This window comes from Scleropages formosus, chromosome 12, assembly GCF_900964775.1.
Source record: "Scleropages formosus chromosome 12, fSclFor1.1, whole genome shotgun sequence".
NCBI classification, from domain to species: domain Eukaryota; kingdom Metazoa; phylum Chordata; class Actinopteri; order Osteoglossiformes; family Osteoglossidae; genus Scleropages; species Scleropages formosus.
Genome location: NC_041817.1, coordinates 17,311,427 through 17,434,435, shown reverse-complemented (window position 1 = coordinate 17,434,435; position 123,009 = coordinate 17,311,427). Strand labels below are relative to the sequence as shown.

The 123,009-nt window shown below is 45.2% G+C and overlaps 7 protein-coding genes and 1 long non-coding RNA gene across 11 annotated transcripts; 5 read left to right on the top strand and 3 right to left on the bottom strand.

Moving 5' to 3' along the window:
* The first annotated feature begins 1,707 nt into the window (after positions 1 to 1,707).
* Positions 1,708 to 12,292, top strand: map3k2 (mitogen-activated protein kinase kinase kinase 2). The gene is made up of 17 exons (XM_018729550.2): positions 1,708 to 2,122; positions 3,850 to 3,920; positions 4,093 to 4,205; positions 4,632 to 4,672; positions 4,767 to 4,866; positions 4,973 to 5,086; positions 5,398 to 5,494; positions 6,236 to 6,366; positions 6,481 to 6,560; positions 6,660 to 6,727; positions 6,841 to 6,933; positions 7,034 to 7,243; positions 7,339 to 7,487; positions 7,611 to 7,742; positions 7,858 to 7,987; positions 8,089 to 8,266; positions 8,361 to 12,292. The coding sequence occupies exons 2-17, from the start codon at positions 3,869 to 3,871 to the stop codon at positions 8,578 to 8,580; spliced, it is 1,908 nt and encodes a 635-aa protein (XP_018585066.1). The 5' UTR covers positions 1,708 to 2,122; positions 3,850 to 3,868; the 3' UTR covers positions 8,581 to 12,292.
* Positions 12,293 to 20,976: 8,684 nt separating this feature from the next.
* LOC108920694 (cytochrome P450 27C1) lies at positions 20,977 to 33,964 on the top strand. Its single transcript, XM_074559710.1, is given in 10 exon segments — positions 20,977 to 21,644; positions 23,998 to 24,188; positions 24,303 to 24,502; positions 24,852 to 24,970; positions 24,972 to 25,050; positions 25,250 to 25,413; positions 28,822 to 28,988; positions 32,135 to 32,216; positions 32,294 to 32,500; positions 33,296 to 33,964. Coding segments are annotated over 10 exon segments (1,608 nt in total). The 5' UTR covers positions 20,977 to 21,362; the 3' UTR covers positions 33,413 to 33,964.
* A 3,752-nt stretch (positions 33,965 to 37,716) lies between these two features.
* On the top strand, positions 37,717 to 55,218 carry LOC108920695 (transmembrane protein 198-B-like). The gene is made up of 5 exons (XM_029256792.1): positions 37,717 to 37,793; positions 50,573 to 50,842; positions 52,478 to 53,053; positions 54,175 to 54,416; positions 54,797 to 55,218. Exons 2-5 carry the CDS (start codon positions 50,674 to 50,676, stop codon positions 54,950 to 54,952), a joined length of 1,143 nt encoding a protein of 380 aa, XP_029112625.1. The 5' UTR covers positions 37,717 to 37,793; positions 50,573 to 50,673; the 3' UTR covers positions 54,953 to 55,218.
* Positions 47,218 to 50,559, bottom strand: LOC108920696 (uncharacterized). Its single transcript, XR_001965004.2, has 3 exons — positions 49,880 to 50,559; positions 49,556 to 49,691; positions 47,218 to 47,459 (listed from the first exon to the last, which is right to left on the bottom strand). It is a non-coding gene; the product is annotated as an uncharacterized LOC108920696 (long non-coding RNA).
* A 4,695-nt stretch (positions 55,219 to 59,913) lies between the features above and the next one.
* On the bottom strand, positions 59,914 to 69,621 carry desmb (desmin b). The gene is made up of 9 exons (XM_018729689.2): positions 68,929 to 69,621; positions 66,456 to 66,516; positions 65,910 to 66,005; positions 65,232 to 65,393; positions 64,935 to 65,060; positions 64,549 to 64,769; positions 62,781 to 62,824; positions 61,347 to 61,429; positions 59,914 to 60,303 (listed from the first exon to the last, which is right to left on the bottom strand). The coding sequence occupies exons 1-9, from the start codon at positions 69,483 to 69,485 to the stop codon at positions 60,262 to 60,264; spliced, it is 1,392 nt and encodes a 463-aa protein (XP_018585205.1). The 5' UTR covers positions 69,486 to 69,621; the 3' UTR covers positions 59,914 to 60,261.
* A 6,350-nt stretch (positions 69,622 to 75,971) lies between these two features.
* dnpep (aspartyl aminopeptidase) lies at positions 75,972 to 82,411 on the top strand. Its single transcript, XM_018729551.2, has 15 exons — positions 75,972 to 76,034; positions 76,470 to 76,591; positions 77,410 to 77,498; positions 77,596 to 77,709; positions 77,857 to 77,982; positions 78,896 to 79,020; positions 79,117 to 79,201; positions 79,332 to 79,439; positions 79,802 to 79,879; positions 80,051 to 80,134; positions 80,240 to 80,400; positions 81,058 to 81,097; positions 81,257 to 81,358; positions 81,451 to 81,618; positions 82,148 to 82,411. Exons 2-15 carry the CDS (start codon positions 76,510 to 76,512, stop codon positions 82,196 to 82,198), a joined length of 1,413 nt encoding a protein of 470 aa, XP_018585067.1. The 5' UTR covers positions 75,972 to 76,034; positions 76,470 to 76,509; the 3' UTR covers positions 82,199 to 82,411.
* A 1,250-nt stretch (positions 82,412 to 83,661) lies between these two features.
* LOC108920681 (receptor-type tyrosine-protein phosphatase-like N) lies at positions 83,662 to 114,499 on the top strand. 2 transcript variants are annotated; one of them, XM_018729610.2, is made up of 23 exons: positions 83,662 to 84,002; positions 89,210 to 89,260; positions 90,665 to 90,775; positions 91,165 to 91,270; positions 91,371 to 91,557; positions 91,831 to 92,158; positions 92,272 to 92,394; positions 92,969 to 93,003; positions 93,923 to 94,203; positions 94,507 to 94,593; positions 94,809 to 94,888; positions 96,335 to 96,399; positions 106,086 to 106,295; positions 106,480 to 106,683; positions 106,851 to 106,998; positions 107,131 to 107,204; positions 107,423 to 107,500; positions 107,922 to 108,041; positions 108,142 to 108,308; positions 109,462 to 109,515; positions 109,644 to 109,708; positions 110,973 to 111,046; positions 112,235 to 114,499. In XM_018729610.2, the coding sequence occupies exons 1-23, from the start codon at positions 83,927 to 83,929 to the stop codon at positions 112,304 to 112,306; spliced, it is 2,796 nt and encodes a 931-aa protein (XP_018585126.2). In that variant the 5' UTR covers positions 83,662 to 83,926; the 3' UTR covers positions 112,307 to 114,499. The 2 variants fall into 2 exon arrangements, with proteins under 2 accessions (XP_018585126.2, XP_018585125.2); XM_018729609.2 differs by having other exon boundaries at positions 106,432 to 106,683.
* LOC108920683 (dnaJ homolog subfamily B member 6-like) lies at positions 114,007 to 121,951 on the bottom strand. Of its 3 annotated transcripts, none has more exons than XM_018729613.2 (11): positions 121,655 to 121,951; positions 119,324 to 119,408; positions 118,486 to 118,595; positions 118,331 to 118,384; positions 118,141 to 118,248; positions 117,682 to 117,768; positions 117,359 to 117,482; positions 117,177 to 117,247; positions 116,730 to 117,002; positions 114,973 to 115,022; positions 114,007 to 114,444 (listed from the first exon to the last, which is right to left on the bottom strand). In XM_018729613.2, exons 2-10 carry the CDS (start codon positions 119,386 to 119,388, stop codon positions 114,994 to 114,996), a joined length of 921 nt encoding a protein of 306 aa, XP_018585129.2. In that variant the 5' UTR covers positions 119,389 to 119,408; positions 121,655 to 121,951; the 3' UTR covers positions 114,007 to 114,444; positions 114,973 to 114,993. The 3 variants fall into 3 exon arrangements, with proteins under 3 accessions (XP_018585129.2, XP_018585128.2, XP_018585127.2); XM_018729612.2 differs by having other exon boundaries at positions 114,068 to 114,484; XM_018729611.2 differs by lacking the exons at positions 114,007 to 114,444; positions 114,973 to 115,022 and having other exon boundaries at positions 115,029 to 117,002.
* Between the last annotated feature and the right edge of the window lie 1,058 nt (positions 121,952 to 123,009).

Here is a 123,009-nt window from a genome sequence, read left to right as displayed (position 1 = left end):
CACAGGACATTGCCATTTACGTTTTTTTACATTTACATTTATTCGTTTAGCAGACGCTTTTCTTCAAAGCAATTTACATCTCATAGAAAATACAATTTGTGCATTACCTTAGGAGAAAGAGACATAGCTGCAGATATGTGACTCTTAAGTACAGTTAGTTTGTTTCCTTCGCCATATGCACCAACGTTCATCACACAAGTGGTATGCATATATGTAGATAACAGCAAAAGATTGTGTTAGACGTATGTTGCTGTCAAGACATCTGGGGAGAAATGGGTCTGAGAATGATGTGTTTGAGACTTTACTTCAATGCTGAAACCAGCAGCTCTGAAGGACAGAGGGAATTCATTTCTTAATTTCACAACCAAATCCAAGACTCAAGAGGCTTTTGATGGTTTTCCCTACATTACTGGGACAAGCAGGCGGCCAGAGGTAGAGGAGGTGGGGTGTAAGGAGTGGCCAAATCCTGTACATATCAAGGTACTGTCTTGTAGGCCCTAACCAGAGTACTGAGTTTGACTCAGACACCTCCAGAAAGCCACTGGAGATTGATAAATGGACTAGAGACATGGAAATGTTCTGCCAGACTGTCCACAACTGGGGATAATTTGTAGATGCTAAATGGCAGAGATCAAAAGACAAGGCAGGAAGGAGCTACAATAGTCCAAGAAAGATCTCACAGTAGCCAAGGCCAGAAGCTTGGGGAATATGGTGTTATTTATTTTATGAATGTTGTTAAGGATGTGTGAGCACAGTATATGGCTGCACTGTATCAGGAGAAGAAGACTTGAGTAACTTTTTACTCCTTTGATAGCTTTGACTGATGAATTGCACATGAGGTGAGTGAGTTTGAGAGCGAGAGCTGTTGAATGGTTGAAGAACCAGTAAAGAGATTAATGATTTTGGTGTTAGAGAGGCTATATTGGACATGGGTATTCATTGTCAAGTTGGAGCCATGACAGAGACGTGCTGCAACATAAGATATGCTTGTGTTGGCTGGGCGAAAAGAGAGGGAAAGCTTTGTTTCATTTGTACAGCTTTGATGGGAGAAGCTATGAGCGATCATGGTTGAGCCAAAGGAAATGGTGTAGATGGAGAAAAGTAAGGGGCCCACAACCAAATGCTGAAGAATGTCTGATGAGAAAGGCTGAGGGTTACCAAGAACCTCACCAGAACACCTGGTAAGATCACCCTCAAAAGATTCAGACCATTTCAGTGACGATCCTTTGCCAAAAGTTGTTGGGACAAGCGGTTCTGAAAATGTGTGTGTGTGTGTTTTGGCAAGGTTATGGGTGGCTAGCGGTGGCACATGAAGCACAGAGCTCAAGAAGAATAAAGACAGCAACAGATTTATTTACTGTATGTGATATCAGAACAGAATCTCAGAATGTCATGTTACAAATTTAAAAATAAATGTTTGATGCAGCGCAAAAACAGACTATCTACTAAACTTACACGCAAAATGTATTGCAAAACCACCCACAGAATTTCACAAACCACTTTTTTTATTTTTGTTCATGCCATGAATCGTGATACAGTAAAACCAGATGAACAACGATTTCAAACTAACAGAAATGTTTCGTACTATGACATTAAATGTCTTTTCGAACAGCCATGACGGCTCCGACTTCCTCGGGGAAACAGCCTCCCTCCGTCGTAAAAATGTCTTCCGGGAAACAATTCACGTGACAGCGTAGCAGAGTGCCGTGCGCGTTCCCCTTCCAGCGGTGTCTGCTGCGTTACCTAGGGGTGGACGCGCGCAGTAGCAGCGTGGAAAGCGAGCGTTTTGTGAAACTTCAGGATTTCTGTCCGCAAGTCTGCTTTCTCAGGATAAGGCGCTGTCGACGCCCCCAACGCAGCAGCGGTGAACGAGAGCAGACGGTTAGTCGTTTGAACGGTTAGATCGCGAGCCAGGGGGGAGGGGGAGAGCGTGTGATCGAGAGCGCGCGCGCGCGGGGCCTGCGTGGAGCAACAGCGAGACCGTGCTCCGCAGCCGCGGACTCGACTGGAAGTTCCGGCCGGATCCCTGACTGTCCGCGCCGACCGAGTCGCCCGTCGTCAGGGCCGAGGCTCTCGTCGCCGGCCCTGTGGATGAGGAAGTAAACGGAAACAAGTCACCCAGGTAGGGTGCGGATTGCAGCGGCTTCGGGGTCCTTCGCTGGATTTTTGGTTACTGGAGGTTTTTTTTCTTGGGTTCTAGTGGTTTGGGCAGTTTTCGTGAATTTCTCGGCTGTCCGGTTTCACTCTCAGTCACACCGACTGTCTCCGAGAATGTGTTATACCACCAGACAGACTGGCCATCGTCGTCGAACAACACGAATTTTTTTTTAATCGGTTAAATAATTCGTAGGAATTGCTTCGTTCGTGCTCGTCAGCTCGACCACTTGAGCCAGTTAGATTTGCGAAGAGGAACAGCGGGTCTCCGGCGTAGCAGCTCGGCTAAACCGAGGAGAAGACCGACGAGTGTCTGCTAGCTGCTAACTCTGCTAACTGCAACTACTAAGTAAGCAACTAACTGCAGTGTAAGGGCGGAAATAAGGCAGCCGATACTACTATTGAGTTTTCAAGTATAACATAGTACACGCTTATAAAATGAATGTTATTGCTGGTTTGTGTTTCACCACCAGGGTTGCTAAAAATGCAGAGATTGCAGCACCCAGGCTGGCTACTCACTCTGTCTGTGTAGGAAGAGAAAGTGGAGAAAAGACCACAAATACACTGACTACTTCAACTTCAATTTGTCACCATCTTGACGTCTTGCAGTTTATAAACCAGTCAGCTACCGCGATAGATGCCTTCCAGTGTGGAATTCTCTTGTTCTTGTTTCCTCCAGAGGGGGTTTGCATGATGGAATAACTTAACAGCAGGTTTGGTGAGTGGTTCAGTGAGTGTAGGCTTGTTGAAAACCAAAGTAAGTCGTATATCGTAACACATAAAACCAAACCAGTTTTTGGGAGAAAACAGTAGCTCTGGGTGCTCTGCACAACTGCAGGATGAAGGTCTCTGCAGTCTGGCCCATTAAATCGTGCTCTTCGACTCGGCACGTAGCAGGTCTTCGTAGTGACGCCAGCTGCAATCGGTGCCTTGGAAGAAGAATCCAGTGAAACGACACATAGCACATGGGTCTAGAACATCTGGAACCATCTGATGATCTAGATGGAAGGTTAGTCTCTGGCAGGAGCTGCTCTGGCTGGAGATGGAGCTGAACGAAGCACAATACGTACTGTAGTTGCAAGAGTTAGTTGGTGGTCACTGGTCGGCACCAGGTTTTTAACTGCGTGGTTGGATGACTGGGTAGCACCTTGAGATGTTGAGCTGAAAGATTGCAAGCTTGAAGTGATGAGAGCGGTGTAACCAGAAAGGAAGTGGATAATTTTTAAAAAAGGAAAGGCAAACAGTTGTGTGCAGGCCTAATAGTTTGAATGTTTTGGCATGAAGGGAACCTGATAGAAGAGATGAGTCATTTGGGAGCAGGAATGGTTTCCGCATTAGTATTATTTATATATTTATATGAAGATACATCTCACTTTGTTCTTATGTCAAATCAATTGGCATAAAACAGTCATCTGCATGGTTTCTTAGAAGAATTACGGTATTTTACCGGTGTATGGTTCTTACAACACCTTAGTGTTGTTTTTAAAATATCTTTAAAACCTGTTAACCTGCTTTGTCTGGGACTTGCTGGATAAACTGCATTTTACGCGTGTTCTGTACTGTGTAATATTTGATACAGGCCCTCAGAATTGACTGGGGTAAAATGAGTTTTTTTGATATTTAATGCACTGTACAGTCTTGTCACAGATTAGGAAATGTGGTGGTCTCTAATTTATGGACTTTTCTTTCTACAAGGAGTAAGGAGCCCCTTTGAATGGGAGAATCCTCGGCCCTGGGCTCCTGGGTTAAGTCGCATGCCGTAATGGGTAGGTCCTTCTACCTAGTGTTAGCTTTTTGCCACTTGTGTTTAGCTTTACTTGTGCTCCAGCTCATATGGTTCAGCCTAATCCCAGTCCTTGTATTCTTTTTTTATGATGAGTGAACTTCAACCCATTTATTCTTGACTAATTATCACCTTGACTTTTGTGGTCCCCACAGACGAGGCGTTGAATTCAATCATGCAGGACCTGGCTGAGCTGCACCGCTCCAGCCGACCCGCTTTGTCTCTGGCTGACCTGGGCAAGCCAAAGGCTTCCTCACCCAAGAACCAGGTATTCACCATAAAAACACTTCTCCCTCTCATTTGGACCTCATCAGTCAGTTATGTTGGCTTGCCCACGTATTAAATAGCAGTAGCCTTTTTACTTGCACTGCTCAGACTTGTTTTTCCTGAGGTCCCACAGATATGATGCTGATCATTGTTGTGAGACATTGCACACAGTGTTAGGTTTAATGGTTAATTTTATTATAGAGGAGTAATGTAACCATTGGTTCTGACACTACAGTTAGGAAATGTATTTTTAAATGTAAATCTTAACCTATGCAAACCTGCCTTAGCTCTACGATTGAAATTTAAGGTCTGTGACATCTGATTTCTGTGGGTGGTTTTTTCAGATTGTTTTAAATTCAGATTGTATATTAAAGTGTTTAAGTTCTTGCTTATGAATCTTTAATGGTATGATTTCCTGCTTCTACAGAACGATGTTCGAGTAAAGTTTGAGTACCGAGGGGAGAAGAGGTAACAAGAAGCTAACTATAATGCGATAGAAATTGGCTCCACACTGTTATGGTTTTAGAGATAAAAGAAAGGTTGTCTTGCTTGTTTTTTGAAGGATTTTGCAGTTCCCACGACCAGTCAAATTGGATGACTTGAAGTTCAAGGCCAAGGTGGCTTTTGGTCAGGCTATGGACCTACACTACACAAACAATGAGGTACCTCCTTTGACTTTGTAGTGAGAAACTTAAACCTTTGGTTTTGGAGTAGACAAGGCCTTCTCTTTTACAAATCTTTTGTTTTATTCTGTTTCTGTGTGGGCAGTTGGTTATCCCCTTATCCACACAAGATGACCTGGATAAGGCAGTTGAGTTGCTTGATCGCAGCGTTCACATGAAAAGCCTCAAGATCCTGTTGGTGCTGCAGGCATCAATGCAGGTGAGTTGGAGTTATGTCCCCCATCTCCAGACCATGCATTCTTATCACTGTTTTCTGCATGTGTTTTGTTCTATTCAGTCTGAGAAGCAGATTCATTTTTATTTTACAGCACACTATTGTTTGGAGAAGACATTTTTTTCTTTTGGTGTTCTGTGAGGTTATAGCTTCCATTATTCTAAATGAAATGGAGGAGGACTCAAATTTGGGCATTTAAATAAAATTGTAGCAGAAGCAACAGTAAATAGGTCTTTAGTCCTTCAGGCTGTGGTTGGAATGTGGTGTTGAATGTAGTGTTTTGTTTTTTTTCTCAGAGCTGTACTAGTAATATGGAGCTGTTGCCCAACCTTGAGAACCTGGACAACACAGCGTTTCGGGGGACAGACAAGAAATCCTCACTGCCTTTAATTGGTGAGGCATCTGTGAAATAAAAGTATTTGTGTGGGTAATGGCTTTACACTCAGGTTTCGGTTTGTGTTCAGATTATGAGGTTATCAAAGAGTGTCATGACGTTTTGAAGATTCAGAAGTTTATTCGTTACTTTGGCATGCTGAATCAACATTCAAGCATTACCTGTATCTGGCTGTTTATGTAAGCGTGTCATTTTTGGAGCTCTTATCAATCCAGTTGTGTATGAGATTATAAACATTTAATGAGTTTCCCATTTTAAGGATAGGAAAAGAATTTTTACCAGTTAAATCATGGTAGACAAGCAAGCTAGTATAAAGAAGTTGAAAGCTGATCAGTGAGTTCTGAACTAACAACCTATGCTTAACATGGTTTGACATGTGCATCACATTAAGTCTACACAGGAATTGGGTACCCTGTTTCAAATACCTTGCCTAGGTTGATGATGAGCAGTGTGTTGTATTGTTAGCAGGGGCTGGTTGTTTTTAAACATTTATATGTTTAAAGTTCAAGGAATGTTTTTAAGTTCAATGTTAAGTTTGTTCAAGGATATCAGCTTTTGTGGTGTTTCTAGTACTGCAGTCTACTGAAAATGGTGGTGAATATAAAGTTCTTTTTTCTGGATGTTGCAGTAAGTGGGATTGTGTTTCAGATTGCTTTGAAAGGTCTTATTTTAATCCTCCCCAGCAAATGTCAGTGGTGTATATTATGTATATTAATAAACCCAAAATCCAAACATTTCAGGTTCGCACTCCACAGATCGGAGCTCACCTCCTCCAGGATACATCCCTGACGCCTTACAGCAGGTGGCCCGGAATGGCTCCTTCACCAGCATCAACAGTGAGGGCGAGTTCATCCCTGAGAGCATGGACCAGGTGAGCTCACTGAAGACATGGACTATGAATTAACCACATAACTAAAGAGAGAAGAACTTGGGTTAATTAATGCTGTTGCTGAACATTTCCCCCTCCGCCCTTGCCATTTGTTAGATGTTAGACCCTCTGTCCATGAGTAGTCCTGAGAACTCTGCTTCAGGAAGCTGTCCGTCCCTCGACAGCCCACTGGACAGGTGAGGTCAAAGTGCTGTGACTGATGACGAGCCTAATAGCATAGATGCATGGCACTGTTGATGGTTGCCTAATGGCTGCTTGTACTGGTCTGCCTTCAGTGACAGTTATCCCAAGTCCCGCATGCCCCGAGCCCAGAGTTACCCTGACAACCATCAGGAATTCACAGGTGGGTGGTGATTATCTGTGGGTGTTAGCCACGTAGTGTTTGTGATGATGTTGATGGGGTTAGCTCTGTAGCTGTTTTAGTTGTCATAGTTGTTTTTTGTTTCCCATATGCAGATTTTGATATCCCTGTTTTTGAGAAAACCGGGAAAGGGGGTACATACCCACGGCGCTACCACATCTCATTTGGTCATCAGGACTACAGTGATGGTACGTCAAGGTGTTTCAAGGCAATTTCTGAATTGTGTTGGTGCTTGAACTGGGCAGAATCTGACTTCCTGCTCTTCTAACACAACTTGTCACAATTCAGGGAGGAAGACATTCCCACGAGCACGCCGTACCCAAGGCCATAGCTTCCGCTCCCCAGTAAGCTTCAGCCCCACGGAACAGTCTTTGAGCACCAGCAGTGGTAGCAGCATCTTCACTCCTGAGTTAGAGGAGGCAGGCCGTCGCCGCCGTGGCAGTGACATTGACGCTGGCCCGATGCTATCTGTCATGGACATTAGTCCTCCTAGCCGCTGTAAGTCAGTAAAGCATAGCTGTGTGTCCTCTGGATCTGTATCTTGGATAGTAGTTGAACTCTAAGTAATGCATATCCTTTTGCCTCAACTGCAGCACCTCGTGCGCCTACTAACTGGCGGCTGGGAAAACTGCTTGGCCAGGGTGCTTTCGGCCGGGTCTACCTCTGTTATGATGCCGACACTGGCCGCGAATTGGCTGTCAAGCAGGTCCAGTTTGACCCTGACAGTCCAGAGACTAGCAAGGTGTGCAGATCTTGTCGGATTGTTTTGCTTTTTTTTTTTTGACAGATATGCAATTTGTAGTATTTGAATTAATGTGATATGTTCTAAATGTTTTACTGTATGTGTTTTGCTACTCGTCTGCAGGAGGTGAGTGCTCTGGAATGTGAGATCCAGCTGCTTAAGAACTTGTTTCACGAGAGGATTGTACAATACTACGGTTGCCTGCGAGATGTGCAGGAGAAAACGCTGTCCATCTTCATGGAATATATGCCTGGGGTAAGACTGATCTTGCACCCAATTTACGATCACTTTTTTTTGGTGGTCTTGTGCTAGTTTTTACATTTATATAATTCTGTGTTCCTGTTTATACTATACATCGCCTCCTTTTTAGGGATCTATTAAGGACCAATTGAAGTCCTATGGAGCCTTGACGGAAAATGTAACACGCAAATACACGCGCCAGATCCTGGAGGGAGTGTCCTATCTGCACAGTAACATGATTGTGCACAGAGACATCAAAGGTTGGTCTAGAGGCCAGGGGTTGGACCTTGTGATAGAGAGATTGGAAGGCTGGGACTAGTATGCTCATTTCAATGAAATGTTGATGTCTCCTTTCACCCAGGGGCCAATATCCTGAGAGATTCTGCTGGAAACGTGAAGCTGGGTGACTTTGGTGCGAGTCGGCGCTTGCAGACAATCTGTCTTTCTGGCACAGGGATCAAGTCAGTCACTGGAACCCCTTACTGGATGAGCCCAGAAGTAATAAGTGGAGAGGGCTATGGCAGGAAGGCAGATATCTGGTGAGACTACACCCTTAAGGGAAGTTTATGCTGTGTTCCTGTTCAGTGGATTGTCTTTAGTAATAGTCATTTTCTTTCTTCAACCTTTGTCCAGGAGTGTAGGCTGCACTGTGGTAGAGATGCTGACTCAGCGCCCACCTTGGGCAGAATTTGAAGCCATGGCAGCCATCTTTAAAATCGCCACCCAGCCCACGAACCCTGTGTTACCGGCACATGTGTCAGATCACTGCCGTGACTTCCTAAAACGTATCTTTGTGGAGACCAAACAGCGGCCAGCTGCAGAAGAACTGCTACGCCACATTTTTGTGCACTAGTTCCTCCCCAAAGCCCTGCCCTCAAGCTCTGCCCTTTCTGTATCTGGCCACCCTTCCTCTAATCTGAAAAAAAATAGAAAAAAGGAAAAAAAAAAAAAAAAAAAAAAACTAAACCAGAAAACACTTTGATCTGTCAGGGTTTCTTGTGTGTTTGCTCTTATGGTTCTGACGGACTGAATGGATACGTTGCACCTTAGTTTCACAGCTGGGTAAGTGCCCATAAAGACAAAAGGACAAAAGTCTTTGTATTTTTTTTTTCATTAATGTTATTCTATCTTACGATTGTGGACTTGGAATTTGTGCTTTTAATCCAGTAGTATTCTGGATCTGTGGGGGGGGGTGAGAGAGATGATCTGGTTTGGTTCTGAAGTGGTCCAGAATGTACCGGTGAACACTGCGCTTTGGTTTCTGAGAAAGCTGCTAAGATGGGTGTGAGGAACTCTGTCTTCACAGGCTTCTGCTATACCTTCAGTGTCCATATGGAACATAAATGAAACAAAGGTTGAGTAGCAAAATTTGTGTTTAGTCTCAGTCCAGGTGTCAGAGAGCTCCATAACCCACCGAATTCTATTACATAAGACCAACGTCCTGCCCTGACGACTGTTTGATTTGTGTTTTTCCCCCCTCTGTCTACTTATGTGTCCTCTACACTTCTAGTGTGTGTTTCTGGCAGTCACCTTTTGCTTTATGCCTGAAAAGTCTTTTCATTATTTACTGAATATTTGCGTGCATATCAGATTTATCTTTTGCACCGTTCAGAGATGTGGGAGTTTTCTTTCGTTACAGGAACCCAGGAGATGGTTTCTCCTGGTTATGACTGTGGCTTATTGCCTTTTCTCGTCTGCAGTTGGCCATCAGTTGGTCAGAATGCAACAGATTGCTACAGGCATCCGTTGGGTAACGAGGTACTCAGTGAACCAAAGTTGAACCTAGGCCATACTGGCATTAGTGCCTCAGCTGAGCCAAAAGTAAATTTTTTTTTTTGGGGGGTAGTCAACCCAAATGAAAAGTGGTTGGTACCTGAGAAGTGCTTTTCTGAAGTGGAGCCTACATGGTCTTGGTTCCTTTATGGGCTTTGGTGTAATATAGCCTCTTTGTCTCACACTCCGAGATGGTGAACATGGTCACTGTCTTCTTTCTGCTCCAAGTCTGATTTTTGAATCTTCTTGCTAAAGAACGAACCATAACTCAGTTACACATGCAGTGTATCAGGTTCTCACTCCAGCCTCTGAAGTTTACAGTAAGGTTTGACATGGAAGTAAGAATTTTTTTCACAATACTGTATGGACCAGGGAGCAGCCAGCCTCATCATCTCTCACCTCGCTCACACTTCAACAGTGCCAATCACTATACTTCTATCAGTACTGTTATTTCTATTGTTCTTATTGTTATGATCCTATTACTTTGCTTTTATGAATAGTGATAATGAGAAGGAGGGTCCATGCTGGGTCCTATGTTGAGATTATTGAGAAGCAAAGCGTTTGACTACAATCAATTCCTTCTCCTATCGGAGAAAAGGCAAAAGGAACTATAAGAAAGCAGCAAATTGTGTAAATACTTGGAAGTCTTGTGGGTTTTCTTCGAAGACAAAGCTCTGTCTGGAATTCTGCCAGCTCTGTGGTCTTGTGTATATAGTGTCTTGATTGAGGGGGATATCTCACCCTGTAACACTCTAGGTTTGAAAATATTGTTAAAAGCACACCACCAAACAACAACCTATCAATCAAACTTGTTTATAATGTGGTAAAATTAGGTATGTGCACTCCCTATGCTGTGACCAACAGGAAATGGTACTAAAACTGTGTTTGCCCTCCTTTGGTAGATTTGGATAGATTCACAGAATTTCTCACAGCTTCCGATTCAGCAGTTCTTGTGTCCTTACATGCAGCAGTTTAAATATGTTTGTAATATTTGTTCATTTGTATATTTTGCATGCACTAACAAGTTGAATTTCCTGCCTAGTTTCATCAGATGGTACAGTGCAGTCAGTGGTTACTAAGGGAAAACAAAGGCCCAACTGTTCCCCTCTTGCGGGGGGAGGTCTGTCTATCAGCCCTGAGATGTGTGTTGGGAGAATTTTCCGTTCACTATTTTGGTCAGGAGGAAGATATTCTTACTCATTTAGATATTTAACAAGTTATTAAGCTGGATTTTTGTTTACTTCTGTTGATATAAAGGTTTTGTGCTAAGGCACATCAAATTTATTGTTTTGTAAAAACTGAAAAGCACTGAATGGTTTTTGTAATGCTTACATGCTACAATGTGCCATTTATGGATTTTATAGTTGCTCACTCCAGTATGAACTGCTTCTTCTAGTTAGAAAAGAGCTGGCTTTGTAAATAAGAAGCAGAGTTCAAGTCTCCATTTCTAGCCTAAGAAAAGTAAACAAGGCTCCAAACAATGTAAGACATTGAAAAAGTTCTAGCGTCATGGCACACTGGTGTGGGTTTTTTTATTATTTTTTTTTTATTAATGTTATGAGCATGGACTCAACACTGAAGGATGAATACCCACTTTTACTGTTTTACAGGCCAAAACCAGTAGTTTTTGGTGGTGTGCTTCTTGAAGCTTACTAGTATGATTTTTTTTTTTTTTTTGTTGATTGAGTTTAGTATGTACTGTACATATTTTTTCCTAATGTTGACTTTTGCACATTTTGAAGACTATGATTTGTATAATGATGTAATTGCTGATGTATGCTGGCAGGTGGAGGTGTTTGTGTACTTTGAGTGTCTACATGTCGTGTGTCCGAGAGAACCTGCTGTGGCTTGGTTAGGGTGTTTTATTTTTTTATTTTTTTTTTTTTGATCTGTGTGACTTTGTGAGGGCTCAGAAGTAGCAGAGCAGTGCATTCTGGGAGCTCTGCTGTTTTTTAAAATCAGGAATGTTATGTGTCACCTTAAACCTTCACCTTCCAGGTGATTGTGTCTAATAGTGTTCCTTCAGACCCAAAGCCTTCTGCCTTGTACTCTTTCACTTGAATTTAATGTTGCTTAGGGTTTCATTCCCAGCACACTGTTTTGTGTAAAGTGCTTAATGACAGGAGATTGAGAGATTACACATCTTTCTGGAGATGCAAAACAGCAGCACTCAACTTCACATGTACACCAATGCCTTTACAGTAAAGACATGCTTTGTAGTCATAGCATATGAATATCAGATAAATATCAGATTCATATAGACCAGTTTTGTAGTATCCCAGCACCATGACTGCTTCTGCTGCGGAGTCCTGAATGCACTTTTTTGTGTGTATGTGCGTGTATACATTGCGTGTATGCTGTTCTACCTGTTCCCAGGACACAGCACCCAAAATGTCCATGCATTATGGATGTATGACTTCTGCTGCGGTCGGGGGAGAAATGTAAAAATGTAGAAACTCAATTTTTTTTTATGGGGGGGTGGGGAAAACACCTGGTACAAAACGTATATCCTTCACCTTGTTCTCTATTGTAAAAGAAGCCATGTTTATAATTATTTGGTTTGTGACCAATAAGCCTGTTTATATCAAATCTGTATATCAGTGGTACGCATATTTTTTTTAATATATTTTCTTTTTTTTTAATATAAGATTTTATGCATGATAAGAGCTGCAAGAAATGACAGGAAATGTTTTCAAGTTAATACTTGACCTCCCATGTGATGATGGGTGGACATTGAGGACCAGTGCAGTTTAGTGCAGGAGATCAACAGAGCATTTAAACCAGCTGGCACTTTTTAGAGTGGTAATGATAATAAAAGATATTTATTTCACTTGTGTGACTTTTTTTTTTTGCAAAAAAACATCTGTGAACTACATATTATGGATTGTTGTGCATTACATGGCAGTTTTGTATGTGTGTGCCCTGTGAGTTTGTTCATTTGCAAAGTCTTCATTACTATCTGTGTAAAAGAGTATATACTATGGACAGTAAAATTGAACAGAATGAAATTTCATAGTTCAGGAAATATTAACATTTCAGTCAAGTTGCAGCTGGAAATCAAGTCAAATGCAACTGCAGTGATGAAGAAAATGGCACAATCAAATAACAGACAAGCAGGTCATGTGGTTTTAGACTCCTGAGTTTGAGTGTTGGATGGAAGGAGCAGTTGGCTCCAGCTCAGTGTTTTGATTCAGAATTTGAATGATGGGTGTCCTGTCAGAGGTGGAATTATTGACAAGATCCATTTAGGGTAGCAAGTAACAGTAAGGTTACTGCTTTGTATTCAGAAGATTCTGTGTTTGAAACGGACTGCTGTTGTAGCATGGTGGTTATCCTGCATTGGTAACTAATAATTGCCAACTGTATAAATGGGTAAATCATTTTAAAATTGCCGGATGAGACTGGGCTGTTTGAATGAAGGTTTGGATCTGACTTAGCCTGTGTAGAGTTCGTATTCTCTCCCAGTGTCTGCATGGGGTTCCTCAGGGTCTCTGGTTTCCTCCTAGAGCTCAGAGACATGCAGTCCAGGTGAACTGGTGAAGCCGATGAAGTTCAGGTATGTGCAGACAGGAATGACTCCAAGTGGTTTTATGAAGCCCTCAACACTATGGACCACAGTCTTCTAGGAGTTCTCCCATCCTGAGCTTAGATGGCATTACTCATTACAGAGAAGTCACAGATCCTCCAGAGATGGGTGAACATTTTGAAGCCATTTTCAACTGCCCTTCACTCATCAACGAGGTAATCTACAAGATGCCCCATGGATGCACCACTAGGTGAGGGTGAACTGAAGAAGGCCGTCAGTCAGCTGTCAAGCGGCAAAGCCCCCGGGTCAGATGGCATACCAGTAGAGGGCTACAATGTGGGTGGTCCTATGCTGCTACAGAAACTCACCGAGCTGTTTTAGTCCTTCTGAAAGCAAGGATCCATCCCACAGGAACCTAGAGAGGCATCCATTGCACACCTCTATAAGAGGAAGGGCAATTACCAGATATGCGACAATCACTGTGGGATCTCGCTGCTCTCCACAACAGGGAAAGTCCTTTGTGGAAGAAATTTTCCTCTGTCCTGTTCAGCCATAGGAGACTCTGAAAGAATGCACTCAGACGCAATACTTTGCACGACAACATCAGTCGGCGGGAGAGCCCCGGAAGTTGTCTCCTTGATCGTTCCTTGTTGCTCTTCTTTATTTTGCAAGCTCCTACATAATGCATTTGTAGGTGCTGCAACAGGTGTGTCCACTTCTCTGGTCTCAGTAGCTCTCCATTCTTTTTGTTCTCAAAACCTTTCGCCCATTGGCAGAAACATCCAGCACCCACCATCCAGCTTTTTCTTAAACTGACCTTGCTGTTGCAGGCAAGGAAGGAACATCTGCCTGCTTTAAGGTGGTCTTGGTACGCAAGCAAGGACCATTATCGGGCCACTTCACCCTGGTGCCTCGTACAGCCTGTTCCACAGTGATTTTCCATTTTCATAACACTGCACTGCCTTAAAACACGTTACAAAGAAATATTACCAGTTGCCATGCTTAGTTTTTATGATAAATTTCTATGACAAATTTGAACACCACACCTTGTGAGAGTCCTCATGAACTGTCTGATTATTCACCTGGAGCAGGGCTTACTGCCAGAAATGCAGTGTGGCTTCCGCAAGGAACGCGGAACCATTGCCACGATTTTTGCTGCTAGCCAACTACAAGAGAAGTGCCGAGAGCAGAATTGTGAACTCTACACTTTTGTAGACCTCACGAAAGCCTTTGACTCTCTTAGGCACCAGAGCCTGTGGAAAATCGTGGCAAAATTTGGCTGTCCAGACAGATTCATACTGATGGTATGATGGGTCTTATCCTGGATGATAGTGAAGCATCTGAGGCATTTCCAATTGCCAACAGCATCAGACAAGGGTGTGCTCTAGCACCCAACTTGTTTAGCATGATGTTCAGCACGAAGGCCTCCCTGAAGTCCCTTGAGAGCGACACCACCACCTGGGAAACCCTCGCACTGAACCGTCCAGCATGGCACAGCTTTGCTGACAAATGTTGCAAAACCACCAAAGTGAGGTAAACTGCTGAGGCTCAAAACATGAGCTGCGAAAGTTCAGAGCTCACACATCATCAACAGTGTCATCACATGTCTGCCTGACGTGTGACAGGATATTCCATGCCCAAATTGGTTTACTCAGCCATCGTCAGACGCACAGAGGCCAGTTAGCCAATCAATAAAGATGCTGAGGTCAAGGTTGACAACGATGGACGAACAGCAATATATATAGCTGTGGCTTCACTGTGATGGATTGGTGTCCCGCCCAAGGTTCACCCCCCCTTTACTTTGTACCTAGTGATTCTGGGATAGACTCTGGACCTCTGTGATCCTAATCAAGACAACTTGTTAGTGAAATTTCTTTATTTATTTAGCAGACACTTTTCTCCAAAATGACTTCCAATGAACGCTATGTAGTGTTATAATCCCACACACATTATTTACCAAAGTGACTTACGCTGCTAGATGCACTACTTACAATGGGTCACTCATCCATACATCAGTGGAACACACTCTCTCTGTCACTCACACACTATGGGCAAACCTGAAGAGCATGTGTTTGGACTGTGGGGGGAAACCAGAGCACCCGGAGGAAACCCACACAGACACGGGGAGAACATGCAAACTCCACACACTGAGCAGGGATCGAACCCATGTCCTCTCACACCACCCAGGTGCTGTGAGACAGCAGTGCTACTCGCTGTGTCACTGTGCTGCCAAAGTGAATGAATGAATGAATGAATGAATGAATGTGACCCCATGATGTCACATAAATAAACAGTAACGGATCCACCATAATCACTCTTACTGCCGCTCTGAGGACAGTGTTGGTATTGCAACCTCGAGGCAACTTGTTTCACGTATAAATAAATATTCATGATGTATAAATGCAAACAGTGGCGTCACTAGGGTTGGTGTCACCCCCCCAAGCGGTTCTGAAAATGTGTGTGTGTGTGTGTGTGTGTGTGTGTAATCATAATGTTACTCGCAAATCATAATTTCCATATATCACTGATTGAATGGCAACAGTAGGCGGTATAAACAACTAGAAAAATTAAAATGACACCGTTAATTTACAATATCATACGCACAGCCTAAATGTATTTAGTTTCGTGCGATTAAACTGAAAATTCGGTACGAAAGCAATAGAGATCGAAGTGAAAACGTTTAAGAATTACATCGAAATTGTTTGTTTAGTTTAACGTTATTGATGATGTAGCTTCACAAATATTAATTTAATCATGTTTAATCATTCTCGATACTGTAGATAAAACACCAGCAGCAACAACGACAACAACTGCGCGTTTGTAGCGCGGCGTTCAGACGAAACCACGTGATTCGATTTCACAATCACAGACAGTCATATTTGGTTTAGGTTTCACAGTAACAAAGTAAATATGCAAAGTTCGCTTAGGCTGACTTTTGATACTTCGTTTCTTTTTCAAACGTGTCTGAACGAGCACCCAGCAGCAGATCACATGCCGAAACCTGCTTGGCTGTCCAATATAATTATAATGTTGTTTTTTCCTCCTGTCATGTGTTAGTACTACGTCTTGTCTTCTGCAAAAATATTGGAACGACCCGTTACCGCGAGTTTAAGCGGGAAAATGTTTATTGTAAATAGTTGCATTAGAGGAAAATGAGTGAAGTGTGCAACCACTGGGAAAAGGAAGGAAAAAAAAAAAAAACAGTAGCACCTCATTCAATACAAAAAAACGTGGTCATAATTCTTAATAAACTTGTTATTCTTATTGTTATCAATGAATGAGTTTAAGAGAGTTTACAATAAGGGAAATCTCAGCAATGAAGACATCGAATCTAGGCAAAGTCTTGAGAAGTTTGTATTTGCGAATGAAAAATTTACAACGCAACGCGAAAAAAAATTAACAAGATGATCAATGGCATGGTCACTGCCAGAAAAATAAATAAATATATCTTTCAATGAAAACTTAAAAGCAAATTTTGTATAATCTGTGAGAGAAATTTTCATCAGTTGTTCACTTTACTTTTTTGTAAGGCTCTTTATTCGCCTTTAAACTATGGATAAGGGATTGTGTGTCATAATTGCTTGCAAGAAAATGTAACACACCCAGTGTTGAAGATGCTCGGCCACACTAATAACTGCACCTGGTCTGCTGCTGCTCAAAGATAAGGTGGCAACATCACATGAAGAAACTGTTCCCGTGGGATCGAAAGGAGTTACTTAGCCTACCCACGCGTCTATAAGAAGAACAAGGCACAAGGCTGAACTAACAGTTATATTAGCGTAAATTTACTAACCCCACCCTAGACTGTAAAAATCTCTCTATTCTGCTTGTCCCGGTGTAACTCCCCAGTGTGACTCTCTCTGGGAGGCTCACCCGTGTGCGCGCACGAATAAATGTACTTTTTTTTTTTTTTCCCAAACTTTATTAAATAAAGTTATCAATAATACACACAACCAAAGCAAACATTAAAAATCCACAATCAAACAAACCCAAAACCATTTTCCTACAGTTGGTCAACAAAATTACTAAACAACTATTACATAAAATACATTGTCAAGACAAAGTCTTTCCCATAACAATCCCCTTCTGGCTTCAGAAAATATAACTGACCCATGTCTTCCCCACACCAACATACCCACAAAAGGACTGTCCCCCAATAGCAGCTCAACTGAAGTCATCATGTAACATACATACTTCCTTCAAAACACATAAAATACTTATAAATTGCAGTATAAAACTTGATCATACCCCTAAAAACAAATAAATACAAAACAGACATACACATGAGTAGTCATCAATATAAAAGGCTCAAAATGCACAGAATTACCTGATAAAACAAGGCCATTAAAATCTATAGATAAAATACTATACAAATAAAACCCACATAAGTTAAAAGAATGTTAGTTAAAAGTGCACAAACCCGACAACACAAAACTACTAAAATCTGTGAATAAATACTATACAAATAAAAGCCACACAAACAAACACACACACATTTTCTGAACCACTTGTCCCATGGGGAACCAGAGCCTAACCCGGCAACTGAGGGCATAAGGCCGGAGAGGGAGGGGACAAACCTAGGACAGGATGCCAGTCTCTTGCAAGGCATCCCAAGCGGGACTTGAACCCCAGACCCACCGGAGAGCAGGACTCAGTCCAACCCACTGCGCCACTGTACCCCCCACAAGCAAATATAAAAGAAGATAAATATAGAAAGGGGTAAGATACAAGAAAGTACAATATGTTTTCAAAGAATGCAGTTCCATAAAGCAGACGTCCATCCTCAGAGCTTCAGACACATTTATCCACGAGGCCTTTCCATCTGTCCTTTGCCTCGTGGTAGCCCCAGGAAATCCGATCCCGCTTTATTCTAAACTTCAGTTCAGCTCGGATTTTTAAAAAGACACCATAAGCTCCCGTTTTCAACCCCTTTCGGAAAAGGTGAATACGTGCATTCCACAATTCTTTCTTTGTCAAACTCACAATCAACCAAATCCTACCGGAGGTTCCTTTGTTTACCTTGGGGGACAGTCCCTTCATGATATTATCAGAAGTCGATGCCATCTCGCCGTCTAACTCTCCGCACAAGGGCTCAACCAATGACAAGATGTCCCGGCATAACCGCAATCCCAAAAAACGTGTTTAATCGTTTCTGCACCCAAACACTGGGGTCGCGGGCGGTCGGGACGTCCGGTCAACCCGTACCTGTAAAGTTTCTCCATTACGGGTAGTGTTTCATGGAGACACTGCCAGTTTAAATCCTGCAGCCTATTGTCAAGCCCCTTTGGCTAAATTCGGGCCCAAGTGTCTTCCCCAAGGCCTAACATCACTCGCGTTCCCCTCCTCTCCAACAAGGCATTATATAACACTTTGTGCTTGAGGAGGGTATTTGCATCAGTGTTTCTCAGAATGATCTTGCTCCATGTCACCATCTGTTTATAGTGATCTGGCAGAGACTCAGCCTTTGGTCCAGCAGTGGACCACGAATTCACCAAATGCCACAACGGGAAGGACAGCCAGAGGCGAATAAAATGTTGGTGTGGGTGTTCCAGGGGAGCTGCCAGACGGAAACAGTGCGGAAAAAGAGGCAATCAAATTTTAGGGGGAAATCAGGAACCCCCCTTCTGCCCCTGTCCTTCCCTAGGTACATCACCTCCCTCCTCACGAACTCATGCTTCCCACCCCATGCCAAACCAAACCGTCTTTCACAAACCCGTTCCTTAAATTGTGAGGCATGGGGTAGACATGAGCCAAATAAAGTAATGTCGGGAGGATGTCAACTTTCAAGATCAGTGTTTTACCCAGGAAGGACAGAGACCTTGCCTTCCACAGCCCCATCTTCCGCCTAGCTATTGCAAGACGCTCCTTCCAGTTGACCCAGGCTCCTCCTTTTGAAAGAAAACTCACACCCAGCACTCTGAGGGAACCGCTACAAAGCAAGAGACCACCAAAGGTGTCTTTTTGCGCTCCCCAGAATCCAAAGTACTTCACCTCTGTCTTCCCGAGGTTGAGCGCCGAACCTGAGGCCCCACCGAACGTCTGAGTCAGGTGCAGCACCTGGGCGAGTGAGCGGTCGGAACATACAAACAGAACTGTATCATCTGCATATTGGGTCAATTTAACAGTCCTGCCCCCGCCTCCTGGAATGAGCAACCCATCTATTCCCGGATGGACCCAAATTGCCGCCGCCAACGCCTCCACGTACAAAACGTAGAGGAGGGGAGACAGTGGACACCCCTGTCTGACCCCACTCGTCTGGGCAACCACTCTCCAAGAAAGCCGTTAATAATAACCCGGCTACCAACCTCATTATAAAGTGTTTGGACCCACCCGAGAAAGGTGGGGCCCAATCCCGATCTGCCCAAGACGTTAAACATAAAAGTATGGTCCAGCCAATCAAATGCCTTCTCCTGGTCCAGGCTGACCAACGCAATCTGACTGTCTTGCTGAATTGAGTCTTTTCTTCCTACCACAAATCAGATAAATAACCATATTCCGACATGGTCATCTGCATAGAGTGGCGTCACTAGCGGAATGCGGACAGCATCGGGTTACATCGTAAATGTAAGTATACAAAGTGACCACAACTGCGTTGAGCCTTCACCCTGGGGGGGAGACTTGTGGTGAAAAGAAAATCACCCACAAACGGTAGGTAAGGTGTACGGTAACACCCTGGGAACAGGCCAGGGGACCACCCATCTTGAGCAGTGAATGTTACCGGGTAAGTTTCCTTTGAATTATTTATTATCTTGGTTTTAAGCCCTTACGTCTGAGTTGCTAGGCTCCGGTTCCCTACGACCCCGTATGGGACAAGCGGTTCAGAAAGTGTGTGTGTGTGTGTGTGTGTGTGGTTTTAAGCCTTGGGGTATGTTCTTTTTTAGTGTGTGAAAGGTTCTGCCTTGGGTTTTTTTTCATATTAGTTGGTCTTATTGATTTTATTTTTTGATTTGATTTTATTTTTGGCATGGCAGTTTTTTAGGATTTATTTATTAAATAAAGATCTTAATTACCGGAAATGATGAATGGAGATATTGGTTTCTGTTGATTTGGACAGTGTGTGTGGAGCCAGAGACCTTGGGGTAGGCTGGTGATCCATTCTGATCCGTAAAAAAAAAAAAAAAAAAAGAAAAAACTGCGTTGACAAGTATAAAAACAAAAATTTACGGTTCAAACGATTTGTTTGGCTTTCAAAAATATCACCTTCAGTTGGTCTCATTGATTTTATTGTTTCATTTAAAATTTTATTGTTCACATAGCTAGGGGTACGGGGGCACGGTGGGTTGGACCGGGTCCTGCTCTCTAGTGGGTTTGGGGTTCGAGTTCTGCTTAGGGTGCCTTGCGATGGACTGGGGTCCCGTCCTGGGTGTGTCCCCTCCAGCCCTACGCCCTGAGCTGCTGGGTTAGGCTCCGGTTCCCTGCGACCCTGTATGGGATAAGTGGTTCAGAAAGTGTGTGTGTGTGTTTGCATGGCAGTTTTTAGGATTTATTTATTGAATAAAGATTTTAATTATCGGAAATGATGAATGGAGAAATTTATTCCTGTCGAGTAAGACAGTGTGTTGAGCCAGACACCCTTGGGTGGGTTGGTGATCCATTCTGATCCGTAGGAAAAAAAAATCACCTTCAGTTCAACCATCAACCACAGCGGTTTATGATAACTAATATTCATATTGATGGAGTTTTACACTTGGGGGGGGCGTGGTGGCACAGCAGGCTCAGCCGGTGCCCGCTGTGTGGCGGGTCTGGGGCTCGAGCCCTGCCTGGGGTCCCCTGTGGGGGACTGGCGTCCCATCCTTGGTGTGTCGCAGCCCCCATGTCCCTGGGATAGGCCCCGGATCGCCGCGACCCCACTCAGGGCAAGCAGCTCCTGACGTTTTACGCTTTTTTTGCTGTCATGTGTGTTAAAGTTCATCTGCACTGCCAGAATACTCCAAAACAGGTTCAGGGTGCTTTCCACAAAATACAGAATCTCTGTACCAAAATCTTTCTCGACGACGCAGGGTACGGAACTTACTTATTTATTATGGCTTGTCGTGGAAATCATAAACCAGCACTAGTCTAGTGCAGCTCCGGGAAGTTTCACTAGAGCACAACGCTGCGAAGGCGACGACTCGTAAGTTTAGTCGGTGGCGTAACACCAGAGTACTAGTAGCACTGCCTTCCAGGAACGCGTCGCATTCGAAAATTGCGAACACCAGGCAGGCGTCTTTGGGCGTGGCCGTGACATTCACTTTTTGGGAGCGCTCGCGCTCGAGGGGCATTCGTGGTCAGTCAGTGACAGTGTGCGCGAGCGGAGCGGCTTATTCTCTTGCCCCCCCGCCCGGCCCTCCTCCGACATGTCGTCGTCGTCGTCCTTCTGCTTCGTGCTCAGAGCGACCCTGTTTTGCGGACTTCGTGGGCGCACCTCGGCGGCTCCGCGTGCCCTGAGCGGCAGCCCGAACCGCAGCCCGAACCGCGGGCTCCGATCGGGAGGCTCCCGTTTGAACCTGCAGACGCCGGCGGCCGCGAACCGGAGACATGATTACAAAACCATGGACGACCTGCCGGGACCGAACTTGGCCACCACCGCCTACTGGCTCTTTGTTAAGGGATACGCGGATAAGAGTCACGCCATGCAGGTAAAAAAAAAATAAAAAAAAATACGCATCAAGGAAGAGCTCTTCTCTGCGTTCTTCTCATCATGATTGAACCCAACTTGTGTTTCTGCTTTTCACTGTTTGGTGGCTCTGTGTACGTAACTCACTTCAGCTCTTTCGGAGTCAGTTGAATAAGCGTCTGTTTACTACACCGTTACCGTACCGCACAGGTCCTTAACCACTGCCTTTTCTAGTTGCCAACGCAACGGCACTTATTACAAATCCAACAGCTTTTTAAGAAGATCCAGAAGTGCAAGTGGTCGGACTGGATTTACCACTTGCATTAATGTGTTTTACCATGGTCCTGCTGTAGTATTAGAGCCCGGACACTGTGTGTTTGTCACTGGTGGTGGTGGTGGTTGCTGAGTGGACTCACGTGCGGAGGTGTCAATGTGCTGCGAGTGGAACTGCGGCTCCGCTCGGTCCAGTACAGAGTGTGTACTGAAGTACACGGTGCTCGTGCGCTGTGCTGTAGATCAGTATCTGTCGAGGGTTTCCGAAGAAAAACCCTTGAGTTCCTAGTTCTGTACAGGTGGCAATATACAAATGCATATAAATCCGCAGTATCGGGGCCAACTGGTAGCTTAGTTGCTTGAACTGCTGGACCCAAAAGGTTGCAGGTTCAAATCCCACCTCCAGCTGTAGTGCCCTTGAGCAAGGTACTTACCCTGACTTGCTTCAGAAAAAATTACCTGACTGTATAAACAGGTAAACCGGTGTAAGAAGCTTAACATTTCAAGGTGCTTTGGAGAAAAGCATCAGCTAAATGAGTAAATGTAGATGTTCTTGCTGAAATGGTGTGTATGGTGAAATAATACTTGCCTGGTCTAACATGCCTTTGGGCTGCTTTGGGTGCTGGTGTGGGGTTCACTGGATGATGAAAACATTAAAGATGCATCTTTATAATTTTAGGCCATTTGCTAAACCAAGCCTATTGCTTTGCTCCAAAGCGACTTCCAACAGAATGAGTTGATTACACATTATTAAGAGATGGTTAGGGTGACTAGGTGACTCCCAACTATCTCGTAATAATGTGTAATCAACCCATCAGTTTCCAACTGGCTTTTGTGAAATTAAAAAATTTGACCCAGCTACCTGTGTGGGACTTTAGTATTATTATTTTTCCTGGAACTATTCAGAGTATAGCAGAAATACAGTGGGGGGTGAGAGTGGGGCCACATCCAAGTTGCAATTTACAGGGTGAAAGACCTTAATTACATTACTCTGCTGATGCAGTTGTTAAAGACAACAGAGTCTTCGGTTAAGAGTAGTTACCCACTGTAAAGTAGTGTATTTAGCAGTGTAAGTTACCTTGGTGAATAAGGTGTGTAGGCTGATAACACTACATAGTATCCATTGGAAGTCGCTTTGGAGAAAAGCATCTGCTAAATAAATAAATGTAAAACGTAAGTTGGCCGAGGGGGGTATGGTGGCGCAGTGGGTTGAATCGGGTCCTGCTCTCCAGTAGGTCTGGGGTTCGAGTCCCACTTGGGGTGCCTTGCGGCGGACTGGCATCCTGTCCCGAGTGTGTCCCTTCCCCCTCCAGCCCTACACCCTGTATTGCTAGGTTAGGCTCTGGCTCCCCGCGCCCCTGTATGGGACAAGCGGTTCAGGTGGGGGGGGTGTGTGTGTGTGTGTGTGTGTGTGTGTGTAAGTTGGCAACCTGTCAGAAGGCTTAATTTTAATCTTGTATGTAAGGAAGCAGAAGTTGATTCAAAGGGTTTCAAAAAAGGTGTCCTGTTCTAGAGTTCAATGGTGGTGTCGTGGAGATCAAATGTCAATTTATCTAGCAGAAAAAATGTTAAACATTACCGTCATGCACATTCACACTGAGGGTACATCAGATATACATGATAACAGTCAAACACAGTCTCTTGCGATGTAAGAATAACCTGTGATCAGAAATGTGCTTTTGTATAGTGGTGGCTTTTGTTTATTACTGATCTAGTTTAGTAGGTGTATAACTAACCCAGGTGGTTGGGTGCTGCGATGGACTATTTCCTTCCTTGTGCCTATTAATGTCTTGATAAGATGATGTTGATTTGTGAATTCTTGAAAGCTATTGGATGAAAATGCAGTAAGGTTATGGACTGAAAGCAAAACTGATAGCATCAAGTACTGAGAGGTTTGAAAATTTAGTTTTTAGCGATTGATTAAAATTGTACCACCAAAGTGTTTGTTACGAGCTCAGTTTAAAGTAGCTGTGTGTATACTTAACTATAGCACAACCATGAAGCCTTAAAATGAAGGAAGAAATTTTCGGTACGTTATTGAACTTCTAGGCCACAGTTTGACTTTGCAGACCAACTTATTCTAACCTTGCATCTGCCCGTAGGTTGAGCACCAGCGGATATACGGCCCAATCTGGCGCTCGCAATTTGGCCCATTTAATCTTATTAATGTGGCAGCACCAGAGTTAATAGAACAGGTGATCCGACAGGAGGGTCGGTACCCAACTCGCTCCTTCTTGGCACACTGGAAGGAGTACCGGGACATGCGAGGACAAGCATACGGGCTTCACGTCGAGTGAGTGACATCCAACGCGGTTTCACTTTTATACTCGCACAGCGTCGGTCGGCAAATGCTGTGCTGGACTATATACTGTGATGTCCAACTTATTTTCTCATTTTGTCACCCCAGCAAAGGCCCAGAGTGGCATCGGTTACGCAGCGTCCTGAATCCTAAGCTGCTAAAGCTCCAGGAGGTGTCCATGTACGCTCCCATTGTTCATGATGTAGTGAGTGATCTGCTGAAGAGGATGGAGCGTCTGCGGCTGCGCAGCCAGGACCAAGCCACTATCTTTGACCTCAATGGGGAACTCTACAAGTTTGGCTTTGAAGGTAGTCTGCTGCCAGTTAGCCATGTTAAATTACTCCTCCTATATTGCATAATGTCCCTATGAGAAATTTATTACAGTAGTTTTATATAAAAATAAAGGTATATTCTGCTGCTGTCCTACCTTTTTCACTAATTCAGTATCTGTGAGACTCTGGACTTCACAGTTGAGCTCTTTCACTCCTCTCTAACTTTTTTTTTTTTTTCCCCTCAAGCAACTTTCCTGGAATTTCTGTTGTACACTGAAGCATAAAACCCAGAACATTAACCTTTTGTGTGACTGGCCATCCAGTCCTGTTACTGCACACACCAGGTCTCATCCTAATACCTCTTAATATTTGTAACTTTTCCCAGGTGCCTCTTCCATCGTCTTCGAGACGCGGCTCGGCTGTCTGCAGGATGAAATCCCTCCTGACACGGTTCGCTTCATCTCTGCTGTGGGCGAGATGTTGACCCTCTCAGAAACCGTGCTGTTTTTTTCCCCGCTGGACTCGCAGTTTCCTACCCTTTTGGAGACGTTTTGTCAAAGCCTGGGATGACCTGTATGATGTAGGTATGTTGAGCGCAAGCTATAGAGACAGGATGGGTCTGAGAATGTGGGTTTAAAGCCAAAACAAGGGCATTAGAGAGAAAACCGAGAAAAAAAAAAAAAGAAACACAGGGAATACTGTTTTTACTCATACCACTAATAATTTTCATAGAAATACAATAAGTGCTTTATATGCACTTTGACCATGTGTTTGTGTTTGCAGCAACCCAGATAATCAACAAAAAAGTTGAGGAGATCAACACTAAGGTGAACCAGGGTGAACAGGTGAAGGGGATGTACCTGACCCACTTGCTGTCCAGCAACAAGCTCTCTTTGGCTGAGGTTTACATCACCATCACAGAGCTGCTCCTGGGTGGAGTTGACACGGTGAACACTCCACACACACCTCAGCAGCAGCATACATCTCTTGCAGCCAGCCAGTAGACTGCTGTTTCATAGAGTGTAATATTTATTTTTTTTCCAAATTGAGCTGCAGTTAAAAGGAGCGTAGAAACCATAGATAATGTCAGTATATTTGATCAGAGCTGGGAGGACACACACTTGTCATGCTAGTTGCATTTGCACTCTTCTCTCTTACAGGCATATATAGCTATTTTTGGATTTTATAGTATGAAATCATTACAGTAAATATTTAGCTTGTTCTATAGCAGAACTGTGGCAAAGTATAGTTTTAAATTAAAATTTAGTAAAACATTTTAAAAATGACAAAATATGACTTGTTAAAAGGGGGTGGTGGTAGTTGAAAAATACATCAGGGCTCCTGATGAACAGAGCACATGGATACGGCCTCGAACAGAGAATAACAGGATGCTTTGGCCTACAGGCTCCTCATAAATGTTATGTAACCGGATGAGAGAGGCATGTCTCTACGGTACCTGACCTGGTGATTCAGGAACTGTTCTGCTGTCTCTTGCTGAAGGGTTAGGGCTGGTGTTTTCATACTTCAAGGTTGATGACATCCTGAAGCACTGAGCTCTGAAGGAGTATACCCAAACTCCTGACAGTACCCACCTCACAGCTTGACTGAATATTGTGAATGATCATATACTCCACTAACTGTTCCCAGGAAATAAACATAACTATAGGAAGTTTTGTTCTTCTGGATTAAACCGTGTATGGGACATTGGTTTAATCACCGGTTCCACTACAAAAAGACTACTCGGCGCAGTTAAAGATCACCTGCCATTGAAGACCACCGGAGTGTACCGTATATCCTGCAGCTGTGGAAAAACATACATCGGGCAAGACAGGTCGACTTATCTCTACATGTCTCCAAGAACACCTAAGAGCCACGAGGAACAATAACATTGACTTAGCAGGGGCCGAACGTTCACTGCAGACTGGTCAGGAGATCCGCTTTGAGGAGACTACAGTGTTCGCGCCTGCTCTCGGGTACAGGAGCCGTATAGTGAGGGAGGCAAGCGAGAGAGAGAAGCACCCCGACAATTTCGATGGGGAAGAGGGCTTCAAAATATCAAGTGCCTGGACACCCCTCCTCTCACGTCTTTGCGCCGGTCCGACAACAACCCAGCTGCCTCTCATTAAAACTCTGTTCAGCGAGCCATCCTGTAATATGAAGGAAAGGGTGCAAAGGGAAAACACAGCGGGGACACCGCCTATTAGGACCACCTGCTACGACCTCCGACCCCGTTCCCGCCCCTAAATACACCCACACTCATCAAACATGCCATTCCCCAGTTAACTTCTACAACATGTGGTCACACCCTGACGATGCTTCTGGCAAGTGAAGCGAAGCTAAATGGGGGGGAAAAAAAAAAAGAGAACCAATGTCCCGTACGCGATTTAATCCGAAGAACAAAACCTCCAGTCAGTTGACTAACCCTGGAAGCCTAGAGATTTTGATAACTATAGGAAATTTTATGTTTAATAGAAAAAAGAAACTGTCAAGTGAACATTTAATACCTGTAAGACAGTGTCTTGCAAAAGTATTCAGACTCCTTGGAAAGGTTTCCCATGTGGAGTTTGAATGGGACACTGAAAACCACACAGAAGAAGAGAGATCAAATTTAAACATGACACTTGCACCCACCTTGTCTTTTTCCTTTTTTGTATTGCAAAATTAAAGAACATTCAAAGAATGTGTTTTCCTGCTTTGAATACTCCTGCAAAGCACTATGTACAGGGGCAAGAAAAAGTATGTGAACCTTTTGGAATTAGTTGGTTTTCTGCATTAATTGGGCAAAATGTCATCTCATCTTCAAAGTCACAAGGATAGACAAACACAATCTGCTTAAGCTAACACACAATTATCTTTCATGGCTTTATTGAACACAAATCATTAAGCATTCACGGTGCTGTGGAAAAAGTCAGTGAACACTTGGACTCAGTAACTAGTTGATCCTCTTTTGGCAGCTGTAACCTCAACCAAGCGTTGCCGGTAGCTGCGGATTAGACCTACACAACATTTAGGAGGAATTTTGGACCACTCTGCCTTACAGAACTGCTTCAGCTCAGCCATATTCTTAGGATGTCTTGTGTGAACAGCTCTCTCGAGGTTGTTCCACAGCATCTCTGGGGGGTTAAGGTCTGGGCTCTAACTGGGCCACTCCAAAAGGCAGATTTTCTTTTTTCGAAGCCATTCTGTACTGGATTTACTTCAATGTTTACAATCATTATCCTGCTGCATGACCCAACTTCTACTGACCTTCAGGTGGCACACAGCCACCCTGATATTGTCCTGTAGGATATGTTGATAAACTTGGGAACTCATTTTCCCTTCAATGATGGCAAGTGGTCCAGGCCCCGAACCAGCAAAGCAACTCCAAATCATGATGCTCCCTCCACCGTACTTAACTGTTGGGGTGATGTTTTCATGTTGGTATGCGGTGCCCTTTTTACACCATATATAGTGCTGTGTGTTCTTCCCAAACAACTCAGCCTTAGTTTCATCAGTCCACAGAGCATTTTCCTAGTAACGCTGGAGCATCAAGGTGGTCTTTGGCAGACGTCAGGCACGCAGTAATGTTTTTTTTTTTGGAAAGCAGCGGCTTTATTTGTGGTGTCCTGCCATGGACACCATGCCTGTTCAATGTTTTCCGTATAGCAGAATCATGAAAATAAAAGAGACGTTAACCAGTTCCAATGATTTCTTCATGTCTTTAGCTGTCACTCTAGGGTTCTTTTTTACCTCACTGAGAATTGTGTGGCCTGCTCTTTGAGTCATCCTGGCTGGATGGCCACTTCTAGGGAGTGTAGTCACAGTACTAAATCGTCTCCATTTATAGACAATTTGTCTAACAGTGGGCAGATGAATATCTAAGCTCTTTCAGATAACTTTGTAACCCTTTGTATCTTTATGCAACAACTCTTGATTGCAGGTCTTCTGAGAGCTCCTTTTGCAAGGCATGGTTCACATCAACAGATGCTTTTTGTGAATAGCAAAATCAAATTGTCTGAGTGCTTTTATAAGTCAAGTAGCTCTAAACCACACCTCCAATCTTGTTTCATTAATTGCACACCAGGTTTGCTAGTTTCCAGCTCTAAATAACTTTTGTTGAAGTCATTAGCCTAGGGTTTCCATATACTTTTCACAACCTATACTATGAATATTTGAATGATATCTTCAATATTTACAAGAAAAATACAATAATTTGTGTGTTATTAGAACAGATTGTGTTTGTTGATTATTGTAACTTAGATGAATATCAAACCAGATTTTAAGACAAATTTATACATGAATGCAGTAATTTCCAAGGGGTTCACATACTTTTTCTTGCCACTGTATAAGCTTGTCTAAAATGTCTTGCTCTGCAGACCTCCAACACTCTGTGCTGGACTCTGTACGAACTGGCCCGAGATGAGGAAGCCCAAGAGCAACTCTACAAGGAGGTCACTTCGGTGTGTCCAGGGCGACAGCTACCCTCCACGGAAGATTTAAACAGAATGCCATACCTGAAAGCTGTCATCAAGGAGATTCTGAGGTATTAGCTTTGCCACAATGCTCCTCTATCAACTGGCTCTACTCACACAGTTGCAGGCTGGTGTGAGATTTTCTGTAATGACATTCTCATTCCACTAGAGCAATGATGGTTTCCTTCTCCGTAGGTATTTGGAGTAGCTACATATTGGGGTGTTACATTAATACATAGTGTTACATAGTTTGTCTCTATGGAATCCATCTCTGACAGCCTCCAAGTCTGTACATATACTTTGGTAAATTTTTGCTGTTAGCTACTTACTTATGTAAAAGTCTGAACAATCATTAAATGTATTTATTTAGCAGACGCTTTTCTCCAAAGCAACATACATTTCACTTAAAAGTAGAATGACTGCATTATAGCAACAGAAAGAAAGACTTGGAAGCAGGCACGTGATTCTACAGCACTGTTAATTTGTCATATTCCACCATATTAACTAATGTACTGTACATCACACAAGTAGCTACATAAAGGTTTATCCATGATTGAAGTTATAATCAAAATTATTGAACATAAACAATTTCATGTTTATCACGCACGTAGGAGATCATGGGCGAAATTAGTCCGAAAGAGGTGTTTTAAGAACCTTCTTAAAGATAGCGAGAGATTCAGCAGTTCTGAGTGAGAGGAGGTCGTAAAAGTTGTACTGTCATTAAACAGCACTGACCAGATAATGCAGGCAGCATAGTGGCACAGTAGATAGTCCCTTTGGTTCAAAGCTCCTGGACTTGGGTTTCAGATGTGGGTTCTGCTCAGGCTATGTAGAGTTACATGGGTTTGTGAATGAATGTGTGGTTGTCCTCTGATGCACTGGCATCCCATTCAGGGTGTAATCTGCCTAATTTTCTAAATTTCAGCTGAAGCGCTGCATTAGACAAGATATATAGCCAGTTGAATAGATATGATTTGCATTAGTTTTGCCATCCCTTAATGGTGCGGTGGCGCAGTGGGCTTGGCCAGGTCCTGCTGACTGGTGGGTCTGGGTTTTGAGTTCTGCTTGAGGTGCCTTGTGATGGACTGGAGTCCTGTCCTGGGTGTGTCCCCTCCCCCTCCAGCCTTATGCCCTGTATTGTCGGGTCAGGCTCTGGCTTGCCGCAACCCCACTTGGGACAGGCGGTTTTGGCCTGTGTTCGTGTGGGCATCCCTTAATGGAAATTAAGTTGATTTCTTAGCTAGAGAGACCTGTTCACAAGGAGTGGGGAGAACTTTAATATTTTTACAGTTGTACAAATGATTTGGTGGTAAGTGGCAATAAATGAAGAATACATTGTACATTTTAATGAGCTCTGAAACCACACTTTTTCATGCTGTTGAAGAGGACCACAATATAGAAAAGAACTCTTGTTATGTATAACATTTATTTACATTTATCAGACATTTCTCCAAAGCAACTTACAATAAATAGTAATTTTTCATTCAAGGTGGCTTACAATATTAAATACACTACCTACAGTCAATTACTCATCTATACACCAGGGCCATGTAGTGCACTCTTTCGTTCTCACATGCATACTGTGGGCAATTAAGAATCATCAGTTCACCTGAAACATGTCTTTGGACTATGGAAGAAAAACAGAGTACCCAGAGAAAACCCACCCAAACAGAAAGAGGGAGTATATGCAAACTTGCCACAGATTGAATGGTGATCAAACCAATGTCATCTCACACCATCAAAGTGCTGTGAGACAACAACGGTATTTGTGGTGCCACAGTACTGGCTTTTTTTTTTTAAAATATAAATAAAAAGGTGCTCACCGCACATGTTGAGGAAAAATAACTCCAACAGTTGCTGTATCCTCTGAAGAAATTGGACTGCACTGTTGTAACTATTTGTTTATTACAATGCAGACACAAATGTGAATTGAGACACATTTCAGACATTAATAAGACATGCAAATGAATAAAACATATGATGTCACGTGATATTACCTGTAACAATGAAGATCATCTGACCCAAAAAAATATGTGAATATTAAAACCAATTGGACAAAGAGTGTTCATTACATGGGGGGTGCGGTGGCGCAGTGGGTGGGACTGGGTACTGCTCTCCCATGAGTCTGGGGTTCAAGTCCCGCTTGGGGTGTCCTGCGACGGACTGGTGTCCCATCCTGGGTGTGTCCTCCAGCCTTTCGCCCTGTGTTGCTGGGTTAGGCTCTGGCTCCCCGTGACCCCATATGGGACAAGCGGTTTCAGACGGTGTGTGCATTTATTACGCTGCAACACGACTGTTCGTGAGGGCAGTTCTTCAGTGTCTGCACATGTTGAGGAAGGCCTGCAGCCAAAATGCATCCATGTCTCATGTCATATTTGTGCCCACATTGTAATAAACAAATTCAGCACTAAGTTGTAATTGTCCTAGATGTACTCTACTTTAGATTTACTCCCATAATAAGTCAAATTAGTTTAGTTTTTAGTTTTGTTTCAAGTTTATTGTCATAGATACAAATACCATGTACATGTATCATGAAAATCTTCCTGAATGCTTCTCCACAGACTATGGACAAAGACAGAGACAATAGAAATACTGCACAAACAAAACAATGACAATGACAGTGAGTAGTGCAACAGCAATAGCAATAAATAATGGTAACAGTAGTAACAATAATGCCATTTGAGAGCCAGAGAACTCAGAACGAGAGAATTATTAAAGCACCAGGCTCAGGACGCTTCCCTGTGGAATGTCGGTGTTGAGGATCAGTGGGGAGGAGGTATTACTGCCAGTTCGCACACGCTGGCAGTGAGGAAATCGGTGAGGAAATCCATTTCATTGCAATGGGGGTCAGTGCCACTGGGCGATAGTCATTAAGGCAGCTCACTTTGTTCTTCTTGGGAACGGGGATGATGGTGGTGTTTTTGAAACAAGTGGGTACAGTTGAGCTTTTTAAGGTGGTGTTAAATATTTGAAATGTATTTAATTTACTTTCCGTTTGCATGTCACGATATAAAACTCTGAGATCCACCGGAAAAATAGCTGGTGTGATAGATTTTAGCATATTGAATGCAGCATAATATTTTCAAAATAACATGGTCAGAGCACTATACAGTCCATAAAAGCGGGCCTCTCCTTGTCCTGTTTGTTCAAGAGCTGGACAGTTTCTGGAAATCGTGTTAAGTTACAGGCTATATTTGTTTCTTGAATTATTTTCTAGGCTATATCCTGTGGTTCCAGGAAATGGGCGCTTAACAGTGGAAAATGAAGTCATTATTGACAACTACTGGTTCCCCAAGAAGGTAGGACTCTGACCTTGTGCCTGCATCTACCTCCATGCCCTGTCCATCTCTTCACACCCTTGCTCTCTCTCTGGCAGACTCAATTCCATCTATGTCACTATGCAACAAGCCATGATGAGAAGCAGTTCCCAGAGCCAGAGAAGTTCATTCCTAATCGCTGGATCAGACATGGGCCAAATCGGTTTCAGCACCACCCCTTCAGCTCCATCCCATTTGGGGTTGGAGTCCGAGCTTGCTTGGGCAGGAGAATAGCAGAGTTGGAAATGTACTTCGTCTTGTCCCGGGTAAGAATTAAAGAAGGGTGGTGGTGTTTTTGGGAACAATGGTGTGCTTGAAATTGCTTACCTATTCCATGCACATTGCAAGTGATGCCTAGTTTCGCCAGGCGACATGCAACTAAAAATACTTGGCGGGCAAAAAAGAGTTGGTTGTGATATGTTTTAAAGGCAAGAGAGAAGACTGTAGTTATACAGTTACAATCAAAATGTACATCTTCTATTACCTCACTAGAAGTCCAACATCAAAATTCACCAAAATGAAATACACACACACACACACACACACAGTTTCAGAACCGCTCATCCCATACGGGGTCGCGGGGAACCGGAGCCTACCCGGTAACACAGGGCGTAAGGCCGGAGGGGGAGGGGACACACCCAGGACGGGACGCCAGTCCGTCGCAAGGCACCCCAAGCGGGACTCGAACCCCAGACCCACCGGAGAGCAGGACTGTGGTCCAACCCACTGTGCCACCGCACCCCCTCCAAAATGAAATATCACACGTTAATTCCTATCAGTATAATTAATAGTAATCCATATTCTTAAAACGTGGGCTGATTTTGCAAGGCAATATCAAATGTGAAAGAATTGCTTACAGTTTACTCTGAAAAGATACTGGAAAAGGGACAGGTTCTACAAGCCAGACTGCACAAGCTTTGGTCACTTAGGTATGCTATGTGATTAGGGCTGCTGTTTTCAGTGTGGGACACAGCCATTAGAGGCCTGTTAGATTGCACTTTCTTGCTCTTGTGCAGTGGATCAGTCATTCAGTATTTGATCCCTCGCCCTTTGAACCCCAGATAATGCAGCATTATAAGGTTGTGCCAGAAACTGGAGGATCTTCCCTATTGCCCAAGACCCGGACGCTGCTCATACCGTCTAAGCCAGTCAACCTACGCTTCATCTTGCGGGACTAAGGAAGGCGCCAAAACACAACGTATCCTATGTTGCAGTTAGGAATCTAATGTACGTATCACAAAAGCATGTTAATCAATTGATTACCTACTCAAGTGATATTGACTTCTAGAATCCATGTCAGAGTATGCTTTACAGCATGTTTATCTTTTCTTTTATTTGTAGACTTTACAATTGGTGAAGTGATAATAGGCCTATGTCTGTGTGGGGTCAGTGTAAAGATTTTTAAAGATTTGCCTACAATAAATGTATTGCATAGCTTCTAACTTGTATTGGATTCCAGAGGGGGACTCTTTCCAGTAATTAGAATTGTGCGACGCTATGACAGATGACTATGAAGAGGATATTTAAGTATGTGTTCTCCTGGGTTATGTGATGGGAGATTTACAAGACAATGATAAAGTGAAGTAGGACTGAAAACCATGTAGAATATGAACAAAGATTAAGTTTTAAATGTCAGAAGTGAATAAACATAAAAGAAACTTAAGTATGTTTAATTAGTCATATTGTAATGACTTCTGAACACCTCTGTATCATGCATGCTTTTCTTAAAATAAAAGGGAATTTTAGTCTGTGGCTTTTCAACCTTTTCTGCTTCTGCGAGATTTCAAACTTCGGAAAAGTTGCCGGTGTTGCCAGTTCTGATCTCTCCAGAATGTGGGATAGTAGTTCCTCACTTCATCCAAGTTTCATTGTTTCTCTGTGCCTTGTATGTGTCATCATGAAGTGATTCTTGAACCGAAGATTCTATTTTCAAACTAGTTCTCATAACGCAAGGATTCAGAGATAAGAACAGATGCCACTATCCATTGAAAGGCACAAGAGAAGGAGGCAGAGGCTTTAAGGTTAGAGCCCTTTACTTCCTAATTATTACACAAGACTAAGAGATGGGCTGATGCTACATGGTGTATTCATTTTTAGCCAAGTTCAAAGTAAAGCTTTTCAAAATGACTATAAATGAATTTGGATAAATAATGCTGTAAAAGATTACTGGCTGGTTAGACAAATTTACAGAATTTGTACTGCAATGTTATTTTGCAGAAAATTGCTTACTGTAGTAAAGGAGAGCTAATCTCATGACAAAATTAGAAATTCAGCATATGAAAAGTAGTTTGCAGTAGATAATTTTCTTAGGTGGGTAAGTGCCACGCCCATGCCGCCAACACAAAGCAGAACACCCGGGGTGTGGCTCAGACTTATGCATAAAAGGCAGCGTCAGAGCAGGATCTGACGCGGAACCTTGTTCAGCCTTGTTACTTGCAGCCTCCTTGCTATCTCTCAACTCCTTCCGGATCCCTCAGTCCTTTCCCAGTCCCTTTACCCTACTCCCTAGTCTTCGTGCCTCTTTATGATCATTGACCTCTTGCTTGTGTACCGACCTTGCCTTTTGAATTGCCCCTTCAACAACGTTTGCGCCTCGGAGACCTTTTGCCTGTCCCGTGACAAAGTTCCTTGGATTTTCCTGAATAAAGCCCTTATTCCACTCCACACTTGGGTCTCCCGCTTCCTCCCGGAACCAGCCATGACAGTAAGACTAGCAACATTGTAAATATTTTTATTGTAGTTGGGTAACAAACTATTTTTCTTGGAGTGTTGATAGAGAATCCAAAATATTCCATTCCTAATGTGCAGAATCTCACTTATAATGCAAGATCAATGTTTATATCGAATTTCTTCCACACAGCGCATCATAACTGAAACAAAGGACCAAGATAGGAGAGAGTATTTTACTTGATTTCGCCCCAGCTGGAGGAAGAGTCCCCTGTGTCAGAGACTAGGGAGTGTCCCCGAGCATCCAATACACACATATATATAGTCCCAAAAGCGCATGTTACATATACGATAACATTTCTCGTTGGCTTTCTTTCTGCATGATCAGCGCATGCTCAGTTTGCGTATGCATCATGTAGCAAGCACCCTACACCCTTTCGGCTCATCTCTCAACCTGCCATCATTATTTATTTTCTTGTCTTTCAGTGTGAGCCGGAGGCGGTTACCCCTTACAGTTGGGGTGCTGTTTCGGTACATCCTGCTTCTCACACAATGGCCTTTCTGCAGCAGTTACAGAAAACATCAGTTGTACATTTAATGCATACCATTTCTACTCCATTTTCTTATTTTTTCCTCTCACAATTGTTACAATAAATGAGTACTAGGCAAATAATCTGTCACACTGAATTCCATATGAGAAAGAATGATGGCATAAATCTGATAAAATTAAAATCTGACATAATGTGCTCTAGTCTCATACACTATGAGTGTGATCTTGGATGAAAAAGTTCAGCACAGAAAAGAATTAATTTTCTAAAGGGGACAAAGTATGTTGCACTGTGTAAATGTGTTTTGTGTGTTCTGAAAATATTCTCAGATGCATAAATAGCAGATTGGTAGGAGTGTGAAAGTAAGCCCTGTCAGTGTCTGCAGATTTCTGCCATGTTCTCTGCGGTTCTGTGTGGGTTTTATCTTTCTTTTAAATACTTTCCCACCCACTGTCTAAACACATGCTGTTCAGATGAACTGGTGCTTCTAAATTGGTGTTCTTTCAACAGGCTTCTCTGCCTTCAAGCCCAGGTTTACTAGACTGGACTGTACTAGGTTTTGTGCCAAAGAACATGATTATAATTAATGAGCTCTAAAGTTTATATCTGTAGTCCACTTAATGGTCTTATCTCTATTCGGAATTATTCCATTTTAATTTAGTTTTTCTCAAATAACGGGGTTAATTCGTTCTCTGAAATCACGTGGTTAGGCAAATTCCCTGTGAGTGGGTCGAATTACCGTTACTTTCTGTTAAAAAAATGAGCGGTTTCCTGGCGGAAAAAAAGTAACATAAAATTAAAATGGAAAAATCAATGGTATTTCATGCACGACAATAACACCAACATGTTTTGAAAACTGAAGTCTATCAGACTTTTTTTTTAAAAATATTTTCATTATCACTAACCATCTCTGTCTAATCTAGTCAGGATTTTTGACATTTAATTTAAACACGGTTTTGAACTGCAAGGAGCAACTAGTAGTTTTTTTATTTAGAAAACTTTCAATTTGTACTCGTATCTTTTTACATTACTCTGTCTCTTGAAAAAGCAATTTTAACCTTTTTCTGAACGTCTTGTTTTCAGTTGTGCTGTTGTCGGGAGTGGTTACACATAAGCGCTGAAAGAAACTAAGTATCTGTTTTTAACTGACGTTTTGCATTTAAGTTTTTGAAGATGATCTCACGGGAGGATGCAGACACTGCGATCCACGCGGGAACTCAGCTGCCCACACAGCGAATCTGGTTTTCTCTATAAATTCTGGCTGATACAACGCAATATAGGGGCGGCTGTTTTTGTTATTAATTATTTTTAATGTCTGCACTTTCTCTGTTACCCTCAGTACACTGTTTTATACCAGCGTGCAAAGTTGCCGGAGAGCCGCAAGACAATTACATTTGCAGGGATTAAAAAATTCCTTTTAAAAACTTGACACTGGATGGATAAGATAAAGTGAATATTCGTTTTCACACACTCCTTTGCAGCCCGTAGTGGAAGTAGAATGCCGTTGTACTGAATCATAAGCCTATTGTATGAAAAGATATTTCGGTTGTATCGTGTTGTAGGCGGTTATTCATTGTATGGGCCGCCTTATATGAGGGCTGCGTGGGAGCTCTTGATCAAATAATTTCTTTCCCCGTGTCCAGCGCATCCTTGGCTTGCCAGTTTCCAGCCCAACAGACCGAGGAATGGTGAGTGAGGGAGTATGAGGAAGATTCTTCCTCATCCTTCTTCAACTTCTCACTCATCCTCGCTTTTCCTCACCCTTCCACACACACACAGACACAGACACACACACACACACACATCGTGAGGCCGGATAGTGCCTCTTTCCTGGCGGCCCTGCTCTCCTCCCCCGAATGGTACACTCCAATCACAGCGAGATGCTCTCATTCGGTGGACTGAACGCAGAAGCGAACAACGAGCCCGCACACAGTTCGCCGTCTCAGGAGGAGGCACTTGCTAAATGGCCATATTTTTAAAAATCAACATAGTACTTGAGCTGCCCTGGAAATTTGCCATGCCTTAATCCTAATTCGTAATGATGTATTTTTTCCACAATACAGATTCAGTAATACTAGTCCGATGCTGGATTGCTAGTTCACTGTGTAAGTAACCCCCCACCGCAGCACCATTCATTCTTCGGGGTCTTTGTTTCCATCCATGTTGCGCTCGAGAGCGCTGGGCGCACGGGACCGTCGGCCGATGTTGCTGCTGGACGCGCGGCGGGCCGGGCCGCGCGGGATGCCGGGCTCGGAGGCGGATTGACGCGCCGGACAAAGCGCTGTGTCGCGGTGGTCTCGGCGCTGTTCGCGCGCTGCTGTGCTGAAGTGGAGCTCAACGGAGGGTGAGTGACAGCGAGTGGCGGAGTGGATCGAGCTCCTCTTCTTTGTTAATACCGAGCAAAAGATGGGTAGCTGTGGCAACATACATGATGATGGAGCTGATTATTATTTCTGTGAAATGGCTGGAGGCTGTATCCAGACATGATGGATATGACTGAGAAATCCATAGAGCGATCAACGATCTGTGCGAAGCACTTAATGATGTACAATGAATGACATGAGGAGTGTAACTGTACCGTACGTGCATACCGGACTAAGTCGTTCAAACCATATTATATTAGCACTGGTTGCTTCCTAACGTTTACTTAAAACGGGCATTCGTTTCATATTTCAAACGTACGGAACATTCTGCGCTGTAAGAAATGTTAAAACATCAAAGAAGCGCGTGTTTATCACACCTCCGTGGACTCGTGCCATTCATTGTTCCTCGGTTCGTGTTGTTCCTGGACGCCTTTTGTTTCCTTTTCTCTTTTGTTTTCACACAGAGCAGATTTTTTTTGAAAAGGGGCACTGATGATGTAAGTGATCCTCCTCACACTGGCTTTCCGAGGCCGACCTAAGGAGCGCGGCATCAGTCGTATTGTGTACCCAATTAAATGTGGCACTGTGTAAACATGCGAACCCGGTGAACCCGTGTGCGCGCACGAGCCTCCTTCTCCCGCTGTGCTCGGCGCCCCCGCAGAACCGGGTCACGTGCGCGGCGAACGACGAAGACAGCGGGGCCGCGTGGCGGGGTCGCGAGCCCGGCCGGCTTTGTGAGGTCTGAGGCGCTTTGCGGTGCGTTTTTGTGTTAGTAACAGTTTTTAAATTTTAGGGCCACATGACCGAGGAAATCGAATCAGTTCTATCCAGTGTCATCAGAACCGATGGTCTGAGTGCCAGACTCCGGGCTCTCATCGTTCCTTAGTGTTTCGGTGGGATAGTTTACGTGTGAGTATGGAACATGGTCAGAATGAAAAATGGAAAGAAAAGCAGCACCTCACAGCCTTCTGGAGACATAAAAATCACCTCACGAGTGTTCAGTAGAATTATGAAATCCTGAAACTGGTGGGGTATTGTGTGTGTGTGTGTCTCTCTGTGTGTGTCTGTGTGTCTACCACCACCAGCTCCTCAACAGACAACAAACCTTTCCATACAGTTTAATCTCTTCCTCCCCACAACTTGGTAAACTCACAGTTCATTTCATTACAGCAATTTTTGAAAATTAACCACAGAACCGGGTGACAGCAACATATACAGAAATATAGACGCAGAAATTGCAAAAACGTACAGATACATACAACACAACTCAAAGGCAAAATGTTGCCATCTTTAGCAGGGATGATCGTGTAACACAGATGTTCTGATAAAATGTTCCAAAATTCCATACATAGCATGTATTTCAAAGCCACATTTCGGTACAAGCGGCTTCAGCTGTGAATCAGATTGACACATGTGGATGAGTAACATAAGATTAATGAGCCTACATTTCATAGCTTCATCAAACACACAGTTTGGGTTGTGGTTTAACAGACAGATGGAGAACAAATCAAACTATCCGTTCACGATCTTTTGAATAGCTGAATAAATGCTGTTCCAGTAAACTTATTGTCACGTCCACGCCCACAACACAAGCAGCAACACCTGAATCCGCACTAGCTCATGAGTAATCACTCACCCTATAAAGGCCCTCTTCAGCTCCCGTACCGTTGCGGAATCTCGTTCGGGACAACCGCCCTTCCTCGTGTTACTACACTCTTGCTCTGTCCACGATCTCCGTTTTTTTTTTTGGACTCCTTGCTTCGTTCTCCGACAACGTCCAGGCATCCTCGTTCCTGTCCCCTTCGCCTCTCCCTGGTTTTGAGACCTTGCCTCTTCCCTCAACCTCTAATGAACAACGCTGCACTTGGGTTCGGCCGTCTTGGCTCCCTGTGTTCCGCGTGACACTTATATTTGCCTCAGAGTTCCAGGAGTGGCCTTACACTTAAAACAGCTATGTTCTCTGAAATATTTTGAAGACATATTGTAGTAGTGTAACTGCTGCGTAACTGCAGTAGTTACACAGAGAGAGATTTTAGTAGTGTAACTGCTGTGTATAAGTAATATCTTAGCTCAAATTTCAACTACACTGTTTAATATCTAAGTGTTTAAGTACTTCTCAGTGCGATGTGTGTTGTATTACACAAATAGAAATAGGTGGGTTGCATATTAATGTTCCATTTCAGGCCTCTGTGATGCTGTATGAAAACTGTATCCTTCCTGACACACAGATGGGTTAGTCTGCATTATGATGAGAGTAGGAGGGAGCCAAAGAGGGGTCAGCAGTTAAAGGGAGGCTACTGGGCAATGCCAAGTGGACACCCTTCACTTGTCCAGTGAAAGCAGGCAAACATAGTTGTTGGGGAGGGTTTGATGGGTAAATCACGTGGTTGCGCTTTGCTATATGCATGACGTTGATTAGTCACACAACAATGGCCAACCCTAAAGCGATTGATCTAGTGACTGGGCATATTCACTCTCTGTAGCATCCTGCAGAATTAATTTTAACTCAGGGCGAACGCTGTAGAGCCCAGTTGGTGGTAAATGGTGTGGTTATTGACGTACAAGTGTGGCAGTCTGTGGGAGAGAACACATTTGTGAACAACAGTTTTGGTCAGATGACAGCTTTAAGAATCTAGGATAGCCAGAGGACTCCTCTGGCCTGATATGTATGTGGAGCACTGAGATACTGTCAGCAATGAGCTGTCTTTTTGAAACTTAAATGAGGCATTTGGCAGTTTGTGCATTTGTGCTAATTATAATCCCTTTGTGTGACTATTATGTAATTATCAAGAATGTCTTTGTCTTTGTGATGTAACAGCACTGGAGTGTGGAAGTATTAGCAGACTCTAAGGCAGCACTGTGTTGCTCAGAATTGGGGCAAATCTGGCTAAGTGGTTGTGGCCACTGTTTTAAGTGCTGTAAAAGGGTATTCCCATGAGTGCTCTACATCTGTCCCTATGTGAAGTCTGAACAGAAGGGTGTCAGTTTCCTCTGAACTGTGACATAGAAGGAAGCAAAGTGTGTATAGTGTATTTACAATGAAGGCTGTGCGTGTGATGAGCTGTATGTGGACAGTGATGCTGCACTGTATAATAAAAAGTGTTGTAAACATATGTTTAGAACAAGCAGTCCAGATAATAATACATTTCTAAGTCATTTGAACACACATACAATAGGTGATGGTTTTTAGTTGTTTCCATGGTGCTTTTCAAACATTTTCCTGTGACACACACACACATTTTCAGAACCGCTTGTCCCATACGGGGTCGCGGGGAACCGGAGCCTACCCGGTAACACAGGGCGTAAGGCTGGAGGGGGAGGGGACACACCCAGGATGGGACACCAGTCTGTCGCAAGGCACCCCAAGCGGGACTCGAACCCCAGACCCACCGGAGAGGAGGACTGTTGTCCAACCCACTGCACCACCGCACCCCCTTTCCTGTGACATATACTGGAAATATTTTGGTTAGGTGGAAGGGGCAGCAGGTACTATAACACACACACACACACACACACACACACACACACACACACACACACACACACACACACACACACACAACACACACACACACACACACACACACACACACACACACACACACACACACAACACACACACACAAACACACACACACACACACACACAAACACACACACACACACACACACACAAACACACATTTTCTGAACCGCTTGTCCCATATGGGGTCACAGGGAACCGGAGCCTACCCGGTAACACAGGGCGTAAGGCCGGAGGGGGAGGGGACACACCCAGGACGGGACGCCAGGCCGTCGCAAGGCACCCCAAGCGGGACTCGAACCCCAGACCCACCAGAGAGGAGGACTGTGGTCCAACCCACTGCGCCACCGCACCCCCTGGTACTATAACAGTTAAGGACATACATTTGTTACCTGAAGGTTGCTGATTTGAGCCAAACACCTACAAATGCTATGCCCACATGCCAGGCACTTTTCCCTAACTTTCTCAAGTAAAAATACCCAGCTGTTTAAATGGGCCAAATACAGTACAATAAGTCACTTCTGGATGAAAGTGTCAAATAAGCAAATAGTACACATCGTCTGAACCGCTTGTCCCATACGGGGTTGCGGGGAACCAGAGCCCAACCCGGCAACACAGAGCGAAAGGCTGGAGGGGGAGGGGTCACACCCAGGACGGGATGCCAGCAAATAGTACATGCTGTTAAATTTTCACAGGGATATGTGTCTTTGAAATGATAGTAGTTATGCAATAGAAGTTTCATAAAGACAAATGTATATTTCTTGGGCGGCTCTTTCTCATTCAGTCGTACTATAATTGGTTAGACTCAAACAGAGTGCAAGTGGGAAAGACACAAGGTCAGTTTTAATTCACCCGATTAAAGTCACTGTGGTGAATCCCACCAGTGAGATATATCACAAGCAGACACACTGTACAGATGTGGAATGAAGAGGAATGTACAGGAAAGCCTTTGAGTTCATAAACAATGCAAATGCAGGGCTTTATAATGTATTAATGTAGTTTAATTCTATTATCGGTGGGTGTGGTGGTGCAGCGGGCTTGGTCCCGCTCTCTCGTGGGTCTGGGGTTCAAGTCCTGCTCGGGATGCCTTATGACAGATTGGCGCCCTGTCCTGAGTGTGTACCCTCCACCTCCAGCCTTGTGTCCTGTGTTGCCGGGTTAGGCTCTGGTTCACCATGACCCTGCTTGGCACAAGCAGTGTCAGACAGTGTGTGTGAATTCTATCATCACCTCTGTGGGACAAGCGGTTCAGAAAATATGTGTGTGTGTGTGTGTGTTTTTATGGAGGGGCTTTGGACTATGGAATCTGTTCTGTAGAAAAGGTGTTCCTGGCATTCTTTTGTGATGAGTGTGTCTTGAAACAGCATTGTGTAGTTCTTGGATTACATAGCACATTTTTAGCAAGCTTATACAGTTTAACAGCCTTTGTCTTTTGTTAGAGTCACCGACCATGTTGACCTTTGCTGGTGTTCCGGTGTCCTTGAAAAGGAATTATAGATTAACTAACAGGTGACCTTCTGTCTTTTCATCAGCTATAATCACTGGTTTGGAAACAACTTTAAGATACTTTAATGTTTTAATGGGTGCAGCTGATAGCGTAGTGGTTCGAGCTGTAGTCTTTAGACCCAAAGATCACAAGTTCAACTCCCAGCCCTAGCTGTGATACCCTTGAGCAAGGGACTTACCCTAAATTGCTCTAGTATAATTAACCAGCTGTATGAAGAGGTAAGTAGCTTAACACTGTAAGTTGCTTTTGGGAAAAATGTCATATCTTCAGTAGTTATGGTGTCTGGTGTAGCTGATGAAGACTGATTAAAGGGTTTGCAGCTTCCAAGTAATGGAAGTAAAGTAACCCTAGCAATGATTAATTAAAGTACTGCATGCTTGTTTGTTGAGATGTGATATTTAGAACTTCCAGTCTGACTGAAAGATTTTGTCAGATGTAATCTGAAATTGAGAGCCCATAAGAAGAAGCCATTAGGAGGCAAAAGTTAGCATGCATTATGGACAATGGCTAATTTCCCTTTGTGAAGTGATCGCCATGAGCTCCTCCTGGATTGTTCAGCTATGATGTATAAAGAGGTGCTTTTGGGGATTCTTTTCACCAAATAGCCATCTGCTTTCACAATGCCATTCAAGGGCCTGATAGCTCCTCAACACAAAGGTGCAGAGAAGTGTGTTGAGTACCTTCAATCTTTACTTTTTTGATAGTGTAGCGTTTCACTGTTCACCCTAGTTCAAACACCGTGTGTGTTTCCTGGTCTCGTGTTTCGACAGTAATTTGTGAATAGATTTAATTTCTTATTTATTTATTTTTTTCTTTGTTATTTATTATTTTGTTGGGTCTAAATGAGCACCTTGTTGTTGCTGTGTGTGAACTTCCCTGCTGGGATGAATGAAGTACCATCCTATCCTGTTTGCCAAGGAATGAACTGTTCTACTTTTTTTCCCCATATACCTGTTCATCAAAAGGAAAGGTATAAGTGCTGTTGAGTCAGTTTACTCTGTGATTACTCGTATGATTTTCATGGTAGGGACTAGGGAGGGTACAGTGGTTTACTATTTCTTTCTTCCATGTACGTTTTTGGGCTATGGAAGAATACCTATGCAAACACAGAGAGAAGATGCGGACGTCACAAAGACTTAATTTATATTTACATTTCATTTGACTTACAGTTTTCTCCTAAGCGATTTACAGTGTTAAGCAACCCATGTCCAAACCCACAGTAGCGTCCGGACGGGAGTCCGACACGGACGCGCGTTGCTATTACGTCCGAACACGGACGAAACGTAAAATGACCTCACGTGCAGGGTGATGTTAAAAGTGCACTGTGGAGACTGTAAGACACTGGGTGGAGGTAAAACAGGAAACACAGACCAGGAAACACACACGGTGTTTGAACTACGGTGAACAGTGGAACGCTACTCTTGTGAGTATGACTGGAACCCCGAGATGTGACGAAATACCGGACTGGAACACTGGACCAGGACTGGAGAACAAGAGGCAGGAACTGACAGGACGGGCACTCGGGACTGGAACAACATGAACACCTAGGAAACAGACTGAGGGAACAAGAGACTACTAATCGCTAAGAGAGCACAATGGAACCGCTTATTAAGAATCCGCAATCGGTTCTGCTCCACTGGCTCCTTTTATACCTCCGTGTCCTATGAGGCTGTGAGCTGATACGTGGCTGTTCCCTAGCGTCACTGAGTGGCGCCGCCTCTGACCTGAGGGGCAGTAACCCCGTGGGACGTGACACCAGGAGCTCAGAAGTACTGGCGCTACCAGTTTCGCCACCTTGTTGCTTACATCACAGGACTGTTTATCAGAAGGGAATTAACACAGGCATAAAACAATGACAAAACAGTCCAGATATCACAGTATGTTGTAAAACATGAGTGGTGATATTTGAGGGACTATACAGGCATTGAGGAAGGTACGGAAATTTTCAACTTGCCTGCCCTTCTTCAGAAAGTAAACTGTAACCTTTGATAACGGTGCACCACACTCCGCCTGGAGTTTTACCAACTCATCCTGAATAAACTTGTATAGTTGCAACAGTTTCAATGGAATGTTTCAACAGGCCCGGCTCTCTAGAAGTAGTATGATGATTTTCTGTGGAGAGGGTCGCCACTGTGCTCCTCTGCATTCTACATTGTCTTTCAAATGAAATATCTTGGACTTGGTGAAGGCTACACTGTAACCCCTTATGACTGGCTGAGGCTGCCCTATGGCCATATGGTACTTCTCCTGCACATATCAGCACTGCTTCCCAAGTCCTGGCACTAGGTGAAGAGTGAGAGGTAATCTGAGGAAAGCCTATTTGGTTGTGTGTCACCTTCACCATTTGGCTCTGGGACTCCCAGGGACCCACTATTACTATAGCAGCTGTTCCTCATTCAGGCTGTTCCCCAGAACCTGGGGAGTCTCGTGGACAAAGACCTGACCACTGTCTCAGCAAGGCAGCAAACCTGTCAGATTTTACAAAGCCTTTCTGAGTATTAAAATATTCCTCTTATCCATTCATTGTCAATAATACTTGTCCAGTTTGGGATCACAATGGTCCAAAGTCTATACCAGAAGAATAGGGAGAATTTACCCCGGGAGGGGCCCCAGTATTGTCATGCACTGCATTTTATACAAACTATGTTTTGTGCATAAATACATAAAGATATTGATATGTTAACAATTAGTCTTGATTTTGAAATACATACTGTACATTAAGGAATATATACAAAAAACACTTGGATAATCTAGATATATTTATAAATTTGTCATTTAACAATTATGTGGTGACTCTCATTGGTTCTATCATTTTTGGCATCAGTTTCCTTTTTTTCATCTTATTTTCTTTATTCCCTCCCTGATACACTTGAGCTTTGCTATAAAAGCTAGATCTTGGACATTGGAGAAAGGATACAAGACACTCTGTTTATAGCCCAAAATGTATCATGGCACACAACCAGAATGTTAGATATTGCTGTCTGTTTAGCTGTCAGTGTACTGTATTGTGTCAAATCCACAACTGCAATACCATTTCATTTGAATAGCCAAGATATCCTTCGAGCTTTACATGATGGAGTGATTGTCACTGGTTTAAACTCTTTGTGAGGTTCACTGTACTTGTCATCTCTCTGCACTGGCTTCCTATAGCTGCCCGAATCAAATTCAAAACCCTGGTTACTGTGTACAAATGCATCAATAGAACTGCCCCCGGCTATTTACAGGACTTGATCAACCGGTACACCCCAGGCAGGCCCCTTCGCTCATCTACTTCTGCTCGCTTGGTGGTCTCGCGCACGAAAGGCAAAGCTTGGAGGTTCTCGGTTCTGGGTCCGTTGTGCTGGAATGACCTTCCCCCGTCACTCAGAACTGCGGAAACTCTGTCTGTTTTCAAGAAGGGTCTGAAAACCCACCTTTTCCAGATTCACTTCGCCCAAGATCTCTCCAGCTCATCTATGGTGTAACTGTTCACACATCGTAACTCCAGAAGCATCCCCAGATACAACCTTTATAAATAATAAAAAAAAAAAAAAATTGGTGTGGGTATCGGAATTTGTCTACCCTGTGTCTTATGCACCTCCTTGAACGATGAACCTTGGTGCAGTAAGTGATAGGGAACAAATCAGGTTTGCTTGAGACTTTCATGTCTGCAGTTATGTCTCTTTCTCTCAATGTAATGCATAAATTGTACTTTTGCTGAGATGTACATTGCTTTGGACAAAAGCGTCTGCTAAATGAATAAATGTAAATGGTGCCAGTGTGTTGCAGTTGTTTTTGACCTGTGGTACTGTGTTTCAGCAGCGGCAGCACAAACGCTTGATTCCTGTTGATCTGTTTGTTTTAGAAAACTAGGAGATACACAGCCTCTGTCATTTCACATGGTCTGTCTGTTGATTTCATGACTTTCCAGTTTGCCTGTCTGGCTGATTGTCCACTGGTCAGTCATCTTACACCAACAGTATTTGGTGGTCATATTTAATAGATCATAATTGGTACAGTAATTTAGCCTTAATGTGGATCAGTATTTTCATTTACATTCATAAATTTAGCAGACACTTTTATCCAAAGTGACATATTATTTCGCTGACACCTATGTCCAATATAATGTACAGTACTAGGTGCACTACAGTAAACTTTCTACAACCATTCCCCCAATTAAACAGATGAACAAACATAACACACTTGCTTACTCAGTCTGCTGCTGTTAGATGACTTTTGGCTGTATGTTGTTCATTGAATTTATGTAACTTCTGTGTCTGTAGTTTTTGCCATGTCTGGTTACTAAGCAACCGTCTACCAAGACACTATGGATGAAGATGTCCTCTAAGTCATATAAACATTTATATATATTTATTTAAATATTTAATAGCAGGACATTTTTTACATGAGCGATTTTGGTATATCAAACAGTCAGTATTGCAGCGGAAGTGGATTTGAACTAGGGACCTCTGCTACCGCGTCTGCCGAAGACTGATTGTGGCAACAAACAAATGGTCTGCAGTTGCCAGAGAGCAGCTGGGGATCGCTCTGAGCTGGCTTGAAGTGCTGTCTTTACGTGCCGGGCCTGGGTCCTGGTCCAGGAGGCGTGGGAGGAACCAGCAGACTCTCTGGAAGCAGCTTGAAGGGGAGAATTGGAGGATCTGGGGGTGAATCATTGCTGAGTTCCCTGCAGTGTTCCTCTTGGCTCATGGGAATATTTGGTTTAAGAAATCGTAAGCCATCTACAATATTATTGTCTTTTCTAATATAGCTTTCCATGGTGAGATAGCATTTTATCTGTCCAATATGTAGAACAAATATTGTCCTGTGTCATTTAAGAAGATATGCATGAGGACTCACAGCAGAAAACACAATCCTGGCCTTTGCCTTATTACTTTTGACCTCATTTTTTGCTCAGTATCTTGGAATGAATCTTAATGGCTCGCAGTCCATGTGGATTTAATGATACTTTCAGAATTACTGAGTAACTTGCTGGCATGTTGAGAGTGCTTTTCCTGTACTTCACCGCTACTGCTTCTGTCAGTCATCTGTGCTTTGGACTGCAATGTAGACTATGGCCCAACATATACTTTTGTAGGCAGTGCAGCTATCACACATCTCCAGTCTTCTTAATTGGAGGCATGTTCTTAGTGTTTTCTTTTTTCTGTTTTTTGCCTTTATTTATTATTATTTGCATTTATTTATTGCATTTGTTGAGACAATTGCCATGGTTTCTGCCATTTTTATATTATTTTACCAGGAAAACAAATGGACACTCAGTTGTCTGTTCTCCTGAAGTATTGCTGGTGGAAGTAGAACATAAGCAATTGGATTTTTTTATTCACGAGTTGTCTTGCTATTCGTGTTGCTTTTTTATACCTTTGCATTGCATGATTCTCAGTATCTAGATTAGTAGTAGCTGAGGTCAAACCTGAAAAGTTCCACTTCAATGACAACTGATGTAATTTGAGCTCTGACTGAGCTGCACAGTGTCAGACTTTGCCATAATAACAAAATTGGAAATCTACCCTTTGGCTCTATTGGCTGAACTTTTTACTAAATATAAAAATGGTAACCAGTGCAATAAACAACATGGATGTTGTGTTAGGGTGTACTGTTATGGTTCTTTGTGCACTTTGGGGTCACTTGGAGAGTGGGGGCAGCTTCAGCATTTGAAAAGGGAGAAAAAGCCTTGCAGTACACTTTCTTTGCATCCAGAAAGATGCCGGCAGACTTGAGTTTTAGATCTTGAAACATGTTCTGTTACAATATGCTTTTGGAGTACCCAGGGAAACAGCAGTGCCATTCTGCTTGGCCTCTTCTTCTACCGATACAGTTCCCTGTGCAGATGCCAGCTGACAACAACAATGTGACTGTTTTTAACTAAAGTGCTGACGCTCAACTGCCTGCACATGATTTGTAAGGGGCTTAATCTGGAGAAGAAGGAAGTAGAAGTAGGTGGGAAAATCACACACTGGAAAGAGGAAGAGAAATCACATTCTGCTCCAGGCTTCCAGAAGTACAACTGCTTTCTTTTGCCCTACTACTAGTGCTGCTAGTTAACTCCAGTGCTGCATTTGCTCACACTGACACTGTCCTCCGTGCAGGTTAACAGCAGTGTTGCTGCAAGCTTTTTCATGACTTTTGTGGACTGGTCGGTGCCTTAGTAATAAAGTGAAAGCATTTCTTCATCAGAGGTCATTGATCCACTGGTAGTAATTGTTTTACTGAGACCTGGATTTGCGATGTGTGTAGTAAGACGTATTGCTGAGCGGCTCTTCTTTCATCAGGCAAAGTACAAGTTAAAGAGGGTGGTTGTTTTGTGCAAGAAACAAGCTTTCGCGTGAAACATGTGTCTCTTATTTATTCCTCTTGCTTGACAGGTTAAAAAAAAAAAGAAAAACACATTTGATCAATTTTTTTTTTAACCTGTCAAGCAAGAGGAACGATTGCCGTGCCCATGCCATCGACTTGACGAGGAGCACCTGGGACCCAGCCCGGGGAGAGGCATAAGAGGACGCAGACCAACAACAACCGACGCGGAACCTAGTTCAGCCCTTCCACTCGCTGCTGCGTGCCCTCGCTTACTCACCTTCCCTTGTTGTCCCTTCCTCATTCCTGTCCCTTCGCCGTACCCTTGACCCCTGCTTCATTGCATCCTGTGTTTGACCACCGCGTGCCCTTTGACTACGAGTTCGGATTGTCCCGGAAACCCTGTTTGCACCTCGACTGACCTGGCCTGTATGATGACTTAGATTTCTGGATTTCCCCTTTAATAAAGCCTGGAGCTCTGCATTTTGTGTCCGCCATCTTCCTTCCGGCGCAGACCATGGCAATGATGAGGAGGACATCATATAACCATTTTGTGTCCTGCAGTGAGAAATGGTTATTAAATTGCAGCATTTTAGCGGTATTAAAGCTTAGGCAGGCAGTAGATCAGGCTTGTGAAATCCCTGTTCCTCCACACTATCTGTCCCTCAACCCCCTACCTTCATACATCTTGGCTAATCATCAATTCACCAGTGTTGCAAGATTAAAAAGGAGGAGATCTTGCTCACATTTGCAGCAGAGGAAGTTGGTTCTGCAAGTACTTGTCTGTGACTGAGTCCATTGCTCTGTTGAGCTCTTGCCATCACTGCTATACTTGGTCCTGATGCTTTTTCCTCCTGTGCTTGGAATATTAGGCTAGAGAGAAAAGGTCCGTTAACTACCATGGTGACGATTAATATCCTTTTAAAGTGGTTTCCACACACTTTTTGAAATGAATGTCTGCTTCCCCTGCTTCCCTGTCCTAGCAGTACCATGCAGTGCTGCACCACAAGGAAGGGAAGTCACTGCAGGATTGTATTCACCCTTAGTGATCCGGCTCATTGGAAGCGTTAAGGTTGAGTGAACCTCCTTTAGCTTTCAGGGAGAGAGAGAACCGTGTTAAGCATACCTTTCTTGGAAACAGCAGGATTTTATAGCAAAATGAAGTCATAAACTCATATTGTTGAACCTGTTTCCCTGTATTAAAATGTTTTCTTTTTCCCAGTGATCACTTAATATGAGCCTTGAGCCACCGCAGTGTGAGCTTTACTTTCTCAGAAGTCATATTTTGCAGAGCAAAAAGGAAATGTACTGTGATGTAAGAAGTTCAATAGTAATGATATGTGAAGAATCAGTTACAGAAGTTCCCAAGCTATTTACGTGTCATTACCTGATTTTTTTTTTTTAACTCAAGTTTCACATACCCTTTTCTCTCTTCACAGGTGGATGGGAATCTCCTTCTGAGCCACCTGTATCTCACCCCACCCTAATCCTCCCTCAAACCCTACCCCAGCACCCCCCACACCCACCCGATCCCATCACCATGACGTCCACCTTGCAGACGCTGGCCTTCAAGCTGGCCCCTCCGTCACGGGATGGCAGCCTGGAACGCTTGTATGACTGCGATGAACGAATCGAGCGCCGCTACGACATCGTTCCCTCGGTGGTCTGCTCCATGTGTTGCCTTTTTGGCATCATCTACTGCTTCTTTGGTACGATGGGCATTCCTAGGGAGAGCAGGGCAAACCAACAGAGGGGTTTCAGAATGGATGAACAGTGATTTTGCTTGCATCTAGTAAGCATGAACAACTGATAGTGTAGTGGTTAGAGCTATTGTCTTTGAATCCAAAGGTTGCAGGTTTGGTCCTCATCTCTGGCTGTAGTGCCTTTGAGCAAGGTACTAACACTAACCCTAAATTGCTCCAGTAAAATTACCCAGCTCTATAAATGGGTAAATAACTGTAAGCTTGTAATAACTGTTACCTTAACATTGTAAGTTGCTTTGGAGAAAAGCATCAGCTGAATGAATAAATGTAAGAGTAATTTGGGAAAATTAGATTGACTTGTGTGTAAAGCACACCTACACTGGTGTAGTCATTCTCACCTCATAGCCCTTAGTAGGTTCTACTCTTTGGAATGGTCCTTGATGGAAGACTGGTACATGTTGTCTTCTGCTAATGTGCTTCCTGTATGGGTCTGCATCAGGGAGCTATTCGACTCATTTCGTGACTGCAAACATTGCATAAGGGGACAGTGACACCCACAAAGGTCTTATTAAACACCTTTTTTATAGCTGGTTATCAGCAAAGGCATCCAGAAGGCCTTCTCTGATAGTGTAGGTTTGTATCCTCAGGAAGTGTAGGTCTAAAACCTGCTTGGACAGGAACAGTCATAGAGTACATCTGCTCAGGATGGGATGTACAAGTTTTGGCAGCTTGTCATAGACAAGGGCAGTTTTGACACACAGTTTTTAAACCTTGGTAATTTATTTGTTGGCACAATTGCAAATTCAGCATTTTCTGTCGCTGTCCTAAAGCAGGCAGTGTTTCAGATACAATGTGTGTGAACAGATAGTAACCAAGCTGTTAAGAGCCTGGTGGGGAATGCAGGAGTGTGGCCACAAGGCAGGAGAACACTGTCTCTTATTAGCTTTAGTTTTTTAATTAAAATGTACCATCTTTGTCGCCTCACCAACGCCTCCCAGATTTAGTCATTCAGATCGTGCCTTTGCTAACGATGGATGATTTCAATTTATGCAACCAGTCTTCGGTGAGACTTCTTCCATCATTCACCTTTCCTCTTCTACTGCCAGTCAGTCATGTGTTGGACCACATAAGAAGGAAGGCTAGTCCATCGAAATGCGTGGTTATGACCATAATGAGGAAGTGTAATGTGAGACTGTTGTGGTCCTGGGACAGAACAATTGACTTTTAGTTTGGGGCAGCGGATAGCATAGTGGTTAAAGCTGTTTCTTTCATATCCAAAAATCACAGGTTCAGATCTCACCTTCTGCTGTAATAACCTTGAGCAAGGCACTTACCCAAAATTGCTCTAGTAAAATTATTCAGCTGTCTAAATGGGTAAATAATTCTAGGTAGCTGATCACTGTAAGTAGCTTTGGGGGAAAAAGCATCAGCTGAATGAGTACATGTAAGTTGAGGATGTCACACGTAAAAGCTCACTGCAATGTATTAATTTTCTTTCTTTTCCCCTTCCGCTTGTGTTTCTCTGCACGCTTCATTCCAACCTTCTTCTTTCCTTTACCTTCATCCTTGTTGATAACCCATCTCCTCCATTTCCTAATTTTTAATGTCACCTTCTGTCTTGATCCTCTCCTAAACCCACAGGTTACCGGTGCTTCAAGGCGGTGATGTTCCTGACAGGCCTCATGTTTGGCTCAGTGGTCATCTTCATGCTGTGCTACAAGGAGCGTGTGTTGGACACCCAGCTGAGTGTGGAAGCCAGTGCTGGCATTGGCCTGGGCATCGGAGTTCTGTGCGGCTTGGTCACAATGCTGGTACGCAGTGTGGGCCTCTTCATGGTAGGCCTGCTGCTAGGTCTACTGGTGGCCATAGCGGCACTGGTAGTCATGGAGGAGTTCCATCACCCCCGTACGGTCTGGGTTCCGTTGGGCGTGCTGCTGGGCTCCGGCACACTCTTCGCGGTGCTAACGCTACAGTGGCAGCGTTGCTTCACCACGCTTTCCACTGCCGTCTTCGGTGCTGCTGTCATCACTGTTGCTGTTGACTACTTCGTGGAACTCTTCGCTCTGGTGCGCTACGTGTACGAGCGCATCAAGGTGGCACCGGCGCGGCCAGTGTGCTGGTTTACCTGGGTCATCCTGGGGGTGTGGCCCGTCCTGACCCTACTTGGGGTACTGATCCAGTGGAAAGTCACGGCAGAGGGCTACTCCCACACCAAGGGTGAGTCTCCCATGGCCTTGATTCAGGTCTGACTTGGGTCTTGATTTGGGCTTGGTGGTCTTCTGCTTTTTCGCATAGTAATTTTTACTGTAATTTGCATACCACTTTCCAGTTTTTCTTAGCTGTATGAAAAGAGAAGCAGCAATCTGTGATCCATTCATATAAAATGAAAGAGCCTACATGTATGCAGAACAATCAGTCTGATTTTGTTGATATTAATGCGTTTCGGTGAAGCTGTGAAAATTCTTCTTCGCGGTGTGATGTAAACATGAAAACTTGAAAAATTAATCCTTGCACTCCGTTCCCTTATGCAGTGTAATTTAAAAAAGTTTTCCCTATTCACTTTCAGTGTGATGTATTGTGAATTTGAGCACTCCAGTCTCTCCCACTCTGTGATATGTCATAAACGTAAAATCTCTGTTCAGTACCTCTGTGTCGTATAAACATTAACTCGTTAAAAGGTGAATACAACTGGCTACAGCTGAGCCATCGCCATGGTGACAGGTACTGCCCTCACTAGGTAACGATGCGATGGAAGAGGTGATGAAGGACGTCATTAAAGGAACGTCCTGGCACATGGTACCTGTCTGTGTGTTGCGGTGCTATCGAGGGAGTCCTGGAAATAACGGGACTAAACGGCATAATAAAGTAGAGCAGGGCACCACGTACACAAGTTTCTAGGACTTGCTTTTCCGTCACGCTCCTTTTACTGTGCCGTGCGGTAAGAATTTCTCGCTGAGATTGATAAAGCACGAATGAGGGCTGAAGCAAGTCCATAGGACAGTACGCCTGCATGCGAATGTATCAGATTATCACAAATAGTACTGCTTGGCTTTGTTAAAAGGTACTACAGTAGTAGAAGGGAGTGAGGCTCTAGCCGGCCACCTTCAGATCGCAGGTTGATGCTACAGTTCCTTCCCATTGTGTGTCTGATCCGTGTGTTCGATCCTGCGCGTGCGAGTCGTGTCATGTGTCCGTGGATGTCTGCGCGAGCGTGAATGTGTCTGACTGTTTGTGTCTTTGTGTGCGTGTCACATGTATGACTGTGTCACTCTCTTTGTTTGCACCTGCCTTTACTTGCGTGTTAGCAACAGGATCCCCTCTCTCTTCACCCCCCTCAGTGATCATCAGCCGGCAGCAGCGACAGGTCCAGCTCATGCGTATCCGACAGAAGGAGGAGCGAAGGGAGAGCCGGAAGAAGAAGAAAAAAAAGAAGAAAAAGAAACAGCAGCAGCAGCAGCAGCAGCAGCAGCAACAGCATCATCCTCATCACACACACCAGCCCAAGGCGCTGCACCCGGAACCAGCCTACCGGAGGAAACCCAACCCCATCCGTCGCTTCGACGGCGACGTGCTGTCCCCGGTGAGACAAATGCTTCGCTCTTCCCGCCCTCTGTGATAAGCTGAGGAGAGTTTTATGCTTGCGAACAAGAAGGAAAGAGAGAAACGAATAAAAACTTAGATTAAAAACATTTCAAGGGTGTCATTTTCATTGATTTATTAAGATTTATTGAAAACAAACGTCTTATGTAATTTCGTCCCAAGTAAGGTGATAAATAGACAGAATTAGTTTAACGGACGTGTGGATGAGTTAGAAACAAATTTTTGATTGTTTTTTTTTTTGTACATTGATGCCAGCCATTGAAGGGGGGGGGGTCTCGTAAAGCTGCAGTTAAAATATCTTTGTCTCTTTCATACTCCCCTGCGCTTCTCCTTTCCCTCCATCTCTCCCTTCCACCTCAGAGCTACATCCAGAATTTTCGGGACAGACAGGGGGATCGGCGGAGCTACCCTCAGGGCCGGCTGGTGGGAGGGAGCCACGCCGCCGTGGGTCTGGACTACGACTATGGTTCCACGGTGCCCCTGACGGCCTCTGCGGGGCCTGCCATGCGAGTGTAGCCCTAACAGCCGCCGTGCCCTTCGCTTGTCCAAGAGCGAGTGACAGCCGAGTGCTGCGTCCCTCCTGGGCCTCCTCCTTAGGAGCTCTTTCTGGAGGTGTGTAACAGCGAGACGACAGGATGCCCAGAGCCTGACGCTGTGACCTCCGAACTCCGAGGCCCATATTTACTAAGCATTTCTCGGGGATTTGTCCCGCGCAGAAGCTCTGACGAGCAAAGATATCTGTTAAAGTGAGAATGGCATTAGTGTGTATTAAATACCAGAGAGGAAGGGATTTTTTTGCTCGCTGTTACATTTGTATTCATGGATATGTAAATGCCTTAATGCATGTGATGCCATGGGAGTTTTAAAATGTGAGATTTCAACATGGTGGGCGGGAAAAATGCAAATGAAAACCTAATATGATTTATTGGGCCTTTGAGGGCTGCGTAGGAGGTAATTACACAATTACTTTAACCCGTAACTGTAAACCAGGAAGAAGCTCTCGTCGCCGCTTAAAAATGAATACAAAAAAACGTGAGGGACCCATTTGTACGCTTTAAAAACTTATTTTGCTGTGATTGGCAAAGTGAGCAGGCAGTTGTTGGTCAGAACGCTTTAGGTTAAATCAGCTCAAGGTAAAAATGACACCTCATGACCCCGTCCACTGGTAGAATGCGTTGACGTTCTTTTTAGTAAATATGGGCCTCAGATCCGACCCTCACCTTCTGGAACCGCCGGACACTCCAGGGCTCAGCAGGACGGACTGTCCTCGGGATCATGCTGAGAAGAGAGGGATCTGCAGAAATTTCCTATTACGCTTCCGATCCTCTGTTCTTATATGGCGCTCAGATTTCCCCATTTCTGTCTCTTTCTTCTCTTTTCTTCAGGCTGTGGGTAGTTCGGGTGCAGAAATTATTTAGTCGCTAGTGCGGTATCGAAGGCCCGAAGCCAACGCCATGGTAATCTTGCCACTGCACGAACTCACCAAGGCCGCGCTTGGAGTCTTACGCGGTTTTCTTGATCTTCCAGTATCCTCACGAAAATAAAATCGTGGAATCATGATATGAAAATAAAATGAGAAAATGTGCTGCAGGTCAAAAAGAAATAGCGCCTCCCAAACTTTCAGCTGGGCTTCTCGGTCACGGTCCGCGCGGCTGAAGGAGTTTTCCGTGAGCCGAAAGCAGATAGGCGTAGCCTTCCGTGCTGAAATGCCGCCCTTGTTTTTGTTGTTTTTTTTTTTTTTTTTTTGTCTCGGTGGTATTTAACCCTAACTTCCCGAAGCCGCATTAACAATCTCAGCGTTCAGTACCGTGTCCACGTTCCCCGTGTTCAGTTAGTGTCTGAAAAAAGAAAGGGAGAGGGAGCTGCTGTGCAGTTCTCACTGGGGACAAGGAAAGGCAGCCAGAGTTTTTCTCAGGAATTTCCTCTCCTGTTCCATGTTTAAACAGCCTCTTTTATACAATAGGAGAGCAGGGATTGTGTGGAATTTTACTGACAATTAGCCCTGAGACATGTGATCAGTGGGAGACTAATGTGACTGTGAGCAGATAAAGAACAACCTTAGCCAACGTGGGAAAGGACTACAACGGACTCTTAAAAGCACTCTTATTTCTGATTTCTGTACGTTAGAGGACCCGGCTGGCTACGTAGCCGGTGAGGGACACGCGAGAAGTTTCATTCTTTTCCGCATAAAGGTAGCAGGTCGGCGCACAGCACGCCGCTCACACCGCACCTATGGGTTTGTCTCTTTGGACAGACTGCTGGGGAATTGTGAGAGGTGCAGGGATGAGAGGTGGGATGACTGTTTGTGCATCTCCCCCCCTCCACCTCCCCGCAGCCACACTACTAGAACCCCCCTGCCCTACAGTCAGGCTCGTGGTTCCCGTCTTAGGAGATGTCCCCGAAAACCTGCATGACTGTGTGATTCCAGTGTCCGCTTTCCCCTGTCTTTGTACGGTATATGTGGGAGGCCTCGAGCAGGAGAACTTGTCATGTTTTCAAAGACAGGCGATCTCTCGGGTGCCCCCCCCCCCCCCCCGTCCCCGTCCCTCTGTATATTTTGTACAGCTGACTTCTGTTTGTATGTTGCGCATCTGTGCCGTGTTCTCTCTCTGTCGCCGTTGCGATACCCATTTCAGTTTACGTTTCGTCTTTTTTTAAAAACCTTTTTGGATTGGTTACTTCATGGCTCTGTTAGATGTTGACATTGCTTGTGTTCTCCTAGAAGTATGATGTATTTATTTACCTAATTATTTATATAATGTACAGTATGACTCATTTGCACCTTTGGTTCTTCTTCGGTCCATTATGGATCAGTACTGCAGTATGGGTTCAAGGAGGCAACGACTGGGGCTGTGGCCTCCTGGGAGCTCTGAATTCAAGAAAATCTGACTTATTATTATTATTATTATTATTATTTATTGTCGTTGTACTAAAATGTGTCTTTGTATGGATCTCGATATGATAAATAGTGTTATTCTGAACTGTCCTGCGCCGTCATTATTTACAACCTCATTTTTAAAAAAGTTTGGACTCGGGACATTTTTTGCATCGATATGGTTTCTTCTTCAGTTGAGCCATTATGTCCCTGAGCGATACGAAGCTTAACGAGTCACCCTATCATTAACCTTACAGACACGGTCATTAAAGGGTACCGAACACCTCATATTTATTTCGAGCCTCTCAAGAAGTTGACAGGACCGATTATACGGCATGAAAGTGCGGTCTTTTGTTTGGCGATCCCTCTCACGGCTTTCTCTTTCACCCCGAGCGCGGAGGAAGCGATAATTAGGTACCTTCCTCCCACAAGTGCAGAGGAAGATACAAGTTGGGGGAAGGGGCTGTTTTCTCCACCGAAGCCAGCAGAACAGCTGTAAAGTGCTGCTATCTGTCCTTTCACTTACACGGCGCTGAGCTCCCTCTTGCCTGTACAGTACTTACAGCAAATTACAGACTGCAAAATAAGCAGTCGTACAAGATCGGTCCGCGAGAGAAATTCTTCTGCTGTGAGGACTTCATCCAGATGTGACTCACTTGCTCTCCTTCCGTCTTACAGATTTTTCCCCAGTAGCAGCAAATAGAACAACCTAATGGAATGTACTTAAAAAGATGCATTTACAGCTACTGTATATAGTGCCTTGTTTCTGGTTGGACTGCGGGAACTTGAGCTAAATGAGGGTTGAAAATGTGTGATATTACTTGCACAATTTAACGTGATTGGGATGTGTACAGGAGGCACGGTAGCGCAGTGGGTTGGACCGGGTCCTGCTCTCCAGTGGGACTGGGGTTCGAGTCCCGCTTGGGGTGCCTTGTGAGGGACTGGCATCCCGTCCTGGGTGTGTCCACTCCCCCTCCGGCCTTGTGCCCTGAGTTGCCGGGTTAGGCTCTGCAACCCCGTATGGGACAAGCGGTTTGGGGGTATTAAAAAAAAAAAAGTGCGTACCTGTTACAAGCTATTCAAGGTCGGTGCCCCTTGGACTTAACAACATTTTGCTGCAAAGGTTACCTCCCTAACCATTTCAGTGACTGATAACCTTGACACAACTAATATGAGCAGCTGTTTTTTTTCCAGCTCGTGTAAACAGAATGGAAAGGTGAAATCCTAATGTTGCTGCATCAATAACCTTATGATAAGATGGACCCTAAAGTGATTAGATTAAAAGTGCAGCAGATTGCGTGTTCGGGAGGATATCATTTCCGTGTGCATTTCCACGGTCCACCCTCCTCGCTGCTTCCCCCACCTTTCCCTCAAGAAAGAAAACAGACACATAGAGAGAAAAGCAAATGAACACACTAGAAATAACATTCCGGTGTTTATTATTACCTGCGAACCATAACTACTACCTACTCTTAGCTCTGACTGGTCAAATAATTGACTTTCATTTCATTCTAGATTCCTCGTGACACACCAAACTTCACATGCTATCGTGCGCTTAGACTTTGTCCACAAATATCCCACAGTCTTTCTCCAGTAGTCCACCGCTGCTCCCCCGGTACGGACAGAGTCGTGACTCTTCCACCATTCAAACACACGAGCGTGTAACGTGTTACATGCCCTAGCTGTTGTCCGCTTGTCCCTCTGTGTCCATGTCCTCTCAACCCCTTCAGGTGTCTTCAGCGTATCGGGTAGAGCAGAGCCCGGGGGCAGAGTCAGCCTGAACGTAGCGTGTGGGCCCCCGGGCTCTGCTATGCCCTCAGAATCTGAAGATGCACCCAGGAACCGAAGAAGAAAGAGCGGGAGGCAGAGGAACGGCTCTGATCAGAACCCCCTCTCCATCAAGGATCCCACGGATTAAAAGGAGCCCCCAGGAACACCGCAGGACTCATCAGCATCACCTGCCCCCAAGAACACCGAGCAGCCCCTGCTCATGCTGCGTTTGGACACAGTGTGAGGAGCAGAAGGTCACAGTTGGGCCTCTGGAATGTGAAGGGAGATAAATATTAATGCTGTGTTTCCGGAGGCTCTTCTCTGGGTGCTCGCAACTTTTTTTTTTTGATCTGCGTGATGATGAAAGGTCATCCGCTCCAGGCAAGACAGAGAGGAGACCGCCTTGTGTATGACTGTAAGACTGGCAGCAGGAGTCTGACAACGACGGAGAAGACAAGGGAGGGTGGTGGGGGTGTTTCGGGGGTAGCGCGTTGGGTTTCGGTGCATCTCCCTTCCTCCTCTCCCCCTCCCCTTCTCCTCGAGATCCGCATCAGAGCGGGCAGCGCTGCGCTCCAAATCGCAGCAGCTTTCAGACTTCAGTGTTCATTTCAGAGGGTTCTGCTCCGGGAGGATTTCTGGGAAAATACTTAGTCTTCACCGAGCCACTGAACCCCTTTCATCACCCGGCATCTTTACGGGGAGAAAAGATCAGCAAACGTTCAAGTCGAACCACGCTTCCAACTTAACATGTGAAAGACAAGCAAAACAACAGATTCCAGAGCATGCGGTGAATGTATGAGTTAAATAGGTATGAAATCTACACAACTAGATATTGCGAAGACTGCTCATATTTATTACCATTGTACTGCATACTTTGAGGGACCAACACACGTAAATACCGAGCAGTACAAAGCTGTGACTTTCTGGGGTTTCTCGTCGGTTCTTTTTTTTTCTTCCCTTTTTCTCTTTTCCTTTTTTTCCCGTTCGGTTCATTCTGGTTCAGTTCACCTCCTGCTGTTGGCAAGCCTACTAAGTGTTCGTTTCAAGTGTGAGCGGTTGAGTCGGGCGCATTAAAAACAATATACTTTTCCTGTAAAAAATGACGGCTGTTTTGGCACGTGAACGTCCAATATTTGTTTATTAATTCATCCTTTCGTTTCGGTTTCTTGTTTCGCCGCTTTTACATAATGTCTTGCTGGTGCTGCGTGGATTCGCTGACGACCTGCGAGCAGAAAGGGAGAGAGGATTATTTACTCGGAGCTTGAAGGCAGGGAGGCTGACGGGCTCAGGAAGCAGACACGGGGCGGCTGAGCGGAGAGCGGGCAAGGCGGCGACCGAGAGCTCGCCGTTCGGCAGAAGCGACACGACGGTCTGACCTCCGTCCATAACGCTGGTGCATGTGGCACCTGTGTAGCACGAACTAGCAACCTCAGATCCGCCTAAACAGCCTCCCTATGACGAGCATCGTTTGTAAATTTCGATAAGGTCTGTTTCCTCGTCCCAGATGATGAACGGTGGGCCTCATGGAGGTAAGTCTGAAAAGACCAGAAGTGAGTAGAGAACTATAAGCCCTGGGGCACATTTTTTGCTTCCTGCTGTTAAGAGATGTTTCTGAGTATTAATGTGCGGCTCACATGAGCATGCTGATCAGCAGGGATCTGCAGCATGGAGCTGGGAGCAAGGTAAATAAGCACCTTTACAGATACAGGACACACCTCTAGGACCTGGATTGGAATTTCTAGGTTTGCTACCGGTGTGTATTCCGGAGACCCGAGCGCTCCTTTGGTGTGTGTGTGTGTGTGAGATGGGGTAATGCCTCCAGACTCCAGAGCGAAGATGTCCAGATAGGATGGTGTGTTGAGAGTGCAGCTGTGGGTGTTGGTACAGGACCTCTAGCTGCCTCTTACTCTTGAGCAAGATACTTATCTTAGATTGTTCTGGTAAAATTACCCAACTGTATAAACATACGAGGATACAGTTGGGTTCGCTGAACGTGAAATACGGACTCTGACATTCCTTGGTTAGGACGTTATCTTTTGGAACCCTTGGTGTTCCCAGGCATTTGAACCGCTTCTGGTTGTCTGTGAGAGCAGTGAGTCCCTGGAGAGGGGAGCTAGCACTGCAGGGCACTATACTGGCCAGAGAGGGGCGCTAGTGCTGCAGCTGCAGGGCACTACACTGGTCTCAGGTCCCGCTGGAACAGGCCGAATCCAGGGCGCTGGCTGCGCTCTCCGAGCGGACGCTGAGCCCGCGCAGGTGGCTCACCTCTCCATCCCGGGTCTCGATGGTCTTAATGAGGACAGTTTTCTTGGAATGCATCTCGGAGGAGCGCTGCTCCGGACTGGTCTCTGCAGAGAGGAAGAAGAGGCGCAAAGAGGAGTGTTTTTAAAAGCAGACAAACTGATAATAGGGTGTTTCCCAGCCACATGCTGCCACCTCTAACCAGAAAAAAAGTGATTCTTGCTGGTAAAGTGAAAGTCAGATATGCGCACGACACGTTGCTACACACGTTACATTTTTCACATCGCAGCGCAGCTCTCGTCAATGTGTGAAAACAGCAATAGCGCCCCCTTGTGGTGAAATAGCGCACCTGCGGCACCATTGCGCGCATTGCATGGGTGGCCTGAACTCCACAGAATTTTCGTTCTTCATCTATCTATCTATCTATCTATCTATCTATCTATCTATCTATCTATCTATCTATCTATCCACTTAGTGGCCTTACATGACCCCATTCCCAGGTGACCCCTGAAAGCCCAGTCCCAGATACCCCCAAACATTTCATAGACAGACTATATTGTACGTATTACTGTTGATAAACAATTACATGTTTTGTGTACATGTGTGCTCAGTGTAGTGTAGGTTAGTTTGTTGTGTGGGTGAATGTTGTGTTCTGATTCTATATGTATTTTATCATTCACCTATCCCACTAAAACATCAATAGGAGAGAGGTGTTGTGAAAAGGGAAAACACCCAAAAACGGTAGGTAAGGTGTATGGTAACATCCTGGGAACAGGTCAGGGGACCGCCCCGCCCTCTTGAGCGGTGAATGTTACCGGGTAAGTTTCCTTTTAATTATTTACGATGTTTGGTTTTAAGGCTTGGGGTATGTTTTTAGTGCTTTAAAATTTCTGCCATGCAGTCTTTGATATTAGCTGGTCTTGTTGATTTTATTGTTTTACTTTAAATTTTATTATTGGCATGGCAGTTTTCAGGATTGATTTATTGAATAAAGATTTTAATTACAGGAATCGATGAATGGAGACATGTATTCCTGTCGAGTTAGACATTGTGTGGAACCAGACACCTTTGGGTGGGCTGGTGATCCATTCTGATCCAAATTTTCAAAAAAAATAAAAAATTAAAAAAAAAAAATGTTTTGAGTGTTTTAAAGGTTCCGCCATGCAGTTTTCATATTTAAAAAAAAAATGTGTGCTCATGGGAAAGTAGCCTAGAAGGTTTCTGCGGTGAAGAGACTGTACTTGATTTTTTGCTTTTTATCTGCAGTCAGCCACCCAGTCCTCATGTTTGCCGCCACTGCCAGTCCCTGCTGCTACAAAGTTTGTGTTTCTGTCCTTGCAGCTCTGGATGCGGCTCTGCGATGGACATGACCCTGGTTTACTAGGATTAGCAGGCGCTCCCGTGAGAAGTGGAGAGAAGCGCTGCGGAGTTGCTGGGATGGACTGCTTGGTGACTCACCTCGGAAGCTCAAGGTGGAGTAGGCATGCACAGGGATCGCAATCCTGGAGGAGGTGAAGGACACAAATGTTCACGTGAGCTCCATGGTTAACGGTGAACAGATGACAACTCGATCATTACGCAAGAACAGGAAATTCTGTGATCTGCTTTCGCACAGACATTTCCCTATCAAGACTCTTTGTGTTTCTGTTCTGTTCTCTCATAAAAAATGATCCATTACTGTAAAGCAAACCCTTAAAATACACATACAGTCTGAACCGCTTGTCCTAGGGAGCCAGAGCCAAGCCTGGCAACACAAGGCAAAGGGCTGGAGTGGGAGGGGATACACCCAGGACAGGACACCAGTCTGTCACAAGGCACCCCAAGCGGGACTCGAACCCCAGACCCACCAGAGGGCAGGACCCGGCCCAACCCACTGTGCCACTGCGCCCCCCCGCCTCAAAATACAACATTTACTTATTTATTTATCATATGATCAAAAACAGATCTTCGGCAACATAGGGCAAGCTTTAAGCTGTAAAACTGGCTTCATGTAGCCAGAGTTCAGCATCTGTGTCATCGATGTTTGTCAGATCCACTGGCGTGGGTGTGTATGTGGGGCAGTGAGCCAGCAGATACTCTGCAGTTTGTTGCTGCTCTCCACATGGGCATCCAGGGCTGTCTACCAGTCCCATTTCGTACATGTGTACCCTGAATCGGCCGTGCCCGGCGCATAGTCGATTTAGGCGCTCTCATCGGTGTCGGTGTAGCTGGCTTCCAGGTGCTTTAGAGGACTGCACTGGGATAAATCTGTGTAGCCACTGTCCTTTGTCCATTGCTTTTGCCACTCAGCTTCCGCCCAGGCTTTTGGCGACGTGCCACTGCTGTTGTCAAGCAGCTGCACCACACACTGATGGAAAGGCCTTCGAGATTTCAGGCGGAGTTGCTTTTGTTGGCCAGAGGTAATAGTGGTTAGGTGACTGTAAGGCAATGAGCTTTTATTGTTTAAAGAGTGTTTTGCCAGTGCTATGCTCTGTGCATCAGGTGGAGGTATGCCGCTTACAACAGGTAAGTAATTTGCCGGTGTGGAGCGGATGCAGCCAGGTACAATTCTCATCGTGGCGTTCAATGCGCGGTCTACTTTGTTAAAGTGGGTATTTCTAGCCCATACTGGTGCACAGTATTCTGCAACATTTACTTTCTGATGTGCAACGCTTACATCCCATTCACACAGTTCAGCAGTTTAACGCCTACCTGCCTATGACCACACTGCTGCACCATACATTTTTTCCATCAGCATCATTTTGTATTTGCACGAATGAAACCGAATGAAAATGGTGACGTGATCAGAGGTCAGCGGTAGACTGTATGTTTGACCACAAGCAAGGAAAACGATGTGGAAAATATGGAAAAAAAGAATCCAACTTGCTAACGGAGTGAACAAAAACTAGTTGGCTAACGTTCAATTATTTAATGTAAACGCTTTATGAACACATCTGGAATTAAAGAGCTGTACAGTGGCACTAAAGTATTGCATCTAACATTTAACTATGGTCTGTTCACTATATACATACAATGTTAATCTCCCTTTGGTGATTTACTCATTACTGGAGTTGGGAAATTTTTATTACCCCAGCAATTCAAGAACTTTGTTCAAGGGTATTGCAGAGGAAGTGAGATTTGAACCTGAGTGCTTCAAGTCCAAGATGGCAGCTATAACCACTATGCAACCTGCTCCCCCCCACCAAGTCATCCTGGCCATCTGGCCTGTTCTCCAGCAGAGCCTTACCTGCTCTCCTCTCCCTCCAGCAGCTTCCTGTAGGTGGCGATCTCCACGTCCAGGGCCATTTTGACATTGAGCAGGTCCTGGTACTCGCGGAGGTGCCTAGCCATTTCGTCCTTCATGTTGGCGATCTCAGCCTCCAGGCGCGAGATGGTGTCCTGGTAACCACCAGCCTCGCGACCCATGCGGTCCTCCATCTCCCGCATCTGCCTCATCAGAGACTCGTTCTGTAGGCGGAGAAGGGGAGCAGAGTTAGAATGAGAGTAGAACAAGTGTTGGCATAGGAACTGTGGTGCAGGAGAGGAACAAAATGGAAGGGGGGGGAGGAAATTTGGGACAGCTGAGAAGGGTGCGAAAGAGCGGCAAATAAGTAGAAGCAGCGGGAAACTTACAGTCCCCTTCAGTGAGTCAATCTCACAGGTGTAGGACTGGATCTGGTGGCGGAACTCCATAGTCTCCTGCTTGGCCTGCCTCAGTGCATCGTTGTTCCTGCTTACGGCCTGGTTCAGATCTGACACCTGGGGGTCATACACAAGCCTGCTATTCTTCCTAGGTCAGATGGAGGTCTGGTTTTCTCACGCACACGTACACAGGCTGCTCGAGTCACAAGGTTCATCTGATACTTTGGTGCGACCATGCGAGTTTATTACAGGCGTTAGGTTTCACCACGCCTTCACTTGGTTCCAGACCTTGGACTTGTACCACTCCTCAGCCTCGGCGATGTTCTTGGCGGCGATGCCCTCGTACTGGGCCCGGATATCTCTAAGGGCAGCAGTCAGGTCTGGTTTGGACATATCCATCTGGATCTGGACCTGGGTCTCCTGCATTTGGGCCTGCAGCTCGCGGATCTCCTGCAGGCCAAGAGAAAATCTGACACGATGTTGTCACCGCCACCTACACATACCCTGAATTTTCCTGTTTTCGACATCGAAACGAATCTGGGACAAACGCTGATGAGAGTGGGTTTATTCTATTTAAACCATCAACTTACATGATGGGCTCATTTACATCTGAGCTGTGAGACACAGTGGGAGAAGAGAATTTACCGAATCCTCTCTCCCCCGATATTAAATTACACCTTTGCAAGTGTTTTGTTCCACTGTTCTCCCTCCTTGGATCAGACGTACGAAAAGGCTGCATTCGGATTTTCGCACATTTCAAACCGCGTTACGCGTGGGTGACTATGCCTATTTCTGTATCCGAAATTTTCGTGTTGATGAGAACTGAGCTCGGTGCAAGGAATCACAAAAAAAAATTCTGTCAAATGTCTTCGCTGACCGATGTTCAAGGGACACGGAGATGCTCCTAAATACTTTATGGGGCACAGGACAAGGGCCTGGCACGCAAGGGGACGGACGTAAACCGACCTCTTCGTGAATCTTCTTGAGGAAGGCGATCTCCTCCTGCAGAGTCTCGATGCGTCTCTCCAGGTCCAGCCTGGCCAGAGTGGCGGCATCCACGTCCTAGCGGAGAGCAAGGTGCACGCATGAGCTGCGGCGGAGTGCTGCAAAGACGGCCATAGCTCTGCATCTTCTATGCTCTGTTGTGTCCCTTTTACTCTCTAAAACGTTATCGCATATTTCAGTGGACACCTTTGTCCCCCCGGAGAATAAGGTGTAAGGTTCGTGCAGCAAACTGCTTCTAAATCTTCACCTGTTTATGCACCAGGGTGAATAGTACTGCTCAGTGTAAGGATGAAGGATACTGCTACAGGAGCTGAGATTCAAACCCAGGTTTTGTGGTGTCAAAGTGATAGCGCTAACTACTATGGTACCAGCTACCCCCAAAGACCGAAGAGAGAAATTTGGATTGCAGATGGTGGTTTGTGGATACAACACGGTTACTCCTAGTGTGCTGGATGTGAGTCAGGGTCTCCGTCATGGGAGTGTTCGCCCGGCAGGAATGGAACTCACTGCTCTGAAGGCGGCCAGATTGTTCTCTGCCTCCTCCTTCAGGTGTATCTCCTCCTGCAACCTTTGGACCAGAGGGGAAACAGGAATGAAACTCCCAGCCAAGGCGAGCAGCTATTTCCAAGTTCTGCCGCATTTCCTACGGCCATCTTTCACTTTACTTCTTACCCCGCTGTACCGCACCGAGTTGCACACATATAACCGAGGGCATTTTGGGAGGTTAGCGTATATGACCACACACCTTATTCAGCTGAGTTCTTTCTCACGCTTCCAGTCACACGATGCCGCGGAGGAGAGTTACTGCCCATTTTTCAATACGCCCAGCAACTTTTCCAGCCTGGCAGCTCTTAGGAAGCGACCGCTTGCGATTCCTTGACCAACCTAAACCGCCCCCACCGTACGAAGTACAACGTCCGCGTAATGCTCCTCAGTTATGGAAATCCTGGCCGTTATTGCGAGAAGGCCGTTTGCTTCCCGTGACTTCTTTTCCCCTCCAGCCGTCATCAAGAGTGAATGAAGGAACTTCCCAGAGATACGAAACAGGCTGAAAATCCGTTTTCCAAGAGCACAGCGGGAGGAGGAGACCGTGAGTCGCATCGCATTACCCTGCTGCCGGTCAACCTGCTGTACAAGAAACTTGCAACCATATGGGGAGGCTGTTATGTTTTTCAACTTTGCTCTGTGTTCAAAAAATGCAGCAATTGAACTCGTGAGAGGAAGAGCGCCAGGCTAAAGAGCGATGGAGAGCGAGAGATAAACAGTGTTCAGGTATGTGCCTCCTTGCTGGTGGAAAAGCCCTTCAGTCACTTCCTTTTATAGACTCCCGCAATGGCCATTCAAACACAAACACCTTCCAGAGTCTGGAGGGACAAATAGCTGGGACAGGGGCCAGCGGTTCCACCAATTCCCAAATAGGAAGCAAACATCGGGCTCCATGAGGAACGTGAATATTGGAGAGGATGAATTCTGCTGATAAACTTGGTTTATTGCTCTGTACAAAAATGGGACGACCGTCCACTCAATTTAATCGCTGTGCGCACGGCAGGAGACGACGGATCATGTGTTTTGATGTTTACGTTTACATTTATTAATTTAGCAGACGCTTTTCTCCGAAGCGACTTCCAACAAACTCTATGTAGTGCTACCAGCCGACGTAGATACCTCCGCCATTCATCTTTCAACAGACAGCCATTTAACATGCCATTAAAGGATTTTGCGGACACCCTCAGAGAGAGGTGTAGAAAATCTGAAAAATATGAGACAAGCTTAACCAGGCTGTAATACTCCGGGAATTTAAAGACCTTGTAAATGTATTGTCCGCTTAGGAAAACCGTTCAATTCCATATCTAGGTTTGTAGCAGAGCTAACGGAGTATCCAGGAGCCGTTCCATTGCATCCAAAAGCCTAAACATCACCCTAAGATCTAAAATTTTAATGTTACTATTAAAACGCCATAAAATACCCAAAACTGAAAGCAATGTCTTACACACTCACACACTCCACAAATCAACACGCACCCAAGGATATGCACGTACGCACATGTTGCGCGCACACACACAAGCACACACGCATGCTCACAGGCATGGTCACAGCGTATTTTTAGTTCATGACAAAGGACTGGGGGTGGGTAGGCACACGGGGGGAATGAGAATGACGCTCTGGGATGGAAACAGGCTTGTGTGACTATGACTGTCTGGGCAGCTGAGGACAAAACTCTGAGACACTAAATCACAGCCCTCACATTTAATGCAGCATGTCGTTTTTTTTTCTGCTGTGTCTAGTACATCTTTCCTTAGCGATTATTTCCTGTTTTACAGTTGTCACTCTTACCAGTGCCCCACATATAATCATATATTATAAATCCCTAAGCTCAAATTGCTGTAGATGATGTTTTTTAGCCTCTAGATTGTTGGCAACTGATACTTTTATCATTATCCACATTTCTTCAAAATTGGACTTTGGTGAACTATTGCATTTCAGAATTGTAAACCACAACCTCCCACTCTTCCTAATTCCAACATGTTCAAGTAGACTGTTCTCATCACGTTGGAGGAGAAGGCAGCTTGTCCTCCTTACAAATGTCAGTGAAAATGTGGTGTTACATAACACCCTGCCCCCTGACTCAACGTGACAACCCCAAACACACAGCCACCCAAGGCAGACTCACACCCTAACGAATAAATAGTTCTGGACATACAGTACTGGCTGCATTTGAAAGGTCACGGTCATTTCGTGGAGGAACAGAAATTACTTCTTTATATTCACTGGTGTTTCTTCATGAAATGTCAAAGTAAGGCCTGTATAGTTTTATTGTTGATGAGTATAAGGTTGCGCAAGGCAAGTAAGAAAAAAGAGGAGAAATAAACTCTAAGAAAAACATGCTTATATGCAGGCAGATCTAGACTATTTTGCACAGATGTGATATTTCTCTCCATTCTCTACCCATCTCCAGCCCACTTTCCTCTTTCCCTCTCACCTGAGCTTCAGCTTCTGAAGGTCGTCGGCCAGGTTGTCCCTCTCGACCTCCACTCGGGTCCGCTGGTTGGTCAGGGCCTCGATCTGTCTCCGCAGCTCCCGCATCTCCTCCTCGTAAATCTCAGCAACGCGCGTGGGCTCGCGGCTGCGCAGCCGCTCGATCTCCACCACCAGCACCTGGTTTTGCTGCTCCAGGAAGCGCACCTTCTCGATGTAGTTGGCGAAGCGGTCGTTGAGGTGCTGCAGCTCGGCCTTCTCATTGGTACGCGTGGCCAGGAAATCCTGATTCATGGCCTCGGCCAGGCTGAAGTCCAGGGTTTCCCCCAGGCCGACGTAGCGTGAGGAGGGCAGCCCATAGCCGGAGGAGCTGCGGTAGCTTGAGTATATGGGCGAAGAGGTCTTGGTGACCTCGTAGACGCGGGACGCCAGGTGAGAACCACTGGAGCCGCGGCCAGAGTAGGCAGCGCGAGGAATGGACGGAGACATGCCCAGGCCAGAGCCGAAGGTCCGGCGGTATGAGGAGGTGGACTGAGAGGAGGAGGAATAGGACCTGCTCATGTTGATGCTCTACAGGATGGCCGACCGGGAGAGAGACTGGAAGTGAGAAGCAAAATGAGAAACTGGAGGCCTGGACTCTGCTTATTTGTAGCTACCCCCTCTTACCACCCACCTCCCCTTACTGGCTTAATCTCTTTGTTGCCTCCCCCATCCTCTCTTACCCTGACTCTGTCCCCTTTTTCTTTACTCTCAGCTGTCGTAGCTGCTGGTGTCCTGTAACAGAGCGGAGTACATGCCAAAAGTGGGGGGGGGGGGGCAGCCTCCATGCTGCCTCACCCTTCGGAGGAACAGGCTGAAGCTCTGGACGGCCATACCGTTGTCATTTTCTATCTTTTGTCAGAGACCAAATACTATCTTGGTAATCAATTGCTTTGCCAGTCAACAGTATAGTTATGAGTCATACTGTGTCATACCTTAATATTAGCACCTCTTAGAGGGAGACAGTATCTAATATGCTAAATATGCAAAGGGAAGAAAGAATCAGAAGACCAATGTGAAAGCTGACGGGAAAGAGGGAAAGAAAATCTGTCCAGGCTTTAAGAACATGTGGGCGGCACAGTGGCACAGCGAGTAGTGCTGCTGCCTCACAGTGCCTGGGTGGTGTGAGAGAATGTGGGTTTGATCCCTACTCAGTCTGTGTGGAGTTTGCATGTTCTCCCTGTGTCTGTGGGGGTTTCCTCCCGCAGTCCAAAGACATACTGTTCAGGTTCACCCACAGTGTGTGAGTGACACAGAGAGAGCGTGTGTGTGTGTGTGTGTGTGTTCCACTGAGGTATGGATGAGTGACCCATTGTAAGTAGTGTATCCAGCAGTGTAAGTCACCACGGTGAGTAAGGTGTGTAGCCTGATAACACCACATAGGGTTCATTGGAAGTCGCTCTGGAGAAAAGTGTCTGCTAGGTATATAAATAGGCAGACCCCTTAAGCCCTGTGTGCCATAGTAACTCAGCAGTGTCAAGTAAATGGTTAAGGAACTGTATTAGGAGGTACAAGCTTAATTCCACCTTTTAACAAGGTGCTTAACTTAAGCAGCTTCGGAAAAAAAAACTAGCCATATAGAATGGTAACAATTACATTTCAAGCTTTAGCAAAAGTCATTTGCTATGCCAGGCGAGGGCACGTGTATTTCACAAACATGTCATATATGCTGGCTTATTTCAACTAAAATAATTAATAATATTTTATTAATTATTAATAATAATTCCTAGTAATCCTGCTGTTAATTATTTGCATAATTCAGAATCAATTCCTTTCACCTGCCCCTTTTATAAATTATTATCTGACCATATACCTCATCGTTCTGCTCTTTTAACAGTATTATTGATGTCAGATATAAAAATCTAGAAACTCATACTCAAAGTATAGAGTATAGAGTTCTTATGAAAGCAAGCTGTTAAAAATATCTACACACCAAACAAAGTCAAAGAAAAACTCTGATGTTCAAGCACTAAAAGTGGTCAAAGTTTTATGAAGTTTTTGGTTACTGCGCTTTTACATCATGGCATCGCAATGAGCCTCGCGTCACCCTCACGATGTCTACACTGTTCCTATCCATGGGGAGGTTCGACCAACCTGCCTTAAAAAGGAAAGGCATCGGCAGGCAAGTGGAATGCAGGCTACTGTCTCCGGTACTCATTACGCTGCTTTGAGAAGATAAACAAAGGCCTCCAGCGATGATTATGTCATAAAACATTAACATCCTCCAAAGCTGCACTCTGCTGCCTCCAAGGTGAGATGCCATGGAGGACAAATGAAGATAGAGCACTGATGAAAAACAGCTCACCTCTGCCTCCTTGCTCTACCTTGCCATGCGGTGGGAAGGTGGTTTAATTCTGGGAAGTCACAAAGGGGTTTAAGGCCCAAGAAGGTTTCACCAAAGGAAAAACTTTCTCTAAAATATTTTATTTGTCAGATAACGTGGAGCTAAAGTCAGCTTTATTCTGCAATTTGTAGAAGCAATTTCACCATCTAGACCTCTGTCAAACCTCTTTGCTTAATAATTTCTCCTCACTCTTTTGATAAATTCAGCAGTTTTCTATTATTTCCCTAAATCATTGAATAAAAATCTCACTGTAAGTGTAAAGTGGAAAGATGTAAATAATAATGTTATTGATGAGGGACAATATCATCCATTTATCCATCGTCAACAACCCCTTGTCCCGAGCGGGGTCACGGCGAGCCGGAGGCTTACCCAGCAACACAGGGCGCAAGGCCGGAGGGGAAGGGGACACACCCAGGACGGGACACCAGTCCATTGCAAGGCACCCCAAGGAGGGCTTCAGCCCCAGACCCACAACACAGCGGGCACCGGCTGAACCCGCTGTGCCACCAGACCCCCCCGGGACAATACGAAATTAATTTGAATTTATTAATTAACCTACTGGGAAAAAACAGAAGACACACTAAACTTTGTATAATCAGGTAAAGGGCATCGGTGCTCAGAACACCCTGATTTATTTAAACTAAAGCAAAGTTTGGACAGCACACATGAGCTTAAGGAAATACTTAATACTTTTATTGTCTATTGAAATAACCTTCCAGTGCAATGTCTGGATCACTGTCATAATACAGACATACAATATAATTAGTGATGAAAATGTATTTAAGGAGCCAAGAGCAAATCAATGAATAACCAATTTATTTCCTTCAGCGACTTTTCGGTCATCTGTTCTCCAGGTTCACATACAATCTTGTTATAAACTAAAGGATAAAAGGCTGGAGTGAATGATAACAGGTAAAATACAATGAAAGGACTTAGACTTGTGATCTGAAAGTTGCCTATTCAAGTCCTAGGAAGGACCCTACGGTTGCAGCCTTGGGAAATGTTTGAAACACGAATGACTCCAGAATTATCTGGAGGTAAAAAAACAATAAAATTGCAGTTCGTATAGCTCTATGAACTGCAATGAGAGTAACACAGAGGTACATGGTAAGGGTAACAGATGAAACCTCAGTGCTGGTTTTACTGCCCATCCGCAGCTGCTGGTGTCACAGTTATATATAGAGTTCTGCACTAAGCGCTGTCAATGCTTCTCCTGTCTGCGGCTTCTCAGGGAGGGACTGCAAGTGACAAGGGAAGTAAACACTCCCCTCAACGGCAAAATCACCGCCCCGCTACCTTTTCTCCTCTGCTCGATCTCTCATCTCCATCCTCTGACTTTCTCTTTCATCACTATATAAGGCCTCTGCCTCCCTACTGATATGGGCTCGGAGTGCTGAAAGTCTGTCACACAGCCTGTGAGGGAAAGCAGATCAGGGCAGATTCTAATGAATGAGAGCAACTCCCCCCCCCGGCTCAGACAGACAGGGCCGAGGTACAGTACTGCCTGTTTTGGAGTTTTGCACTCTCTCTCTCTCTCTCTCGCTCTCTCTTCTTGCAGTGTCTCCAGTGACGTGTCGATAAGGAACGCTGATACAAATCGATTTCGACTGCCCCCAGAACTCTCTCCTAGCGTTGTTTTTGCTCGCCTCCTGCGCCGCATGCGAATCCTGGCGGTGTCGGAGATCATTCGTCACGCTTGCACTTCGGGGGCATCTTTCACATTTAAATTCTGGGAGGAGAATGGTGCTAGTCACTTTGAAGCAAATAAAGATGCTGGTTTGAGAAAGTATACGTATAGGGTTTTCAACCGTGTAAGTCATCCAGAGAACGTCACCTGAACATATTAGTGTCGCCTTTGCCAACACCTCCGTTTCTGCCCGGTAAGAACCTCACAGTCCGTTGCAGAGTCCAGCCGGCGACTGTAAACCTCTGATTTTTTTTTCGCCTGCAGCTCTCATGCAATGGGACCCGGGATCCAGCAGCGCCATTAGTTCAGCAACATGTGGTTCACGGTCTGATATCTAGACAGCCGTGGCAAATCGAGCGCTGGCCTTTCTGGGTGGAAGCCCTGTGGGAATGGCACGAGCTCTCCTTGCTCTCTCTTATCTCTTCTGGAGCACAAACTGCGGTACAAAGAGCAGGATTCTTTGGTGCGATAACAGCCTGGGACAGAAGAGCCTCTGGGCCACGTGTCTATTACATTGCACGGCTGAGCTGTAATCTCCCAAGTCTCACTGGAATATATATAATGTTAGTTAGAGATGCACTCTGTGCTGTGATGAAAGTCTGTTTGCTGTGTCCAAACCCAGTAAAAAAGTGCAGCAGATATAATATTCTGAATTCAGCTACAGGCCAATAATGGCGAAAACCTTGGGCGCACAGCTATTGGAAAAAACACTGGCGCATGCTGGGGCACCCAAGGTCATTCAGAGTGTTGACTGCATCGTAATAAAGGTGGAATGATGAGGAAGGTAGCAGAACCTACAACAAAGTCACTGAATCATATAACACAACACGACCGAAGCCTGAGTCTGATCACAGAGGACTGGCTTATATATAAATGAAAAAGTGAAAAGTCAGGTCACTTTACACCTGCAGCTGGACTCTGGTTTGGATATTTAAACATTGAAACCCCACACTGGAAATCCTGTCTGACGCTCACCATATCAACCAAAGTCAGCAGAATGACCTGATTAGACCCTTGGAACATGTAAGGACGAATAAGAGGATTAACAAGATAAAATGAAAATTACTGGTCAGTGCCAGTCCAGAATCAGTTTTTAATAGTAAAGGTAACAATTTATGGTGTAAGAGCTGGTCCTGGACCTGTCTCTCGTGTGTTTGGCACACAGACTCGCAAGAAAATCCCTCTGTTTTAAGTTAATACGCTGTTTGCCAGTGGAAATTCATCCTCTCGCTGTGCCACTCTGTCACAGCAGCTGCAACAGATGCTGTGGGTTGCAGCCCAAACCCAAAAGTGATTCTCAGACATAAAAACAAAAACCCAAATGTGCTGAAGACATTCCTTCTGCGCTTATGTAAGGCAAAAGAGGTAAGTTTTTTTTTTTTTTCTGCACAGACATAAAAGGGCTTGTTTCCATTAAAGGGACTAAAGAAAGATGGCACTGAATGATGATTTGCTTAAAACTTTGTTTCTGGAGCTGCAATGGATAGAAGCTGTACTTAGCAGTGATTCATCTTTAGGTAACTCAACCTTGAATAAAAAAAAAAAATTGTAAAATCGCATTGTATTTCATAAATTTTGTGATTATACCGAAAGATCTGTGTTTGTTAAAGTATCTGGAGTCATATCCTTTTGTTTGTGAGTTGCAACTCTGAAAAGGTGACATTTCTGTAAAGAAGAAGCTAAGATTACAGGGTGATGCTTTACAGGTAGAGCAGCAAACCTCTCAGCAGCACGCAAACGTTTGAATACATAAATACTGCTGAAGCCTTATGTCTGCTTTTCAAAACATACTGTATAAAGTAATTACAATATCTTAGAATTACTTAAATTTATTTCACATTAATGGGTGGCATGGAGTGAGCAGGGAGCACCACTGCTCCCCAACAGTGTCTGGCCAGGTGGTGAGAGAATGTGGGTTCGATCCACCTCTATGCGTTTCTTCCCACATTCCAAAGACGTGCAGTTCAAGTGAGAAAACTTAAAAATTATGTTTTTTTTTTTTTTAATCTTTGTGGATGTACCTGAGTAAAAGTAAAAAGTATCCATTTGGAAATGACTGTGAGAAGTACAATTCTTCTCAAGTAAATGAGTGAGTATGGGTCACTACTGCTGAGCTCTGCTCATAGGGCACATATTTTAGCTGTGGCTGAAAAGAAATTTGTGCAAATTAGTTTGTTCTGGGGGGGGATGCGCTGGCGCAGCAGGCTTGGCCGGGTTCCACTCTCTGGCAGGTCTGGGGTTCGAGTCCTGCTTGGAGTGCCCTGCAATGGACTGGTGTCCCGCCCTGGGTGTGTCCCCTCCCCCCTCAGCCTTGCGCCCTGCGTTGCTGGGCTAGGCTCCGGTTCGCCACAACCCCGCTTGGGACAAGCAGTTTCAGACAGCGTGTGTTTATTGTGTACGCTGCCAACTATTACTGACAGCAATGGCAATACCAGGTAGGAGGGTGCTTAAAGCCCTCTAACTACAAGGTTGCAGGTTCAAGTCACTACTGCTCTTATCTTACTCTTGAGAACAGTCTCTGGCTTCTAATGCTCTGATTTACATTTATTCATTTAGATGACACTTTTCTCCAAAGCAACTTACAATGTTGAGGTATTTACAAGTATTTACCCATTTATACAGGTAGGTCACTCTACCAGAGCAACTTAGGGTAAGTACATTTCCCAAGGGTACTACAGCCGGAAGCGGAAATCGAACCTACGCCTTTTGGAGCCATAACACACCTAAACGTGTAAATAAGAGGTGCGATACTAAAACGCACTGGGACCGATGCGTCCATCCAGCGGTGAATCCATAGTTATGTCGATTCTCCGATATTCCCTAAGATGTACGTCGCTTTGGAGAAAAGCGTCTGTTCAAAGAGCAAACATAAACGTAAACGATTCTGGCGCCGAGCAATAAGGTGGTGTAGTTAAACCTCCCTGCCGGCAGAGGGCGGACAGACTGAAAGCGCGTGTCAAAGTCTTGCTCCCGCTGCCTGTGTTTGCGTCACTTCCGGTTTCTGTAGGCGAACTGTGAGAAATTTCAGAGTTGGGTGCTGGTAAGAGGCTCAAGATTAAGGCGAAACAGAGCCGTGTTTATTTTATTTTATTTTATTTTATTTTTTTTTTATTTTATTTTATTTTATTTTATTTTATTTTAACATTCCGTTATTAGTCAGTGTGGTGGTACTAGACAGCTAATTCTAAGCATTGTTATTATTATTATTTACCCTGGGTGAAAAATGTATAGATTCTGTTTTAGCAAGTATTTTATATGGTCATTTTAACTTAATGGTCAGTGTTACAGCTGAGTTTTGTTGACGTATTCCCTGGCAGAGAAGTTTGTTTTAGAGTAGTTATTAAGTACATACACTGTTACCTGAATGGAATGCGGTTGGTCCTGCTCATCCAGATGGAGAATGCTGACAGTGAGCACACACAGGAGACCTGCTGAAAGATGACTTATATTGTTATATTTATACTCTTTATTCTAGTCTACCTCCTGGTCTTCCTCTCGTCCTACAGTCAGTGATCATGAAAACGTCCAAAGAAGCCATCCAGACTGCTGCCAAGGAGTTCCTGAACTTTGTCAACCGTGGTGTGTCCCCCTATCATGGTAACTATTATCTTGCCTGGTCTTTCTGCTGGTGTCCCTTAAGGCCATCAGCCCTTCGTTGTCAAGTTCTGTGAATTACATTTAAATAAGAAAGGGCTGTTTTGTGGAAATCCTTCTCTGAATATTCTGTACATTAATTGCAAAGAGTCATGCAGAACTCGTGCACACACGCTGTCTGAAACCGCTTGTCCCGAGCGGGGTCGCGGCGAACCGGAGCCCAACCCAGGGCACAAGGCTGGAGGGGGAGGGGACACACTCAGGATGGGACACCAGTCCATTGCCAGGCACCCCAAGCAGAGCTCAAACCTCAGAACTGCCAGAGAACAGGACCCAGCCAAATTCGCCGCGCCACCGCGCCTCCCCATGCAGAACTCAATAGTATAAAATGTAGCCCTGGACAGTATATGTATTACAGCTGAGTATAATGTATGGTAAGTAGTCCATGTTCTGCTTATTATTATTTGATCCTCTCACCAAATTTTCAATTCCTTGGAGAACTGGGTTATGTCTCTTTGAACCTAGAACCGGCAGTGAGGAAAGTCCTGTTTCTTGAAAATGAAACCATAAATTTAAGGTTGAAATGAAATGGCTGTTTGCTCTTCACCTGTGGACATTGATCCTGAGATAAAACCTCAGTCTTGCAGCTTGGTTGCTGATTAGATGAGTGCAGTTTAACTTCTGTACTTGTGCACATGGACTCTTGGGTTGGTACAGTTGCTCACTGTTTTAGCTACTCCTAATCATCGTTACCCCTTACAGTGACAGGGAGATTTACTGACACCTCTTGTCCCTTTTAACCCCCCCGTTCTGTCACATAGTGGTGGAAGAGTGCAAGTCTCGTCTGTTGGGTGCAGGCTTCACAGAACTGAAGGAGGCTGACCATTGGGATATTAAGCCTTCCAGCAAGGTCTGTACACCTGTGCCTGAGCGTACTGAATCAAATTGATGTACAGTAAGAACCATCACTGTGAAAATTGCCCCCATCTCTGTGTGTTTCCCTGCAGTACTTTGTGACAAGAAACTACTCCACCATCATTGCCTTTGCAGTGGGTGGAGGGTACCATCCAGGCAATGGATTCAGCATGATTGGGGCACACACTGACAGTCCCTGCCTGAGGGTGAGCACGGGAAAGGAAAAAGTGGTTAATGAGAAGAAAAATTGTGGTGTTTCCTGGAAAAACGGTTGCTAAAATCTGTGCTGAGTGGTAGATGTCAGTTATAACTCTTGCTACATTTACCCTATCCCTATGTGCATACCTGTGCAGGTGAAGCCCCGCTCCAAGAAAACACGCATGGGCTGCTTGCAGGTCGGGGTGGAGTGTTATGGTGGTGGCATCTGGAACACATGGTTTGACCGGGATCTGACCATCGCTGGCCGTGTCATGGTCAAGGTGCAGTACACTTGTTCTTTGGCAGGCTATATGTACACATGGTTGTTTGTATAGGCTTGTCTGTACTTACATTTACATTTATTCAGTTAGCAGATGCTTTTCTCCAAAATGATGTACATCTCAGAGAAAAATACAAAAAGTGCATTACAGACTTGGATACAGACACGTGATTCTCGAGTACAGTCTGTTTGTCACATTCCACCATATGAACCGTTATACATCACACAAATAGGTACCTATAGGCTTTCTGTTATTAAATATTACTAAACATAACAAACACATGTTTATTGAGTGCTTATGAAATCAGGGGTGGAGTGAGTTTGAAAGAGGTGAGTTTTGAGATCCTTCTTAAATGTAGAGAGAGATTCAGCAGTTTGGAGTGAGAGGGGGAGTTCATGCTACCACAGAAGAGCCAGAACCAAAAACCTTTGTGCTTTTCATTCCGGACCTCTTTGTGTGCGGGACCAGCAAGTGGGCAGAGGTGGAGGAGCGTAGCGGTCTAGTTGGGGTGTAACGAGCAATCGGGTCTTGTAGATATCGGGGAGCAGGTCCGTTGATGATTTTGTAGGCCGTAACCAGAGCGTTGAATTTGATCCGGGCGGCTGTAGGAAGCCAATGCAGAGAGACGAGGAGAGGAGATACGTGGGAATGCTTCAGCGGGTCAAACACGACTCGTGCGGCAGTGTTCTGTATCAACTGGGGAGGTTTTATGGCAGAGGCTGGAAGGCCAGACAGGAGAGCGTTACATTAGTCCAGGTGGGATATCACCTTGGCCTGGACCAGGAGCTGCGTTGAATCTGTTGTGAGATACTGCGGGTGGATCCGGCAGATGTTATAGAGGATGTATCTGCAAGACTAGGCTGTGGCTTTACTTCTGTACTTCTCAGTCTAACAACAATTGTCCAACCTACAGATTGAGGATCGCCTGGTCCATCAGCTGGTGCATGTGCCCCGTCCCCTTCTCAGGATCCCTCACCTAGCTATTCATCTCCAGAGGGACATCAATGATTCCTTTGGGCCCAACAAGGAAAACCACTTGTGAGTGGGTTAGCAGTGAAATTCAAGGTAGTGCCTGTGGATCTCTGGTGTTGTGTGTTGTTCTGGTCTAGTCTTAATTCTTCTCCCTTCTGTCAGAGTACCCATCCTGGCTACTGCTGTGCAGGAAGAGCTGGAGACCGGGTGCGCCTCTTCGGGAGATGCATGCAGTGCTAAGAATACGGTAACCAATGCCTGCGTGGCCCTGCGTCTAGTATCGTGTGACGTTACTATAACTGCATAAAAATGGCACATTGTGAAACCCCCGTCTGTCGCCTACCTCCATTGTTGTCACTCTCCCTTTTTTTTGTTAGGCAGAGAAGCACCATGCAGCCCTGGTGCAAGTCTTGTGTAAGGAAATAGGTGTGCAGCCTGAAGCCCTGCTGGATTTTGAGCTCTGTCTGGCCGACACACAGCCAGCAGTGAGTTCCAGCAGGCATACTGCCGTGTTCTACTCTTTATTGTGTTCTTATTACAATTTTAAAAAAAAAAAAAAAAAGTGTTACTTCAGCAGCATTTGTCTGCCCATATTATGACAATATAACTTGTGATATCTTATTTAAAGCTTGGATTGTTAGCACTCGATTATCATTCCTGTTCAAAGCTTCAGAAAGTAGTGCGTTTTCATGTGTTTTTAAAACCTGAATGACTGACTGGTTTATGATCTCAGTGATATATGTTGGTTTCCACCTGCTATAGCATAAATTAAATTAGAGATAATTTTGGGAGGTAGAAGTTAGTAGGATATTTCTTTGCTCGTCTGCACACAGCTCTGTCTTTATAGGTTCTGGGAGGTGTGTATGAAGAGTTTATCTTCTCTCCACGTCTGGACAACCTCCACAGCTGCTACTGTGCATTACAGGTGAGCCTCCATCTCCTGCCATTCTGTGCTAAATATTACCATCAAGGCTGCAAAAACATAGGGTATTTCCTTTCAGATCGTATAGTACTTCATAACATGAATGTGGACTCCAGAGAATTATTATTAAACACATAACAAACATCTATCCTTTGCCCCTCTTGTCTGTTCCAGGCCCTTGTGGAGTCCTGTAGCTCAGGTCATACCTTGGAAAAAGACCCCAACATTCGCATGGTTACGCTGTATGACAATGAGGAGGTGAGATCAGTCATTGTAAACATTACCTTTTGCCTTTGCTTGCCTTTAGCACCTTCCACCGCCCCTTGCATGTACAAATATACTATGAAAATACTTCCGATCCAGGTGGGCTCAGAGAGCGCTCAAGGTGCCATGTCCAACCTGACGGAGCTGGTCCTGCGACGCCTGGCTGCCTCACCCAGCAACCTGACTGCCTTTGAGGAAGCCGTACCACGCTCCTTCATGATCAGTGCAGATATGGCACATGCGCTGCACCCAAATTACCAGTCAGTCTCTTGCTCTCTGCATCTCACAGCCTCCAGGCTTTCTGTGTCTCTGCAGCCCAAATGTCTGTTTGTTTTATTTTGGTTTAATACTTTACCAGAGCCTGTCATATGTCAGTTCTGCACCCTGTTTCTCAAGATCGGACATAAGGCTGTAATATTATTCACTAGTGTTTAGTTGACACCTTTGGTCAAAGCAACTTGCAGTGGTAGATACACTAAAATGTACAATCTTTCAACAGTCTTTAAAGAAGAGCAATATAATACATACAAGCACAGGCTATGGGTCATCAGTTCACATATCATGACCCACAGCCCAGGAACTGTGAGGCATCAGCACTCCCCGCTGTACCTCTCTGCTGCAATTCAGTGAATTTGACACATTTCCTTGGAACAGGCAGAGTTAATATTTCGCAAAAGGAAACTTAAAAAGAAGCAGTGTTAGACTATTTTATGCAGAACAGTTTTAAAAATTTTCAATATTAAACAGTTCCTCTTTAAGAACAGGGAATACTGTATTATGAAAAGTATGGCCTTGTGTGCTATTTACAACTTAACAGATGCTTCACTGTGTGAGTCAAGTAATTGACAGGTCTTTTGTGTACCATGTGAGACACATCCACTATATAAGCTGTTATTTTTTTTTCTTTTTTATTGCAGGGAAAAACATGAGGAAAATCACAGACCTGTATTCCATAAGGTACTTTTGATCCTTTATAGATTTTTGTAACACTTTTCTAGCAAAGAAGTGCTGCACTTTCAGATTGGTATTTTTTGCCAGCCTTTGGATGTCACACCTATAATATGAACCCATAGGAGTGCAGACAGCAGAAACTGACTGACCTTTCTTCTCCACAAGGGTCCTGTCATCAAATTCAACAGTAACCAGCGGTACGCCACCACAGCAGTGACAGCTTCCATTCTGAGAGAAATCGCTGGCCGGGTGGACGTGCCCGTACAGGTAAGAGTGTTCCATTCCTGGGCTTTTGGGCTCTGTCCAGATGGCTGTTGTAGGTGCAGCTCATTGACAGCCCAGATCTTTCTATGCTCCAGGATGTGTTGGTGAGGAATGACAGCCCATGTGGATCCACTATTGGGCCCATTCTGGCTGCTCGTCTTGGCATACCAGTCCTGGACCTGGGCTGCCCTCAGTTGGCCATGCACTCCATCAGAGAGATGTGCTGCACCTCTGGAGTGCTTCAGACCACCCAGCTGTTTAAGGTATCCATTCCCACTACCACAACGTGCTATTCTCATGATTCCGGTTTTTTTTTTTTCCTCTCATTCACATGTATTAAGCTGATGCTTTTCTCCAGCATGACAAGTTGCTTACAATTATTACCCAATGGTATAAATAGGTAAATTTTTACTGTTGTAATGTAGGGTGAGTACCTTACTCAATGATACTACAGCAGAAGGTAGGATTTGAACCTGGGTCCTCCAAATGAAAGGCAGTTGCTCAAACCACTGTGTTACCTGGCTGTCATACTTCTGCTTTTCTTGGAAATACTACATACTATTCTGAACCAACCATACCAACCTCAACTGCTATTGCAAAACAGCAGTGGGGAAAAAAAAGGAAAAAAAAATAGAGTATACAACAAATTTTTTTTTTTTTTTTTTGTGTGTACTGTTTTTTTTTTTTTACTGCTGTTCTGCAATAGCAGTTCAGGTTGCTTTGGTTTTAGGAAACAACAGCAGAGCTCTTCCTGGGTCTTGATTCAGCAACCTTCTTTTGTCTCTTCCACAGGGGTTCTTTGAGCACTTTCCAGCAGTTCGAAATATGGTGACTGTGGACTAAGTAGGCAGAAATTGCAACACACTGCCTCAATCTGTTTACAAAGCCTTGGCAAGAGCGAGGAGACTCTTGATTATCTTAACCGCTCTGTCCTTCACGGAAGCTCCACTCTGTGGATGTTCATAGCCCCTATTTTCAGAAATGGTTAATCCTTTTTCCTCCTTGTTCATGAAATATTCATTTGGTTCAATGCAATAAATAAAGTACAAGAGTGAACTAATTATGACTATACCCACATTGATTTCTTTTTTCGTGGCAGGTATTTTTAAGCATTTAAGTAGCCTTTCTGTTTCCTTAAGTAGTGTTAATGGAAGAAAAGTTTGTGAACCCCTTGAAATGATCAGAATGTCTGTGAATTAATGTAGTCTAATCTTCAGCTAAGTCAGTAATAAACACACAGTGTGCTTAAACTAATAATGCACAAACAACTGTACTGCTTGTTAGTATTGAGTACTGTAATTATAGGTATGCATGACGACGCAGCAGTAGTGAAATTACAGTGCGTTTACAATGTTACATCAAAGGAATATATAAACAGCTGTAATATGTCTTAACATTTAGGTCTTTGTACAACACAATTACAGGATGGCAATTTGTGTATTATCACTCAGTCTTCATCTCTCTTTTAATGCAGGTATTTTACTAGTCAGTTAAGTGACTGCAGAGCAACTGATTTGTTTGAACCCGTGGCCAGCACAATTTAACCCCGATTAATCTGTTCACCCTGTGAACTCTTGTTCCTCTGTGTATGTAGCTGAAGCCTTTTTTTAGGGGGAATGTGTCTTTATGACTATCTGTCCACTGAAAAGGACTTGTCCAGTTGAGGGTGCTGGTGGTCTGGATCCTATCTTGGAAATACAGGGTGCGTGACACACTGCACCCTTGGTGGTATGCCACTCCATCATACGGCAATCAGACACACTCCGTCCTACACCACTAGCACCTACGCACACAAAGGGCAGTTACGGTTCACCTGAAACGCATGCAAACTCCACAGAGACTGAGTTGGGTTTAAACTCTTGTCTGGATCCACCGCCCAGGAGCAGTGTCATGCTGTCTATGTGGCTTTGAACTTGCATTTTCAGTTTTGGGGCAAGACCTAACAACCTACTAGCCCCGGAGAGAAGTTCAGTCTCCTGTTTTCATCAGTGTGTGCAGCGCTTTCAGTGGAGAGATCCCTCTGGGTGGTGGGGCCACTGGACAGGCAGCATCCAGGGCCCCGGGGATGGCAAGGTCCCACCTGCAGCACCAGAATACAAACAGCATTCCGAGACTCCGGGTTCTCGTGAGATTCAAGCTGGGCTTTTCTCGTCCATCTACTCATATCATCTGCTGCCTGGCTGCCTGTAAATGCGTGTTTACCGCAAACGATTGCGGCACAGCCCCGCTGGGGACCACTCCCCGCTCCATTCAGAACGCCCCTCCACGTTTCCGTGGCAATGACGTCATTGCGGGTCTCCCTCCAATAAGAAGCAGCCGCAGAAACGGTGTGAAGCGGCGCGAGGCTCACGATTCCCGCTCCCGATTCGCGAAGCCCGTGTCCTGGCTTTAGGTCGGAGCGTTACGGGCAGACCGTTACTGCCCGATTGCCCGGGCGACGCCGGGCCTCGGTAGCGCGTTCCTGCGCCGCACGTTCTCCCGCTGATGCGCGAGCACTGAGATAGAATAGAAACGGCTCGAAGCTTGAGGTGTGTCCGGCGCTGGCGCGCGACCTGCCGCGCGGGGGGGAACATGGAGCGCTCGCGCCTGTGGCTCCTTCTTTGTGTGATGACCGTGTGCTCCGAGCTCGGGATGTGTAACAGACACGGTAAGGCACGTACTTTGTGTGTGTGTGTGTTTGTGTGTGTGCGCGCGCGCGCGACATGAGGAATTATGCGCCGCAGAACGATGATGGGGGTGGAGCGTGAGATGCAGAAATTTTGTCATGATTATGCTGCTCTATTTACCATATTTTAATATGCTGTCCGTTCGGTGACCACAAACGCCGCACACACCGCTAATACGTGTGCATATAATCGGTGTGTTTCAAAACACACTGGCACAGACGCGGCGCGCGCAGCACTGTGTGTGTGTGTGTGTGTGTGTGTGTGTGTGTGTGTGGTGTGTTTCTGACTCATTGGTGCAGCTGCATCCGACCCGTGCCGTGGGGGAACATCGGCAGCCCCCTGGCCTGACAGGGACGGTCGACGTGCGAAGCGCTCGACACGTTTACGTTTGTTCCAACCCGTCTTCATTACTAATCTGATGTGTGTATGAAGCCATTGAAGGTGCTGCCTTTTCTTCACATGATGAAGATCATGTTGTTCTTGCGCGCAGAGTCAGTCAGTGATGTGGTGAGCGGTGCAGATGGAGAAACACGATTTGCGTCACCGCGCTTTCCATGGCACCGAGGTGTTGGTCCAGATGGGTTCTGGGCCGAGTGTGTTCATCCGGATGAGGTGGTCCTTAGTGGAAGGAAAAGACACGTATCTGCCCACTGTGGCACTGTCTCTAAAAGAGCAACCGGTTTCCTGGATGAACAGACCGGAGCTGTGAAAATGTATTGGTGTTTTAGGCGTGAGGTAATAAACCACGTTTAAAATGCATGGCTCCCCACCGCAGTGCATTGCACTGATTGTGTGATATAATTCTCTTTGGAATATATTCACGGTTGGTTTGTGGTCGCGTGAGTCGACGGAATGGAGCGTGAAAGTGCAGCAGTAACCGAGGAGTTCAGTCTGTTGAAGAAGGGGTGGAATTCTGAATGTTTATGTGGAGTGTGATGTGTTTGTGTGCTCCTGTTTCCTGCGCTAACGTGTTATTTCAAATTGCATGTGACAGACCGTCAATAAAAATTAGCAACAGGTTAAACACTCGGTGCGTTCAAGAGGGAATTCCTGCCTCATTCAAACACTCGTGCTGTGGTTTCTCTCCTTCCTTTTCCCTTTTTCTCTGTCCTCTTCTTCCTGTAATACCTCTCTGCCCTCACTGCGATGGCCTCTGTGCTTCAGCGAGTCCCATCTTCCGCTTTGAATGGAGACACCACTCTGTCATTATCCCTGTAAAGTGACACCCTACTGCTGGCAGTCTTGTTCTATGGGAGGATACACACACACACACACACACACACACACACACACCGTCACCAGGATTGTTTTAGATAATATAATAAATATGAAAAAGAATAGCCTACAGTTCTATTCATAGTAACATCAACTCCAGTGCGAGTGCCATCTACCGATGTTGCTGCTGCTCCTACTACTGGCTGTATCAATAAGTAGCTGTTCAGTGTTTTACTTCAATTTACATTTACAATACATTTATTCATTTAGCAGACGCTTTTCTCCAAAGCGACGTGCATCTCATAGAAAATACAATTTGTGCATTACCTTAGGAGAAAGAGACATAGCTGCAGATATGTGACTCTTAAGTACAGTTAGTTTGTTTCCTTCACCATATGCACCGTTCATCGACTGTTCATCACACAAATTTGATTTCCCTCTTTTTAAATGATGGACGTTTTCCTATTAGCATTCAAAAGAATGGCTATAAATGAAAGTTGAAGGGAAATACTTGCTGTGGGATGCTGTTTTGTGACTTTTTGCTGAACAGCGGTATTTCATATGTAATGAAATTACCCAGAATTTACTTTATTTAAAAGTTGAAGTTGGTTAGTGAGTGGGCTAAATTGACCCCATACTTTTTAAACAGAGACTGGAGACTGAATACTTGTAGCTCAGCTGGGATGACTCACTGGTTCAGAACCATGGAGAGCGGCAACCCATCCTGCACTGTCCCTTTGTAACAAAAAATATATATTTGTTTGCTTGGCAAACAATTTTGCAGTTTTTAACGTAGATTACAGAATTACATTTCAAATAATATGGATGGATAGAGACACTATAGAAACTGATCTTAAGTACCATCATTAAAGGCATGCTTTAATTGAAGGAAAATTTAAATTGTTTTCCGTTTGTGGAACTGTGAGTCGTTTCACATCCAGTGTCTTGGACATTATGCAGCCTTTCCTCTAAAACAATGTCAGTACACACACACACACACACACATTTTCAGAACTGCTTGTCCCATATGGGGTCACGGGGAACCGGAGCCTACCCGGTAACACAGGGCGTAGGGCCGGAAGGGGAGGGGACACACCCAGGACGGGACGCCAGTCCATCGCAAGGCACCCGAAGCAGGACTCGAACCCCAGACCCACCGGAGAGCAGGACTGTGGTCCAACCCACTGCGCCACCGCGCCCCCCCACAATGTCAGTATCTCATGAAAATCTCGATGCTTTATATGGAAGTGTACAAATGTAGAACCGAGTGAGAGAAGAATAATGTAAATTCTGAAAGATCAAACTAGATATGTTAGAATAAAGTGAGAATCCAAAGTGCAAGTGGAGCTATGGGTGTTTGGAGCCTCTGTTCTGGTGAAGGAGAGTGTGCTGGAGTGACAGAATTGCATGCAAAGAGATGCAGAGGTGAAGTGGAGAAGGAGCTGGAAAGGATTGGTGCCCCTAGATTGTGTGGTAGGTGGATCCTTTGGAAGCAAAATGCATTTGTCTATATTTAGAACTGTAGCAAAATGTTTGATCACCTTTTGAGAGTATAATATTGGTAATGCAGTCATCAAAGCTCACCATGAAAATGTCATTATTAAGGTAAAATGAATGTAGCACTCCGAAAAAAGTCCATCTGCCCATTTGTCCACTATAAGTAATGGCATGGTCAGCGCAGGGTTCCAGAGGTCCCAAAAGCATGAGGCACAAGGCAGGGTACTCTCCGGATGGGACACCACTCCATCGGAGGAGAATCGCACGGACTCATACATGCACCCCACTACTGTCAGTTTAGAGTGATGGAAATTCATCGGAAGTACACAGCTTTGGACTCTGGGAGGAAACTCAAGCGTACAGAGGGACCCCAAGCAAACTCGATACAGTCGAAACCCAGAGCCCACCAACTGTGAGGGATCTGTGCCACCGTGCTACCCTGTCAGAAAGAAACATTTGAAATCCCATTTGGAAAAGACAACAGAAATTCTTTTGTCATTAGGGAAACTCGATTTATGAACCGTAAGAAAAGCGTGCGCCTAAATACGTTTGTGTGTGTGGACTTGTACACGCTTTTACGCTCTCGGTGGTTTCCATCAGTGTCAGTAGCCAAGTTCACTCCTATCCCGCCGCCTCACCCTTCTCTCCACGGAGAGGGCTGACTCATCTCTGATGCGCTCCTCCACGTCGCACCTCTGCCAGAACCTGGAAGTCTGGAGGGCTGAAGGCGTAGGAGTAGATTGATACGGGAATATAGGCAGTCGACAAGCGGCATGCTGATGTGTAGGCCTGCATGAAAACTGAGAAAACATTCAAAGGTGCTAATCATGTCAAGACCTACATGCTACCGGTGCTCATTTTACACCTTCTGCATGTCTGCCAGTCTATCTGTTATTTTCAGTGCTTTACAGTGACCTGCAGTATGTTGTTTTTCAGCCCCATTAAGTTGATTGCTTAACTGACAAGTTTATACAAAGCTACTTAGAAGAATTTGACCCACTTCTACGCATGGGTATTTTTACTGGAGCAGTGCATTGAAAGTACCTTGCTCAAGGGTGTTACAGCAATAGCGGGCAGTGTTGTGTGAATCAGCAACCTCCAGGTTTCAACTCCGTGTCCGTAATCGCTGTGATACCTGCTGGGCCTTGATTTTTATGTTTTATTTCATTTAGTGTGCACTCAGGAAAAAAGTAAAAGTTATGTTATATAAATTTGTGTCTAATCTCAATCTGTGCTTTGCAGAAAGAGAAGCTTCACTATAATAATTTTGAAAATAGTTACTATAGACATGACAGTAACCTCAGAATTTTGTTATTTCTTTGTTATTCTCTTCTACATGGTCTAGTCATTGTGTTGATTTTGAGACCATGCCCCGAGTTAATCGCTTGTCGATAAAGTCCCCTTGATCGGCGCCTCTTTCTCTGCACTGTGCTGAAGATGTAATCCCATCCACTCTTTCACCCTCACAGGGTTCTGAGAGGAAGAGTCATATTGCTGATTCAAAACTCCCACTCAGATAACTGGGTTTGGACTGTGATTTGATTGCATGCGACCAGTACACCGATGGGCCGCCTTCGTTGTTCCAAACTCAGAGCCGCTTTCAGCCTTATTTAGACCATTTACATTTTTCAAGCAGTTGAGAAGATGGTAGATGTGGTCTTCTTCCGTGTCCTTGTATAACAAGAAGAATCATTTGACGTAGGCTGCCTGGATCAGTACAACAAGCTTAGTTTTTGCCCTTTGTGGTTGAAGCTCCATGCTGGTGTGAGGTATTGAACTTTGTGGATGAGGTATAGGACTTTGTCAGTTTCATGCTGTGCTTCTAGGCTTCTGTTGCTCGCAGCAGTTGGTCCGTACTTGACATCTTGTCTGGTTTGTGCTATAGTCCTAAGTTGCTGCTGAAACAACACTAACGCAAACATGAAATGTGTATCTCTTCAGAGCTGCTGGATCTAAGAGGGAACACTGGAAAAGATGAGAAAACCTCTGATTCTTAATGAAGAAGATGCAGATCAGTAATTCCAGCATGTCTACAATGACATTAGTACTCTAGATTGCTCATCGTAAGACTACGTATATGTTGTAGATGACTTATTGTAAAACCACCTGGAACCTGAGAGAAGGAAAATCACTCACAAAGCTGCACAGGTGTATTAGATCCCCAGGGGGGAGGTTGTGTATGAAGTATGAAGAGTGTGTTGTGAGTGTGTGTTCTCAGGTGGCCATAAGCCTAGCGGTATGAGAAATAGCAGCTTGCGTGCAACGGTGAAGAAGACACAGATGCTTCTGTGGGCAGTTGACACCCGATGGTTTCTTAAACTGTCTTAATGCATGTGACATAAGTAGCCTTGAAGATCATTCATACCCACTGACACATGCACTCATTTCTAGCAGTGTACCATGTACATTGTAGCAGAAGATTGCTCTCTCAGTACCTGAGCTTCTTCCTTTCTCTGCCTGTCTTCCTTGGTTTTAGGTTGCCTGTTTGAGAAGAGGCTGTGCACCAGGGACCAGCGTTGCTCGGATGGTATGTATCTCCAGCTTTCTCAGGTTAATGACACCTTATGGAAGTAGGCAGAGGTCTGACCCAAACAGTGCTCAAACCCCAAGATTTCCTGCTCGCGATCATTTAAAGACATCTGGTCCGATCTGTGTCACGAGCACTGCTTCCTGCCTGCGTCTCGGCAGACTACGAAAACACTCCAGCACAGCAGCAAGACCAGATCAAGCAAATTGGAGCTGAATTATTTATGTTGTGTTCTCACTGCAGCCGCTGTGTTTTTTTTTTTTTAGCAATTTCCGTTTTTGAGGGTTTGTGCCTACCTGTCCATGCATGTTATATATGAAGGGTACCTGCAATTTAGAGCTTTCAGTTAGTTTGGTCAAATCGTTCCTGTGCATGACACTTTCTGCAGGGCTGTAGAAATGAGTTATGGGACTTCAGCGCCGTGTGTATGGATCACTCTGCGAGGGTATCTGTCGACAGATATGTCTTCTTAAATGGACACATCGAATTACAATGGATTTTTTTTTTCTCCGTGTAATTAATGCAAACAAGGCGAAGAATGGAAAAAACAGCAACGGAGATCAATAAGTGAAGTTCAAATAAAATGAAGCTGTTTGATTTCAGCACCCTGGACAGAGGAACAAAAGGAACTATAATAGAGCAATAATGATAGAAGTGCTTGTATTGTGAAGAGTGTCTGCACAGAGCACAGATTCTTTTTCTTACCTATTGCTATTCTTTTAGTTCCATCACAGCATTTAACCTGCCATCTCCCTGGCAACAATGACATCATCAGGTCCATAACAGTGGGGTCGACTCCCCCGCAATCTCTCCAGACACACAGCAGAGATGAGTCACTACCATACACTAACGCATACATGGCCCTTTCTCAGACACACACGGATGCCGATGCATAGACTCTCAGGTTCTTTCTGCGTTTGCTCAGGCTTGTATCGTGTGATCTTTTACTCTTCCATGAGAACAAACGGTCCCTGCAGTGCCATGCGGCACGTTCACGTACACACACATCTGTACGTGCTACTGTCAACAAGCATTCACATTTTACCGTTTAATGTACTGTTGTTCACTGGCTGTTCTTACACCTTCAATCCACTTTCACCGCCTGGCAACCCCCGTGTTTACCACTTTCTCCAGCGTTCGGTTTTCATTCACTTGCCAAGCACTATCTTTTCCGCATTGACAATGAGTCACGTCTTTAATATGTTTTTTTTTAGAGCTGTGTGTGGGCGGCTGGGGGTTTGGTGAATTTTGGAGGCATCACAACAGCACATATACTCATCCTGAGACGCCAGCGGGGACGGGCTAGAGACCCACTCAGGCTGGTTTGCTGAGGGCAGTGCCATGTGAATGGGTGCTAATGGGTGCTAATGGATACTAACAGACTGACACTCTGCTGCCTTCCAGATGGACTGTTCGGGCAGTGCCAGGCCCCCGGGCAGGAGCGGGTACAGTACCAGGTGTCCGTTCCTGTTCTCCAGAGGCTGCAGGAAGTGCTGAAACAGCTGATGTTGCAAGGTGAGCTGAGGAATGTGTCTGAAGAGCCATTAAACTGTGGCCACTTCCTACACTTCCCAGCTGCTGTGCTTTTTGTCGTAAGGGCAAATTGGAGGCACGTATATGACTGCTGCTCTGGTCACAGTCGGAAAGCAAGACACCGATTTGAATAAACGCTTTGCAAATGCACATTATGGACGAACTTTGCGAAAAGTAAGAGTAATCTACGGTACAGTTGTCCTCGTTACCGGTCAAGACTTCAAGTGAAAAATCTCACAAAGTCAATTGGCACAAATCTGCGCACATACAAGTTTAGCAGTTCGCAACATACCGTACTTGTCACGTTATCGCCTAACGCTTGTGTTCCTGTGTGCATCGACTGGCAACTGCATTGGCCAATGGTTGCGCAGGCCTCTCCTGGCAGGATGACATCACGCAGTACATTATTACGAAGGAATTGAGCCGCGTTCCCCAAAGCCGCACCCCCGCCGGTCTTCGAGAGCCCCCTCAGTCCCAGTAAGAACGTTTCTGTAGCCACCATGTAGATTCCATCCCTGTTGCCGAATCTCCTGGCGTTCCCGAAACGTTAACGTCTTCCCTCGTCTTCCTCCTCCAGAGCCTCGCCGCACTCAGAAAAGTATTCTACCAAGCTGGCGTATCCAAGCCCCAAGTCCCGACCCAGTGTGGACCAGCTGAGTCCTGCCATGGTGCAACGCTACCTGGACTACATGATTCTAGAGGACCCAGCCCAGGATTCCCACCACATGCAAGCCCCCCTAATGGATCCCTATACTTACCGCCAGGTACACCCACGACACCCCTTCCCACTCCCACACAGCTGCGGCCACAGTAGGGCTCAAATGCACAGGCCTTGTACCTACAATCTGCTGGGACTGAGTAAGTACATGTGTACTCATAAGGATGCAAACATGCAAACTAATAAATAAATACACTGATTGCGTGACTCAGAGGTGGCTGGACAGCCACAAATGCACTCATGCACAAGCACATATGCATCCTCCACCTACTCTCTTTTCATCTTGTGCTCTGACTGTATATTTGTATCTGGCTGGTAGTATGGATACCAGGAAGAAGAGGAGCGCTCCCTGAACTCTTTGGGCGGAGGGGCATATCCACATATGTCCTTGCAGTCCCGAAAGGACAGGTCACGCGCAGGGGACAGAGACCGGCAGCTGCTCCAGGACCTGGTGTCTCTGTACCTCTCGTCCTCACCGCCGTCCACCCGCCACCGGGTGGCACCAGCTATCCGCACGTCGCAATTCTACGACGAGCTGAACTTCCCTTTGGACTATGCGGAGGACTACATAACTCAGGAGGAGGTTTTCAGGCAGCGGCAGCACAAGAAGACCCCAGCGGATTACAGCACGCTGTCCGAGCTGGATGGTGAGAGTGGTTCTTGTTGCATAGCAATCGCACGTCCGGTGAAAAACTACGCTGCAGATTTCCTCTGTGAACCTTTCTGACCCCGGTGTGACCGCTCACTCTCACCTGCACAGATGCCACCTTGCAGAGGGTTGCTGGTCTTCTGGAGAAGTCTGGGATTGACTTGAGGGATCTCACCTTGGAGCAGCTCAACACCTTGTCTGCTGCCCTGAAGTTGCTGCAGTCTAAAAGCTCAGGTACCCAAGCATCCCAGGAAGGAGAACATGCTCAACCCCGCACAGCGTTTCCCGCACAGTGAACCGCACACAGTCAACCACACAAGGCAACGTTGCTACTTTGCACCCTTAAAAGAATGAATGTATTTTGCGTTTCTGCCTTAATTACTTCCGTGTTTGCCAGTTTTTATTCGAGAGTGTGCTGCTCTGGTGTATGAACGAGTGACTACCTATAGGTTATGTGCTGTAGTGTATCTAGCACTGTAAGTCGCTTGGGGGGCGCGATGGCGCAGTAGGTTGGACCGGATCCTGCTCTCCGGTGGGTCTGGGGTTCGAGTCCCACTGGGGGTGCCTTGAGACGGACTGGCGTCCCGTCCTGGGTGTGTCCCCTCCCCCTCCGGCCTTGCGCCCTGAGTTGCCGGGTTAGGCTCCGGTTCTCTGCGACCCTGTATGGGACGAGCGGTTCAGAAAGTGTGTGTGTGTGTGAGTTGCTTTGGAGAAAAGCATCTGCTAAATGAATAAAGAATGAGAGTAAAGGTTTTTCGTTGTAGCCCCTCAAAACAGACGTACTGATGCTCGTTCTTCCTCTATCCAGATCAGCGCGAAGAAGGTGCGGGCACTAAGAAGAAGGTGAGCGCAGACGGAGGGCAGGGCTGATGCTGTGCAAATCGGCTGTGTAAATGGTGTGCTGCTCCTCGCAGTTCTCCCTGCCTCACAGCTGCGGTGTCTCCCAGGGGTTATCTCACAATGTCAGCCTTTTCCCATTGTTTGCTGCAGAGGCGTGATCCGCCGCTGTAGATGGGCTTTGTAAAGAACGCGATCTTGTTAACTGCAGACAAACTGAATTGGTGCCATTGTGGCCAAATCCCCCTTCACTTTTTGAAGAGCATCACTGTTGTCATAGTGATTTTCTCTCAATTAGCCAGGTGATGAAACACAATTAAAAATCTCCCCTTGGCTTTATATTCAAAACCCATCAATACTTTTGAGTTTTTAAATGTGAATGCCAATTTTTTGAACTGATAAAGTATTTTGCCATAGATGTAGAAACACAGATTAAATAACCGTCTGCATTTGATAACATTAATGAACTTGTAACATTGGGCTGTCAACATTGGCTCCTTGTTTATGTGACCATTTAGAATTCGTGTAAATCGGTGCCCTTGAAATTTATTCAGTAACCAAATTGTGGCAGTGTACATGAACAAAGCAGTTCAGGGTGGAATGTCCAGTCAGATTTTTACTTACCTTCATCTGTACACGAATGGGGCAGCTGGTAGCGTAGCAATTGGAGCTGCTGCCTCTTAACCCAAAGGTTGCAGGTTTGAATCCCATCCCCCCCTTGAACAAGGTATTTACCCTAAATTTCTCCAGCAAAGTTACCCGCTTGTACAAACGGGTAAGGAGATTAACGTTGTAAGCTGCTTTGGTGAAAAGTGTCGGCTAAATGAATAAATACATGGAACGATTTGAGCTGGGTTGTTTGATGAAGGAAAATGAAAGATGACAGACTGGTGGAATTGATCTCCATGTGTACTCACCTTTACAGCCAGAGCTGATGGAGGCTTCCATGACACACAAGGCTGAGCCGGCTCCCAGGCCCGCCGTGCCTCCGGCTTCGGTCCCGCAGCAGCCACCTGCTACGAGTGCTCCGGCGAGCCTGACGACAGCTGTTACGGTCGGTGTGAATATGACTGCGCAACGGGTCACCGAGGAGCCGGGGGATGCGGAGCCAAAGGAGACGACCTCGGCGAGCCCCGGCGTCCAGCCCACGGTGCACGCCGGACCGCCCGTCCGGGAGGAGTACGGCTACATCGTGACCAACCAGAAGTACGTCCGGTCACACCCGGAGTGCCGTCCGTCTGCTTCTCGTTCCTCTAGGTGGTCTCTGTGCTGCCTTCTCTCGATAACGCAACCACGCTCTAAGCAGGCATGTGGCGGGGAGCTGAGCAGAAAACGAGATGTCGCAACATCACGCCAGTGGCTTAGATAAAATCGGATACGCGTTTCATAGTAACTAATAGTGGCGGTGTCGGTCAATGTGTTTATTCGAAGTAAGGGTCATTTTGAATCGCAGCAGTGGAAGGAGAGCGTGTGTTTGCGTGTAACGCTAAGCCGCCTCTTTCCCCACAGCCCGCTCAGCTTGTTCGACGGGGTGCGTCTGCTGGAAACCCTGGCCGAGAGGATCCACTTGACCACCAGCACCTTCATCAACATTAGGTGGGATTCCTCAGACTGTCCTTGTCCCCCAACACCTTCCGCTACGCCGAATGTTACCCCGAAGAGCCGCGATGAAGGCGCGGACCGAGTCCTCCTCGCCGCCGCCTGCTGACTGAGCTCAGCGCGCCGTAGCAGATTTCGCGATGAATTTAAACCAACAGCTCCTTTTCATGAGTGCGTGCTCTTGACCTTCTCGCAACCGCGTGCGCTTTCAGCGTGGTGGGTCCGGCCCTGACGTTCCGGATTCGACAGAACGGCCAAAATCTCAGCGCGGACGATGTGGCCGAGAAAGCTGGTGAGTGGCTGCGCGACCCCGGCCCAGCCGAGGGGGTCATTATGGTGCCTCCCGTTCTGTTTCTTCCTCTCCGTTCCTTTGCTTCCTTTTTGTACCGAAAGGCCGTGACGTCGTAGGCGTTCTCGGAGTTTCGTCTCATGGGCCGAACTCTTGAGTTTCGGTTATTTTGTCGTGGACCAGATATAGTCCGTTGTATATTCGTACGTCCGAAGGATGGACCTACACGATAATGTCTTTTTGGACAGGCTGTCAACAAAGCTGTTCAGAGCCACCGGTGCAAATAAAATGCACTTATTTAATCTCATTTGTAAAATAGACCAGGCAAGCATGTGCACTGATTGTACAGAACTGTATTAAATACATACTTTTATTAACTCCATATATCTTAAGAGGGGAAACTTTAAATTCGGTATAGAGCTTTGTCACGAATATGTATAATGAATACATTTATAGTATATCCAAAGCGAAACAATTCTATTGCATTTTATATATTTGTTCTAACGTATTTGTTAAATTTGTTTGTACTGGAGATGAATGCTGTTTTGTTCCGTGTAATGGTGGAGGGAATACTGAGCATATGCTCAAAGTTAATTAAAAAATGAAAAACAAACCATGCTTCCAGCAGAAAAAGGTAAATACCACTAATCACCAAAAGACAGGAGGACAAGAGGAGCATGCCAGTGAGAGATCAGTTGTAAATCAGCTTGACACAAGCTTTTATCTGGCGGTTTTCTGTTCCTGCCATCATGTTAATCTGAAAAAGTTACTGTGTTGGGCAGAAGGGACCCAATTTAGACAAACAAATTTTTTTTCTCAAGATTATTCTCTATTGCCAAAGTCATTTATTTATTTTTTTTTTTTGCATTTGGCACACAATGTTCTTATCAGACAGGTTGGAATTATGTAGGACGCACAACCGCTGCTGGAATTTTCCGCTCGGAACACCAACCAGTGCTGTGAATCTGTGAACAAAAGGGGCAACTGTCTCACTCTTCCATTTTTGTTTTTAATTTACAGCACGGTTGATTATTTCATGAAAGTAATTTGCTCTTAATTCTAAAAGTGTTAGTCATCAACGCAGCTCCGTAGTCACAGTTTTGCAACGAAGCTGTGCTTTATGATTCATTCTCATACTTTTCTATTAATGTTTACATTTTACAAACTAATATTGAACTTGTATATACATTGGATAAGCGTTTGATCTCTGCAGTGTTTGATGGTTTTATATCTGTACACATTAGAATATCCAAAAATCCATGTGTTTGCTGATTATCAATCTTAATTCTTGTTATGCAACTTATCTTGAGCTGTTTTCCTTGCTTACATGATGTGTTTGTGTTGGGAGGTGAATTTTTCCCATTTAATTCAGCATCTCCTAATGTCTGCGGAGAGGGCAAGGTGCCCATCTAACACCCTGTCTTTCCTGTGCTTTTGTGCCCTTTGCAGTGGCAGAGAAGAGCTTCCTGGAGTCTGCGACGGGTCTGAAGATCCTACAAACAGGTGTGGGAGAGGTAGGAGAATGCTGGTCTTCCGCTGTTCCTGGGTTTTTCATCCTGGGCAGGGTGTCTAGGTCACCCCAACGTAAGCTACACACACACACACACACACACACTCATTCAGTCTGTGGCCAAGACAGGTGATCATTAAGGAATCAATATGTGAAGGCTGACCTGCCAGGAAAGCAACTCATACTGAAAGGATACTTCTGACTGCATGTGTTTCTACAGGGGGGTTCAGTGGCGCAGTGGGTTTGATCGGGTCCTGCTCTCCGGTGGGTCTGGGGTTCAAGTCCCGCTTAGGGTGCCTTGTGATGGACTGGTGTCCCGTCCTGGGTGTGTCCCCTTCCCCTCCAGCCTTATGCCCTGTGTTGCCGGGTTAGGCTCCGGCTCCCCGCGACCCCGTATGGGACAAGCGGTTCAGCCAGTGTGTGTGTATTTCTACACATATATATTTATCAGATATACTTTTGACAAGATGTATTTCTTTATTATTTTTTAGACTCAGGTTTTTTATTTTTTAGAATGTAGTTGTACAGTCCTTTGTGATTTTAAAGACTGTATATACTTTTACTGACTAACTTCAATTCTGACTACACCTGACATCACGGTATATCCGATTGATAGCTTTTGCTGAACCATATATATATATATATATATATATATACATAAAATTCAGTATGTCAAGATTTTTTTAAGTTCCATCTTTTACTTTTCCCCCCACAAAATGAGGAATTCTCTCCCCTTCCTCACACCACACAGCTCCTTTCCCGTTGTCCCCCCCCCCACCCCTTGCTTTTGTCTTCTCTGTCATTCTCTGACTCTCCCTCTTTTTGTTACTCCTGTCTGTGCCCCCCATCCCTCCCCTTCCCCCCTCTCCTTCTCTTTGGGCTCCTCTTTGTGCTCTATTGCTTTCTCTCTCTCTCGGGTGCGTATGGGTTTTGCAGACCTTTCAGTGTAGAATAATGTCCTTTGTTACACCCCGCTGCTCATATTTTTTAATTATTCCCTTTCTATCTGTGTTGGGCTGCACCACTCTTGCTGCTCCTGAGTGTGTGTGTGTGTGTGTGTGTGTGTGTGTGTGTGTGTGTGTGTGTGTGTGTGTGTGTGTTTGTCCCTGAATTTGAATATATTTCTGTATGCCTGTGTTTCTTGAGTGCCTGCATGAGGGTATTTATGTATTTGTGTATGTACATCTGTGTGTTGCTAAATGTACTCTGTGTGTGTGTGTGTGTATGAGGGTATGAGTACTCTTTTCTTGTCCCTCTTATCCTGCCTCTCTTTTGGCCTCAGTCTGGGGACATGGCAGCACCTGCCTCTTTTTAAGTCCCTCTATTATGAAGGAGGATAAGTTCCCCCTTCCTCTCTGCCTTCAACCCTTCATTCCTCGCTTATTTATATAGTTTGCTCGTTACCGTGGCCTCGCAGTGCGATGAGCGCTGAAAAGGGAGATGCCTGTTCATCACCCCTGCTGCGATCACCTCGCAGCCTTGTTCATTGAAATGCTCGCTGCGCATTGTGGTGGTTCGAGGCCGATTGTGCATCGGCAGAAGTGCGCGCTCATACATGTATTCACGCACACGCACACTCATTTTGGGGTCTCAAAATTTCCTCTCACCTCATTTGCATAAATTATTTCTGACCCCAACTAAAAAAACTCAAAAAACATGTTTAAACCGATGATGTGCAATGTTATTTATTTATTTTTTTTACAATAGCTGAGAACATTTATGAAATGTGTTCTGCGAGTGAGAACATTCTTACCCCAGGGGGGTTATTTTGCTGTTTCATGAGGTTGTTTTCTTAATGTTTCCAGACATGTGCTCACGTACACATACACAAACACAGCATGGTTATTACCCTGAGAAGCACAACAGAGAAAATATGAATGGAAAACGGAAGCGGGCTGGAAAAAAAAAAAAAAAAAAAAAACGTTTTTTTGACAGCTGGTGTGACACGATGGTGTTTTACCCGTCTGCGATACAAAACAGCCTTGTAATCTGTGTCATATCTGGACTTCCGTGGTCATGAATAATGTTGTGGAAAGCAGTGAGCAGTATGTCAAGAGAAATTTTCCAGCATCAGAGCAAGGTTGAAGGTATGAAGGGCTCTAAACTACAAGGCTGAAATGTATCAGAAACAAGATATTTGGCTTCTCGCACAAATGAAAGGACAGCAGTGTCACCGATGATGTCAGGCAGGATCCAGTCTGTGCTGCTTTTGCTAAATGATTAAATATAGCCAGCATTTAAGGTTTGTTAATCAGATGCGCCAGAGTGCAAACCGTAAAGATATTTCAATTTAAATTGCACATACATTTTTTACATATACAGTTCTCATCGGTGCATTGTTTTCAGATAATTTTTCAGTGATTTCAGGTGTCCTGATGATAATAGATAAATGAATGGTGGATGCGCTGTGACGTTAGATAAAGTTAGATTAACGGGAATTCACTCTATGTTAAAGAAGGGATGGGAAGGGTGTTAGCGCACTCTTTCTGCGAGAATATTGTGTGTGTATTGGTTTGGATTTTAACCCATAATTGGCTTAGTATTAAAATAGCACATCTTTAAGCATTCACCGCGGTCATAACTTTTTAATCGTCATTGATAGAAATTCCTCTTAAGCCTAGTGAAGCATACAGGCAACCTCCTCCTTCCCATCTTTTGCCCACTTCATCCCCCCCCCCCCCATCCAGCTCTCTTCGTGGCCTGTCCCACCTATGCCGAGCATCACCCCCCTCCCCACCAATCACCATCAGCAGCATGCGGTGCCGTCTCCATGGCAACGCCTTTTGATGTGACAAGTGGCAGCGCAGGGTGAATGGGTTAGCGGCTCTCAGCGAGGGGGGCTTCCATAGGAGCCCAGGGAGAGCGATGGAGAAGTCCGGCCTTTTTCTCCTTTTTCTCTTCTTCCTCATCCTCTTCGTCTTCGGCCCGTTTCCGCGGCGCTGTCGGCACTTCTTTTCTAACTGCGTGACGGAGCCCGATTTTATTTTCACTAACAACGACTCCAGCATCATTTCCCCGCCGTTCTCCAGCGCTTCCTTTCCGTATATATTGCATTTTGAAATGACACCTGGTGGCGGTAGACGTGCTTCAGGGAGCGGTCCGGTGGTCACACGGCCGCCCAGCGGTCCCTCCGCCCCGCGGTGCTCGTCGCTTTGCAACGGGCAGCTGGTCGCTTTCCGGTGAGTCCGATTCCCGGCTTTGCGGCAGCATCTCCGCTGGCCGGGCACATCTCATAATGCACGTCACATTTTACACCCTTTTACTTACTCTTTACACCATATTACATACATACATCTGAGTGTGTCTCTGTGTGTGTGCATCTCTTATAGTTGCACAGGTTTCTAATCTTAAACAGTTTTCAGCATCTGTCCTTTGAAGACTATGCTTTTCACTTTTAAGTCGTGTAAAGAAGTTTGTTGGCACAAGTACGTTTTGTTTTAAATTAATACAGAGGAATTATTTTTCCGTGTATTAATTGATTAATTGCGTGTATCGATGCGTGTATTGTAGGATTGTAATGTTAGTAGTGTTAAAAAACTTTAAGTCTATAAAATAGGAAAATTGTCTTTATAAAATTACGAATGGATCGTTGACTTAGTTTGTGGGATTATTTGCACGTGGGAAGATGTAGCTGTTTCCAGTCATGAAAACGAACACGTTCCTTGGCGTTCATCACTTTGTACAAACGACCGCCCTTTTTCTTCTAAACAAATAATTTCACGATTTTAGAAATGTATTCGAACATGAGCACATATTAACATAAGAAAGGGCCAGCGTTACAACATTGTCCTCATACCTCTTGTGAGATGTGGCCTATTTATAAGTTTAATTCTTCAAAATTCTTTGGAATCATTTTATAAAACAATTGAAATCTTTTTAAAAATAAATTTGAGTCTTGATTTAAATTTTTACAAGTAAATTATAAAGTATTGTTGCTGGCATTGTGATAATATTACTGATACACTCACTGGCATTGCTACTGCCATCTGAAAGTATAATTTAAATATACAAGCAAGTTTACTGACTGAATATTTTTTTCTAACTCGTTATCTTACCATTTAATTAGTACGCAGGTTCAGTCGTGTTCTTTCGCAAATGATACAAACGGTATATATTTAGGATATTTTAAACAGAAATGTGTTGAAGATTTTGAAACGGGTTGCTTTAAATCATAGATGAAGTCTGTGATAAATGTCATGTTATACTATATGATCTAGATCTGTCTTTGTCAGAAATCTGTTAAGTTTTTCAGATTTCTTTTTAAAAAGCTGTAACAGTAACATTAACAGTCTTGCTACTAATTCTACTGATGATGGCTAATGCTGCTAATTGCATATCCTCCCTGTGTTAGTCTCTTTGACATCAGGCAGGGCAGCGAACTCCAGTATTGGGGGCGTTCTGCTGTCTGCCAGCTGGTGGTCTGGGTGGAGAAATACCGAAATGTGCATAAAGAAGATAAAACACAAGGTTGCCTTGCAAATCTTCACTTTGCACAGCTGTGGTCTGATCCATTCCTCCAGCACAATGACAGGAGCGTCACCGTATATACGGTCTTAGTTTAGCTGCCTCCGACTAATAAGTGGTGTTTAATGCACACATAGAGGAAGGTAAAGAGTGTCAATATTCAATACTCCTCTGATTTCCATAGACAGTTCCATAAATTTGCTTTTGTCATCACTCTCCAGACGTGAAAGGCCGGTAGCTCCGGAGGAGGACGTCAGTTACCAGACTGCATTTGGGGGTGGGGAGGTCATATGTAGGATGGTACGAGGGAGTGTATGTGAGATCGCAGTACCTGCTTCTGGAACCAACTAGCCGCTGAAACTGAAGAAGTGTCACATAATGAAATGCAAGACTGATTCATTTGAAGAACAGGGTACAAAATTAACTATCGTGATTGTTGTTGTGTCTGGATGGCCAGCGGCGTAGTGGTTAGCACTACTGCCTTTGGATCTGAAGATTTTGGGTTCGATCCCCACCTCTGGCTGTAGTCCCCTTGAGCAAGGTACCTACCCCTAAATTGCTCTAGTAAAATTACCCACCTATATAAATGGATGAGTTATTGTAACCTTAATACTGTAAGTTGCTTTGGATAAAAGTGTCAGCTAAATGTATTATGATTAATATACTATGTCTGTGTTATTATTATTATTGCTAATTCTCTGTATCAGAAGATATATTAATATGAAGCACTTCTAGTCAAGTTGGTCAGTGTTGTGGATGCGGTGCCGGTGATCCATTCTCTGCAGCCGCTACAGTTCCTTCTTTCGCCTTTCTTTGAATAAATTACACCGCTGTGCCGCTCCGACTGAAGAAGTGCAGGTTTTAATGCAAAAAAATGGCAACCCCGAGGAAAGTGGGGTTAAGAATGGCACTGGGATCTGCTCTTTTGGTGTCAGCCAGGCAGGCTGGTGATGCAGAGGAACCTGGTCTGGACACGCATAGGACGCGCTAGACCGAGGACTCGTCTTGCGGTCGGAGAGGTGGACGTGCACATTTATTAGCGCTCTCTTACTGCTGCTTTTCTTGTGCAGCGTTTTATGTTTTGTATAGGTGTGCCCTTTAGTATATTTTTGTGTTTTTTTTTTTTTTTTTTTTTGGAGCATTGCCGGTTAATCTGTCATTCCGTTCACACGGCTGCACCCCCACTCATGATATTTAGGTAAGTCGGTTGCTATAGTTACAGGGGTCAGGACTGTCTGGATGATCGTGCTCTTGTTGCTTCTCTGCATTCTTTCAGCGCTGCATAGCTGCAAGTTACAGGTTTCCTGTCCCAGGGTGCCAGATGTTCTGAAATTCATGGATCTCGCAGTGTAACACGTTGCATACCTGGAAGAGTTAAGATGGGCTCAGAAATAAATACATAAACGTAATATGTTTAGTTAATTTGCTCCCTTCCCAACCGCAGCGATCGTCCTGTCTTTGCCGAGCGACTGTTTCGTTGAATTATGTTCTATAGGCTATTGTAAGGACTGAAGCTGCAAAGAATACTTAGTTATACCTGTGCTACTTGGAGAAGTGGTGTTGGGGACAGGAGAAGGATCTTGACAATGTACTATAAAGAGGGAAATAGCAGAGTGAAATGTTTGATAAATGAAGGAGATGGTAATTTGGGAAATACCTTACGGGTGACTGCACCGAATCTCATTTAACTGACCCCTGACCCCTGGTACCTGACCCGAAGACCCTGACCCTGCGGTATTGTGATGTAGATAGCAGAGTCCTATTTGATCTGACCTTTTTTTTTTTTATCCTCCTAAATTAAACATGAGCGATCGCGCGCATTTAATGGCCCACGTCTCAATATATGCACATATGCACTCGCACACGAACAAAAGTATGAACGAACACACAGACAGTCGCATGTTGCAACACTACGTCGTTTTCGCCGCCGCGTACTTTTTCCGTCTGACGTACGTTATCGGTTATCATGTCGCCTGTTCCGATCCGTTATCATCGCGCTGCCGATCTGCTCTTATTGCAGGGTTCATTTAGGCTTTGCCTGGGACTCTGATGCACAGCACTTGAATCAGCAGGGCTTGCTGCAGAATGCGGTGTACATCTGCGTGGTTGGAGTGTCAGTGTGGAGGATCGCTAGATGTCCTGGGACCTCGCGTATTTGTCCCGTCTCCGGAGAAGGTGTTTTCTTTTCCCCGGGTCGTGTCGCCTGGATCCTGGGACACAGCTGCTTCACCGTGGTACCAGCAAAGATAATAATGTGGCAGGGTTGCTGTGTGAGAGAATCCAGCTGAAGAGGTTCACTTCACTTCACTTTGAGTGCGTCTAGTCTATCTAGGAAGGACATATCACGATGTACATCAGACAGGTGGACACGTAGAGTCTTGTGCTGGATAGCCACTACTCGGGACTGTGTTCGTATGAGTGTTCGTATGGTGGCGTCTGGTGTGTGTCCCAATGTCTCTGTGTGGGTGACCGTTCCTTTGTCCTTCGCTGAGTTTTCGGCACTTGCGATTCTCTTCTCTCATAACCTTTACTCTCACCCCTTCTGTCCCCCCCGTCCCTCTTATTACTTAACCCCCGGGCCCCCTGCTGCCACGCCCTTCCACCCTCTGTTACCCGGTTTCCTCAGCTCTGCTCCTGGCCCCTTCACCTCCTCACCCCCTTGTTCCACAGACTGCAAACCCCCTCACCCTGAACTCTGCATCTGTCAGCCAGCCCCGGCAGCCCAGTGCGCCTTTGTCCCCTTGTCCACTTTCGGCTCATTTTTCCTGGCTCCCTCAGAGCCGCTGTCCTGGCCCGGCTGTCGGTCTCCCTTTTGGGGCCCTGCTGGGGGAGCAGGTGAAAGACCCCTCCCCTCCCCTCCCCTCCCCTCCCCCCCAACCAGCCCAGTTGCACGCTTGCCGCCCTTCACACATTCCACGGGGGGGATAGGGTAAGGACAGAGAGCTCATATAGGATAAGAAAAAATAACAAAAATCAGGCGAGGAGAGTGAGGTGAGGGTAGCGGAGAGCCGGGGGGTGGGAGGGTAGCGGACACAAGAGCAACAGATGGAGGAGAAGAAGGCAGGATGAGGGTTTGAGAAGGAGCAGAGGTGCTTTGAGAAGGGAACTCGTTTGAATATGTAGAACAATGGGGAAAAAAAACACAGAGCATCTAAAAAGACACTTGTTCTTCCGGAGAGATTTAGCTGCATTCTGCATCCCTTTGTGAGTGTGTGTATATGTGTGTGAGTGTGACTGTGTCCAGTATTGTAACACACGGTAACACGCAGACTGCTGTAACACACTACACACCACCTGTTGCCATCCACTGAAAGTTTGTGGCCTTTTTTTCCCCCCCAACTGATTGCCGCACATGCACGGTCCAGGCACCCTGACGCGTACACGCATGTGTGACATGCTAGCACCCAGGCGTAGAGCAGGAAGAAGGGGACAGAAAGTAGTGCCGCTTCCCTCTCTCCCTCACTGAGCCCCACTGCAGCACAGCTCTCCTCTCCTCTCCTCTCCTCTCCTCTCCTCTCCTCTCCTCTCCTCTCCTCCTGCCGGACGGGGATTACATGGAGCATTCGGCTGTTGCCATGGCAGCGGCAGGCCCCATTCTCCAGCGCCCCACTGAGACTCCCAGATACCATGGAAACGCCACTGGGTTCTGGTGGGGGGTGCACCGCCAGCTCTTTGTCCTTTGCTCTCTCTCTTCTGCTTCGGACAGGCTTGAGTGACAGCGCTATAGAGAGGACGGGGATGTCCTACTCATTAACTCGGAGCGAATGGAAAGTCGGCGGGGGGGGGGTCCTGCCTTTAATAGTTTACATGCCGGTAATTAAAAAAGGCGGGTGGGTTAGGGAGGGGCTGTGAATTTCGCTAATTATTTGTGGGATAGGAGGGTGGCGCGTGGCGCTGTGTATATGTGTTGTCTGGGTAATTAGTAGTTGACGGCGCCAGTGACGCCTCATTTGTTTACTCGAACAGAGCGAGAGACAAAAGAGAGAAAGGAGGCGGTCCGGGGGAGGCCGTCTTCCGGCGCAGGCGGAGAGACCGCACGGACGCTCCTCAAACCGAGTCACCTGGAGGAGGGAGGGTCGTAGGGCTTTCGTTCGGTTGCGGTGTGGGATCGGGAGTCTGGGAGGAAGGCTCACCTTTGACCCATGTGCCTGTCTTAGGTCGCAGGCTACACAGCCCACAACGCTGCTTAACACAGGGCTGCTCTGGGAAGCAGTGGCCAGCACGCCTGCTTCTGTTTTCACACTTTCGCACACATTGTGTTACATCAGGAAGTGTGCTGGATAGAGCCATTGCCTTCCAGTGTAAGGACCTGGGTTTGAATCCCTGCATCTGCTGTAAAACCCCCGATCAAGGTACTTACCCTCAATTGCTCTAGTGAATACTATCCAGCTGTATAGATTGGTGAAAAATTGGAAGAACCTTAGTGTGCAAACCAGGGGGGCGTGGTGGTGCAGCAGGCTTGGCCAGGTCCTGCTCCCAGGTGGGTCTCGGGTTCGAGTCCTGCTTGGGGTGGCGTCCCGTCCTGGGTGTGTCCCCTCCCCCTCCAGCCTTGCGGCCTGTGCTGCCGGGTTAGGCTCCGGTTCGCTGTGACCCCGCTCGAGACAAACTGTTTCGGACAGTGTGTGTGTGTGTGTGTGTGTGTGTGTGTGTGTGTGTGTGTGTGTGTGTGTGTAGTGTGCAAAGCTAACATTGTCAGTGACTTTGGAGAAAAGTGTCAGCTAAATGAATAAATAGCAACAGATCTGTGCAGTGGCACAGTCCTCCTATCAACAGCGGGAAGAACAGATATATAGAGGTAATGTGTTGCTCAAAGTGTTTAGTGTGGTGGTGGTGGTGGTGGTGGTGGCCGGGGGGGGGGGGGGTGCCTAAGCTTTCCTGCAGGTACGTCTCTGTGTTGTGGGTTAGGTGCAGTGCTGCTCTTGCCTGTCACGCATGTCCACACGCGCCATCGACACACACACACACACACACATTTTCGGAACCGCTTGTCCCATACAGCGTCGCGGGGAACCGGAGCCTACCCGGCAACACAGGGCGTAAGGCCGGAGGGGGAGGGGACACACCCGGGACGGGACGCCAGTCCGCCGCAAGGCACCCCAAGCGGGACTCGGACCCCAGACCCACCGGAGAGCAGGACTGCGGTCCAACCCACTGCGCCACCGCACCCCCTTGCGCCATCGACAATCGCTATCAAATCACCTTCTTTCTTTCACTCCGTCTCTACAGAGGAGTGACGGTCGAGGGGCGCCCACGGCGATGCGGGTTCGGGACAGTTCGCGCTGGGTTCTCCTCACCTTGGTGGGCGTAGCATGCGTGGGCGGAATCCTGGTGGCGGCGTTCACCATCGCATGCCTGCGACACCACGCCCGCCACTTGGCCTCTGGGAAGCTGGGGCTCGGACCAGAGGCGGGCGCTGACACGCATTACGACTACCAGGTGAGGGAGAACGGCGAGGGCACACGAAGTGGCGGGTGGGAGGGCAGAGGTGCTTTCGGTAAGGGGGTATTTCGTGCGACGGGATGCCTCGGGAGCGAGAAACTCAGCTGCGTCCACCTGTGCGCCCCTCCGTCAGGAACTGTGCCGTCAGCACATGGCTGCCAAGTCCTCTTTCGGCCGGCAGGACGCGGGGGCCGCAGGAGGTGGGGGTGGAGCTGGAGGCGGTGGAGGCGGTGGGGGTGGCACCGACACCTCCAGAGTGAGCAGCGTGTCCTCCCAGTTCAGCGATGCCCCCCAGCCGAGCCCAAGCTCCCACAGCAGCACCCCATCCTGGTGTGAGGAGCCCGCACAGTCCAACATGGACATCTCCACCGGCCACATGATCCTGGTTAGTCTAGTCTAAGGCTTGAGCCCATCAAAGAGCACGTGAAGTGCGACGTGGAACGTCCCGTGATATAAGCGCCGCTGGGCGCAGAAGAACTCTCTCGTGAACGTGTTTGCTCTTATTTTGAAATGAGGAGTACAAGTGAACAAGGTCATCCTTCCTGGTGCTAGGCCTACATGGAGGACCACCTGAAGAACAAGGACCGTCTGCTCAGAGAATGGGAAGCTCTGTGCTCGTACCAGGCTGACCCCAGCTCCGTCTCCACCGCCCAGAACGAGAGCAACATCAAGAAGAACCGCAACCCCGAATTTGTGCCCTGTGAGTTTTATCCTTCTTCCTTACTCCGTCCCCTTTATGTTTCAGTTGCACGTCTTTCTCACGCGCTCCCAGTCCTCCTCCTTCTGCTTCCTCCGCTTTCTTCTGCTTTCCCTTCATCTTGCTCTGTTGCAGATGACCACGCCCGCGTGAAGCTGAAGTCCGAGATCAACCCCTCCAGGACGGACTACATCAACGCCAGCACCATAGTACGTGCTCGCATTGCTTTTGGGTCCAAGATCACATGAGTCGATTGACAGGTCTGCTAGTCAGCTTCCCACTGATGTACTCCGGATGAGCAAAGTGATGACTTTTGCTGCGTTAGGAGGGGAGGTTCTCATCCTGAGAGAGTAATGTGCTCAGTGGATTGTGGGTACTCCCTCAGAGTAATGTTCTCGCTGCACTGTCGTCCCTCCTCCCTCCTTAGATTGAGCATGACCCTCGAATGCCTGCCTACATCGCCACCCAGGGACCCCTGACACACACTATTGCTGACTTCTGGCAGGTATATAGAGCCTTGTATTTTTCCGGTGTGTGTTTTTGCGTCTCCGTGTGGAAATACGGTACTTTTTACTTGCAGTGCAGTTCTGATACTTTGTGCAAGTTTTATATCGGTAAAACACAGCCGTATCGTGCGTCATTTTTAATGCGCCTGTTTATTGTACGTCTGTTTTAAATTGCTTTTTATTGTACACAATAAAATTTATTCTGTTGTATATATATCTTTCCATTGTAAAGCTGCTTTTCCAGGTGCCTTATAAAATACTTACATTAGTGTATCTGGATCATAGAAAGGAATGTATAACAGTTTGAATGTGGCAGTAGGTGAATGTGAAACAGTACGTGGTTTTGCTGGCTTTCCGGGTTCTTACACTCTTGCGCTGCGCAGAGTGACCGTTTTACCTCTTCTGTATGCTGTTTTGCAGATGGTATGGGAGAGCGGCTGTACCGTGATCGTGATGATGACAGCTCTGGTCGAGGACGGAGAGAAGCAGTGCGAGCGCTACTGGCCGGATGAGGGCTCCTCCCTTTACCACATTTACGAGGTGACCGCCCGGTTCAGAAGCCGTCCGCACGTTGTAAGCACTCAAGGCTGGTCTCGCCCCGTTTCCACTGAGCCACGACCCTGTTTGCCACACCCATCAGGTGAACCTGGTTTCGGAGCACATCTGGTGCAACGACTTCCTGGTGCGCAGCTTCTACCTGAAGAACGTCCAGACGCAGGAGACCCGCACCCTGACACAGTTTCACTTCCTGAGCTGGCCGGCTCAGGGCATCCCGACCTCCACGCGCCCCCTGTTGGACTTCCGCAGGTACGGTCAGGCCGGCCCCGCGGCTCACGTGCAGCCACACCTGTAACCTCACGCAACGATCGTGTCCTGAGCACACAACCCTTCTAAGGTTCAGTCGCTTCGTTCACTGTGAAGCGACTGTCAATCACTCCTCTCATTCCCACTCACCTACAAAATGTCCCGCAGCTCAACAGATGTCCAGATCTCTATTCCTGCACTCTATATAAATAGCCCCGCTAAACCTTCAAAGGCCATAGGCGTGTGGTCTGCCCCTCCCCCCTCCCCCGCCCACCCCACCCCCACTCCGCATTGCAGGCAAGGTAACTGGTTCCGAGACAAATCAGTTCTGCCCCATTTAAATTCCACATTTCCTCTTTACTGTTTCCTCAGTCCTCACCTCTGGCTTAAGTCCCACCATCACCACCCCGTCCCCTCCTTTCTCTCTTTCTGCACATCTGTCGCTGTTCCTCGCTGTCTCTCTTTATCAGTTCCCATTTCTCTCGCTATCTCTTTGTCCATTTATTCCTCCTGTTTTTTCCCCTTCTGTCGGTCTCCGTCCACCTGCTCCTCTGCAGGCCCCTTCTGTCTCCTGTCCCTTTCTTGGCCCCCTCCCGTAACTCCGCGATGGAGGCCAGCGGGGCCCGTAAGTTCCCACATCTGTCAGTGTCATTTTTGTGATTTGCAGCTAGTAGTCTGGGTCCAGTTGCATAGTCACAAAAATGATCATTGGCAGGTGTGACTGCAGCAGGAGCGACGCTGGCTGGACAATCCATCGCCTCCCCCTTCCCTCCCTCCTCTTCTCCTCCTCCCTGGGTCTCACCTTTGGCCCTCTGCTCCGAGACTCCCTATTTCCCCTCATGAGGCTGCGTGCCTGCGTGCAGCCCGGAGCAAAGCTCGCACCAGTCAGGGTTCTCGTTTTGTGTGACGCTTCCCTCCCCTCCCCTCCCTTCCAAACCCCTGGCAACACTCGCTCTCATCCTTCTCTGCACCTCCCCCTTCAGGCCGATTTAAGAAAACCATTTACAGTATGCTGCACCTCCACGTTTCATGTAGTTACCCAAGTTTTCGTCACATCACGTTTTCCGCTCCTGTACTGTGCCTCTCTATTTATCTCTTTTTCGTTCTTCCCTGTTTTCTGTCTCCTCTTCCTTCCCTTCTCTATCTCTCTGCCCAGGAAGGTAAACAAGTGCTACAGAGGCCGTTCCTGCCCAATCATTGTGCACTGCAGGTGGGTCAAATCAGCGACGCCACACCGAGGAAGAATTGCTTGAAAAGGAAAAATGAAACCATAATCCATGTCTTTTATGACCTTGTGATTGTGAAGGTCCTCTGATTCCTGTGTTCCATCCGTTTCAGCGATGGCACCGGGAGGACAGGAACCTACATCTTGATTGACATGGTCCTCAACCGCATGGCTAAAGGTGAGCGCCCTCACTCCTATCAGGTGTACTGATTGCGTTATTGCATCCTGTCAAAGAAGCAGGAAAATACAGAGGGAGGGACTCGATGCTGGCTGGCTCATACCTCATGTCCTTTGTGTCCCTGTAGCTGTACATCAGAGCATCTAACAGCCAAGTCCGGTATTTTCGTTCTATGCATAAATGTGCGGCTCAGATTGGCGTTATTAAATATCTAAAATAAATGAATAATGTGTATTTACTCATGTTTCATGGCCAGTGCAAAGCAGTATCATTGGGTGTTTTATGAAATAGCTTTCAGTACACTGTGTGCTATCCCCTATAACCCCATGTTTTTAAAAATTAGTTTCTTCCTGCCACTGTTGCAAACTGTCAGACAACAGGGTTTTTTTCTACAGAATGTAGCAGAACTTTCACGACTGCAGCATTTCCTACGTGAGGCAATTAAAAAGCGACCCGAAGGTGTACAATGATGTACGCAGGTGGTTTGTTGCCGTTCAACAACATAATTTGGAATTTTCTGTGCTATAAAAAACATGTCCCCGTGCAACAAATCAGAACGAGTTTGGGTGACTCTTTTCCCCTTTGCTCGGCGCAGCGATGGCAGCCAAAGGGAGATGCATTGTTTTTACCATTATGTGCAACACAAAGCAGTGCTCTGCTGAATATGTCACTGCTGACAAATTCAGATGATTCACCCCAGACATGAAGTAAAATATCTGCAATGAATCACATTCAGTGTTATTGTTTAGCTCTGTCATTGACATTTGGGCTCGGTAAACTGCTCGGTGAATGGTCTTTGATTAATTGGAGCTTTTTTGGAAGCGCTGCAGTCACGAAAGCCGTTTCATTCTCCCGCAAAACGTGCATTTGTCTCGTGCGAGGAGTGAAAAACGTAAACGAGATGGAGCACCGCGAGTTCCCGTCGGTCGGAAGCGGTTGTGTGTTGTGAAAGGATTGTGCGGAACTGCGGCACGACCAGGCGTTCAATTTGGATACGATTGCGTGCTAAATCTTGTCACGTACCCCATGAAATATCCCATGTGCGAGACAGTTCCTCTAGATCAGTGTTACTTGTTCCTTCGGAATGTATACAGTTCATCATTTATCACAGTAGTTACAACAGGACTAACATATAAATGGTAAGAAACAAATTTCCAGGCAAATTTTTACATTTATAGGAAAACAAAGAAAACACATTCGTGGTAAAATTATAGCGATAGCGTCTGAGCACGTTCATACGTGGCAATGTGTATGTCTTGGCTAGGAGTGAAGGAGATTGACATTGCTGCTACCCTGGAGCATATTCGTGACCAGAGACCTGGGATGGTGCGCACAAAGGTACTGCTTCTCCCGGCCAGACAGGGAAACCGGTAGATGTCATTCATACAAGGCGTTTACTTTAACTTGGTTTTACTCTTGTGTCACATTCAGTCGAAATTATTGCCAGTCTAATAATTATTAGGTCGGGGGTAACACATACAAGCAAACACCGCAGTTTGATCAGGGATCTCGTGTTTTAGTTAACTGGATTTCATGTTAAATCTAAATGTCAGTTCTAAAAATGTATGTATACTTGGGTTGCTCACACATGCGCATTTAATGTATAAATGGCACTAATTTCAACATTCGCAGAACTCTACAGGGTGCGCCCTATAAATGGCCTCAATTAACGCTCATTTTTATAGAAGTATTTCTGACATCTTGATAAGATAAATGGGCTTAGAATGTACTGAAAAGAATTTTCCTGCTGCTGAAATAGGCGTTCTGCTGTCCAGACTTGTCTGGTGGTTACATACCTCTATGTATTTTTAGATGGCTATTAATGCACAACACCTGCTCAGCATTAGCATTCATCGTGTACATTTAAGTTATGTTCCTAACTCTCTGATTATGGCTGTGTCAATTGAACATACCCTTTTTTTGGCTTAGTAGTTCTTTATTTCTTTGAACAAAGGACCAAAGGGAGTCTTTTTTTATTTAAACTAGTCCAGGGGCATCCAGCCCTTTTTGTCCGATGGCCACAATCATTATTGTGAACTAGTCTGTCAGAGTCACCAGTATATTTCCCATCTGGCCCAATTCTATTTGCAGCTACTCATGTGATGTGTCATCGAAAATAGTGGACAAACTGCTTTTACAATTGTCTGTATGTAAAACTTTTCTTAAAGTGAAATGCATGTTGTAAGATGTAATATAGAGAGCTGCTAAAATATACACATTTAGGTGGTTGTAGGTTTGGAACTTGCACAATACTATGATTTGTTAGCCGCCCTCAATTAATCACTGACTTACATTTCTAAGCCCTCTCAATTTGTTTGAATTTGTACATAAAACCAGGCAGGAAGACCTCTGCACTAGCATATAGTCACTGTGACACGCTCATTTGGGTTCCACAATCACTGTAGTGCCCCACCTGTGACCTGTACTCAGTCCATTAGCCCATCTTACGATTCCTTGTCTCTGTGGAGACCCCAACATGTGAATAAGCCACAAATGTTTACATGCCATCGGTATGTTTGTCCACAGGACCAATTTGAGTTCGCCCTGACCGCTGTGGCTGAGGAGGTCAACGCCATTCTCAAAGCTCTGCCCCAGTGAGCTACCACTCACCCTGTCCCGCTCATGCCAAATTATCTCCACTTGCACTCTTCATATCTGTTCTCCTCTCCCTCCGCATATCCAGACAAGCACGGTCACAAGGGCTGTCTGCAGAATATCAGGGGAAACACCTCCCAGCTGCTTTCTTCCTTCAAATAATAAATAAAACTTACATTTTGGGATTCCTTAAAAGTTTCCTCCCAATTGGGATGACATGCTGTATTTCCAGGTAACCAGAGCGACTATGCCTCAGGGCACTTCATTTTTTGTTGCTTTGAAAGCCTCCATATATATATATATATACACTTCGCCAGGAGCTCCTTGAAGAAGAAATCAGATAAAACCTGGGTTTGTACAAATTAAAGGGTACAAACCCAGGATTTCACCAGCTTATTTCTCAATTTCCCTACTCACAGTAAAGAACTACCCCCTCTTGCCAGTGTCTTTCAGGTACTCTGGTCTGTTTGTGGTCTTCTCAAGGCGCTCAATCCAGAATCACAAATACTTTGCCCTTTAGTTCTGTCGACAGGTTATTGCCTTATATTTTTAAACGAGCTCTCCTTGTTAACTGCACCTCCTGGAATGCACTAGATTAATTCTTAGCCCAGTTTCACCACGCAGGGTAAACTATACTTCTCTGGCTTTGGTGTGCTGCTTTGGGTGTATTGGCATTATTTTTCCTCTTCAATAGAGTTGCCACACCTTTGTATCTGGTAAACATCCTTTTCAGGGGTCAGTAAATTCTCTTTACCCACTGTTGGGAAGCGAGACAAAACGAAGATGGTGGAATTGCTCCAGCAAGAGCTGAAAGAGTCCAGTAGTGCGTTGCGGGTTGCATGAGTGGACTAGCTTGTGGCGAAGTGCCCGAGTTTGCTACGCCTCCCTCCAGCAAATTGTTGAGCAAGCGTGTTAATAATTGTTATCGTTGTTCACATTTGGCTTTTAGGTCACCTAAAGATGATTCTAATTAACTACAAACCTATTTTTCTTAAATGCAATGTTCAGTATTTATAAAGTTAAAAAAAAAAATACCAGCAGGAGAAAACTGTGTCCAAAGTCCTGTTGGACATACTTTTGTTCAGATTGCTATGTGAAACCTAAGAAGGTTCCTCAGGCAACACTGCCTCACTGAGATTACAGACAGGATGTGGTAGTGGGAGGTGGGAAATAACTGAATTGAAAAAATAGAATGCAGCAGAATCGAGTACATGGATTAAGGAGATAAAGGGAGATGGGCATTCTGGCAAAAGGTGAAAACTGGTTTGGGCACAAGGTGATGGTAGATGGAAAGTGGGAAGGTAGTGGTGGGAGTATATGGTGCAGGAGATAGGTTGTAAATGATGCGGAGGTCCCTTCTGACAGCTGGATCACCTCCTGTCTCCAGCCACTCATAGTCAGGTGTAGACATGTCTTGTGTTCTCTGTTCCTGCCTCCCCAACACAGGTGCTTGACTCATATCGAACTGTCCTCATTACGCTGAATGACTCATCTAGTGACACTGTATTCCTGTAGCAAATGAGAAAACTTTAAAAAAAAAAAATTAAATTGTATTGAAAAATTATTTATTTTGTAATTTCATGTGATGAATAAAGTTTGTGAGGTGATGCAACTGCATAACGAGCACTTGGTTTTGTCTTTAACATGACCTGTTACTATGCTGATATACAGTCAGTGAGCATGAGCTCTACTCATAGTCAAATGCCATCCAGTCCTGTGAATGTTTCATGTGCATCATGAACCTCCAACATAGGCAAGGAACCTGGGTTTTAATATTTTTACTTTTTCTGTTCTTTCCAAACAGTTTTGTAACACTAGTCAGTATGTCAGCTGCAGCTGTGCTTGTTACTTTGTTTTAAGTCCTCATACTCATGCCTTAATGAATGGTAAGAAACCCACGCCTTGTCTTGGAGCGCAACTGTTTTAGCCTAGTATGTCAAAAACAGATGATGCAAGTTATAAAGCTAAAAAAGTTCCAGTTTTACAGCTTATAAATAAACGCACACACAGACACACACCCAACCATTAAATACATTATTGCAATAATCGTTTCCCCCTTCAGTTTTCCAAATAAAACTTTGAAAAATGTCCATCAGCAGGTCAGGTCTGAGTGGCAGGGGACAATTCACGTGGGGTTCTGCCTGCCAGGAGCAAACAGACATCAATGTATCATCGGGACCACTGGGGGGGGGGGGGAGAGAAAAAAAAAAAAAAGGCAGAGTTTGAGGGTTTTGTGCCACCCCTGTTGCCATTATTTTACCCCATTGTAGTTATCAGTTTTTCCTGTGAACCTTTTTGAACGCTGTCAACAAATATTACTTTGAAAATCTCAATGGATTACTAATAACTATTAATCTGTGTTTTATTTTGTAGGTTTTTTTTCCCCCTCAAATTATTTTTGTGATCTTGACATGGTAGCACAATTTTCTGTACATTTTAAGAAATGTGCAATTGGAAAGCTTACCGTATCTTTTAGCCACTCTCAGCTTTGGACTATGGCAACTGCATTCTAAAACATTCCCAATTTCTCTAACCCATGACACAACACTTAAAGTAATCTGTGCTGCAGACAAACACATGCTGTACAGCGATAAGAAGTTTAGGGAAAGTGGAGGGCAAGCAAGAGGAAATCTGCTCTAAAATATATGGCAGTTTGAATAAAGTGTTACCTCTAGGGGTGCGGTAGCCAGTCAGCCAGTGAAGGCCTGGAAGTCGGAGTCTGAAACAGACCAGAAACAGACCACATGGAGCTAGTAATAACTCGACAGTCATTATCAAAAGCAAACTTCTGAACAACTGCCTCCTGCCTTTCCCCCACCTATCCCCTTTACGTCTTAAAAGTATTCATGTCTGTTTTAAGTTAAAAAAAAGCAGCAATTAGTCCTCAAAAACTTTATTACTTGTTAGCATTGTGCATTATTACATTAATGTGCCAGCACTCCCTCAAAGCAAAGGACACAGATTTTCTTTTGTTGTACAGTGTTGCTGATAGATATTCATTTATAAGGCGATACGGGTTTAAGCGCTTTTCTAGGTTTTAAAACGACTTGCCACTAATATAGTGAGCGGTAGATTTGGCCAGCCTGATTTTCTGCTTTTAGTAGCTGACAGGTAAGTCAAAGACACAAACTGCAATCACTACAACAGCATCAAAAGAAATAGCTGATCTTAGGGTCACTATTTCATCCGTTTCATCCACCCCGTTATGCAACAAATTTACCTATTGGACTAGCAGGGACACTAGTGCCACAGCCGTATCAAACGACACGTAGGCAGCGTTTACAAAAAAAAAACACAATAGTGGGGGTAGAGAAAATTAATTTCTGCCACGCAAGGACCAGCTAAATCATTTTAACACAGCTGACAAATTGCTTTCATGTCCATTCGCATGTTGTTAAACCTTTTGTTTATAAAAATAAAAATTAAAAAAAATTGTTTTTCATAATACCACACTACAATCAGCAAAATCAACACCATCCTTGGCACAGCTGCTTAACAGCAGCAATTGTGCATTACTGCACTTTCTGCAGGTGACACAGAAACTCCATCACCATATTAATACTCAGTATCGCAGTGGTCTTTTGAGGACTGGAATGTGGGTTTCAAAATTCAAACCTGCAGAAACACGTGTGACACCTAAAATATCATGTTGTGATGCTATCCAGGTAACTACTTCAGAATGACAGCTGAGACTAAACAGCAGCATAACACAGCCCACAGGGACTAGGGCTCCGTTTCTGTGTTGTAACACACATGCTAGAGTTGAGATTGAAGAATGATTCCATTCCAAACAAGAACATGTACATAGACATTGCGGTAAATTATAGCACACAGCAGGAACAAAGTGGATACATAAGTTCACACAACAACTGAGCAGTTTTCATAGCTCATGCTTGATTTCTCATGTATAAATTATTAGAAAGTATTCACTATAGGGTACACCATATTCACCCATAACAAAGACCAGCGCAAGATTAATGGGATGCAGGAGGCAAAGGCATAGTTCACTAAGTGCAAGATGACAAGGTGACTGGATCCCTTCCACCCACTCAGTAATCATTTACATGCAAGATGTTTTCGTTATTAGCGGCTCCCTTGCATCCCGACAAACTCCTTGAACAATCACGCAGCTATGGCACACAGCAGCAGGAAGTTACCTTGCTGCATGAGGGCTGTGTCCTCCATGCATGTCAGCACACCACACACCTGCATTTCTTGTTCTCGGATGGATAACTGGCGCTCTGCCCCCGTTGAAATGCCGGGAGACCGATACCCTTTGCGGCCCTCTTCTCGACAGGTGCCGCGGCTTTCGTTCCCCCGTTGCGTGCTGTATACTGATCAGCGAATACCTCCCCATTTTTGTATCTGTCCCCAGCCCTCTGTTCCCTAGCCCAGCCTCCCTGCTTCCCGGTCCCATCCCCGGCACCTGAAATCATGTCTGCAGATGCAGCTCTTCTCTGTGCGTCCGCCTCTGATAAGCTGCAAGCGAGGGCCATCTGCAGGGCTTCATCATCCTCATCATCCACAAAATCCTCAGGGTGGGAGAAAAAAGGCGCAGAGCTGTAGGACCGCTGAGCTGGAGCCTGGGCACGGAAACCGGAGTGCTCCGAGCCGGACCGGTGCTGCAGGCGCGGTTGCTGCATCTGCTGCTGATCTCTAAGGCTCAGCTCTAAGGCCAGGGCCATCTCATCCTCCACACCTGCACAGGAAAGTGCATGCACACACACAGACTTAGGAATGCTCCCATGCTTCTCTAACTGCCAAAACATGATAATTTATTAGAAATTGAAACTGCAAAGAGGGGTGCAGATAAAAGGAGGCAAATACGATTAAGAGATGATTGGGTGACGCAGTGGTTCTGAGAGATGTATACCATTGATTAAAACAGCTTTCAAGACTCCATCCTCTTCAATTTCTGTTCTCTCCTGGCCATTCTCTCTGATTCTGTGAGCCAAAACAAAAATTAATAGATTACCAGCAACATCACAGCTAATTTCAAGCCAACAGCTGTTTGCAAATCTAACAGACAAAAAGGGAAAAAAAAGAGGGGCTCACTTTCTAGTAGTGGTGCGTTTCCCATTAACAATACGTGTGGAAGTAGAGACGGACTTGAAGTTTCCAAAGCTTCCCCCCATATCATCCATTCCTCCCATGGAAGAAGAAAAAGAGGTGAAGTCCACTGAAAAACAGGAAAAAAAGAAGTCTAATTAAGAAAAAGATGTCATGACTTGGGAGCATTAAAAAACAAGATTTTCCTATCAGGGAAATTTACTTCTTTTTAGTCATATCAGATGTTCATGGATTTCAGTTCAGAGACACCTGCTTTTTGGCCATCCAATACAAATCATGAATGATTCTACCTTAGAGTGAACCCTTACCTCCAGCAGAGGGGAAGGAGAAGAAACGACTTGGTCCAAATCGCGAGGCCCCCGAATGTCCTCGGATCCTGCTGAAGGGGAAGTCATCTGAAGAGTAGAGGAAAGGCAAGCGGGGGGGGGGGGGGGGGGAGAGCATAGAATGTGAAGAATGAGATGATGTGTTCATAAAGCAATGTTCATCAGGCAAAATTCTTAAGACTGGTTTCCCAGTGAGCACAAAGTTACATTTATTCAGGCTTCGGCCATGGCGTTCATTTCCCTCTCAGGAAGCAGAGGTCAGTCTGTGTCAATGGTGGTATGTCTGGCTACAGTCCTTACATTATTTAGTAGACTTTAATCATGCCCCAGAATAACCTTAAAAAGGACCAGCTGGGTGGCTCTGCAACCAACCAGTAAGCAGGCAAGTTAAAATGACAGCCAAAACTAATGGCTATAATGCCACTATTCATGCAGGCTCACCAAAGAAGCTAGCAAACGGATCCTCGCCGCCGAAAAACTCTCTGAACACTTCTTCTGGGCTTCGGAATGTGAAGGTGAAGCCTGGGTAGTCTGCTGGACTGGAGGAGCCTGCAAGAGCAAGGGTGTTTGATTCTCACACCTCTTGCAGCAGCGAGAAATACAGGAGAGAAGAAACTGCAACTGGACTTACCTGAGCTGAAGAGGCCTTCTTTGCCATACCTGTTGTAAGCCTCTCGCTTGTCTCCTTGGAAAGCGATAGAACAGAGGCTGCGTTAGGTCACTAAATTCACGTGAGAAAAGTGGGTGCGGTGCGGACACTTCTTACGGCTTAAAAGCAGCGCTCACTGTCAGAAAGAACTTCGTAAGCCTCGGCTAGCTCCTTGAACTTCCGTTCGGCTTCCTCCTTATTGTCTGGATTCTTGTCTGGGTGCCACCGTAGCGCCTGCTTCCTGTACCTTGGTGCACAACAGAAAGCCAGGGTGTGAAGGGCTTCACCCACACACTGATCCACACTATGGCCAATGCATGTTCAAAGGTTTCAGTCTCCTAGATGGGGCAGTTAGTACCCACTAGGTGTCAACTAATAGCTACAAAAACAACTGCCCTTGAAAGGAGAGTTGCACACCAACGCCACACCCTGGTGGGCAGAGGGCAGTAAAAGCCAGCTTGAAAGTTTTATACAACTGGCACCACTTTATTATCATCCTTCACAGAGGTGATGCATGTGTCCAAAGAAACTTATGTTACAGAGATGGCTTTACAATAATTTACTGCTGTACTACTCTTGACCAAGGTACTTATCCTAAAATACTCCTTTAGAAACACTTAGCTGTGCAAGTGGGTCAAATGCGGCACGTTTCTTTTGAGAAAAGTGTTAATCAAGCACCATATCATAAAACAAAAAATGTAATAAAATTAATATCTATACAAATAAGACTACACTCTGGTTCAAGTGGACTGATGTGTTTAAACTTCCATTTTTTGTGATAAATATAAACTAAAAAAAAAGTTATATTTACCGAATCATTTCAGCACTTTGCCTTTCTCTGTGGTTTGCAATGAGTCTGACATGAGGCTGCTACACAAATTTCCAGGACAAGAGCCAGTCAGGCCAAGGGTATAGCACTACTGATCTTTCCATGCAAGTACCAAGAGTTGAGCAACGTCGCATCTGGTTACTTACGCCTTTTTGATATCTTCAGAAGAGGCATTTCGCGATACACCCAAAATGTCATAATAATCCACCATGTCTTCCCTAATTTATGAGCCTGCAGGAAAAACACAAACCATATTTGAAACCAGGGGTCAGAGCTGCTGAAACTGAATTAAACTATAACCTCAACATGAGTACCCACACAAAATGCATTTATCACCATTTTGCTACCATAAGAATGTGGATTATGGACTCTACAACCTGTAGTGTTATTTTATGGATCTTCCCTACTGACTATTATGCAGTATTATGTGTAACATAACAGTTGCGTAAGGATAGTGAATAATGCCAGGGCTCCTTCAATATAAATAAACTAACAGTAATTTCCTCTTTACACAAACAACCCAAAAAAATGTATTTTAAACATTTTCCAGGCAAGATCAGATACTCAAAACAAAGGAACATCTGCAAAACAATTTTCAGTTCTTTCAAAAAAAAAAAAAAAACAGCAATAATACATCATGTTGCTGCAAAATGCTGAATGTCACAAAGGCCTTGTAAATTACCAAGGAGATTAATAAATACTGATATGGGATAAAATACAGCCTTGACGAATTAACTGAGGTTATGCAAGAAAAACATCTGTGCCTAGAGCTGAATGTGAAGGACAAACAACATGCTATCAACAAACAAGTCATACTATCAGACAATTTTCGGGGTGTAGGTGGTGGATTTCCCCTCGCGGTCACACCCTGACCTCTTCATGTTTGAGTTATTCTGATACGGGGGGCTGCCAGGCGGTGGCCTTAGATTATCCAACTTAATATAGCCTTCCAGTGTGGGCCTGCTAGCCTGGTCTTGCCTACTCATGCCTTAAGAAACCCAAGCTCTTGACTGACAGTTGCACCGCATGTTCTAGGTTCACTTCACAGACTGGACCCTAGGCTGGTCCACAAGTGGTATAGTACTTTTGTGCTGTCAGAAGGAAAGTAAATTATTTTCAAGCAGTAGCGTAGTGATTAGAGCTGCTGTCTTTGGACCCAAAGGTTGCAGGTTCGAGTCTTATGTCCAGCAGCTGTAGTACCCTTGAGCAAGGTAGTTACCCTAAATTGCTCCAGTAGAAGTACCCCAATGTATAAATGGGTTTAAAAAAAAAAAAAAAAAAAACACAACAACTAATGCTTTGGAGAAAGGCATCAACTGAACTGTAAGGACAGCTGGACTTAAAGGTCGCATGTTCAAATCTCACCTCTGGCTGCAGTGACCTCGAGCAAGGTACTTAATGTAAATTACTCCAGTAAAACTTACCCAGTTATACAAATGGGTAAGCAATTTTAAGTAGATTAACAGAAAAGTGTCAGCTAAATGAATAAATGTAAGCGGAATGAAGTCACGAGTCATACTTTGAAAGATGAATGTCATTACCGGTGACACGGACGCAAAGCAAAACGGGGACTGTGCCCAGAAATGCGAATCAGGTAAACAATACCCACGGTAAACACAACCATTGTAATCATGCTGAAGTCTGAAGAAGGTGCAGTAGGTCAATGACTGTTGCTTCATGAGAGGTTAATCCAGTGTCACGTGTGGACAGAGCAGAAACACAAGTACAGGTGTTCCTGCCTCCTGAGTCAGTGATGAGGTAAAGCCACGGTAACAGACTCAGAGGCCTCAGTCATGCCGTGGATGTGCTGCTCCGCTCGGCTCCCAAAGCAGGCCTCCCTGGATCGATCACCTGTCAAGGACTCATCTCACCTTTCTGCCCACTTTTCTGAGATGCGTGACGTCACTACCGATGCAAACATGTTTTTCAAACACTTTATCATGACAATCCACTAAAAACAATTCGTTTACTCATTCAAACAGCACACGACTCACTTTTTTTTTTTTTTGGTAAATACTCAGCTGCACATGATTTTGTCAGCCTGCAGGAAAAACAACTTAGATCTGCTCGTAATTCCAAAATCCCTTCACCGCGACGTCACCATCATCAAGAAAGTTTAAAACCGATTTCTTATTCGCCGATTTACTTTTTTTAAAAAGAAAAAGTCACGGCTAAAATAAAACTCGAATAAACGCTGCAATTTCATTAAGATTAAATCCGCTGAAAGTAAAAATGTCAACAATACTGATTCATGTACCACGTGCCTTGATCTTCAATCTTCTGATCACTTTCAACTGTCTTTATTTCCTCGTGTCTCCATGGTAACATTCATTATTATGCCTCTTTTCTAGCGTGTTAAAGTAAATCACCACAACACAAGCTATAAACGTCGCAGGACACTTTTGAGACCATAAAAAAAATACAGTTAGTTTTAAAGTGGGCGAGTCACGAGAGGGTGTTTGAAAAAGACGACTAACCTTTTTAGCAGGGCACAGTTCGCGAGCCTCTCCTCCGCCGAGTCCTCGCGCTCGGGAAAAGTCGCCGAAATGCTTCGACGAGGCGAGGGAGGGAGGGGCGTCTGATTACGTTCTTAACGTTTAAACTCGCAACTCTCGAACGACACGCGGCGACAAAATAGAGTTTGCGTCACAAACGCCGATTCTCTTCACGGCTGCTAAAATGCAAGGGGACCGTGGTTCGGAGCTGCGTACAGTACGTTTGATCAGACCCCCCGTCAGTCCTTTTCTGGTACATGCGCTCACTCCTCAGGCTGACGTCACCATCAGCTGAGCCGAAGTATCTAGAAAAACACATGGTCTAGAAAGCACTTCATTGTCTCCGCCCACTGAAGAGCTATTGGCCATCGGGTGGATATTAGTAGTCCGGTCCAATAGATTTTCATGATTATCGGACGCTCGCGGGCCCAACGCGACCCCATATCCAATAGGGCAACGCTGTTGCTGCTGGGAGCGCTGTTAGAAAAACCAACATCAAGTTAGTTTACAAAAGATATTAATTACTGCAGAAGGGAGCGATGAAGCTTAGCAGTTTTTTTTTTTCTAATAACTTATGTTTTTATGATGTTGCGGAGGATATGAAGGCACACTTATTGTTCAAGGGACAAGGAAATTCTTTGCACTGTTTCCTCAGCGACGAGAAATGCCTATTTTACGTGGTCACGGAAGGGCAGTTTTCTATCTACTATCTGTGCACCACGCGAGATCGTTAAAAATTATACCATAACTTGTGGCATAAGGAGTACAGTATGGTAATTTTTGTCTAGGGGAATTCATAGTGACTAACTCCCAAATGTTATGCATTACAGAAAGTGAATAACTTTCTGGTACTTTCCCCTGTTTTTTAACCTTTGTTTGTTGAGTTGGCTACTCAGGCAGCGAAGTGAGAGATTTGTATCGTGTGGACGGACGTTGTCGTGTTTAACGACACATCCACGGAGTCCCCGAAAACATTTTTCATAACGTATGTCCATCTTTACAGGCAGTATTTTATAACTGAGCAAAGCACTCGAAACTACTTGAAAATGAGATCCGAACTGAAAATTTGAGCCACCGGCGCGGGGAGTCAAAAAACAGAGCCGTTAGTCTTTACCGGACTTTCATGTAGGTTCAAGGTGTCATTGCGCCACCTCCTGGATGGAGTTAGAATGACATTAGCGGAATACAACGCCCTGCCGCAGGAACAGCTGGTACTTGGAGTCTTTGCCGGGTCTTAGTGGCAGTGCGGCGGGGAGGGCAGCCGCAGCCGCGAGGAGCAAATGCACACGGCACGCGTGACCCTCACGCAAGTTGCAATCAAATGTTGTGCCACTAGA

What these genes read in the sequence shown, in the direction of transcription:
- map3k2 (XM_018729550.2), top strand. Translation starts at nt 3,869, where the DNA reads ATGGGAGAATCCTCGGCCCTGGGCTCCTGGGTTAAGTCGCATGCCGTA. An exon ending in TCATCAGGACTACAGTGATG is followed by an intron (nt 6,934 to 7,033) that starts GTACGTCAAGGT and finishes GTCACAATTCAG; the next exon opens with GGAGGAAGACATTCCCACGA. An exon ending in CATTAGTCCTCCTAGCCGCT is followed by an intron (nt 7,244 to 7,338) that starts GTAAGTCAGTAA and finishes CCTCAACTGCAG; the next exon opens with CACCTCGTGCGCCTACTAAC.
- desmb (XM_018729689.2), bottom strand. Translation starts at nt 69,485, where the DNA reads ATGAGCAGGTCCTATTCCTCCTCCTCTCAGTCCACCTCCTCATACCGC. An exon ending in TTGACTCACTGAAGGGGACT is followed by an intron (nt 64,770 to 64,934) that starts GTAAGTTTCCCG and finishes CTCCGCCTACAG; the next exon opens with AACGAGTCTCTGATGAGGCA. An exon ending in TCGAGACCCGGGATGGAGAG is followed by an intron (nt 60,304 to 61,346) that starts GTGAGCCACCTG and finishes TTCTGCTCGCAG; the next exon opens with GTCGTCAGCGAATCCACGCA.
- LOC108920681 (XM_018729609.2), top strand. Translation starts at nt 83,927, where the DNA reads ATGGAGCGCTCGCGCCTGTGGCTCCTTCTTTGTGTGATGACCGTGTGC. An exon ending in CCTCAACCGCATGGCTAAAG is followed by an intron (nt 109,709 to 110,972) that starts GTGAGCGCCCTC and finishes TGTCTTGGCTAG; the next exon opens with GAGTGAAGGAGATTGACATT. An exon ending in CTGGGATGGTGCGCACAAAG is followed by an intron (nt 111,047 to 112,234) that starts GTACTGCTTCTC and finishes GTTTGTCCACAG; the next exon opens with GACCAATTTGAGTTCGCCCT.
- LOC108920695 (XM_029256792.1), top strand. Translation starts at nt 50,674, where the DNA reads ATGACGTCCACCTTGCAGACGCTGGCCTTCAAGCTGGCCCCTCCGTCA. An exon ending in CATCATCTACTGCTTCTTTG is followed by an intron (nt 50,843 to 52,477) that starts GTACGATGGGCA and finishes CTAAACCCACAG; the next exon opens with GTTACCGGTGCTTCAAGGCG. An exon ending in ACGGCGACGTGCTGTCCCCG is followed by an intron (nt 54,417 to 54,796) that starts GTGAGACAAATG and finishes CTTCCACCTCAG; the next exon opens with AGCTACATCCAGAATTTTCG.
- LOC108920683 (XM_018729611.2), bottom strand. Translation starts at nt 119,388, where the DNA reads ATGGTGGATTATTATGACATTTTGGGTGTATCGCGAAATGCCTCTTCT. An exon ending in AGAAGGCCTCTTCAGCTCAG is followed by an intron (nt 118,249 to 118,330) that starts GTAAGTCCAGTT and finishes TTGCTCTTGCAG; the next exon opens with GCTCCTCCAGTCCAGCAGAC. An exon ending in GAAAGCTGTTTTAATCAATG is followed by an intron (nt 117,003 to 117,176) that starts GTATACATCTCT and finishes TTTCCTGTGCAG; the next exon opens with GTGTGGAGGATGAGATGGCC.
- dnpep (XM_018729551.2), top strand. Translation starts at nt 76,510, where the DNA reads ATGAAAACGTCCAAAGAAGCCATCCAGACTGCTGCCAAGGAGTTCCTG. An exon ending in GCTGCTACTGTGCATTACAG is followed by an intron (nt 79,880 to 80,050) that starts GTGAGCCTCCAT and finishes TGTCTGTTCCAG; the next exon opens with GCCCTTGTGGAGTCCTGTAG. An exon ending in ACAGACCTGTATTCCATAAG is followed by an intron (nt 81,098 to 81,256) that starts GTACTTTTGATC and finishes CTTCTCCACAAG; the next exon opens with GGTCCTGTCATCAAATTCAA.